Here is a 111,666-nt window from a genome sequence, read left to right on the forward strand (position 1 = left end):
AAATCAAAATGGGTGCACCGACCCAATAAAAAATCCATCTCTTGCAAATGACCCAGCCCAACTCGATTCAACAATCCTGATGGACCGGGCCATTTAAATCGAAATAGAAATCAAATTTTCAAAGAAGAAAAATAGTTTACAAAGGGAAAGTATTTTCCAGAAAAAATATTTTCCAAAAGAAGTGTTTCCAAAAAAAATATTATTCTCTAAAAAAAATGTTTTCTAAGAAAAAATGTTTTCCAAAAAAATTTTCCAAGAGAAGATACTTTCCAAATAAAAACTATTTTCCAGAGAAAAAATATTTTCCAGAAGAAAATATTTTCCAAAAGAAAAGAAAAAGAAGGAAAAATAATTTGCAAAAGATCTATTTTTGCATGAAAAGTTTTTATGGACCTTGGAAAACTACCAAAAAATGTTGCAAAAAAAAAATCAGATTTGTGAAATAAAAACATTATTTTCCAATATTTTTCAAGAGTGCAACATAATTATTTTTCTTCTGAATAATCATTGAATGGATGAATTTTTTAATGGATTGGTGCACAAAATTCAATAAAATCTCAGGGTTCATTTAAAATGTTATCAAGGGGGTGACACTGAAATTGGTTAAATTCACCTTCAAAGAGGTTTAAGGGTTATCATTGTATCTAAGCTCAATCGTCTATCGTCTAGTTAGGGCTGTAAATCCGGTCAGTTAGAGTAAACGTCAATATCAAATCAACAGTCAGAAATGACCTCAAAATTTCTCAACATCGTCGAGTTGTTCTTTGAAGATCATAGTGCTTCAATCCTACCGGTTATAAGCAATATCTCAGTCCTCAGTTCTAATCAAGCCCGTTTTGGGTAGTCTTGAGTTTTCATGGGTCCTTTGGGTTAGCTCGAGTCTTTTTTTCTAGCAAGGTCATGTCTTCCTTAGATTGAGCCTACTCTTTCTTATTGAGTCAAGTTAGTTCGTCGAGTTTATAGAGGTGTCTGTCGCCCATCTGAATTGATCGTACAAAAGAAATTTTTGAATATCTCGAGCGCATTAACGAATTAACTAATAATCTAGATTCAAAGACAAGAAGATAAGAGTCGGGCTCAAGAAAGCAAAGGTCATTGACCTCGGAACAGAAATAAATTCCTAAAGAGATTCAAATAGAAACCATCTTATCTCTAGAGGAACACAAGGGGATAATGAATTTTTTCAGAAATTTCAAAAGACTTGTTCGTGTGATCATATGAGGGTATGTTAGGTACAAGCTTGAGTGTTGTTCAACATGGACTAGATACTCGTCTATATCAATGGAATCAAAGAAGATGTTATAAAATGTACCAGTACTATCCTCACTACATCTTGAGTTGCAAATCACATATTATCAATCGATATGGGGATACCTTTTGAATTGATTTCTGATAATGGGTCGTGCTTCGAAGCATAAATCATTACTCTGTGATCAAAGTTGAAGATCCGGCATCACACATTATCTCTCTACCGTCCTCAGATTAATGAAAAGGTTGAAGCAGCTAGTAAAAAATCTCAAAACAATCATCAAGACAATGCGTCAATCACACCAGGATTAGTTAGAGAAGTTACCATTCACACTAGGGGCACATCATACTTCAATACAGTCTTCCACTGGAGCTATTCCCTACTTTCTAGTGTATGATATGGAAATAATCTTACCAGTTGAAATGTGAATTCCGTCTCTCAAGGTCTTGTTGGAAAATCATTTGTTAGAAACAGATTGGGTTCGTCAGCAGTATGAAGAATTAAACTTGATCGAAGAAAACGAGTTAAAGCCCTGTACCACGTGCAAGCTTATCTAAGAAGAGTCACCCGTGCATTTGACAAAAAGTTCAAAGCTCATCATTTACAAGTCAAAGATTTAACTATCAGACTTCAAAGAAAATTGAACACTCCTCCTCGATTATAGGAGAAAGTCTAAATTGGAAAAATTCATTCATTAAGGAAATACTGTCTGGAAAAGTCGTCAGACTTCAAGATCATGATGGAGGTGAACTACCAGAACCAACCAACATTGACCAAATCAAACGGTACTACATTTAAGGAGGCCATCTTTGACCGAATCAATTCTCCTGTTACCCAGTTCAATATATCATTTCTCAACCCCTTTGCAACCTTTTTCAAAAAGAAAAATTATGCCTTGTATTTCTTAGCCCGATCACCTAACCTAAGGGAGGGAAGTTTCGAACTACGTTTTGGTCTGATCCCAAAATTCTGGGGTACGTAGGCAACCTGAGAAGTTACTTCAGGCCCGACCACATCAATAAAAAAAATCTATTTCCCCACATAATAAGAAATGAAAAAATTCAAAAGAAAAAGAAATCCAAAATGGGGAAGAAAATTTAAGGAAAAAGAAAACAATTGAAAAGGAAATGCCACACAAGGGGAATTTGGGTTTTTGAGCCTCAAAATCCCTTTCTTTTTATACCCAGTCCCAAGCCTACCCATGAAAGTCCTCCTAAGTATCGTGCGAGAAGTCAAGGAAGATAGCAAAGCATGATCAGACAGCAACTCCAGAAGTGCAGAGAAAAAAAAAATAAAAAGATAAAAAATGATGAAGCCTGCTAAGTTGAAAATCCGAAAAGGACGACTTAGGCAAAAATTAAGGCAAGCTCGCAATGTTGAAAATCTGAAAGGACAACTTTGGCAACAATTAGAGCAAAGAAAAAAAAAAGCTCGCTAGATCGAAAACCTGAAAAGGCGATCTAGGCAAAAGCTAGAGCAAGCTCGATAGATTGAAAACCTGAAAAGACGATCTAGGTAAAAGTTAGAGCAATAAAGAAAAATAGAAGAAAATCCCAAGCTGAGAGCGGTCCGAGTTGAAACATCAGAAGTCCGAATAATCAAGTTCAATACTTAACTTAAATCAGGCATAGACTCAGAAGCCACAAGTATCTTGTCTACGATCGATTTGAAAATTCTTACTTCCCCAAGTGAACCAAGGGGGATAAGGGTGAATTCTATGATGAAACTCGAAAGGAAATAATTTTGTACTCTTGAGCCTGACTCAAAAACCTTCAATAAAATTAATCAAAATTAAAAGTTGAGTCTTTATTGCGCTTATGGTAATCAATTATTTCAAACCTTCATACAAGGGGCATTTTCTTTTCTTCTTTAATGTAACTTTTCCCCCTTATACTGGGGCATTTTTTTATTTTTGCATGATGTGTTCAATTATCTTCAATGCCAAGTACATTGTCAAACTAGGGGCATTTTGTCTTCGAGCAATGTTAATCCTAAAAAAATAATGAGAACCCCAAATTTAAGGTAACCCTCTTGATAACAGTTTTTCAAAAAACTCTTGAGGTTTGAAAGAAATAAAAATTCAGGTTTTAAAACTTTTGATAAATCCTTGAGGTTCAAACAAAAGCATTTCGGATCTCACATAGGAGATATAACATTCTTTCAGTCTCTAGATTCTTTTCCAGATTCAATCATTCTTGGAATCAATCATTTCTCTTCCAGATTCATTATCTTCCAGATTTATTCGTTCTCCGGTTCGTTCTAATCAGTTTTCTCCAAAATTTATTCATTCCTCTACCAGTTTTGCTCAGTTGCCACCAAGGGTTATCTTGGATTTTGCTCAGTTGCCGCCAAGGGTTATCTTGGATTTTGCTCAGTCTCCGCCAAGGGTTATCTTGGATTTTGCTCAGTTTCCGCCAAGGGTTATCTTGGATTTTGCTCAGTCTCCGCCAAGGGTTATCTTGGATTTTGCTCAGTCTCCGCCAAGGGTTATCTTGGATTTTGCTCAGTTGCCGCCAAGGGTTATCTTGGATTTTGCTCAGTCTCCGCCAAGGGTTATCTTGGATTTTGCTCAGTTTCCGCCAAGGGTTATCTTGGATTTTGCTCAGTCTCCGCCGAGGGTTTTCTCGGAACTATGCTCAGTTACCGCCGAGGGTTTTTCTCAGAACTATGCTCAGATACCGCCAAGGGTTTTCTTGGAATTATGCTCAGTTGCCGCCGAGGGCTTTCTTGGAATTATGCTCAGATACCGCTAAGGGTTTTCTTGGAATTATGCTCAGATGCCGTCGAGGGTTTTCTTAGAATTATGCTTAGATACCACCGAGGGTTTTCTCGGAACTATGCTCAGATGCCGCCGAGGGTTTTCTCGGAACTATGCTCAGATACCGCCAAGGGTTTGCTTGGAATTATGCTCAGATACCGCCAAGGATTTTCTTAGAATTATGTTCAGATGCCGCCGAGGGTTTTCTCGGAACTATGCTCAGATACCGCCAAGGGTTTTCTTGGAATTATGCTCAGATGCCGCCGAGGGTTTTCTCGGAACTATGCTCAGATGCCGCCAAGGGTTTTCTTGGAATTATGCTCAGATACCGCCGAGGGTTTTCTCGGAATTATGCTCAGATACCGCCAAGGGTTTTCTTGGAACTATGCTCAGATACCGCCAAGGGTTTTCTTGGAATTATGCTCAGATACCGCCAAGGGTTTTCTTGGAATTATGCTCAGATGCCGCCGAGGGTTTTCTCGGAATTATGCTCAGATACCGCCAAGGGTTTTCTTGGAATTATGCTCAGATGTCGCCGAGGGTTTTCTCGGAACTATGCTCAGATACCGCCAAGGGTTTTCTTGGAATTATGCTCAGATACCGCCAAGGGTTTTCTTGGAATTATGTTCAGATGCCGTCGAGGGTTTTCTCGGAACTATGCTCAGATACCGCCAAGGGTTTTCTTGTAATTATGCTCAGATACCGCCAAGGGTTTTCTTGGAATTATGCTCAGATGCCGTCGAGGGTTTTCTCGGAACTATGCTCAGATGCCGCCAAGGGTTTTCTTGGAATTATGCTCAGATGTCCGCCGAGGGTTTTCTCGGAACTATGCTCAGACGCCGCCAAGGGTTTTCTTGGAATTATGCTCAGATGCCGCCGAGGGTTTTCTCGGAACTATGCTCAGATGCCACCGATGGCTTTCTCGGAACTATGCTCAGATACCGCCAAGGGTTTTCTTGGAATTATGCTCAGTTTATATTTACTTCATGCTCAGATTTGACTCATTTCCAACTCAAACTCTTTGAAATCTATCTCAGATTTTGAGCCCACACACTTGCACAGTTGTTATATCAGTCAAGGAGAATTTTTTTTTTTTTCAAGGATCTGACACTGCCAGTGAGAGCTCGCGCTCAAGGACCTGACATTTTTTTAAGTTCGAGGAGAGTTTTATGCTCAATGATCCGAATACCCCGACGAATTGTTAAATCAGACTGCAAAATGAACTGTCACTAGCTTTGGCATTCGGATATTGCACTAATCTACCAAGCTAGATTTGCTATCTAGTTTGCTTCAACCCTCTGCCAAAGATGGGCATCTGTAGACACCCCATTTTTTGCATCCGCCTGATTAATCAAGTCGTCAACCCGATCGCAAGGGTTCCCAATGATGGATGTCTATTCCAATACTTTATTTTGTTACCAGATATGTTTCAGAAATCCGGATGAGGTATCTCGAACTGACAAAACTTAGAAACCACGCTACGCTAGGAAAATACGACCCCAGAAACATAGAAATCATCATCTTGCAAACCAAAAAGAAGCTTCACGATAAAAATCACTAAAAATGATTAAATTACCAAAATACCCCTAACCTCAAAACAACCTTAGAGCCTACATTACGCTTAGGAAAATCCGTTCAAACACATAAAACAACAAATCGAAATCAAGTAAACGACTTCGCCAATTTTCACAAAATTTGACAAAATTACGAAAATACCCCTCATAAAGTTCACGATCATTTCATACAAAAAACTTCATAAATGACAAAAACCAACATTCCCATTGAATTCCTTACGAAAAAACTGATTCCAAAAAATCCTGGAACATTGAAAAATGACTTAAAACGTAAAAAATCCTCTCCAAGGGCAAAACGGTAATTTCACAATTTTCATAATTAAAAAATTCGAAATTAATAAATAAAACATTAAATAATTAAAGTGAAACATTAATGAAATTAATTTAAAAAGTTGAACCTAAAAAATCGATTAATTGGACTCTTAGGCAAAATTATTGAGGGTTCGTGGGATATTTCTTTAAAGACCCCTCCATTTGGGGGTCCAAAGAATTAAAGATATAATAGAAGGGGGTTCTCCAAAAATTAAAAGTAAATCAAGCAAGACTGAAGTCAAGGTATTAAAGTCAATCAAGTGAGACTGAAGTCAAAATTAAAGTCAATCAAGCAAGACTGAAGTCAAGGTACTAATCGAGTCAATCTCATAAGACTAAGGTCAAAACCCTAATCTAAATTAATCAAGTCAATCTCATAAGACTAAGGTCAAAACCCTAAATCAAAACCCTAATCTAAATTAATCAAGTCAATCTCATAAGACTAAGGTCAAAACCCTAAATCCAAACCCTAATCTAAAACTAATCAAGTCAATCTCATAAGACTAAAGTCAAAACCCTAAAACCCTAAAGACTAAGTCAAAACCCTAATTGAAACCCTAAAAGAAACCCTAATCAAACCCTAAATGCTTCTAAAAACTTTATAAATAGGAGCCTCCACACCCTATTTTCGTATCAAAGAAGAAACCCTATAAAAAGTAGGTGAAGAAGCCTCCACAACCTCCCCAAAACCCTAATTTTGGAGTCCCAACTCCTTCCCTAACACCCCTACTCCGATTTTAGCCTAAAAAACACCCAAAAACCTTTCAAAAACACCCAAAAATCCATCATAAATTCAAAGCATCCATATCCAAGAAGAGACATCTTACCTCGGAGATCAGAAATCAGATCCGGAGACAAAGCGAAGCAAGGAGTACGGTACAAGGAACTGCTTTTCAGATCTGAGGGAATAATACTTTTGCAGATCGAAGGTAAGGTTTTTTATTATTTTTTAAATCTAGGTTTTATCATTAGCGATGTAGTTATATTTGGTATAAGTAGAGACCGTCATTGGCCGGGCGGGGTTGGTGCCTAACACCTTCCAACCTCGTAACATGATCTCCGGATTCAGATTTCTATAGTAGATTAGTTCTTGTTTATCCATTGTAGGGTCAGTTTGGTTCCTAGACCATAATAACTAGGTGGCGACTCCCAAACCTCAAGGGTCAAAAGCGGATCCGTACACCCCGCGGATCGAGGGCGCTTTCAGACCATTAGACGCTTGAACATAAACATTTTTTTTAAATATTACATGAGTGGAGAATTGCACAAAAGGGATGTCTACTAAACAACCAAGCACAAACCTACACTGAATTGGCAAATAATTAAATTTCAAACTGTAATCTTCCTCTCCTATTCTGAAAATGATCAAGAACATCAATAAACAACTATACATTAAAATGACTTCAAAATTAAGATCTTACATGTCCCCTGCCCTAGCATGTTCAACAATCTCATGACGGAGGTTAACATCCAATGATCGAGGAAGAAGGAACCCGTGGTTATCTCTTTTGAGGTCTCTTGCATTCTGACCCTCTGAACAGGCAGCATTCAAGCTATAACACAAAACAACCAATATTATTAAAATATAAAATCAAGAAGAACCGGCAGTCCAATTCAAATTAACAAATAGAAATAACACCTTGTGTACTTAAATTGCTGATCTACATTCTTTAAAAGGCTTTAACAATGAAAACACTTGAAAATCCCTTCAACAATGAAGTCTTATAAGAAAATCAATCAAATAGGGGTTTGGAGATATGGAATTTTCTTTTCTTCTTCAGTAAAAACTTATTTATGATATAGTCAAACTTAAGTTTAGGTTGAATGCAGACTTACTGTTTTGTGTGTTAGCTAAGACCAGTGAAGATATGATTTCCTGACCAGAGACACAAGGTTTGAGGAAAAAATTACAAGTAACAGATATATGAGTAATAATTTCCAAGCATTGCAACAAATACAATGTTTTGCATATTTTGATAGGTTGGATTCAACGTATTGTCTATGTTATTGAGGACATCTCTTATCATGCTCAACCAACATGAACTATCCATTGATGCCAACAATTCAAATAAGACACACAAAATAGTTGAAGAAGACTCCATTATAATACCACTCTCAATCCCCAAATAGCCCAAAACAAAATGTTGCATTGTAACAGGTAGAAATCAAGCTTCAAATATAAACAGAGAATGAACAAGAGATGAAATAAAATGAAAACATATATATCTAACAGTCTAATTTCTCCGTACCTTCGTTTCTCTCACAATTTGGAGTAAAGAAAATTGGAGAAAAGTAATCAAACCATTTAATCGGTTATTCGATCCCTGACTCTACATATCGTTTGTCTTTTGTAGTCGATCTTCAGACGCCCCTCATTCACGTCTTGATCGATCGAAAATGCTTCAATTTTCAGAGCCAGATCTACTGATATCTAGGGTTTGGAAAGAAGTTCTGGAAACAAATCTGATAACTAGTGTTCGAAAGAAATTCTCGATCGAGATCGATCGATCAAATAGAGTGAGAGATGAGATTTATCGATGGAAATAGATCGAGAGAGAGAGAAAGAGAGAGAGAGAGAGGTGGAGAGGTCGATCGATCAAGAGAGGGACTGAGAGAAAGAGATGGAGAGGTCGAGACAGAGAGAAAGAGCAATGTCAATCGAAAGAGAGAGACTGTGAGAGAGAGATGTGGAGAGGTCGATCGATGACTGTGAGAAAGATAGAGAGAAAGAGAGACAGTAGAGAGAGACATAGAATAGGAGAAAGAGATGAGATCGAGAGAGTGACAGTGAGATCGAGCGTGAGATTGGAAATGTGATTCGAAGGCAGCGAAATTTGGGTATCAAAATTTGACGGGCCAGGCCCAACAATTTTTTGGATTAAAATTAGGGATTTTCACGTAGTGTATATGATTGATTAACTAATTGATAGATGGATAGAAAGAACCTATGTTATCCATTATTTAATAAACTAGTTGTTATTACTTGAATATTGATTTCTTATGGATAGAGAGAAGAAGTTTGAAAAAAAATCCTGACTTTCAAATCGAATGTAATAGGAAAAAATATTACCTAAAAAAATGGTTGAGGCATGCACAAAGCACTGTCCTAAAACGAAATTCGCCCATGCTACGATACCACAGTCTTTAGGCGTTCGTTCTTCAGGATACAATAACCCACGTATCCAAAATGGTACTCTAAATTGAAATTGTAACTTCAAACTCAACGATGTTGTGTGCTTTCACAACGAAAAATAAAAATGTACTGATAGTCAAAAATATATAAAATAAAAGATCAGAGATCAAGTGTTTTAAATTGACTAAACATTGGAAATAAAAAAAGAGAAAGTGACTATTTAGAATAGTCACAAACCTCTTTGAATGTGTTGGTTCAAAATTTTTAAATTAAAAGTGGGCTTTAAAAATTAAAACAAAAAATGGGCCTTTGACGCACCCACGTGAGGTGTAAATCAGAGATTTTTCGGACCGATGGATCCAAATCCCAATTGGAACCTTGGATTTTTCTCTTGGGCCCCCGTGTGAGCGCGTGAGCTCGCTCATTACTTTTATCCACTTTAAAGTTATTAAAAGTACAACTATTTAAGAATTACAAATCAATTCTTCTTCTAGTCGATGTGAGACTAAAATTACTTAAAGCAAACATAAAACTATCAAATAAACTTAAAGCAATAAAGTAAAAAACATAAAACATAAAGCAAATATAGGATTGAAATATCCTATGATTAATAGATTGATTTACCATATGGTTTAACCTATTTAAATATTAAAGGATTTTCACATTCAACCTTCTAAATTCTAACACTAGTGACTTTATCCTTGTGTAATGGTCACTTCACGTAAAATGTGATAGATGGGGAATGAAAATAATAAAGCAAATATACACATACCTTGAGTAATCATCAGTGAAGGTAACAATATATTTGTTGTCTCCATGTGTTTGATTCTTAAGGTACTATGAATTAGATGTAAGATGGTAGAAATTCTCTCAATAGATTTAAATGATTTTCTAGTTATTTTAAATTGAACACATATTTGACATTTAATTTTTTATTATAAATTACATTTAAGAATAAGTCTTAGATTAGTCATACATTTAATTGAACTATAATTAACATGTCTTAATCTTCCATCCCATAAACATTAAGAATCAACAATATAAACAATATAATGATTTTTATAATCTAAATTTAGGTGAATCATGCTTTTACAAAAATATCCATGACCTACAAATACAACATTCTTGGACAAGGTAAGCCTATCCAATTAGTATACTAATTTGAAACGAAACTTATTAAGTAGGTTTCCTAAAATAAGATTTTTGAATATTTGGAACATAGAAGGTGTTAACAAGATAGATAGTTTTCTTAAAAGTAAATTTAAATTTTATAGACCTAAATCCGAGGATGTTGGAAAGAGCATTGTGGCCATCTTCACTTTTGCACTTTCTCCAGAGACTCCTATCATTATAGAAATGTTCTATTGCGTCAGTGTCAACCCAATAACCATTATTGTTTGACACAACATTTGTAAGTGGACGAGCATAAGAAGTTGTTGTAACCATTGCATCATCAATCACTATCGTATTTGCTTCTTTCTTGAATTACTTCTTTTGAAGTCGGCATTCTCATGCATAATAACTAGACTTATTGCAGTAGAAATACTTGATGTTCTTGATCTTGTTCTTGTCAATTTTCTTCTTGAAAAAATAGGTCTTCTTAGGATTTATCCTCGAATTTGTCTTCTTAGGCCTATCACCCTCATCCATATTCACTTTGATTTTTTTTGTTTGGTCATCTTTATACTCCTTATTATAGGCATCTTCTTCTATGCGAAGGTGATGTTGTAGAGATTTCAAAGTATACTTTTATCTCCTTATGTTTTATTTTTTTCTTATAACATTTGCAAGATTATGGAAGCTTTAAAATAATAACTCCCACTTGAAAGTATTTTAGAAGATCATTTCGGTAATCTTAAGATTTCCAACGATCAATTGCAATTCATATACTTGGGATAAAATCGGTTTGTCGTTAAACATCTTAAAATCAAAATAATTACTAATTAAAATTTTTTGGTTACTTGTCTATTTTATATTGTACTTATTTTCCAAAAATTTTCATAGTTCCTTGGCTAAGTTGATAATGCGGTAAATATGATCAGTCAAGTTGAAGAATGCATTGAGAATATGATTTTTACATAAGAAGTCATTCATTTTTTATTTTTTACGTCTCATTTTTAGTTCAGTATTGTCTTTTAGAATAGTATCGGGAATGAGTTCCAAATCATCTTTTATAATGTAGGCAATGCTCAAAATATTGAGGAAGAACAATATTTTATGTTGCATTGAGTGAAGTATTGTCCATCAAAACAGTCAAGACGAGATAAATTTTGGTTTATGACTTGGAGATAATGAAATGTTGAAGCTTCCATCTAACATAATATTTGACTAAAATACTTGCAAAATTATGTAAAAATACGGTGAAATTCAATGAAGGAGGAATAAAAAACTTCTAGCCTTGAATAAGATTTGATATCTTTTAAACAAATATTCTCCCGTACTGGTTAGAACCACGATACACAAAGGGTCAAGAACAAGTATTTTCAGGATACAAATAAGTCTACACTCAACTCGTGAAATCGGATTATGTACGATCTAATTTAATATAGAACACTTAGAAATAATTGGGAATTGGAGATGTCAAGCTCTTAAGCTTAGAAAAATGAAAGCACATAAATTTTCAATAAAGAAATATGATTTTTAGTTGACTTTTTATAGTAATTTTATGTATCTGTTGATCAAGAGTCATAATTCAATATCTCTTGGTTTATGAGATGTTGAAACATGTTTGATCTTATATCTAATTATCAAGATCGTACCTTGTTGAAGGTATGTATCTCATGCTTTATAATCAACACATATTGGTTGAATTTATATGATCTAATGATTCCAATCGCATTCAATTAGTCACCACTTGATCTAACGGATCCGATCGTCCTTGATCGAGTACCAATCATGAATCAACACATCTGATCGGGTACTAAGTTGATCCAATGCACCCATTTGTTCTCGATCGGGTACTAATTTAATCGATGTGTACGTGGAAAGTGCAAAGTGCGCCACAAAACACCTAATCGTCCTTTCGCATTATGCGCGTGCACGATGGTGTTTCGCACCACCTCGAAGCACCGGATTAAAACCTTAAAAGTGTGACACAAATACAACTAACTTTGTTTGCTCCTTATTAGGTATCCCACATTCTCACTTATGAGCAATGTGAGACCAAAACTTGTAAACAAGAATCCTCAAATTTTTAACTTAAGAAAAACTCATAACAAAATCACAAAATTAGTAATTATTTTGAAAATTCAAATACAACGACATGGAAATAAGTTTTCGAGATACGCAATACATATGAATATTTACATATTGTTGATACAATAAATAAATTGGCGGTTATTCGATTACCTTTTCGCTCAAATTATCCGTATCAATCTTAACCAAATTCTCAAAAGCTATACAATCGCTAATCTGCAACAAAATAATATGAACTAAGGGATAAAAAAACATACATATTGAACTAAGACGTTAAAATAAGTTATGCACATACACATGACATGTTAATATTTCAAAATTATCAATATAAGTAGAGTCAGTAGATGGGTGGTTAGTGGATTAACTTTTTGATTGAACCATTCGTAACAATATTTACATTAATGATAGCTGATTTTTAAAACATAATCTGTAACAATAGAATATGAAATAAGGGCGAAGAAATATATAAGGATTGAATAACGACATGATAATAAGTTTTGCAGATACGCAATGTGTATGAATATTTACATATTGTTGATACAATCAATAGATTGGTGGTTATTCGATCACCTTTTTGCTCAAATTCTCTGTATCAATCTTAATCCCATACTCAAACGCTCCAAAAATGTCAATTTACAAACAAAATAATATGAAGGAATGACAAAAAAAAAACATATAGATTGAACTAAGACGTGATAGAATCCGAAGTCTGCAAATAAGAATGACATTTTAATATTTCAAAATTGTAGGTATGGATACAATCAATAAATTAGTGGATAGTCAATCACCTTTTTGGCCAAATTCTTTATATCAATCTTTACCTCGTTCTCAAGAGCTCTAGAAAAGTTGATTTGCACCTGATCAATATGAACTAAGGGACAAAACAACAAAATTGAACAAAGAAAAAAAAAAAAATTTTGAAATACACATATGAATAAGACTTGAAAATTTTAAATTTGTTGGTAGTGTGAATGGATTATTACCTTACGTTTTACCGATTTGAACATATTCAAATGATTCAATTCTAATTGCACTTCACATGGGATGTGTAACAAATCTACTTTTACATCCTCTTCAACGTGAAATATTTTGGGAATTATAAACATGAAACTAAATTTTGTAACAAATTGTTGATATATATTAATAGATACCAAATGCAACATACATTTACATAAAGAAGTTAATAATACCAAGTAATGATGGATTAATAACACAAAAATCTAACAAATATTGAATTTCTTGGATAAAGAGAGATTTATCCAGATACACAAATATCATTTTATGACGATTTTATCTATGAATATGACTTGCTCATCCTACCCTTACCCTTAAGATTTACCTTGGTCTTACAAGATTCAAATGAGCTCCGACTATCAACTTCTTCATGTACGTCTCCGAAGAAATCTCAAAAAATATTAGGTGTATCAACTCTTATTTCTTTGGAGGTTGACCTGACTACACTTTAATTGGAACAATTATCGACTCCTTCGTACATCTTATTTAAGACATGAGAGGGGCTATTGATGTTACGCCTCTAGAAAATTTATGAACAAACTGCAAATCAATATTTATAAAAAAACAAGTTGTTAATAACTAGGAAATATATTCTACAAAGTATGATTGCAATGATGAAAGTTTCTTATAATATATATAGCCTTAGTACGTGGAATGTTTCATACGCTCGTCCATTTCACAACTTTCTTCATCTTCTTGTAATATTTCATAACATTCTCTAATTTTTTTACTTTCTTCTTCATGTCAATCATTTCAACCTTAAGATCCTTGCAAGTATCATTGTGAGGATGATCACTAATCATTGCTTCTTTTATCGTGTCAATTTGAGTTTCCAACTTTGTAAGTGTCATTTTTTTTTTTTTTTACAATCTAAAATGAGATATAAATATTTATAAAATGAGGTAATGAATATAATATTATCACAAAATAATTGAACAAATTACACATTAGGATGAGAGTTCGGTCTTACAGATGTGTTGTTTACCATTGAATGGTAAAATTCTATCTCCTTTTAACTGAACAATAGGTATTTTAAGTACTTAGGAAAATTGGAAACCACTGAGTTGGGTGCAATGATAAGTATATGCTCAAATGCCCAAATCTAAGTAGGGTTCCACATGAGAAATATGTGATTAGATAAAATCAATGAAGTATAAGATAATTGTATTAAACAAAAAAAAAAAAAAAAAACCTTGTAAATCATCTGTAAAAATAATGCACTACCAAATAAATCGATGTATCGTCCCTCCAATGTCCAAATCATTAAATAGTGATCCAATGACTTAAGTAGGTTATTAATTAATATAGTTTCCCACATATAATTGTTGAAATTTGTAATGTTGTAAATAATGTGTTCATAACTTCGATCAATATTCTGACAAGTGTTAGACAACACAAAACATGCAATAAAATACAAAATGATAAGACGAGTGCAATCTTCAATGTCATGAAATCTATCCAACCCATCAATCACAACTTCTATATCTTCAGACAAAATAATCAATTGATCCTTGAAATATTTCTTACAAAATATTTCGGCATTCACTTCAATTGAATGAGACCTCCTTGACGGCCTAAAACTATCAACCACCCTCAATACTAGATGGCAGGGACCTCAATACCCTTGAATTGCAATTTCTGATCACCAATGCATAAATTACCTTGAATGTGGTTGAATTTCTTGACAAGGAAGTATATTAAAATTTTTAGGTAGTAATATCATGTGTTCGTAGCAATGGGCCGAAACTAGTCTTATTCAATGCATTTCGCTCTTCCTGACTTAGGCTCGATAGAAAGTAATACAACCTCTTTTATATTGAAACAAACTTTCGCATCCATATCACAACCTGTGATTGAGATAAAATATCTAATTAGCACTTTTCAATATTTAAGGAAAGCCATAATGAACCAATTCTATCATACTGAGATACACATAATTCAGCTTAATATTGAAAGGCTCAACGATTTTGTATTTTATTCTACAACTCTCAAAATAGTACTTTGTTACACTGCCATAATAACACTACAAATAACATATTATTAATATATGTACCATCACATGTTAAATAACCAGTGAGTTCACAAGTTTATATTAACAAACTCGTTATTTTTTGAACTAACAAATTATAGGGTCATTTGTTAATTCAGTAGCAAGTTAGCTACTTTCATATACACATTACATCCATATTCCTTGATTGTTTTTTGAATTAGGAGAATGCTATTTGATCTTACTTCACGAAAGAACAAAAGGTTCTTCACAGTTTTGAGAAGAAAAAGTAAATGTTCAAAGGTTATAGATGAAAATATTTCTTACAGGTAAGATATTGGTATAAGGAAAATATTAAAGGCTTGAGACACCGAAGAATTAGACGGTGAGAAGTGGTTGTCAGACGGTGAACATCAACCGTCGTTATGAACATTAAAGGTTGAGAAACGATGGGGATAACCTGAATATAGTAAACCCTAAACAATGAAAAATATGAGGGTAAAAAGTTAAAAAAAAACTCTATTAAAGGGCACTACAATAAAATCACACAGGCATATTTTCATCTTACCAACAATTAAAATAGAGTCGTGCTGTAGTGACCTCAAGCTGGAACCTCATATCGCACTTCTTGAGGTGAAAGTGGATAGGAACCATAGATGCTTTTTCACTTGTATGAAAAGCATTTATGGTTCCCATACGCTTTCACGTCAAGAAGTGCGATATGAGGTTCTAACCTGAGGCCACTTCAGCAATATTCATTAAAATATAATAAAAAAACAAGCCGTGTATGTTTTGGGAATTAATATGAACCACTATTGGAATAGATATTCAAACAAAAGCTATGCATATTTTGAGAAATTTCTCTTTCTTGAGACATTTCTCAAAATGTGCGCAACTTATGTCAAAATTCTGAATTTGGTATACTAATTATTTTAATCCTCAAAATATGTTTTTCCAATGAATTCGTCATTTTTATAATTAACGACGTTGATAAAATTATTAGTAAGATTGTTGATAAGGTAAAATCGCTCAGATTTTATTAACAAATTCGTATATTATAATTATAAAAGTGACTTTGGGAAATAAAATGAACAGTGTAACGGATTAGGAATTTCGTCATATTCAGGTCACGAAATGGAAATTCACCTCATTTTCTATATTTTAAATTATGGTGTAATAAGTAAAATTTGGGTGCCAATAGCAGTTCTTAAATAAGATCATAAATTTTCTTCCCATGTGACGTGGCATCTCCTCGAAGAAAGTTACAGCCACACGTTCCTACGTAGTGTTGGCCAGCATTCCGCAACAATGTTTTCCTCCCAAAGGTTTCCTGGAACATTTCTCTCCTCTTCGGCAGCGGTCTCGTCCTAGCTGAGGGGCTGAGCAAACCCTAGAAATTTTTTCGAAGGTACGAAGCCCCAAATTTCTCTAATTTGTATATGTTCCTGCAAAATTTTCTGTAAATCCGAGTTCAATTTCCAAAATTTGTATCTATCTTTAATGAATCTGATACATTTCTTAATTGATCACTTTCGCAACATCAGAATTCGCTTTCTAATGTGTATATCTATCTCCGTAAAATCTGATTGATAAAGTAGTTTCTTGCCATCTTCGACTTTTGTTGAATTGGGTTGTGAAAATGATTGACTTCTTGATCACATTATCAGAATTCGCCTTTGTATGTATCTTTGTAAAATGTAGTTAAAAATTTCGTTTTTAGCCATCTTTGATTTTTCTTGGATTGGGTGGTGAAAATTGTTGACTTTTTCTAGATCGTTTATAGCCGGTTGAGACATGTTTCGTGGATTCATGCAAATAAATATATCCGAGACTTTCAATTTTCGCCTAAATATATGAGATTGTACAAACACTGAATTGTAGCCTCATTATTGTAATTTTTTTTTCTTTTAAAGACAATGTAGAGTCTTGGTATGAGAAATTAGGTCGAAATTCGTGACGAATAGTATGTGGGTCATTGGTTCTTTGGTTTAGTGTTCTGGAAGAGTATAGCCATTTTGAGTTCTAAATCGTAAGTTATTGATTAAGTGAACTTGAAGAATTGACCGAGCTAGTGCAAATGCCATTTTGGATTGGTGCTTGAAGAGATGTAGGACCAACATTTTTCTGAAATGTGTAATAAATGTTGGAAGTATAAATATCCGTAGTGATAGACATGACTTGTTAAGGTATTTAATGTATGAACCTGGCACACAACCTTGTTTGCTAAGACAGTTGAAGTGTATTCTCACCAAATGGGAGGTCATGAGTTCAATCCCATAGTGATATGGTTTCCTTGAAGCTGGAGGAGTAGAAGTCTGAAAGGTATGTATAATAGTATAATATGGTCTCTAATAGTCACCGCCCATACCACTTTGTCTATTGAAGCTTTAGGTTGTGGGGTTTGGTTGTGAAGTCGATCATGGATTTGAAGTGAGTTGGAGAGGGATTGGGTTTAGGCAAAGGGAATGTTTTTGTCGAAGTAAGTTGTTGGTGGGCCAAGGTTTTTTGTTTGGGGGGGGGGGGGGATCATTCTAGAGGACGATAGCTAGGTTTTTGTATGGTTGGGATGAGAGGGAATTGAAGTTATGGGGATGTGAATAAGAAGGGAGCTGAGATTTAGGGTTTTGTGTTTGATGACACTGTGTGAATATTGAATTTGAATGGAAAGAATAAAAGAGGCTTGTTAAAAAATTTCTAGACAAACTCCAAGCCTTAGATCTTTATTCGTCCTCCTCCTAAAGCTTAACTCAAAGCCCTTTCTTCTCTTTTCGTTTTTCTTCCCTAGAATATGTCTTGGCTGGTACTCTATTCATTACATTGCCTTGAGTGTCACTCAACTTTTGAATGTACACTCTATTCTAGTGGTCCAAAGTTGTCCAAAAAGCTTTTGTCATGGTTGACTTTGAAAGAAGCAAGCTGATGGTCGGTGAATCCCATAGACATGAAAAAAATGGTTTTTCGTGGATGCCTTTGATCACAATCTAATCTCTAGAGAGATGTTATCTGTACAAAATATGAAATTTTATATATATGGGAAGCGTTTGGAGGCCCTAAAGAGAGCCAAGCATTGTGCCAAACATTTTTCAAAATAGGGGTTAGAAGTTTCAGAACCATAGAGATCATCCTCACCAAAAATCAGCTCATTTCGAAACTTCTAACTCTAGTTTACAAGTTGAAGAATCGTGGACTGTCTGATTTTGTAAACCACTTTTGATGGGGTTAGAAGATTTGGAATGGGCTGATTTTTGGTGAGGATGATCTTCTCATCATAGAGATCATCCTCACAAAAAATCAGCCCATTCTGAAACTTCTAACTCATACATTGAAAAACTGTTTGGCACAATGTTTGGCTCTCTTTAGGGCGAACGCTACCCGTATGTATATTTATTTATTTATTCATTTGCCAATCATATTTCCTCATTTTCGTGCTAAAGCTTATGGTTGTTTTCACTTGTTTTGAATTTCAGTAAATATAAAAAAAACATATCCAAATTAATTTCTAGGCACATACATAAAATTAGTCACTTGATATCTCGTGGTATATGACCATGCATTTGTGCAAAAGGAACACTTGTTCTGCCATATGAAAGTCTAAATTTTGATAATAACCTTACTCCAATGGCTTAGGGGGTTGGCAGTGCCCTACCATACTCTATTCTTGGGTGGTAAGCAATGTTATCGAGGCCCAACTTTGGAAAACATGGGTGCCAATAGATGTTTTGAAAGTTTGGATACGATGATACTAGCCATTTAAAAAGATAAAAATAAAAATTGAATGACTACAATCCAAAGAATATTTTTAGAAATCATGCTTACGGGAGCACCTTTTACTCCTGTAAAAATCGAAAAAACATAATAGTAGAAGACAAAATGATAAGATATGTAAATTGTTAGATATAGTAGAAAATCAAAACAATTTAGAGCAAGTAGAATTGAAGAAATGGAGGAGGAAAAGAAGATTAGGGGGAGAGAGCCAAACATAGTCAAGGTGCTAGGGCTTGACCTCTCCTCCTATATATTTAAAAACAACCAATAAAAAGTATGTGGAGCCCACATACATAACATACGGTGGGCCCCATTACATAAACAACCCACCACAAAAGCCCTAGGGGATGTTGCACAAAACAAAAACAACCTTAGGGTTAAATCAGGGGATTGGAAGCAGATGGTTGAGTGGCAGATGCGGAAGACGTATGAACAGATGCATTGTGGGCACAGTCAGGATGCCTCCATTTGTCCCAATAATAATTCATGGTTTTCCTTGTCTTACTACAATAGTTTCATTTCCATTTGGACCTATCATTACCATAATAAAAAATAGTACCACGATGACCCCCATGGGTTCCACCATGGCCACCATGACCACTACGGCCACCATCTCGAGTACCGCCGCCTCCACTACGAGGAGTCCAACGAGTACCATCACTAGTGACTAAAGCAGATGACTCCTTAAGAGAAGGAGCTGAGTGCTTAAGCAAGGCCCTTTGAATGCAAGAATATGCATTTACTGTAGTAGGAAGTTGTTCAACAGTCAAAATCTGATTCTTGAAGACATTGGACTCTGAGTTAAGACTGGACAACAACAATGGAAATTGAAACTCTTCCTGTTGTCGTCGCTGAACTTCCAAATCAGTGCTTAGAGATTGATAGAGTAATAATTCTTCCCACATGCTTTTCAGATTGCTGTAATGTTCATTTAGGGGTTTATGACCCTGTTTGGTGGTAAACATGCGTTCAAACAACTCAAACACCCTAGTCACATTACTCTTTTTAGAGTACATCTCTACAAGAGAGCTCTAGATCTTCTTTGCAATATCAAGGAATTGGATATTGAATGCCACAGATGGTTTCATGCTTAGCCAAAGCCATGTCGTAACTAATGAATATTCATTCCACCAATCTTTATAGTTCTTTGAATCCTTAGGAGGAGGATTTCCACAAGGTACTTCGCTTTCTCCTTGGCTTGTAGGAACACATTTATAGCATGGGACTAAGAATGGTAATTATTTATGTTCAACTTTACCGAAGTAATTTGCTTGACTAAATTTTCGCTTGAAGAACTTCGTTCATCCATTAGAGCAATCATGAAGATGAGCAAACACACAACGAGGGAAGGAACAACCAGTGTAAAAGACACCTAAGAGGGGAGCCAAGGGTAGGAGGTGAAAAAAAAACTCTCCACCAATCTAGGTAAATCAAAAACCTAGTTTTGACCAAAAGAAATTGACCTAGATTAAACCTTCTAAAAAGTTTGAAAACAACACCATGCAGCCCCAAAACTCAGTTACAACCAACCACAAGCACACAACCACACCCTAGATACACGTCTAGGGTTTGTCTTGCACTACCATAACGAATCAAAGTTCTTTTCACCACAAAACTGCATTAATAATGTAGAAATAAGGTTTTAAAATAAAATAAAAAAATTGGGAGAGAAGAAACTTTCGCTTTGATACCAAGTGTATGCCGAGATTGAGAATGGTCAGTGTGTCATCAACTCGTGGGACGACTTTAAGTGTGAACTCAAGAACCAGTTCCTTCCCGAGAATGTGGAGTTCATCGCCAGAAGAAAGTTGAGGCAACTCCACCAAACTGGCATGATGCATGATTATGTTAAGTTGTTAAACGGTTTTCGGTGCTAATGCTTGACATTCAAGACAATCTAAAAAGGGCAAACTATTTTACTTCCTCAAAGGGTTAAATCCTTGGGTGCAAATAGAGCTCCAAGGCAACCAAAATAGTCTAAAGCAAGTAAAAGAGGAGAAATAGAGGAGAGGAAGATCAATGAGAGAGCCGAACACAGTCAAAGTACTAGGGTTCGGTCTCTCCTCCTATAAGGTGGGCCCCATTACATAAGCGGCCCCATTACATAAGCAGCCCCACCACGAAATCCCTAGGGGCTGTCGCACAAGCACGAACAACCCTAGGGTTATTTGAACATAGTAGACTTTTGACAGATATGAACATTTATTAATGAAGCAAAATTACAAAGAAGTTTTAAAAAGATAATTGGAAAACCTACTTGATGAATTTATGAAAAGTTAAACCATGTATATCAATGCCTAACTTAATTATTCGATATCGTTAAGATATTTTTTGAATACCCCTGCATTATTTATAAGCAGTGTTTTTAAGTTCCCTAGGCATTTTGGTTTCTTGGGGTGTGGCTTAAGTAGCTTTTATTAATTTAAAAAAAATTCCTAAAAAGTATAAAGTAATAAAAAAGAAAAAGAAAAACAAGTAATTAACCATTAAGCATCAAATAAACATTAACAATAAACGTGTAGGGAAGTAACAATGTATCATCTCTCTTAACATCAAACAGCAAATAAACAACTAGTTTAGGTCTAGGAATGAAGTTTTAGACCCTAAGTATAAACTAAAGAAGAAATAAAACAACTAAAAATTATCTTCGTCATCTTCACTAGTAGGGTCCTCCATAGAGTCATCATGATATTAGATTCCTCTATCAGTTTTTGGATCTGTCTCTATTTCTTCGTACTCCTCTTCATTTATCAAATGCAATGGGTTGGTTTCGTTGCCTTTGCCCTTTTTGGCATCTAAACAAATTCAAAATAACAACAATTACTGTAAAATAGAGTTGAAAAAACTTTGAAATTGTGTTTAAGTATGACAATATAATTTAAGAACAAATGAACAACATAGAAGCCTAAACTAATTAACTGCTCTCATATGTTGTATAACGCTGATTTATTGGTCTTTTTCTTTTCTTATTATAAGTGGTTGTCGTGGCCTGGGATGTTGAAATTGAAGAGGGTGCCATTGCAATGTCTTCATCTTCGCCCTCGGCTTCCTCACCCTCATACTTATCGACCCCATGATCCCCATACTCATGACCATGGTCTAAAAGCCACTCATCACGCGACTCGATTTGCTCCACCAACAATGGGTCTTCATCTGTTTTCTCTCTCAATTTCAATTGTCTTTACTTCAACCTCCTATTGTACACGACATATACTAAGGAGTTGAGCCTAGATTGCTTCAATTGATTTCTTTTCTTAGTGTGCATCTATTGAGGGGGAAAATACATAAGTAACATAATTAAAGTAACTCAATAAATATTTAATGAATCAATAGTAATTATTTTTATAATTAATTAATTACGTGATTAAATGCAGTCTAGTTTCTTTCACATCCTGAAGATATGCATGTAAGGCTCAACATTATCACGGCAAATCTTGTTAATGTCGGTGTTGCATCTCCATAAGCAATCCACCAATTTGCTATCACATTAACTAGAGACAAGTATGATAAATTATTGAAATGTTAAAAACTTAACATATAGATTAACAAAAAAATAATTAGAAGTCAAAAACTCTTCTAAAATCTTACTAGATATTGCTTAATTGAGACCAAATAAGCTTTTCCTAGGTGTGAAGTTATCAATCTGCAAGTAAGCCTCCTCTCTTTATTGGATCTGCAATCAACTTCTCTATACAACTATACAATCTAAATTTGACTTCATGGTGGGTAGAAAAGTTGGGCTCATAATGGTATTGGCCTATTGGGGTTTCAAAAAATACATAACAACATGAAGATGTCGAGGCAATTAAAAGTCCCACCTCCAATCAACTATCTCCCATATTGTTTTGTACTTGTCTTCATTCCCACCCAAATTCTTTGCAATTTCTTCTTTTGCATCATCCATAGACCCATATATAAATCCATTGCTGACTCTCTCTTAAAATCCAGCTTTCTCAAAATACTTACTAAGGGTTTCATGGTCTTTATTGCAAAAAAATATATATATATATATATTAGACAAAATTTTGTGTTTTTCAAAAATAATTCTTTCACTTGTTTTCCTTCTTTTTCTTTGCTTAAGAGCTAGTTACCCATTTTTCTGATGCAAATATGGGTTCAAGAGGTTGTTTACATTGCATTGTACTTAGCAATGTTAAGTAGGCAGTGACAAATCGAGTCACTGTAGGTCGAATAATCTCTTTTTTTGTGTAGCTTCTCATTAAAGCTAGCACTCATTCATGGTCATAAATAAAATTAGTTACCGTGCATTCTTTAATGCAAGGGCATGTCTAGGTAGCTCACCAATTTCTTCAAGTATCAAATATATGCAATGAACTACACACAGAGTCCAATATAATTGTTTTCTCTTTTCCATCGACATTGCCCTGGCCTCCCTTCATGTTAGATGCATTATTTGTCACAATTTGTACAACTAAATCTTCCCCAACCTCATCAACCACTACATCTAACAATTGGAAAATCAAATTAGTGTCTTTAATTGCATTAGATTCATTGAGAGATCTCGAAAACACATTCCTTTCTGGATTATTAATGAGGGAGTTAGTCAATTGTCTTCCACGTATGTGCTTTCAATTGTCCGTCTTGATAGTAACCTCGATTGTGTCCGAGTCTTCTTGTATTCATCCATCATCTTTTTTACAATTTTCACCTCTTCTTTCAACATCCATATATAACATGTGAAGTTGGTGGCTTCAAACTGCTCTCATAACTACCAATACCAACTGAGTGTACCATGTTAACAAAAGATGGATGACTACATAGATTGAAAGAAATTGCATTTTCAAAAAAAAAAAAAAAAAAAAAACCTCCAAATGTTCAAATATACTTGGTTTTTCAATTCTTTTTTATTTGTAACTGGAGGAGCATTTTGCTGGACGTGGGGCAATGAATTTCCACCATCTTTGCCAACGTTAATGACATACCTATCCATAGGTCCCCTTATCCCCTTGAAGAAGCAACTCCAAATTGCGAATAATCCTCCCCCCACTTCTACTTCCAATACCAGGTGTGGAGCCAACACCTTCTCTAAGGTCACCAAAATATGCCTCTTCATTGGCCCAAATATGCCTTTGGTTCATCATCTTCTTTTCTTGCCCCTTCAACAAATAGTTTTTCATCTCCTTCTTAACATCTTTGAGTACACGTGGGTATAGAGCAACATATTTTCTACTACCCGCAAGTTGACCTTCCAACCTCTTGACCCCTCCCGTTTCAGTTTTAGAATAATAAAGACATTTTACATAGAAATAACTTCTCCTTGAACCCAAATTTGGTCCATCAACTTCAACCCCATCCAAGCAGGGTCTTTTCTATTACCCCCACCTTTATTCACTTCTTTACCACTTCCTTGAGGCATTTCTATCAACCCCCATTATAATTAGGACCAATAAAACAAAAAAGAAAAGAATAAAACACAAAAGCAAAAGAGAAATATGATATTTTGAAAAAAGAAGCAAAATCTTAAAGAAAATACACATAAAACCACATACCTCAAAAAACTAGTACATCTTTCATTTGTTGTTTCTATTTGACCCACAATTTTTGCAAGAAAGAAGAGGCGATGGAATCAAATCAGACGAGTATTGGAAGTTCTATGAAGAAATCTTTGTGTAGGGAGAAAATATTGTTTGAAAGAGGGATTTTGAGATTTCTCTTGAAAACTTATGTTTCTTAAACTAATAACAATTTTATTTATTTGGGTTTGGTAAATAAAACATTTTTTTTATAAGTTAAAATTTATTTAAAAAAGGGGATGAGATGGCCCTGGATTACAAACTTATCAAACGGAATGGAATGCCCCTTGGGAGGGGTATTTAAGTAAAACAAAACAAAAAAATGCAAAAAAATGACCCACAGTTTTGGTTTTGCCTCAGGAATTGAGGCTTATGCCTCACATAGCCTCAAGGTGTAGGCCTTGAGGTGTACACCTCATACAGTTGAGGCTTAAGCCTCAAGGCATGGAGCCTACGCCTTGAGGCTTAAGCCTTTTTCAACACTATTTATAAGTTGTTTCACTTTACACATTCTTTTCTGAAAAGATACTCCAGTTTACAAAGTTGAAATCATATACGTTTTGATGACATCATATGATGTTATGTTGTACATTCATAGTAGTGTCTTGCCATGTTGAGGAGTGGCCAAGTGCTGGTAGGTGGTAAGTACTTAGTGTCCGTAAGACAAAACTTTCAAAGTAGAAATGCAAAGGTAATACTGTAGGTAAGAAGTCAATGATGCTAGAATCAATATCAAAAATATAAATTTTGGTTGTTTTTCAACATACTTGACCAAATACTGATTAAAAAAAATGGAAGACCAAGTATAGGTGAAGGGTCGCCACTATACGTAAATGAGTGATGTTCTTTGACATGGGTCAAGATCATAACCTTGGTCACTGAATAACTGGTTAGGAAGTGGAAACCTGTACCCCAACTATGATGAAATATAATTTTTTTTTGTAAATTCTATTTTCCAAATTTCTTAAAGTTGTTTCTCTCCGCATAAGTAACTACATGCAGTCATTTGCACAGTTTGATTAGTTGTTTTTTGTTTCTTGTGCCTCCTTTTGGTGGCCTCCGTTTTTTCGTTATTAGTAAATGCTTTTGACCTATAAAACAAAGTAAATGCATGCAGTCTCACCTTTGGATCCCAGATTAATCTTAATCCTTTATAATAATTCCCTTTTCCTATAAGAATAACCAAAACCTCTTCTTTCTTAGTCCATGGGCAGGTAAGATGATAATGATGTTAGGATTGATATAAAGAATATAGATTCAGGTGGGTTTTCAACATAGATGACCAGGTATCATTGATGGTTCTCCACTATATCTAAACTAGTGTTAGTTTTTGATACATATCAAAGTTGCAACCTTGATAGCTGATGATGGGTTGGAAATTTGAAACATTGACCTCAACTTATGATGGACAAAATCTTTATGAAAATTGGTTTAACTTTCCACATAAGAGGCTTAAATACATGAAACTTAATCTTGGGTATTGGATGCCTTGAAGAAATCCTAATCTTAACATCATCGTCCATTCTGAATACTGTTTGGATGGAGGCATTTAGGGTGGCTTAAGAAATCTTGTTCTCCATTCCATGCTATCCAAGGACATGTTTTCTCTTACTTGAAGTGTGCTCATATCTACCTTCCCTATCTCAATCCAAATTCTTTTGGGTCTTCCTCTTATTCTTTTGACCTTCAACTTGAATATTTTTTTATTTGGGTCTATTATCGACTTTTGTTGAACCATGTCAAACCATCTCAGTCAACTTTCTCTAATTTTTTCGCCTACTGAAGCTATTCCTACATTATTTCAAATGCCTTCATTTTTATTTTATTTTTCTTAGTCTTCTCACTCAACATCCTCATATTTGCGACAACCAGTATATTAACATGATGCTTCTTGATCGTTGAACATTCAGCTCCATAAAGCATACTGTTCTTATTGTGGTCTTTTAAAAAAATTCTTTTTGATTTGATTGGTATGCGTCAATCAAATCTCACTCTAGAAGCACACCTCCACTTTAACCACCCGATTATGATCCTATGGCTAACATCTTCCTTAATCTCTTGATTCTAATATATGATAAATCCAAGATGATGAAAGTAGTCTTTGGGATATTTCTAGACCATCAATTTTTACTAGGCATTCTTCTTCTTGGGTGTCAATACTAAATTTACACTCCACATACGCGATCTTGATTCTACATAATCTAAATCACTTGGATTCCAACCTCCCTCTCCACAGTTCTAGTCTTAACATGTTTTTTTTTTATAATGTCAAAGTGGCCCCATACATGTAGAAATCCCAAAATGACTCCCCAATTTTTTATTTTTTTTGATAGGCAAGTGTATTTGTTGTTAGTTATTAGTTGGTGAAGGTGGGTCTTGAACCCAATTTGTGGTATCAACATTTATTGACTTCACCAACTTATCAAGGTGGCACCTTCCCCTAACAATTACTATAATAATCCCTTCTTCTTGCAAAAATGACCAAAGCATACACTTTCTTTAAACGTTGGCCATTTAGATCCACATCATTTTTTGGTCTCCAACAAGTTTTCTAAATCTCTATAGTTCAAGCTAGAGTTGCATCAAACATCTTCCAATATGGTGGCGCTCTAGCAAGAAAAAAGGTATTCTACCATTATCATCATCTCTTCTTTCTTTTTGGTCTTTCTCTCGCTCTTTTAGGACCTTCAACTTAAATATTTCTTCTAATTAGGGTTATGATTGACTTCATTGAATATGCCCAAACCATCCCCGCCGACTTTCTCTTAGTTTATTGTTTAATTAGAGCTACTCCATTTTTTTGAATGAGTTCATTTCTAATTTCTTCCTAATCGTTCCACTCATCCTTCTCGACAACCACATCTCTGCTATGCTCGATTTTTTAACATGATACTTCTTGACCCCAAAGAGCACAACTGGTCTACTGTCATCTTATCAAATTTTCTTTTTGATTTGATCATACAATTGTCACATGACACTCTTGAAGTGCACCTCCACTTTAACCATCTATATATGATTCAGTAGGCTTATTTATAATAGACCCGAGATATGAAAGTGGTCACTTTGGTGTATTTCTAGACCGTCAAGTTTTACTGAATATTCTTTCTCCTAGGTGTCAACACTAAACTTACACTATACATATTCTAAAGGTGAATGTTACCTTGGTTCTACTTATTCTAAAGCTCTCAGACTCTCTCCATAATTCTAGTTTTATGTTGACTCCCTCTCTAGTTTCATCAGCTATACTACATCAACAAATAACATTCACCAAGGTACCTGCTCTTGGATATGGGCAGTTACTTCATCCATAGCTGGAGCAAATAAACTTGAACCAATAGACAAAGATGAGGAGGTCAAGAGATCTTTCTACAAACAAAAGGGTAAAAGAGAATAGGACAAAACCCAACCACCTGAAACAAACTTACAACCGATTCCCATATAAGATAAAATCTTTGATAAAAGTTCTTTGAACTCCTCAGAGAGCTTACACCAATAAAATAAAAGACCTGAAAATGGAGAATATAACATCTTGAAGGAAGTGCTTCACTCCCTCACAGGCCCAACAATACCTTTCCTTCCAAATACCCCAATACACTTGCAAATGGGACAAGGTCCTTTGATTATAACTTAGGTCCATGTTCTTCCAACCATGAAAGAGAGAAGAGATAAAGCTTGGAAAATACCAACTAAACAAGTAGATACTATGGGACGAAACCGTGAGTGAAATCACAATAAATGCAGAGATGATTTGTAGTTTCACCTAGCTTTGCAAAGGAAACAAAAAAATTGATCAAAATGATGCCCAACCAATTCTTCTAATCTATTAAATACAATTTGCTCGTTTTCAATTTCATCTATCTTCTTTTGGAGTTCCTTATGTTACTTTCTCATTGATTGAACTGTTAAATAATCGTAAAGATTCTAAGACTTGTTCTTTTCAGGTTTCCAGGCAAGCAAAACAACTTGAACCATGGCTACAGATGAAGATGCTGTTGTCAATGTGACTATGGCTGCTGAAAATATTAACAATGGTGATCCAAATGCAGAATCCGATGGTAGTTGCTTAAATGAAATGGGTTCGTCTAATGGAGAGGGGATGAGGGAAGTAGGAAGTGCTGGAGAAATCCTAACCAGAGTAGAACTCGATTTAGCATATTTGTCCGAGAAGCTGTTAAACTTGGACATACTTGTGATGCATGTCGCAGCCAGAGAAAGTGATTATGAAAATTTGGCAGTAGAGAACGAAGATATCTCTGCTGACTCTGTTGAAAAGGGGTTGGAATTTGATTTCTTGTCTGGAATTTTGGAATCAGAAGTAACGGAGCTGGAGAAGATCATGGCTTCTCTCCGACCAGAGATTTTGGATGTCCGTCAGAAGATATCTTCATGCGAACACTTGACAGAATATTTTATCGAAATGGAGGAGAAATTGCACGACTCTGAAGAATCTTTGAAGCAGTCACAAGATCAGGTAGCGGAGATAAGGATGCAATCTATGAAGTTTCAGAGGACCTTACTAGCTTTTGCTGGGCAAGAAAATTGTAAGTTATAAAGCTTCTCTTTGAGTTTATTGTATTTCTGGGGGAAGGTATTTAAAGAATTTAAGGGGACCTTTTTTGAGGATTTTGTTGTAAGGTGGGAGAATATCTGTATTTTGGAGGCGGACTACGGGGTGGTTTTTTCTTCTTCTTTTTCTCTCTTTTGATAAATTTCTTGTACTCTTAGAGCAACTCCAGTGGGACCCTCCATAATCACTAGGTGTTTCATTATAGAGAGCCATTTTAGATATTCAAGGGCCATACACTCCAACGGTGCTATCTAAAATGGCTTTCCATAAACCTAGAGCCAATGGTCATCTTTATTTACCTCCCAAAGGTAGAGATAGAGAGAATCTCACTCATCTTTTGCCTATCAAAAAAGTTTCTCTCCAAAATATTGAGAAATAGAGCCAGATGCAGAGTGCATTGGAGTCCCTTCAAAGCCCTCTAGCTCTGCAAAATTGCAGTTGGGAGGGGATGCCCAAGTCCTAGTGCGTTGGAGTTGCTCTTAGGGGTCACCTCTATCCCGTTTTTTCACATCAATAAAACTTAAACTTATCAAAAAAAAAAAAACTAGTGATAAATAGGGAAAGTTTTAATATTCTGATTTACCTCTCTGATGCATATTTGATGACAGGGAATAGCAGCAAGGATGCAGACGTTTCAGAAAATGGTCAATTTTCATACACGAATGCAAAGTTCAAAATGCATACAGTCGAACAACAAAGACATATTCTAAGAATGCTGGAGAAATCTTTGGCTAGAGAGCTAGATTTGGAAAAGAAGCTATCAGATTCAAGACTCTATGAGGAAGAACTGAAACAGAAGTTAGACTCCTCGGAACAAGAAGTTTTCTGCATGGACGAAGCAGCAGAGGATGTTTGGGCGAGATTGTTTGCGGCAGAAAATGCTGCTGAAGTATTGCTTGGAGCTTCAAAAGAACTAATGGGGCGTCTCCAGATTGCTCAGTTCAATCTGAATGGTTCGATTCAACGAGAAGGATTGATGAAATCTAAGCTTCAAGACACCATGGAACATATGAAAACAAGAGAAAGTGCCTTACAAGGGCTTGAAACTAGCAGGTCAGAACTGGACAATTTCCTTCTAGTGCAGATAGACACTTTAAAAGCCAAACTGAAGGAAGCCGAAGATAAATGTATTCTTTCTACTTCTGAGGCCTTCACCTTAAGAGAAAAGGTAAATTCACTTGAGGAGCAGCTGATCGAATCTGAGGCTCAGCTGCAAAACGCAAAAGACTTCATGGAAGAAAGTCAGGAGAAGAATAATATGTTAACTTCTGAACTCGTTGACATGAAAAACGTAATCTTGGATCTAAAAGAAAATACTTTAAAAGCAGAAAGTAGGGCAGAGAGTGCAGAATCCAAGTGTTCTTCTTTAACAGTTGCTAACGTGGAGCTCAGTGAGGAGTTGGGTTTTCTTAAAGGTAGTGTTGATAGCAAAGAGAAGGTGAATTTGCTCGAGAAACAATTGAGGGAATCAGATATTCAGTTACAACATGCGAAGGCGTCTTCTGAGGCAAGTCAGGAGCAGCAGAACATGTTGTATTCTGCAATTGAAGACATGGAAAATTTAATTGAGGATCTGAAGTTGAAAGTATCTAAAGCTGAAAGTAGAGCTGAGAGTGCCGAAGTGAAGTGTGCTTTGATATCTGAAACTAATTTGGAACTTAATGAAGAATTGAGCTTTTTGAGGGGTAGAATGGAATGTTTAGAGACATCTTTGCATCAAGCCGATGATGCAAAAATGGCAACTGCAAAGGAAATCAGTACTAGGACTAAAATAATTACAGATTTGATGCTGCAACTAGCATTGGAACGAGAGCGACTGCAGAAGCAGGTCATAACCCTTCAATTACTTTTAAAATTCCACATGAGTTCTCCATTTTCATGAATTTCCGTGCCTTTTTTTCCTATTAACATTCCACAATAAAAATTGAAGATAAATGCAAAAGCCTTAAAATTTCTAATTAATCAGCTAAATAGTTAAGCTAAGCATTGAAGTTTTGTCTTGCATTCTCGGTGAAAATCTCACATAGTTTCAACATTCTCATTTACTCTTCTCCCCCCCCCCCCCCCCCCCCCCCCCACACACACACACACACATTTCTGATCAACAGAAGGTTAAAATGATAAATAAAATAAAATAAAAAATAAAAAGATCCTTTGGGTGTTCTTGTGTTGTTTTGCCTACAACTTCAACAGCCATCGCTTTATTAGACTTGTCATTCTGCTGCCTTGAATAATTCATTAGCTCTGCTCATGGTATGTATTTCAATATATGGTCAAAGCAGAACAAACAGACTGGAGATAGACCATAGGGACCTTTGAGTTTTGAGTGTTCTTTAAAATTCCTTGAAATATACTTGTGTTAACCTGTTTAACAAAGACATGTGTGTCAATGACATGAAGTGTGCTGATGAGTGGAAGTACCATGATGTAGGACATCTACAATTTTAGTTAGAGAGTCTTAAGTAGTTTCTTATTCTAGTAGGATTTATTTCTATTTTCTAGTAGGATTTCTATTTTCTAATTCTAGTAAGATTTCTATATCATAGTTACTTTCGAAAATTTCTATTTTATCTAGTTTCTAATTTGTTTTTAGGTTTCTATTTTTTTTTTCTAAATTCTTTTTAGGCAATAATTAGAAGTGCTTTTAGGTGTCAAAATTGAGTTCTAATAGGATTAGAAAGTTAATAATATGTTATAGATGGATTAGAAGGTTACTTTTTAGTATTTTAGAAAATTTCTAAGTTGTAATGATGAAGTTATCTATATAAGGAGCTTCAAGAACAAAATTCAATCAATTCCAAACAGATCAATTCAATTATCTTTTTTCTCTTAATTACTTTTTAGCTTTATTTTCTTTCAAGCTATTGCTTGTTTACCTATTGGATCTATTGATTCACATGCTTCCGCTACGTAATACCATCACTTAAACTTCTGACCTGTTAGTTAAAGTGTTACAAGAAAGCAACTTAGTGATGATAAATGTGTCAAGACACTAAACCCCACAAACATAATACCTTAACATGTTTATACAATTTCCATATGTTGGAAAACACTTTTCTTTGTATCCTATTGTTCATGTTAGGACACATTTATAAAGCAAGTAATAATGTACTATATGTAAATTGTTAAGAAGTTAGAGGGATCTTCTTATTAGGCGGGATCGAGTCAACGGTCTGATCTAGTGAGATGTCTATAAAATGAGTTGACTGAAAATCTCCCATCTGAGCTTCAAGTCCGAACCCCTCCCATCGAATCATTAAAGAATTCGATTAGAGCCACATTTGATTCTTTCCAGAAGGGAGGCCGTGTATTATATTTCAATCATTCAAATTCCTCATTCCAAGAAAAAATATCGTGCTCTGTATAGTTACATTGACTTATCATAACCCCTTTGCAGTTAGTGATCACATAAATGAAAGAATCTGAGCTTAATGTCAATTCACCACTCCAATAGCTTCCCAAAACCGAATAGAAGATCCCATCCCCAGGATGTAATGAATCTTATTATTGAATAAGCCTCGAAGATTGGAAATTCCTCTCTAAACTCCATGACCATAGCACTTATCAGAAATAAAATAGAATAAATAAAAACAGATAAACATAAAAATAGAACTTCACAACCATTAGGAGTCCTTCAGGCACTAGAGAATCAACCATTATTGCTAGATTCAAACTTACTATGAATGGCAATGCTCCTCACTTTCTTTTTCCTCGTCATGGCTCCAAATTCATTTCCCCGCAAGGCCATGTTCATGTCCTTAGAGTTCCTAATGCCAAAGTCATCTGCTTTTCAAAGAGACACTCCTTTCCATTGTACAAGATGAAACTTGCGACTATTCTCCATATCATCCAACAAAAAGCCTTTGAGGTCTGATCGATTTATCACTCTGCGTAATCATGGCATAGGAATAGGAAATCGAGAAAGATAATAAATGGGTAAACTGGAGAGGATACTCTTTAATCAGACTAAGTTAACTTTCTTTTAGATAGATATAATTTTATTAATCCATCAAAAGAAGGTAGGTTGACAAGAGCTCCCAATGGAATATCAAGAACATTACAGCTGAATTCCTTGACCCTTTTTTTTCTCATTAAATATTCTCCCTGGGTCTTTCATGAACTAATTTATCTTCTTCCTACTAAAATATGGATTATCTACTAAAATATGAAGTGTCTTCATGTGCAGATATCTTCATTGACAAAAGAGAACAAAGTTTTGGTGGAGAAGTTATGGAAAACAAAAAAAGATGCCACTGTAGATGTGGACTTCAATAACAATGAAAGTGACAAAGAACTATTTCCTAAGGATGATTGTGCTACTACTACCGGTACAAAAGCACCTGAAGAAGAAGTAATTGTGTCTTCTGCCACCATTTTCCAGGTAGGTGCATTTTTTTCGATGTCATAGGTGCTTCCTTATATTGATTGGTGACTTAGAGATTGAAAATAATGACATGATTGTCTACTTTTTTTATGACCAAAATTTTCTGAATATGTTTGATTAAGATAGGGGTCTCATGCTTTGGCAGTCTCCCTGGTGCCCTAAGCAATCGATCTGATACAAAATACCCTATGATGATATAGACGTCAAGACATACTGGATGTAATGACCAATGAATGATGGCAACTACTCAAGCACACAAGTATAACATTTGATAACTAATTACCCCAGGAGTGGTGCTAAAATAAAACAAATATATATTTTAAAAACATGGAATGACTAGTTCAAAATATATTGGTCTTATGGCAATGTGTTGTTTGTTTGATTCAAAGTGGTGAATTTTTAAGGATTTTGTTGGCAATTGTTCTTTTCATGGGCATAGCTTGGTGACATGATCTTTCTTGGCATTTGCAATTGTTTTGTGCTATGCATTTTTGTGTGAAATGTTTTCTTGATCAGCTAATGCTTGCTTAGTGCTCAGAGCCATGGAGAAGCGTGCCGCTTCAGCTTTTTAAGCACTTTGAAAGATTTGATTGTAGCCAAGTTGCTTTGATTTTTGACATCTAAGGTTTAGAGCAACCAACTTTCAGTAGTTTGAAAATGAGGCAATGTAAATTTAATATAAAGTTTTGTATATGGGGTGAGCACCAAATGTGTTAATGATAACATGTTTGATACAAGGGAACCTAGGTAGAGACTTTTCCAAATGATACATGTCCTCTTAATGTTGTTGTAAGCTAAAGGGTAGGTGGTTACCCTAGTTTGATACTTATTCATCTATAGTTCATTGGAGTTCAACAGAAACATACACAAGAGACCCAAACATAACAATCTTTCAGTCACAATCATGGCCACCAAGTCGAAATGCATTTTAAACGAGACTTCTGTTAAAAAACAATGGAGTTTTTTGTGACTATGGTCACACTAGCTCAGAGAGATTTTCCTTACTGTGCTAATGAGTGATAAAGATATTTACATTAACAAAAATTATTTCCAGAACGTATTTTTTCCATTAGCAGATGGTTATGAACATAATAAAAATTCCCAGGTGACCCTAGTAGACACACACCCCTTAACAACTAGTCTATTGACTGTACCTGGAGGAAATTAGCTAAATATAAAAATATGATCCATTTTTCAAATGAATGCTTTAATATCTCATCCCTTGGTGGTTCTAGGACAGGGAGTCTTCACCAAGGCTCGTCAAATCCTTGATGGTGCGCTCATCACAACTCAACACTAGACAAAGAACTAATATTCCTGCAATCATAGTCACTGAGTCGGAACATGGGTTTAAAATGTAAGAGGGGAAACTTTGGAAGAAAGGGAAAAAACAATAAAATAAAAAAATATTTATTAGAAGTTATTAAAAGGTTATTTATATGTGGGTTGGGATATATAGACTCATGAAAGTGAACTCATATGTATAGACACCCCAATTTGCAAGAACCCCTATCGAAAAAGGCCCATAAAAAGTGTTTTACGATCAAAAGGGCCCAATGCTTGAAAATGTCACCTTTCGTTCTAATAAAATGACCCAAGACCTTTTTTTGGTCTATGGGCTCACAAACAAAACACTTTTAGTTTCTCATTACACCGACTTCTAAGCCTGTCATTCCTAAATCACTTTTAAACCATAATCCTTCTCTTAAATCCTACATAAGCCTAATCTAAATCCTATTGTCAATCCTTAGCCAATTCTAATCCCTTAACTATTTTCAAATCAAATCCAATCAAATCTTTAATCAAATTTTAGTTTAACTTTAAGTATAATCTTAATTCTAAACATTGGTTAAAGCTATCTCCTACCCCACACCACCCAATCAAGGTCCATTGACAAAGGTTAAGGTCGAATGTCACATCAACAACTCATTCTCACAAAATGGGCATGTGTTACCACCACATTCACCCTCTCAAATCTATTATATTAAATCTCATCATCAAAAGCTACACACACCACTCCCTCACTAGCCCATGTCATAACATAACTTCGTGATTTTCTCAAAAAATCTATCACAAGCAACCTCCATACCCCTTCTTCTTAATCAACTCACCTAACCCTCACCTCTATACTCATTTCCTATATGTCATCACCACACTCAATCTCCCAAAATCAAATCACCTTACCTTTTACGTTAATCATTCTCTCAACTAAATGATCACACCTCATATCGTAACTACCACTCAACTCAAGGTATGGGTTGTCATACCAACTCATTTGGATCTTATCCATGATTATGGGTTAAATGAGACTCATTTACCCCTTCCTAACCTCAAATTCTAAGTATTTTATGCCCAAATTTCATGTCTTTCTCCCCTACCTTCTATCTTGACCCCAAAAGTTATCCTAAACTTCTAAATAAAAAAAAACCCCATTCAAAAATTCATGCTTGAACCTCTTCTTTCAAGCCTCAATTTCTATCTCTCTCATTCTCAAAATCTCTCTACAACCCCCTCACTTCCCAATCTCAAATCCCTACACTAATCATTCTCTCTCTATCTCAAGTTTACACTTTTACTCTTCTAACTCTTAGTCTAAAACATTTACACCATCAATCTTTCAATCCCATAAAAATTTAAGATAAAAAAAGCCTTCATTTAAGATTAAAAAAACATCAAGAAGAAAAGAACTAGGTAGGGTTAAGGACAAGTGTGCAATTATTTCCCTCTTCTTCTTCTATCTTTCCCCTTTCTTCTTTAATTTTTCTTTGAAGAGCCCTTAGGATGTAATGAATACCCTCTCCTATTCCTGGTAGATTGGACTTTGATTGGGTCGTAAGTGTAGGGGTTGAAGCCATTTTAATTCACATACTGTTTTGCGCCCACCACTAAAATTGTTTTGAGGTTAAAAGTAATTGGCCCTCCTCATTCTATGAGAGTAGGCCCATAACCATCAAGGCCTACACTTTTCAAGGTAAGACATGAGTAGGGTTCATCTCTCTCAATGAGGTTACCCTTATGATCTAAGCTAACATTAAATCCTCTTACATTTAAGGGTACAAAACCATCGTTTTTTTGAATTTTCTTTTCTTATCAATTTTCCTAAAAATGACCATGTCTCAAGGTTACCACCTAAGGTGGAGAAAGTAGGGTGCCTAACACCTTCCTTACTTTCTAAACAGATCCCTCACCTAAATCTTAGGTAGACCTATGCCATATGTTATGAGAGTCATTACAATACAAATCGAATTTCTAAAAATCAATTTCCGGGTTACCATTCACACCCATTTCCTAAAAAAGTATGGTGGCGAATCCAATTCACGTAGTGTCAATATTTTGAACTTGACAATCACATAGCTACAATTGGCGACTCCACTCGGACAAATCACTTGACATGGGTCAAAAAGATTCATTCATCCCATTAACCACTTTTACCCTCCACTAACCTCAAATCCCAACCAAAATCTTCCAAAATCCCATGTCATTATCTTCTACCTTCTATTTTTGACCATCCTACCTCTAAAAGTCCTCTATAAAAACCCATATCTCTACCAAAAATCCATGCTTGAACTTCCTTTTTCTAGCCTCAAAATCTCTTTTTCTCACTCTATCTAAAACTCTCTCCCTTTCCCTTGTCTCTCTCCACCTCTCCAAGTCTAAAACCATCACTTTCTCTCGATCAGAATCCCTACACTAAAAATTCCTTCAACTCTTAACTTAAATCCGTCAATCTCGAAGACTCAGCAGGAAACTTTCTTTTGAAGATTAAAAAGAAAAGATCAAAAAGGGAAGAAAGGCAAGAGGAAGGTAGGATTAAAGACAAGTGTAATTATTCCCTCCTCCCTCTTCTACCTTTCCCCTTTCCTCTTTAATTTTGGTTTAGAACACCCTGGTAGATTGGGCTTCGGCTCGGTTGAAAGGGTCGGGGTTGAAGTCCTTTTCAAAAAGAAAACTTTGATTTATTTACTCTTACATACATTTGCACCCACCACAAAAATTGGTTTTCAAGGCTAAAGGTATCGGGCCTTTTTTTACATAAAATGGGCCCATAACCATAATAACCTATGTTTTTCCAAAATTTGTGACTTAGGCAAGACATGGATAAGGATCCCTTTTTCGATAAGGATCCCTTTTTCAATAAGGAGGCCCCCATCAACATCCCTTGCAAGAAAGGATACAAATCATATTTTTCTCTTTTATTTTATTTTCTAAAAATGGCTATATTTTAAGGTAACCACCCAAGGTGGAGAGAGTGAGGTGTTTAACATCGTCCTCGCAATCTAATTGGACTCTTTATCTAGATCTAGGTATATTGATGTCATATTCGTACGAAAGTCACTACAATACAAAAATCAAATTTCTAAATATCAATTTTCAAGTGGCCATTCACACCCATTTCCTAAAAAAGAATGGTGGTGACTCCAATCCACATAGTGTCGATATTTCGAATGCGAAAATTGCTTAGTTACAGTGGAGTCACCAGTAGTAGCTGCGATTTTCGAGTTCGAGATATCAACACTACGAGGATTGGAGTTGCCACCATTCTTTTTAGGAAATGGATGTGAATGGTCACCAAAAAATTGATTTTTAAAATTTTGATTTTGTATTGTAGTGACTCTCGTAAGGATATGGCATTGGTGTACCTAAGATCTAGGTAAGGGGTCCGTTTAGAAAGTAAGAGAGGTGTTAGGCACCCTACTTTTTCCACCTTAGATGGTAACCTTGAGATATGTTCATTTTTAGGAAAATTGAAAAGAAAAGAAAATCCGAGAAAAAAACGGTTTTGTACCTTTAGACGTAAGGGGATTTAATGTTGGCTTAGATCATGAGGGTTACTTCATTGAAAGAGATAAACCTTACTCATGCCTTGCCTTAAGAACACATTTTTGAAAAGTGCAGGCCTTGATGGTTATGGACCCACTCTTATACAATGAGGAGGGCCCAATTACCTTTAGCTTCATAATGATTTTAGTGGTGGATGCACAAAGTGTGTGATTTAAAATAATATATATATTTTTTTTAAATGGCTTCAACCACTATACTTCGACTGAACCGAAGTTCAATTTACCGGGAGTAGGGGAGGGTGTTCATTATATCTTAAAGGTTTTTCTAAGAAAAATTAAAGAAGAAAAGGGAAAGATAGAAGAGGGAGGGGGAAATAATTGCATACTTGTTCTTCTCTTCTTGATGTCTTTTTAATATTAAATGAAAGTTTTTTTTTATTTTGAATTTTTATGGGATTGAAAGATTGATAGTGTGAATGCTTTAGATTGAGAGTTAGAAGGGTAAAAGTGTAGAGATTTGAGACAGAGAGAAAGAAGGATTAGTGTAAGGATTTGAGATTGGGAGTTGTAGAGAGATTGTGAGAATGAGGAAGATAGATTTTGAGGCTTGGAAGAAGTTCAAACATGAGTTTTTCATTGGGAGAAAAGTTTTTTTTTATAGAGGTTTAAGATAGTTTTTGGGGTCAAAAGGGTCAAAGATATGGGAGAAAGACATTGGATTTTGACTTAGAATGCTTGAAATTTGAGAATAGAGAGAGGTAAATGTGGTTAAAGGGGAAATGGATCTCATTTAACCCATACTCATGGATAAAATCTAAATGAATTGGTTTGACAACCCATACCCTAAGTTGAGTGGTGGTTCAGTTAAGAGGTGTGGTTGAGAGAATGATTAATGTAAGAGGTTAGGTGGTTTGATTTTGAGAGATTGGGTGTGGTGATAACATGTGGCAAATGAGTATGGAGGTGTGGATTAGGTGAGTTGATTAAGGAGAAGGAGTATGGAAGTTACTTGTGATAGGTTTTTTGAGAAAATCATGAGGTTATGTTATGACATAGGGTATGGTGGGAGAGTGGTGTGTGTAATTTTTGATGATGATGTTTGGTAGGATAGATTTGAGAGGGTGAATGTGGTGGTGACACATGCCCTTTTTGTGAGAATGAGCCTTTGATGTGGTATTGGATCTTGACCTTGGTCAATGGACTTCGATTGGGTGGTGTGGTGTTGAGGATAGTTTTGACAAATGTTTAGAATTGGGATTGAGTTAAAAGTTAGGTTAGAATTTGGTTAAAGATTTGATTGACTATGATTTAGGTTGAAAAATGGCTAAGGGATTCAAATTAGCTAAGGATTGGGGTTAGGTTTATATAGGATTTGAAAGTGGGGTTATGGTTTAAAAGTGTTTTAGGAATGATGGACTTAGAAACTAAAAGTGAGTTGTTTGTGAGCCCATGAACCAAATAAAGGCCCTGGGTCATTTTATTAGAGCAAAATGTGGTATTTTTAAACATTGGGCCCTTTTGATCGTAAAACATTTTTTTGGGGCTTTTCAAGAGGGCCCCATCCAAATTGGGGTGTGTACAATATGTTCACACAATCCCAACTGTGTAAATACTAAATCCAACTGTCAGGACTTATCTTTGAGATTCGTGCTAAATTTAAGGATACTTTTTTTATCCTCACCCTTCGATTTTACATGTACACGGTCAAGATTGTGAGTGAACGTATGAGTTCCCTTTTCATGTGTCTACTGATCCCAACCATATATATAATACATTAGACATTTATTCTATGTTTTCACTATAGTTTTGAGAAAAAATACATCTACGTCTGACAGTAGGTTTCCACACATTTTTTCAGAAAAAAAAAATTCCACATAATTATACATGTTATGATGCTAAGAAAAGTCTAGTTATCAACATATCTTTTGAGTAAATAACAATATTAAAAAAATTAAAAACCATAACAGGAATACATTGTCATCAAATCCTACATTAAACAACCCTTATGAACCAAATTACGAACAGCCATGAGGCCACGAAAATTAACCAGACCTTTAAAAAAAATTTTAAAAATAATTTCTATGAGTGTTTAGAACATTAAAAAGAAAAGAAAAAATGTTTTTTTTCTTATCTTGTTTTAACGGGACTTTTAAAAAAAATGTTGTTTTTTTGTTATTACGTCAATTGGGCCTTTTTGAGGTATTTATTGGATCCCATGGAATTTGGGCCGAAGTGATTTAATTGGATCATGAAGCGCATATCATCACTTTTTTTTCTTCTCAATTGGAACTCTTGCAAGATACTTTTAGAGTTTTAGAGGACTCAGACAAAGTGACCCATTACCCCTTTTTTCTGTTTTCTCGATCATCAAGACTTTCAAAAGGCTCATGTCTAGGCGGTCTGTTTGGGTTTGAGGTTAAGAGAGGTGGTCCTATGGTTTCTCATCAGCAATTTGTGGATGAAACATTAGTCTTCTTTGATTCTTCGATTGAGAAAGGAAGGTTTTTGGTGGTCTTCTATACTGGTATATGAACTCATCTACTTTAAAATTAATGTGTAAAAGCAAAAAAATTGGACTTGGGCAAGTTAGTAATCTTGAGAGAATAATGGAATGTTTGGGTATCAAGTGGTTCAATTTCAGACATCTTATCTAGGGCTTCACCCCGGGGTTGCATGTAGGAGTTTTAGCTTTTGGGATTCTGTTCTTGAGAGAGTTGAAACTAGGTGGCTATCCTAGAGAGCTTGACATCTTCTAGAGGGGACTCTGACCAAAAGCAGTCTTTCCAGTATTCCTATTTACTTTTGTCTCTTCTCCATGCTGATGTATGTCGAGATGTGGTTAGATAAATTATTTAAAGAATTTTTGTGGAATGGTAAGGATGATAATTGCAAGTTACACTTGGTGAAGTGGAAACTTGTTCTTAATCCTAAGGAAGGTGGTGTTGGGTTCCAGAAGTTAAAAGCATCCGAATATTTCCCTCTTGCAGAAATGGTTTTTGAGGTTTGGAGGAGAGCAAACAGTTCATGTAGAACAGTGTTCTTGGAAATATATGGGGTGCGCCCCAACGATTGGGAGAGTGGAGGGGTCAGAACCATGTAGCATGTAAAAAAGGCATTAAAATTCTTCTAGAATATCAAAAGCAGTCAACTTTCAAGATTGGAGGGGATAAAGTTCACTTTTGGGAGGATCGTGGTTAGTGAAAATTCCCTTCAAATGCAGTATCCTACCCTATACTCAATGTCTTCTAAAAAGGAGTATGCCGGTGCACAATTTTATGGTTCAAATTGGAGAAAAAAGGTCTAGGGATTTAGAAGGAACTTTAATGATTTCCAGATTCAAGTTATTGACCTTACTAATCAAATCTATCTCATTTTTGTTCCTCCTTCAGAGGAGGGTTGGAGAGAATGGGCTTGCAATTGAGATGCTTGCTTTTCAGTTATGTCTTTTTGCAATTCCATACTCCTTATCTCTTCACCAGACTTTCCAGTTATTACTATTTGAGGGCTTGTGTTTCCTTCCAAAGAATCATATTCTTTGGGGTTACTGCCTTGAGTAAGATCCCAGCTTCTGATAGAATTGTTGCTAGGGGTACACCACTCATGTTAATTTTTAGTGTTCGTTCATGAAATTTGGGTGCACGTTTTATCCCTATTCCGTACTTCTTGGTACTTCCCTAGATCCGTCCCATTCCATTTCGAAAATTGGCAGACTCTAGCCTTTTCTTTTAAAAGGAATTCTTTGGAGCTAGGTGCCATTTGCCACATGTTGTGGCATTTGGAAGGAAATAAACATTAGAGTATTTGAGGGGAAAGAACGCCTGAGATCATCACAAGTATAGCAGGTTATATATTTTATGAGTAGGATTATTATTTAAAGATCTTTTGCGTAGATGGGAAGAGATTTGTAATTATTTGGGGGTGGTTTTGTGACCTCATAATAAATCTTTCCTTATCAAAGTAGCTCATCATTAGTGAATTTCACTCACTCAATCAAGACAATGGTTATCAAAATATATATATATATATATTATATATATATATATATTATATATATATATATACATATATGAAGACAAACACATGCATTTTTTATTTTTATTTTGATAGGTAAAAATTTTATTGAATAAAAAATCGGCGGTAGAGATAACCAGCCAAAATACAAAGGCGGAAAATTACAACATTAATGTGAACATAAAGCCTCCCATTTAAAGACAAACTCCTCAAAAAACACCCCCTTAAAATCCTGATCTAGTTTACTCCAATAGAAAAGCAACCCTAAATTCTCCAGAACTAGAACATGAAAAAGAACTATCCACTCCATTTAAAGTGCACACATGCATGTTTGGAATTTTCAATTGCCGATAATGCAGCACCCACTTGTGCGAGACAACATATTTGAACGTCAGTTACGACTTCGGTATAGTTATGTTATAATCTTGCCTAAGATCCATTCTTAATTTAAGGATACAAATCAGCATATCATTGTTCACAATTTTGTGACATTTGTCACTATCGATGAAATTATCAGTCATAATCTTATCCCTAACTAGTTGGATTGGCTACACAAATCTTGCTATATGTTTTATATCATTCCATAACATGACTTATATTAGAGGTTGACATCGACTTGCAATGTGAAGTTCAAGAACAAAATGCCTGAACCCAAGCAAAATGATATCTGCATTTCAAAGATAACTCATCCTTCAAGTCTAATCCTCAAGCAATATGTTTATCACTCATTAGCTGTCTTGTCTAATGATATTGACCTTTAGTTTTTGGGAGTTAGTGATGTTTGTAGAAAGGGACAATTAATTGAGGAACCAGGGAGACATTCTTTGGCTGTGGTCTCCACAAGGAAATTTACCAAATCTGGATTGTTTTCTGGGAAAAGCTCAAGTCATAAAATTTCTTCAAACATGACAAAAATTTACTCCAACTGTAGAAAAGACAACTTTTTCGTGCATTTTTGTTTCATTTATCTTTGAGTTGTGTTGAAAATCTCACAGTTTTCATGAATTAAACATTATTTGCTCCAATTGTGTTTTGTGTTCAGATGAACAAGTCAGCAAAAGATGCACCTGTGTGTGAGATTGAAGTGGAACCTAGCATTTATGTGGAAGATGCTGCTGCTGTTGGGGAATCCAACCTTGAGACGGGGTCAATAGATGCAGGACAGCCGAATTCAAAGTATTTTGTCCTTGCAATTCTCATCTTATTGATTTCGGTGTTAGCCGTTTATCTGTTTCAACAAGAAAGGTGTCCATTTTGATGTTTTGGGAAAGATTTTCTCATCATCTGACATCAGGGTTTCTTTGCATTTCACATAGACCCAGTTATGTGAGTTACAATGTCTATAAATACCACTATTACAAATAATATTTTCCCCTCTGGTTTCCTTTTCCCTTTAAATTCTACACATAAAAATTAACTCCTTGGGTTCCTGCCCTTAACATTTCATTCAAGTGCTGAGCGAGCAAAGATTTGGGAGATTTATTTTCTTGGGGTGTTTGTTTGATTTGGTGAGACTAGAGAATGTAGAGAGGAGGTATTTGCCAAGATACTCTTGCTTACACGCTTGAACCTTATATTGGTTTTGTTGACACTTGAGAGCGATGTACATGTATGGAATTAGTTATTTAATGTGTAGTTAAAGTTTTCTTAATCAATCATCGTTTGATTAGTCTTTTAACACCTATTGATGGAACCAAAAGTCAGTTTGATTGGTTATTCATAAATATCATATCCAAGTATCCAAAAAATGCTTTAAATACAATGTGAAAATTGTTCCGTCACAACCATTATGATCCAAAATAATATCTGAAGATAGAATATAAAATAACCTTTCTGGGCACAGAGTGCTTCATTTACGTGTAATATGCCTTTTGAGACATTTGCAGTTTAGTTTAGGGACCTTGAGCACTGCATTCAACCTTATAGCTGATATGTATTTGAAAACATTGGGTATCTCAAATATTCGCCCAAAACCCTCTAAGGGTACATCTAAATTATCACTATAGTTATACACATTGCCCAAACATAAAATTAGTGAGATCTGATTAAATTGGACAACCAACAAATAATACATATAATAAGAACATATGTTTTCAACAACTAACATTTCATAGTAAAAAATATTCTTATTCACATTAATAATTATAAACCAATAGCCTCCCCTTGAATCAACCTAAATGTGGATTTTCCCTAACAAGGTGTTAGGGGCATCTCACAAATAGCAGCCGACAGATTCCATCAGACCACCTAGGACCAGTCATGGAAAACACCTGTCCCACCTTCTGGGACAATATTTCACAGTGACGGTGGTGGGAGCCTTCCATCTTCCTCCACAAGTGTATAATGGAAATTAGACGCCCCTACACTCGGAAAGAAAAAAAAAAATCTTTTGACCCAAAACAGCATTTGATGAGGTTTTCGTTGAAGCCGTCCTGAATCCAATATAGATACTGCAAGAAAGGAGAGAACCCTCAGCTAACAAGCGAAACTAGCTGATGCCTTCACTATCCCTCTTATTATCCCACATTTCTTCTCCAAACACTTCTTTGAGCATATTGCATGTCAGTAGGAGATCACTATCCGTATTCGGACCCATAACACATCCAACATCCCAAACTTTGGCAATACGGTTCAATTTCGTATCCGTGCCCAATCCCACTATAGCTACCTTGCAAGTGTTTGCTATGGTCTCTCTTGACTCAATGCTCCTGTTTCGCAGCCACCACAACAGCTGAACTGCCGGAGTCTGCTTTATTGGGCTGACATTCGTAGGACGTGCAAGAGTCATCCTGGACATCATGACCGTCCCCGTGATTCTCCGGATTCTTGCCAAAATGATCTAGTTCAGTGTCAAAACTGCAATCTTTAGACAATTTCCCATTACATGCTTCTAAAACATCGTATGGCCCCGCATCAACACCCACATTACCCTCGTCACTATTGTTGTTACTCTGATCACTACCCTCTCCATCATCATGGAATCTCTCTTTGTGATCCTCATCATAATCAACCGGAGAGTCTACTACCGAGTCTTCATCTTCCTCTGAAGTTCCACAGTCATAGTCACCATCACCATCAACACAACCCAGCCATTCATCATTGTCACTATCGATGTTCAATGGGTCCAACCTGTTCTGTTCGGCCCGCTTCCGAAGCATAAAGACGTTGAAATAATAGCTGACAAGCTCCTTCTTTGTTCGAGAAGGTAAGGCCTTCGGTAGATGTTCCCAAAAGTTCCTACGCAACGAGGCCGGGTGAGAGGAGACAACCTCATTGAAAACCTGTTCTTCCTCTTCATGCCATTTCCTTGCCACCTCCTCTCCCATGTCACAGAACCCCAACTCCATGAACATATCCTGCCCAAGAGTTCCTCTTAGCTTCTCTCTTTGTTCCACAATGTGTTGTCTCACACATCTGATAGAACCCGCTTCCTCGCAGCTACAATTAATTGTACAATTTCCGTCTTTGTCGGCATTGTAAATGAGCACTTGAGAATCAGGCATTGGAATTACACAAGTCCCCATCACATTCTCCCTACTGTCACCATCAACCAAAAGGTGTGAATCAGACACGTCAAGACACCCTGAAGTGGTCATGATACTTGATGGGCCCCACACTGGTACATCAGCTTGATGATCTGGTCCAACAGAAACTAGTTTTCGAGGGGGAACATCAAAAAGGGAAGAATATGTCTCCTCATTCAGAACTAGTGTCCTAGTTGGAGGTACATGTTCAGAAAACCAAGGGGCAAAAGACGTGCAAACCGCGGCACTGGTCACAAACTCGTTGACCCCAATTGCAAGTTCTGTAACATTGGTGCTTGCAAGCTTCTCCTCACCTACAGATTTATCGAAGCCTCCTTCACCTTCACCAACTTCACATGAGAATCAGGCCCGTATAAAACTATCAGTACATATCAGAAAAATTATATTAACAACAGGATGTGCTTATACATCTAACTTTGTTTTTAGATAAAATTTTGTCAAGAAAAAAGGAGGATGAGAAGACTTGCAACACAGCGAGAAATGAAAAGAAACGGGACCCTACTTGAACCGTTACAAAATAATCTTTTCCAACAAACAGATTACGAGAGTCAATTTGATTAATTTGGGATTTTTTTTAAAGTGAAAATCTTGGACAGGATTAAACCAGGAAAAAAATCGGGGGAGGAATAGGTCAAAAAATACCAATTTTATTGAAGAATGATGATTTTTTTTTTCCAGAAATAATCAATGATCAATTGAAAAAAAAAACACCGTTTATTATTTCCAAACCGCCAATTAATTGCTGATTTTTTTCTGAGAGATACCCTTTTCAATGATTTCCCGGATTCTTTCCTAGCAAAATCCCCTAGTATATGAAAGAGTGAAAAAGTACTTTCCTTGTAGAATAAGAAGCCTTCCTATCTCAATGAAAGTATGTCACAAAATTCGGTAAATTTTTTCACTCTAGGCAACAAATCCTCGAACGACACCCCTTTAAACTCTCTGAAGGCTTCACATAAACCACAAATGGATTAAGAGCCACCAATTGATTATACCCACCTAGGAGGTCTATTTTTTCAAGATTCAACCCCATCAAGTTTGATCCTAACCATCCAATCAATTGTATTCTTGACGGGGCAATCAGAAAGACATGTTGATCCAACAGAACATCAACAGATTAGATGGTTGTGATAATCCAGTAAAGCCAATTTTGAATGACAAGATCTACTAGGTGGCACCATCAAACAGAGGCTCAGAGCAACCCTTATTCCACTTCAACAGATGAAGGTAGTTACTAGAAATTGAGGTCAGACATGAGGTCATCTGTTCATAAATCTTTGCCTTATCAATTGCAATGAAAAATAATAACTGTTTCATACCTGAAATGTAAGGTTTCTGGGGGAAGTCATTATGGGGAACAGATTCAACAAACGAAGCTAGTTGATTACTACATGCCAGTTGCCTTGGGTGCTCACGAATACGACGAAACACGCATGGGTCGTCTTCATCAGAGGGCGATTCAACAAACGAAGCTAGTTGACTACTACCTGCCAGGTGCCTTGGGTGCTCACGAATACGACGAAACATGCATGAGCCATCTTCATCGGAGAGCGATTCAGCAAACGAATCTAGTTGATTACTACATGCCAGTTGCCTTGGCTGCTCATGAATATGACGAAACATGCATGGGTCTTCTTCATCAGAGGGTGATTTAGCAGACGAAGCTAGTTGATTACTACATGCCAGTTGCCTCGGGTGCTCATGAATATGACGAAACACACATGAGTCATCTTCATCAGAGGGCGATTCAGCAAGCGAAGCTAGTTGATTACTACATGGCAGTTGCCTTGGGTGCTCATGAATACGACGAAACGCGCATGGGTCTTCTTCATCAGAGGGCAATTCAACAAACGAAGCTAGTTGACTACTACCTGCCAGGTGCCTTGGGTGCTCACGAAAACGACGAAACATGCATGAGCCATCTTCATCGGAGAGCGATTCAGCAAACGAAGCTGGTTGATTAGTACATGTCGGTTGCCTTGGGTGCTCACGAGTACAAGGAATCACGCACGAGTATTCTTCATCAAAGGGTGATTCAATAAACGAAGCTGGTTGATTACTACATGTCGGTTGCCTTGGGTGCTTATGAATATGACGAAACACACATGGGTCTTCATCAGAGGGCGATTCAACAAACGAAGTTGGTTGCCTTGGGTGCTTACGATTACAAGGAATCAAGTATGACCCTACATTATCAGAGGGTGGTTCAACAAACGAAGCTTGTTGATTACTACATGTCAGTTGCCTTGGGTGCTTCCAATTACAAGGAATCAAGTATGACTCTTCTTCATCAGGGGGTCGTTTATTTGACATGTTTTACCTGCAAGAAGGAACATTTCAGCTTAAACTTGAAAAGGCAAAGTGCAACAGATGACAAAGCTTAAGGTTTGGGGCATCCTGCAGCTTGCATTGAGGAAAGAAAACATCGGCAAACCAGGATGTCAGAAGAACTTGATCGAAGAGTAGTGCGTTTCATGAGCTTTCAGTAAGAAAATGAGAAAAGATACTAAGTACAAATAATAATAAAATTTTAAAATATAACTTACTTAGATGTTTGGAATGAGTAGTCAACTTCACAAGTAATGAAAACATTAGACTTGAAAGCCATTAAAACATGGATAGAATGAATGCATATTATCATTCATCTTTCATAATATTTAACATCTTATTTGCTCGATCAATAGCTTCATACACATACCCTAAAGTTGCCCCTTTATCATAATCCATTCTTCAACACCCTCTGCTCAATCATAGATATCACATCTCTTCTATCCACCCAAAAACAACTCATAGATATCACATCTCTTCCATCCTCCCAAAAAATGGTATTTTGCATAATATTTGCAACAACTCTCTTTGACACTCTTGGCTTGTGATAAAGCCCTCCATTCATTCAATGCAAAAATGAGCCACAAAACTTGCTCTTCCTTTGTTATGGATTCCAACCATAGTGACGAAGTCGGGGTTCGGGAATAATTCAGCAATAAAAAGCTTCAGAAAGAGATCGATAAAGTCAGGAAAACATCAGATAAATTTAAAATAAAAACAACTTTTTTAAATATAAAAGTGTAAAAAAAATGTATTTCATAAACTACATGATAAAATAACATCTAAAAAAATACAAAAAATAGAATTAATTTGTGATTTTTTCAAAAAACCGTTGATTAAATCACGATTAATCATGATTTTTTTCAAAAACTTCGTGACTTAAAAAAAAAATCATGATTTAATCGACAACATTTAAAATTGTGATTTAATCGCAACTTTTGAAAAAATATCGGAGATTTTTGTCACTATGATTCCAACAACAAAGAGTTTGTAGAAAAATAAGTGATTGTCAACCTCTAACACATTCCCTTTAATATGAAACTTCTTGTAATCCTAACATGAGAGTACATGTAAATAAAAACTTTGATTTTCTTCCTTTCGTATCGTCTCCATAACCTTTGATATTTCTTTGTCAATGCCTTCAAGTAATAAATCCATACAATGTGTAGTACAATTTTTTGAAAACGGGAGGCATCATATTTTCCAAAATAAACCTAGCAACGATATCTTGGAAACATTATCCATTATGATTTGGACTACGTTAGCACTTCTTACATGCTCATCAACCCCAAGAACGATAAATCATCAAGAATCTAATGTCTTTCATCTTACGCTTCATTGATTCTGAGTGTAAAAGTATTGTACCTTAACTGAAGATGCGAAGAAATTAATGTGATTTTTTTATTTCTATCATCTTTCCATTGAGTATAATAATATCGATTCAACTAAATACTTCAATATCCTTAACATACATACTCCCTTCTTACAAGTTTTGCAATCTGGTCCTTATAATTTCACTACTACTGCTAGGTAAAATATAACCTAGCCAATGATTCGATACAGCAACCCCATTGAGACTATGAACTTTGGCGTCCTTGTAATGATAAAAGCAAACTATTAGCGATGAAATGCTTTGCAATTAGCACATCTCCACTTTTTTTCTTAGGACAATACTTAAAACAATGTCTTATGCCTTCTACTTGCCCAACTTCACCACCACAATATATTAATAACACACAACAATTCTTGAAATGTCATTAAAAGAAGGATTTTGTATATTCAATATAAGAGATAGTGTTACACGTTATTGAAACCTAAAGTAGCGAAGACAAAATAGGGAACCTTTGAGGTTATAAGCTTTACATTCTTGTGGATATGCTAATACTATACTTACTTATCACTGAATCTTAATGTGTTTTAGGATCACAGAACCTAGACCCAGTGAACTCAATAATCATTAAGCCCACCCTCAAACTCTAAGTACATTTCAGCCTGTTCAATACCCTACACTTTGCAATTGCATCAAACACTTGAAAGGGACCTATGTAACTCAAGGCAATAAGCTCAAAAAACAAATATATATATATATACAATATTGGCAAGTCGGCATATGTCAGTGTGCCTCAAAATCAGTGTAGGGCACTGAAATGTGTCAATGTATTTAATAAAAGCTCTTTATTTATAAATAAAAATAATGTGTCAATGTGTTTGTTACAAAGTGTATATATATACACACACAACTACAGTTGTGAGGTCTAAACATCCCCTTCAACTACAGTGGAGTAGGGTCCACACTACACCACTTTATTGTCTTTCCTCCCACCACTTTTCAATAATATCCCCCCAATACCCCTCTAACTTTACTAGGGAAAATTCTAGTGTGAGTCTGTGTATATATATTTCTATTGTATGCTTAACATGAGCTAAATATTTCAAAAATATCTCTCTCAAAGATGATAAATACATGGAATAAGTCAATAAACTATATTGGCAAGTCGACATATGTTAGTGTGCCTCACAATCGGTGTGGGGCACTGAAATGTGTCAATGTATTTAATAAAAGCTATTTATTTTTTATTTTTTTATCAATTAAAAGCTATTTATTTATCAAAAAAAAAAATGTGTCAATGTGTTTGTTACAAAGTACACACACACACACAAATACAACGGTGGGTCCCACTCTAGCTACAGTGGAGTGGGATCCACACTAGACCATTTTATCGTCTTTCATCTTCAACGCCTTTAACTTTATTATCTCCCCCCGCCCCCCCTTTCAATAATACCCCTTAATTTACCATTTTTATTCTTTACTCATTTTCCAATAATACCCCTCTAACTTTACTATATTTCCTCTTTAACCCCAAAGAGGATGTTTGTGCCTACGACAGGGCAAATTCTAGCATGTGTGTGTGTATATACATATATATATAAAATACATACACACATTACAATTTGCCTATGCATATCTGGAAGAACATTATACCCTACCCCCATTATAGAAAGCACAACCAAATGATATCCGTTATCAAACATCACTTCAAACTAAGACAAACAAAGATATTTGACAACAATAACATGACTATAACCAAACATCATAAATTAAATGTGAGGCAAGGCACTGTAAGTAAGGCGTACCAAGGCACATGCCTCACTTAAAATTGAATAAAATAAATGTATTTTATCCATATTGTCTTTACATAAAATAAAAAATTATTTGGATAGTGCATTTTTTTCCCGTTAAAGATGTTTAATTTTACATTTAGTCATTTTTTTTCCAGCCCGAGTCGATTAGGGTTGAATTAGGCCTTAGATGACTAGGGCCCACTAGGGTGTAGGGCTGGTCTAAGGTACATCCCGCCTCTTTAGAGCTGGGTTAGGGCCCCGCCCATTGACAGCCATAATTGTTGTTGTATTGTAGCAGCAAGTCAGCACCGGCACATGTTGTTGGCATACTTCTTGTTCTTTTTCTCTAATTTCTCTACTAACAATTCTTCTTTTTGAAGTATTGAATGAATACTTTACCTTATTTATAAAACTCATATTTATACGTGTTATATTGGGAAAAATCTAAAACTATCTTTCACTATTTCTTTTATATTTTATAATCATATTTTAATTTTATTATGCCTTGCTTCACTCAGGAGTGCGCTTCGCCTTGCACCTTGCGTTTCAAGCGCCAAGAGGCCTTTGCACCTTTCGCCCTTAACTACACTGCTATCTACTAAAGCTATACCCAATATATGATTTCTTCTTTCCTATAACGCACTATTTTGAATAATAGTAACATACAAAGTAACTATCCTTCTACACAAGCATTCAGATTTTAGAGTTTCCAACTCTATAAACAAAAAATTTTGACTTAGGCATAGGTACCACAGAAGGTGTTTTATGGAAATTGAAGCAACCTATATGAGAAAAAAAAAATAGAAGATTTCCATAAGAGGTGTAGTTTACCTCCAAATTCTTCTAATAGAAAAGTTAAAGATTAAGCTTAGAAGAAAAATTGAACATTGGAAGATCAAAATTGAAACCCTAGATTCGCTGATTTATAAGAAATCAAGATGAAATAAGTTGATTTGGTTATAAGTAAGCTATGTTTGCCCAAGATAATTCATGCAAACAAAGAAACCCGATGTCCAAAACCATAGGGCTAGATTCTCAAATATTAAACGAAATCAGTAACATCGCAACAGATTCGAATATAAAACGATTCCTGGACAACAAAAACAACTTTCTCCCTACAAGATCTACAGATCTAACGAACCCTAACGAAATAAAAATAAAAAAAAACTAGCAAATCGAATCCAGAAGAAGAAATTAAAAAAGATCGATTAACGGATTTACCTGGCGTACGGATACACAGATCGGAGGATAAATAGGGGAAATTTTCGAAACCCTAAATGTATAATACGATTTACAAAACGGATGAGGTCGAAATCGGGATCAATCGATAGAGAAGAATGAAAATCGATCGAAAATAGGGTTAATTTGAAGATCAAAAGGACAGATCGAAAATGAAACAAGATCAAGATTTGCGAATTGAAAAGGGGGGAAATCGAAAGGGTAAAGCAATATTTGATAATATTATAAATAACTATCAACTACCCGAAACCCTTTCACACCAATCTCGAAAATACTCCTGGTTTTACCTGTAATTACGAAATTACCTTATATAAATATAAATATGAAGTACGTGAAGAAGAAAACTACCATGATTATGAAGTACTGAACATTCCAATGCCCCACATTCTAAAATTGCCACGTGTTTAATCCTCCCCTCTCCATCTGAATTATTTGGCCCACCAATTTTTTTTGAATAAAAAACACTAGAACTGATGATTTCTTGATGATGGATTGGATCGAATTAATCATGAACCCGTATCATTATTTCTAACACTCAAATTAAGCTATTTGAAATCATCAATCAAGCAAATTTTATTTGTCGATACTCCAAACCCTAACCCAAGACTGCTATTTTGAGACATTCAAAGCGATTGACTAGAAATCATCAACCAATCAAATTTTATTTGTGTGGAACTTGACTCATTATTTCGGAACATTTAAGCCTTACTAAGGGTCGATTTCCTCAAATGAATTACCTCATTAGCAATCTAACACCACAACCATCTAGATTCTATCGAAAGACTCAGGTAAAAAAAAAAAAAATTTAGACTTGATCCAACTTTTGAAAATGGACGATTGTCAAATTTCCAACTAACTCCAAAATTTGAAATTAAAATTCAATGGTGAAAAATAACCTATTTTGAATTTTTTTTTTTTTTAAGTTCATATAATTTTGTCCTCACAACACCGAAATATCAAATCATGTTTCTGGACGTCGTAAGCTAAGCCCAAGGACCCCTTATGCTCCGTTTGGAAAAGTTGTATGTAAAGTTGCTGATGCTGAATTAAGTTGCTGAAGCTGAGAGAAAGTTGTTGTTGTTGTTGCTGAAGCAACTTGCTGAATTGAGTATATTGTTTGGTAACATGCTGTCTAACTGTGCTATTAAGATGTTGAATTGTTTGGTAACCTGTTGTTTCTAAAAATTGCTGGATGAAGTTAAAAATAATATTAAAAAAATATTATTTATCTGATATAAGTAATAATATGTTAACATAAGTATAAACATAGAATTTAATATAAAAAATAAAAATAAAAATTCAGTTTTATTTTTTCTATACTAACATATTTAATGTCTATCAAATAAATAATTAAATAAAATTTTACATCATGTATATATGGCATTATAAATTTGTTGAGCAATCTCATCTCGTACAATATTCATATCAGCAACCAATTCATCATCAACTTCATTTGGTGTCGCATTAGATGCGCCTCCTCTATCAATGTCAACATTTTCATCCTTATATTGTGTAAACCAACTATCAGTAACTGATTGTTGTCGGATAAAATTATGTAAGGCCATACACACACATACAATACGTATCTGAGTCATAAAAGAGTATGAAGCCATCCATTTCAAAATCGGAAATCGTTTTTTTAGTACACCGAAACAACGCTCAATAACGTTTCTGCATGAAGAGTGATAATAATTGAACCACTCCTCCTTCGTTCTTGGTCCATTTCCTCTACGAAAATCATGAATGTGATACCGTGTATTACGATATGGTGCAAAATATCCTCGCATATTTTGGTAACCCGCATCAACCATGTAATATTTTCCTAAGACAATTAAGATATTTTTTTCAGTAAATTAAAATTACCTTAATGGATATAAAAAATATCAAAAATAAAATAAAATAACATTTCATTACCAACAGGAGGATGTGGGAAATTCAAACTCGAATCGCTAAGCACAGATTGAAAGACTCGCCAATCGTGTGCTGAACCTTCCCATCCAGCCAAAACAAAAGTAAATTGCATGTCAAATGAACAAATAGCCAAGACATTTTGTGTACATTCGGTCTTTCTTCCTGATCGAAATGGTATTTGTTTGTCAAATGGTACAACTGCAGGTATATGAGTCCCGTCAATTGCACCCACGCAATCCTATTTCATTTAAAAGTAAACATTAAACAACTATTATGTTATTGATTATATTAATTCAAATATTAAATAATCAATTACCTTAAACCATGGAAAATATCGTCGATCTGCTAATATTTTTGGTGGTGTAACGCTCAAGTCAGGTGCTTTTATTAAGTCATGGGCAAAACTATATAATGCTTGTAATACGTGATGAAAATATCGACTTATCGTTTCACCAGAATGTTGGAATCTATCCTGATTATTTCTATTCCTAACATTATGCCCAACTGTATATAAAAAATTACAAATAAATATAGACAATTATTAGAAATAGAAGACATAATTCAATTATTCATAGAGGAAACAAACACCATTCTAGAAAATCTAAATTAAAAGGGTATTTACATTAGCATCAAGATAAATATGGGGGGGGGGGGATCATGGGACATATGTAAAAACATATATAAAAACAATGGTTGCTCAAAATATGGGTTAAAGATTTTAAATTGAGCTGATTTTTTGTGAGGATGTTCTCTATGATGAGAAGATCATCCTAAAAAAAAATCAGCTTAATCTGAAACTTGTAAATCCATCAAAAGTGGTTACAAATTATTGATAAAAAATCGACGGTCCACATTCTAAATCACTTTTAACGGGGTTAGAAGTTTCAGATTGGATTGATTTTTTTTTAGGATAATCTTCTCGTCATAGAGATCATCCTCACAAAAAATCAGTTCAATCCAAAATCTCTAACCCATATTTTCAATTTTTTATATTATTTCATTATTGTTACACATGTCCCATGATATGTCCCCAAATATAAGAATGTAATTCATTGATAGTCATCTAACATAGACATTAATACATGTTCTGTTGTTTAACATGAGTCTGTTGAGTATGTTGTGTTACATATAAATCCATTAAAGAATTGTTACAGTTGGTGTAGCATTAACAAAAGTTGGTGTCGCTATATAACAAAAGTTGATCATGGGACATATGTAAAAACATATATAAAAACAATGGTTGTTCAAAATATGGGTTAGAGATTTTGGATTGAGCTGATTTTTTGTAAAGATGTTCTCTATGATGAGAAGATCATCCTCATAAAAAATCAGCTTAATCTGAAACTTGAAAGTCCATCAAAAGTGGTTTACAAATTAATGATAAAAAATCGACGGTCCACATTCTAAATCACTTTTAACGGGGTTAGAAGTTTCAGATTGGACTGATTTTTTTTAAGGATGATCTTCTCATCATAGAGATTATCCTCACAAAAAATCAGTTCAATCCAAAATCTCTAACCCATATTTTCAATTTTTTTTATTATTTCATTGTTGTTACACATGTCTTATGATATGTCCCCAAATATAAGAATATAATTCATTGATAGCCATCTAACAGAGACATTGACATGTGTTCTGTTGTTTGACATGAGTATGTTGAGTATTTTGTATCACATATAAATCATTAAAGAATTGCTACAGTTGGTGTAGCATTAACAAAAGTTGGTGTGGCTATGTATCTCTATTTTAACTCTGACCCACATGTTTATGTGGCTGTGGGAGTTCCATGGCTGTTTTTAAATTATGAGTTCGATCCAGAGTTAGAGGGTTGTGTGGGTGAGTTTTGTGGGTGCTGTTGAGAGCCTAATGGTAAGTTGAGTGTGATGAATGTGGGTTCCATGAGTGAGAGAGAGTGTTGACAGAATCGCCATTAATGGAGGGCTGTTGTGCAACTGAGCTGCCATTAGGTGATAAAAGAATGGTGGTGTGGTGCTTAGGAGATGAGAATGAATGGTGAAAGCAAATGAGGGCGACTGAAATTGAAGGTCTATGGATGAGGATGAGGGTTGAAATCGAAGGTTTGTGGGTGAATGAGGATTGAAATCGATGGGAGAATAGAGGTAGATTTCTTACTCTTCTTTCTCTTTATTTTTTATTTTTATTTTTATTTTTTTTTCTCTCTTTTACTTCTGATTCTCTTGAATTTTTTGATTATTAACAATGGGGGAAGGGTTGCTTAAAACACTAACATTGGAAAAAAAAATACAGAAAAAAATAAGAAAAGGAGCAAACGTTGCTTACCTGAGAGAGTTGTAGAGATGAGTTCTTGACTGTAAGATCAGAGAGAGAGTGAGAAAGAGAAAGAGAGAGAGAAACAGAGACAGACTGAGAGATGGCACCATTTTTTCACTCTATTTTTTTGCGGTTCCGTGTGATTTTGCGGATGCTCGATGAACTATTAGTAGTCGAGTGAATCAGCATATTTTGACGAAGGAATCAGCAATTAAAAAGACTTCAAATCCATCCCAAACACTAAAGTTTCAAAAACGGACGGAGTTCGGCATGATTTTAAACGTGAGAAAGCTTTTCCAAACAGACTATTAGTAAGACTAGTTAGACTCTTTTTTTTTTCTTTCCTATTCATGGAAGGGGTTCATTAAGTAATTTTTCATTACGCTTATCACACCATTCCACTCTATCTTGTGTCATATGTTCGATCAAAAACATGTATCTTCGTACCTTTTTTTAATATTTTCAAATGTATCATTTTTAGCTTCTCATATTGATTTAGATTCGTTGACTTGCATCAAAATGTTCATTCTCAATGTTTGTGTTGTTGGTCTTCCTGTTATATCCTAAATCATCTTTAATGCAATTTCGTTTATTTATCTCTTAAAGTGTATATATATAAATTTCCTCGACCAATCTCATTTTATTTTTATTTTTTTTTCTCTCTTTTACTTCTGATTCTCTTGAATTTTTTGATTATTAACAATGGGGGAAGGGTTGCTTAAAACACTAACATTGGAAAAAAAAATACAGAAAAAAATAAAGAAAAGGAGCAAACGTTGCTTACCTGAGAGAGTTGTAGAGATGAGTTCTTGACTGTAAGATCAGAGAGAGAGTGAGAAAGAGAAAGAGAGAGAGAAACAGAGACAGACTGAGAGATGGCACCATTTTTTCACTCTATTTTTTTGCGGTTCCGTGTGATTTTGCGGATGCTCGATGAACTATTAGTAGTCGAGTGAATCAGCATATTTTGACGAAGGAATCAGCAATTAAAAAGACTTCAAATCCATCCCAAACACTAAAGTTTCAAAAACGGACGGAGTTCGGCATGATTTTAAACGTGAGAAAGCTTTTCCAAACAGACTATTAGTAAGACTAGTTAGACTCTTTTTTTTTTCTTTCCTATTCATGGAAGGGGTTCATTAAGTAATTTTTCATTACGCTTATCACACCATTCCACTCTATCTGTGTCATATGTTCGATCAAAAACATGTATCTTCGTACCTTTTTTTAATATTTTCAAATGTATCATTTTTAGCTTCTCATATTGATTTAGATTCGTTGACTTGCATCAAAATGTTCATTCTCAATGTTTGTGTTGTTGGTCTTCCTGTTATATCCTAAATCATCTTTAATGCAATTTCGTTTATTTATCTCTTAAAGTGTATATATATAAATTTCCTCGACCAATCTCATTTTATTTTATTTTTGTGATTTTGTAAGTTTAATTGTTATTGTCTATCACATAAAAAGCCACAAATAATCCTCTAATTTATTCACTCAACATTAAGTCAATAATTCTCATTTTATAAAATATCATTTTAAAGATTTCAATTAGAATTTTATAGATGTATTATTTATGTTTCCAACCAACTTACCAATGGAAGTTATGATATTTTAAAAATGTGAACAAAATTGTGGCGCCCCGCCGAACGCTAACACAAATCCCCATGTCAGATCTCGAGGTATTATGTAACACCTCGAAATTTCGGCATGGTCTCCTCTGTTTATGTTAGCATTCCAAGGCGTTCAACCTGCACCTGATAACCGACATACAATCCTGCATACATATATAAAATATAATACTAACGGAAGCTTATATACGTCAAATAACATACGAAAGATCAGAGTGCGAAAAATAACTAGAATACAGGATTATACAAAATTTCTCACTCTAACAGAAATCATAACACTCAAGACAGAATCTATAAAACTATTTGAGGGAATTGACACCACTAGGGGGTAATAACCCCAATACTCACCAAGTGACGAACTCTGGCTGTCTATCTGACCCACCAGATGATTCTCACTCGTGCTCTATATCTGCCTCGCCAAACTTCGGATCTGAAACTAAAAAAATGGAGAAAGAAAGGGTGAGTAACAAAGGTTACCCAGTAGGGAAACAAACAATTTCTGCCAATAACCCCTCCTAACATGAACGAATAAGCATACTGAATCATTTTAAAATAGTCAAAGTTTTACAGAAGAAATTACGATTAACTGGTACATATAGCCAGGGATGAACAACTAAACATTTTAAAACTCACATTACATCGATCAGCAGTACTCACTATAACATTATCTTTTTATACAAATCTAATTGATCAAAGGGAAATAATAAACATGGATTTCATTTTATATATCAAAATAAACAACAGATACATAATACACAATGGTGGAGTATTGGAATTAGAGAGTTGGGATTCACGACTGGATCGCTCCCAGTCGGGACATAATGTTACAATTCTTCTCTGGTTTTTAATTCCTGATTTTGTGGCCGGTCGCTGCACTTACCACGCTTGGTTGACCATTTATCCGGCTCAGGCTGGCCGTTTGACGTGACCGTAAGCAATGGGTCTCTTTTCGATGTGTCATAACGTTCGACTACTATAGATTGTTAGTGATTACTGACTAATCATCTTCGTCTATGCCTATCAGGCGTACATGTGATCCCAAATATACAAACCATTCGTATACGACCACCTTTAATTACAAGTTCACTGGTAAAGATAGAGAGGAATAAACCCGGATTCCAGTTGTGACTTCACTCTCATACGCGTCCCATACCACGTATGAGTTTGGTGGTCCCTACCGTACATCCCAGGATAGTACATCACTCCGGATGATATGACGCACTATCCCTTCAGGCATTCACAAACTCTTTAACAGCTCACAAAATAGCTACATATATATATTATTTTCATTTGAAAACAAAAGAGAAATTAACAATACAAGGTTGAGAATAGATATCCAGTTTCCTACCATGCAAGTGTGGCCACCCGGCCTAAAATAAACAACATAACAGAGCGCCTCGCGCTAACAGAAAGTAAATAAACATGCAACCAGTAACATTATCCCTGGATATCCGTTCACCAACCTGCATACAACACAACAACGTAAAATGCAGACATCACCCCTCGGGTGTGACTCTGACATTTTACCGTTTCATACCCTTTTTCCCTTTTTTCGACTTTTACAGTTTTCAATCTCTTCATAAAATATCCGTTTTCTGATATTCATCAACTCAATATGAGTTCATTGAATATTAAATCACACTTTTCAACTATAGAATTTATTTCTATCAATAATATTGAAAAAATACAAATTTCATATCAAAACGGGGTCCGAGCAGTGCACAAGACCCAATTTATGGCAATAACCCGTTAAAATACCCTACCCACGTATAATTTATTAAAAATACAATTAAACATATCAACATGCAATTTCTGGCGTGAATTTTTGAAATAACAAAATAATTCTATATTTTAAAAATACATCCAAATTTTTCGATAAAATCCTAAATGCAATTTTCACAATCTAGATTACTAATAGAAATTGAGAGTTCCTTACTATCTCTAGGCGAAAGGATCTAAGCGTGTGCACGAAAATTGAGGCGATCAGCGCGGAAATCGAGACGGACCAAACTTCGAAGCGGCTGATTTTTGAAATCGACCTGGTGGTTTTGAAGATCTCGATGTGCTCGTCTCTTCTCCCTTCTACGGCGAAAGGCGGTTTGACCCCGAAACTGATGAAAATCGAGGTCGAAGTTACGAAAATCTCCGTATAAAAATACGGCTGATTTTTGACTATACGGGGTGAAAAATACGAGAAAACGGAAGGAATTTGGTTGGGTTATGTAGAGAATGAGGCTGCGGGCGTTTCTCCCTTCTGCGTCGAAAGACGGTTTGACCCCGAAACGGACGAAATCCGAGGTCAAAGTTTCGAAATTTCTGTATCCAAATACGGCTGATTTTTGACGATATTGGATGAAATAGAAAGTGAAACGAAGAAAGGTTGGGTGGGTTTTGTAGAGAACGTAGCTGCGGACCTTTTTCTCTTCTGCGGCGATCGTCGAAAATGGACCATTTGCGAGAGATCTGAAGTGGAAAAATCGGAGGAAAAACAAATTTCTTTTGTTTTCGTTTTTTTTTTTCGCACTGTTTGGACGAGTGGGGAAGATGAGAGAAATTTTTTTTTTTTAAATGTTATTTAAATAAAATGTGGGACGAATTCGGTATTTTGTCAATTGTTTCGATCGATGATAATTTGATCATCCGGATTCCAAAACTGACAAATGAATACTCTATTTCGCCTAATCTTTCATTCCGGATCTAATGGTATAGTCAATTTCTACAAATTATGTCTCCATAAAAAATTTACATTTTTAGCCTGACGTGACCCATAGACTTGATGTCGTTTTCGTTTTTGGCGATAATTCAACTTCCTGATCTCTAAAAATGACAAATAAATAGTCCATGTTGAATAATTTTTCGTTATGAACCCAATGGTATGATCGAATTTTAAAAATTATTGCAAAAAAAAAAATCACTTTTTTAGCCTGATCCGACCCGATAATTGAGGATTTTGCAACTTTTATATTCGGACTCGCATTTGAGCGTGCTTACAGGCTAAACTATGTTTTTCGATCATTTTGAATTTAATGGTGAGGTCAGATTCCATTAAAAATGATCAGAAACATCCTAAAATTTTACCCCTAAATCCCACTTTTAAGATTTTCTTAAAATTTCACTATTTATTTTTTCCTCGAGATACGAATTAAAAATTCGGGGTGTTACAAAAATTAAATTCCTTTTCAGTAAAAAAGACAAACATGAAGAATGTAAATATATTGGGAAAATAGGATCAAAATAATAATATCTCGAAGGATTCGTTTTCGTTATATATAGTAGAGATGTATATACTACTATTACAATCATTGATTCCATAAAAAATGGCCATTACAACAAGAATTACAACTGTGTTCCTACACCATATTTATAAGATATATTTCATCAACTTCAAACGATTATTGTGAGACAAAGAAGAGGACAAAATACCTTATAGATTAGATGTTGGGGGCAATTTGTTATTTATGTATCGTTTCTCTTTGAACCATGGTTTTGAAACTCGTTTCGAGGTCTTGTTCATGGATGAGAACTAGTTGTCTTAGACAAGTCAACTTGTCTCGGACAACATAAACCATTTTATTCGTTTTCGAATTATTCATTCATATATATATATTTATATAAAAGAATTATAATTAAAAAAAAAAAAAAAAAAGTAGATTAGAAGATGTTTAGTTTAATCATTAAATCATATTTTATTTAGATAATTAATATTTAAATTTAAAAAAAATTATTTATTTTAATTAAAATATACAAAATCCCAATTGACTTGGACAAGTTTACTGACTTGACCTAGAATTTCAAAATATTGTCCGAGTCATTTTGGTTTGTCCTATGAGATTTTGCACATGTAAGATGCCTTCCATCCATCTTGTTCACTGACGATACTAAGATGACTCGATCTACGATATTTAAAACCATGCTTTGAACTAACATTTTTCTAAACACAAATTTTAAATTAATTATTGTAGCATATTTCGAAATCAACAATTTTATTTGAAAGATTGACCATAGATGACCATATTTGCAATATAATTTTACAACCTAAGATATGAGTTTTTTTTTTTTAAAGGAAATGTAGTCTTTTAAGAATGGTATAAGAATTGTATGACATGCGCCTCTTTATGCTTCTTATAATGGAAATGTAGAAAATAACTAATAGAATTAAATTTTTACAAATAATGAAAATAAATAATTATAGAAATTTAAAAACTTTAAGTACTTTATACCAAATTAAGGAACTAACAATTATGTTTCTTTTGCATACATATTAGAAACATTTTAAAATATTTTGAAACAAATACAAATACTTCACAATATTTGTCGAAAAAACTTTATCTTTATATACGAATCTTAAAGGTTTATTTGTTCAAAGCTTACTTTAATACCGAAATATCGCATTTTACATATTTTGAGGACATTCGAAAATCATTTTACCATACATTGATTGAATGAAATAGAACTTTGAAAGCATTTGGTTTACTCCACATTCTATCATTATTAAATATTAAATTTATTGAATTTAACAAACCATAACAATGTATAATTTTCAAAATATATTTATTTCATTTAGCAAATAAGTAAATATGTATGCAACATCTAATAAACAGACCTGCATATGGTAGGTAAATGGACCAATAAAGTAACAACCATTTACAATATTGGTCGTTGGAGAACCGAATCCGACTATTTATTTTGTATTGAAATGATAGGGCGGATCGACTAGTCATATATAATGAAAATCTCACGATCACCGAAATGCTGATTTCCTTCATGTAAAAAAGCCGGATAGAAATTTGCTGCAAAAACACACTGCCGCGCATTTGTAATCCAAAGTCCCGTTCTTCATCTTCGTCCTGTCTCCCCAAACCGAGCAAAAAAGCTTAAATTCAATTATGAAAGTTATTACAGCAAGAAAAAGGAAAGAAAATTAAAGACCCGAAAAAAGTAAAACTAGAATGGTCTAAGGAATTTAGTACAGGAAATACAAACTTGTTAAGAGACTCGTACAAATTATTATGATAAGAAGCATCATTTTTTTAATGGAAAGTTGAAGCATCATTTTAGTGTCGCAATTCTATGTTAAAGCAAGAGAAAGCCTCATAGGATGATGACATCAACGATTGTATGGACCGGGCAGCAACTTCAAACTATCATTTTGGGTTACAGATTTGATTATTCTAGGCTGTCATTTTTCCGAAATATTTTACTTCATCTTGATGGTGTTTTAAATGTCCGATTGAGGTGAGAAAATTCCAAGTGAATTGGAGATCAAGGATCTTGGACATTTAAATTATATTTTGGGCATAAAAGTTGTGGGATCTCGCGAGAGAATCTCTCTCGGAGACCTATTTAGGAGCTAAACCAATGATCTATAGAGAAACACCGCAAACTTGATAAGCAAAGTGATGAACATATATAGGTATTTTAAGTGATATGTCGGATAACTGATCTATCTTTCCCTCACCAAACCTAACATTGTATATGCAAATAGAGTGACAAGTCACAATCTTGCAATCTCTTAGAACTCTACATCCTTAAACAATAGATTGAATCTTAAAGTATCTCACCTGGTTGAAGTCGTCTGTTTAAGAAGAAATGGATACGTGAAGGTGGAACCACATACAAATGCAAATTGGGTAGACTCTACGGTTAATAGAAGATCTACATCAAGATACAATACTTTTGTGGGTGGTAACCATGTGACATGGAGAAGCAAGAAAAAAAATGTTGTAGCGCATTCAAGCGTAGAGTGAGTATTTATGACTCATGAAATATGTGACATGTTATGGTTGAAGATTCTCCTTCGCAAACTTGGTTTTCCTATTGTTGGGGCAACGAATTTATATTGTGCTGACAAAACAACAATAAGTATAACCCTTGACCATGAACGATAGGACTAAACACAAAGATAGAATGTCATTTCATCCAGGGTGGAGCGCACCTTTGGTACTTCAGTAGGGCAATCTGTCTGATACTGACTTCTTTCTTAGGGTAGGGCGACGAAAGGCTAACCCCAAGGGGTTGGCCTAGTGGAAAGCCGAGCCTTGATAAACTCCTCAGGAAGGGTCAAGTATTTGAAACCCCACAAAGTTATGAATTCCCTGGGCCATCCTCCAGGGTCCGGTTGACCCTCGACTCAACCAGTTGCACGTAGGACTTTCCGAGGGGGTGGTGCATGTGACCGTGGGATTAATCTCACCCGAAGGGTGGGGATACCCACAATAAGCCAAAAAAAAAAAAAAAACACACAAAGAAAGGCTACTTCAATCTAGGAAACTGCAAACAGAGGCCCAGCTACACTACACTAGAAAAAAGTACGCTGAAAGCCTTAGCGTGCCAGTAGCAAGGCCCCAACTACACTACGTGCATCATGTTGTTCGGCTCGGGGGGAGGGGAGGGGGGGGGGGGGGGGGGGGGGAGGAGCGGCTTGTTGGATTAGCTCAACATTCTTACAAAAGGTATCAGTATCAGTGGTACTCAACGTCATGAGTTTTTAGCAAGCTGGGCCTAGTTGATATTGATGCACCAACTTGAGGGGGAGTGTCGTAAATGTATAATAATCTTTTATCCTTATTATGCATAATTGTCTTTCTTTCTTTTGTGGCAATATTTTCATACCTATCATATTTAATATAAATAAGACAACTTTGAGTCGTGGAACATAACTCATAAATTCAATACTTGGGAACTCAATTTCAAATTCATATTTTTATGTACTATTATTCTATGTCAGCTTACCACACACGCACATAAAAATTTGTCAAGGATAAAGCTGCTTTGAGTCATCTCAAATACGAGCATTTCTCAAAATAGAGATGAGTCAAGTTTTTGTTGGTTATGTGGAGGAATTATTATCCTACTTCAAAAAGACCGAAGGTGTAGAACTTACTTTATGGATAATGTCAGCAGAACCTCACAAATCAACACCTTCATCAAGACCTTTTGAACTGATCATCACATTAGAATCAATCTGCTTATCAAACTTCTTTTTCCTCCTCGCTTCAAACTCTGCAAATCCTTCCATCTACAAGAGTTAAAGTTCTATAGTAAGATAAGTGTACATTCAATAACAACATTGAAGGTTTAAAAGATGTCTCAAGCACATCAGAAGGGAACCAAAACTTGCCTGTTGGAATTGATCCATTGAAATGGGATTCTCATGAAGAGAAATATTCTGCAGAGCTTTGCAGTCTTTCAATAGATTTTGTGGTATCTGCCCCACAATATTTAAATATATTAAAATGTGACTTATAGGATATATACTGACATATGATAATAATATTGAAATAGATATCGTAAAACAGAACACTAAGGTTCTCAAAAAATGTAAGATAGATTCAGATAAAACAATATATTAATTAGATCATGAAACAATACAATCTCTAGATTTAAATAGTAAGTATAATCCCAAAGACATGTTATTCAGAGTTTTTCACACGGCAACCCACCAGAGACCACTTTCTTATCAATAGTTCACTGGTTTAATTCTTCCAAACTTCCAAAAAGAGAAATAATGATTGTGAAAAGTTTCTTTCACTTTGTTACAGCATAGAGTAGATGACCAAACCATTATTAAGCCCATCCTCCTAACAAAGAACACCCATTTGACACCAAAGAAACCCAAGAAAGTGCTACACATGTTCTGACCACAGTACAGTGAATAAAACAGTGACGCACAAACCCATCAGCATCACGAAATGTGATGCATTAGTTGGTGATTGAGGGAAACTATACCTTGGGACTTGGTGAAATACCATTATTTCATCCAAAGATAAATGCAGTAAATCAAACTTTACCACCTCTAAACTGATGCAGGAGCATATGCACCAATATGCAACACCACAACAGACCACCTAAATGTACTATTTTTAACATATAAAAAACACTATTTGTAATAAATCTCGTATTTACTATTCATTGTAAAGAACAACTTAACTATTAATGGTAAATTCTCACTTTCACTATCTTGAGTAAATTTTGGGGATTACTATCTTTCAAAAAGGAGCATATTGTTTTGGACTAATATTTAAAAATTTGATTATAATTAAGATAGTAGGCTAGAGAGTTCTATAAGTCTTAGTGACCACAGCGTGGAGCGGGTGTGGATGCGAGGGTGGAAGCGGGAACACCTAGTTAAAAATATCTTAGGGTGTAGTGTGCTTCAAGGCATTATGTATTGTGTTATATATAATAAATTCAAATATCAATGTTATTGTTGTATGCTTCATTTACTTTGCTAAATCCATCACTACTTGCTATTTCTTGCAAAAGACACCTCTTTTACAGTTTAGAATTAATAATTTTTAAGAAAATAAACACATTTTATTCAGTAAATTTTGTATTGAAAATACAACCATGCTCCACTATGTTCCATAGTTGTTATATTCTCACTACCCCTATAACCATGGTTGATTGCACTTTTTTGCACTATTCATATAGCTTGACCATATCACTAGTGTAATTATGTTACTCACCACATCCAGTTACTATATGTTTAAATGATTGAAGTTTCTACTTTGTACGTCTCAAGTTAATTCTATAATTACAACAATATTTGAACTTTTTTAAGCACTACACTATTGTTGTCTCTAATTGTAATATTAAACAATATTTCATACAATATTTGTTTTTTGAGGACATACATGACTAATAGCAATTTAAGAAATAAATAATACTTAATATAAACATGAAATGATATTCTTTATGAAGAGCAGATTTCCAACATTTTGGGAGTGGGTTCCCATGTTTTGAAAGTGGGGGTTGGAGAAGGATCCACCCTCAAAGCACTAAAGTGAGGTTTGAGAGCAGGAGTGGCACCTAATAGAAGGATCAGGTCATTAAGCTATAAGTAAATGTAAAAAAAAAGTTATGAAGTTGAATTTATGGAAACTCTTATCCTTTGATTAACAACAACAATATTGACCAGTGTTGTCAAATGCAGTCGCATATGTGAATATGCGATCATATATGCTATTTTCAAAGTGAAAATCGCATATGCTACAGTTGCATTCCCAAATTATGCTAGCTACCAATATGCAACGGCATATTTTTTTGTGCAAAGGCATATGCGATATGTACGATGGCACATGCAATTTGTGCGATGGCATATTTTTCTGCATATTTTTTTCAATTTTTTTCTTGCAGCATGTGCTGGTCGCACATGGTCACATATGCTATTTACCAACATTGATAATGACAACAACAAAACCTTCTCCCAAAGATTTAGAGTCAGCTAAAGACTCATGTTCCTCCATTCCACTTTGTCCATCGACAAATCTTTTGTTATTGAAAGTGTGGTCTTATACACTATCATTATCTCCATCCATGTTCTTTTGAGTCTTCCTCTCACTTTTTTAGGACATTAAGCTTGAATATTTATTCTAACCAGAGTCAAAATCGACCTTCGTTGAACATGCCCAAACCACCTTAATTTTCTCTGAGTCTCTTGCCTATTGAAGGAACCATATTTCTTGAATAAATGGCCATTTAAGCCTCCTTTAAACATCTTCTCTCCATTCAGATTATTTGGATGAGTTCATTCATGTCTTCCCAAAATTGTCTTTTGGCATTTTCTCTTAATCCAACTTGGGGTGCATCATGCCAATTATATTATCTCTATCCCTATTACTAGTTTTATAGTCAATCATCAAATACATATTCTCATAACACCTAAAACTTTATCCTTTAGATTTCAATCTGCTATTGTAGCTACAACACTTCTGTTTCTAACTTTTCCTCTGTATCAAAGTTAATAGACATCAACTTCCTTAGCTTTTGTTCCTATCCAGTTTGTCACTTGTAAATAAGCTATATGAATTTTTCTTTTTTCGATTGTATCCACCCAATCTAAACTCTTCTCTATCAAAGTCCTCAAGTTCCAAGTGGTGCGATGAATCCTACACTCTTGGACTAACTTCTTTACTTGCATTCGTCCAGTCTAATGAGGGAATCCTTGCCTACTTCTCACAACATGTCTTTGTAGTGCGTCATTTTCAGAGAATGCCCTAGCTAACCTGGCCTACTTCCCATTGCAAGCGGGCTCTAATGCAATGCGCCACTTTCGAGGAACGCCCAAACATGAACACAATAAAATGTTTGATTAGGAATCATGTTTGAAGACGGTTTACTTTTACACTGGCTGCCAACTTAACACACACTCCTCCTTTATCCGAGCATGGGAACGACAGTGTACTGCATAGGGAACACTAGGTAGAACTCTTAGCTGATAGCTAAATCAATTTTGATATCAGAGCAAATCCCATCCTTGCTACTTTCACACAAACCTACTAGCCAACAATTGAGCTGTAACAAACATGTTTGGCAAGTCCATACGTCGTTGTAAATAAACTTGAACATCTCAAAGCCATAAAAGTACAAGCATGCATCAGAAAGATGATGAAAAACATTGGCTTCAATAATGTTCCCAAAGTCATGTCATGATAAGAGGATTACAAATCTAAGAAGGTAAGACTACAATTTCTTAAAATCAAGGTCAACTTCTTTCGGGTTTGATGCAAGGAAATCTCCAGAAGAACACCTTATTTGCTATTTTTAGTGAAAAAAACATTTTACTATCTATAGTAAATCTTGAATTTTCTATTTATAGTAACATTTAATTATTTTAGTATATTTCAGAATTGCTATTTTCAGAAATTTAGGGTTTTATTTGGATAAGTATTAGTTTAGAGTTATACTTAGTTTATAGAAATTTTCTCATATATTAAAGTTTGATTAGAATTAGATAGTCAGCCAAAAGAATATGAATAAGATCTATATTGATGCAAAGAGGCAAGATATGAAGTTGAATTGAGCTCTTCGATTTGATAAATTGTTTAATTTGAGTGTGGAGAAATTTGTATGGAGTGCAAATATTAGTTTTGGGAGAGTTAACCAACTAATGTTAATCATTAAGACTTGTGCAAGATCAACCCCTAGGTGACTGCTGCATCATAAACCCTCTTGACCAATTCACTAAAAGCATATGTGGACTGTGGAGATCTATGGCATAGTCACTAAAAATGGCAATTTTTGTTGAAAAAATCATGTTTAAAATGCATATTGTACCTCTACCAATTAAAACAAGGAAAAAAAGAATATGATTTTTTTTAATGCATCTTTACGTTCTAAAACACATATTTTACATTTTAATCACATTCAAACACACATTTTTTTGTAGCCCTATGGTTAATTTTTGAGGCCTTATGGTTGTTTGTGATTTGATTCATAAATGTTATTTAATGTAGGATTTGAGAACAATGTCCTAATGCTATGGTTTTAATTTTTTTTTTAATATTGTGTTATTTTGCTCAAAAGATATGTTAATGATGACATTTGTTAGTATCATAAAATGTATAATTATGTGTGGAAACATGTTACCATGCATATATATTCAATTGCGTGTCTTTTCGCTAAAAAATATATTTAAAACTTAGAATAAATGACTAATGTATTATAAATTTTATATTTTCATAATTTTTATTATATTTTTTAGTTCCTATATTATTGTTTTTCCCCTTCTTTTCTCGTTTCTTTCCCCTTTTTCCGAAGTTTACCCTTTCCATTTAAATCCATATTTCAACTCCGTAATTATGCTCCATGGGAGGTTAAGAAAGCCCTTAAACTTGTAACTTATCAATCTACTGCTATTTATGTCAATATGCATCTATGATGGATGAAAGACACTTGAGCTCCCTATTTATATTTTGTTTCACCAAACTTCATGATGAACTTGTTTGGATCCTTTTTATTTTCTTTCTAGTAAAGAAATAGATCTAAAGTTAAAGAGAAATTTTGCTCATGTCTACCAAAGTTTAGAAACTCTTTCATTTTCATATTATATTAAATAAGATTTTAGATACTTCAATAAAACTGCAAAATAACATCATTTTTAATATTTAATAAAAATGCACTCCTTACTTTCATTTCCATTATGTTGTAGGTACATATGTGTGTATATCTCATTGGTGGTTCCCGTATGGAGATCATGTTGGCCATGGAATAACTGTACAATGATTTGTATATCCCTAACATCATTCAAAGTTGACTTGAAGTTCAAAGATCCAGTGTCTGAGGCTATCCAACTTCAAGTCAACTTTTCATATTGGGTAGTAAGGTTGGAACAGTCAGAATTGCATTCAGCAGAAAAGTCGGAGTTCTCATCCACGAACTAAGAAAATCTAACTGCTTTGCATCATTTTATCTGATCCTTTAATATCTTCCGACAGAAGTATAGCATTCGACAAGCATCAACCATTGCACCAGTTCTGTAAGTTTCCATGAAACAGAATCCTCCACAACGTTTGTCATTTGGCCTTAGGAAGTCATATTCCCTTGAAACAAACATCAGAAAGAAATAAAATTTGACATAGAAGAAGAAAAGGCCAGAATATGATGTACAAAAATAAAGACTTATTATCAAGATTTAAAAAAATATGGGAAAGATGACTAAGAATCCATTGATTTGATCCAATCGTAGGGAGGAAGTGAGCGAGTGAGAGAAATTGAGGGGACTAATAGAGGAAAAGAGAAAAGATGGATACTAATTAAGAGAATTTTCTTATTCTTAAATGGATACAAAATTATTGCTACCTATCATAATGGCAAGTCAGTTATGAACAGATTTTTTATGTTAGTTTTATACTGAGAAATAGAATGTTACATATAGGTTTTCGTGCAACAGCCATGCTATAATTCACTTAGACGGTAGATGAACAAAAATCAACAATTCAAAATAGATAAAAACTAGAATAGTATTTGTAAGGATTACAACAATTGGAATATTGGTGAACATCATACATGATGCTTGATAACAAAACGGTATACCTGGCGCACGCTATTATTGTTTAAGCATAGAGACTTCAAGTGAATGAGATTGCAAACTGATATGGGTATATCTTCAATAGAATTGTCTGCAAGCATAATTCAAAATCGTAAGCACAGAAAGCAAAGGGAGCAAAAATAGCAAATAATCCAGAAAATAATAACTCAGCAAAAGCACAGCAAACCATTTATTGAAAGTTCCTATATCGTAAGAACAAATAAGTACTCTTAAAAAAAAAACGAATGATTTAAACCATGTTCATTCCATCGTGAAGAATTTCTTCCTTTTTTTCCTTATTGATACATGCTAAATTGCCAGTAACTCCACCAGCTACACTAAGTATTATAATACTTACCAAACAACTCCAACTCCAAGTACATATATAATTTGAAAGCTAAGAAAAAAAATTTAGGCACACTAAATGGAATTTGACTGTTTAATTATCATGCATATTAATAGGTCATGATGATAATTAAATGTACTGCTGTTTCCAAACCAAATAAAACTCTTTAAAATATTAATTCGATTACATCTGTCAACAAACAACTTAGACCATGTCCAAGATAATATAGAAGGTAAGTGGGGATGGAGATCAGATGTTTCAACCCATATCAAGTCTACCCACTCTCAGTCAGTCATAAATTAGTTGAATTTATAGTTTTTTATTACGCTCCTGATTCTAACAGAAAGACACTCCCTATAACTAAGGCTTCAACGTCCCAGCCTAAGAAATTTTATGCTGCTTAACAGATATAAAAAGTGGAAATGAAAATACTAAACACATTAAAAGATTAAATGGTTATAAATGAGGAAAATGAGAATACCATTTGCTTGTAATTCTTCCAAAGAGAAGCAACTGCCTATTGATTCAGGAAGAGAATTTAGTTTGTTATTTGACACATTCAACAGCAATAACTGCATTGGCAAAGAAGCCACATTAGGTCCTACAATGTCACATCAAAGCCAAAGCTTGCAAAATTTCAAGTATTGTTAAGTTTATGGATTCAAAAACATAATGAAGGATTGAAAATCAACTGAAAACAAACTACAGAGTAGAAAAGGAAGAAACATGTGGAGAACTCAAAACCAATTGGCAATGAGTAGAGAAGCCCAGGAGCTTATAAGGAGAGAGACAAGGCAATTTGTGTCCGATGTCGGACTAAACTCAACATGCCCCCGCATGTGTGAGCCGGACTGGGCCAAAGCACGTGGAGATATGAACTGGGTGATGTGGAGGAAAGAAAGGCCCGCTCTAATACCAAGAAGAATTGTAGAATTGTCAAGTCTCTAATTAAGAGCTTGGCAGATATTTATAATAATAAAAAGGTGAATGGACATAAATGCCCTTACACAGAAATAATAGAATTAGACTACTACTATCTACTATTTTCCAATAGTACTTATCTTGCAAGTGACGAGTATAATGACAAATATAAGAAGAAATCCTTCAAGACATAAGATTCAGCAATTTTCATCACTTTTATAACATGTGTCATATTCCATGTCAAAAATTCATGTGATGGACTTGTAGTCTTCACTATTAAAGCATTTTCAAAGAGGGTTTCTACTGTATTTTTGAATGCGTCTGCTCACAGGAACCTCAGCTGTTTTTATCAGCCCCTCCTTTGATCTTGTAAATCCTGAAAGTTTAGAGCAACCAGTCTGTTTTAAACTTACGTGTCAAGCACCTTTGCTTTTTGTCTTCAAGTTGAGTTCCTTGAATTCACACGCTACAGCAATCAAACCAATTTTTTTTCCCAAGAATAGATTGTAGTGTAGTACCTAGCACCCACAGTTGCTTCATAAATAACTAGGGTTTTTTAATGTTACAGGGTGTCCCCACCCCCTTTGGAAGTGGAACTAATCCATGTGGGCTGCGGATACACCTATCACCACAAACAGGCGTATCGAGTAAATTCGTGGTGGGGAGACTCATCTCACCACCCTGGGGAGCACACCCAGCTCCTTGAACCACTGCTCCATGCCTCCACCACTCGGGTGGTAAATAACTAGGTTTTTCACTGCTCAAGACTCTTAATAACGATCTAAAGGCTTCCTACAAAGTATCACTTATCGCTCAGCCTGAAGTCAGACTTTTCCATTGTCTAAAACATAGGAGTAGCCCGACACTCTTAAGCACGATCTAAAAAAGACCTTCCCCCACCCCCCTCTTAAACCAACCAAAACTTTAAAATTGACCAAACCCAACCTAATAAATTTTGGCTTCTTCTAGTACTCAAAGGTAAATTTCAAAACAAAATAGGATCCTGCTGTTATTATGACTTAAAGGCTCGGTGAGTTCAAGAAACATGGTAAATTGGTTATTCTATCACAACAAAAATGAATTTAATGGGTCAAGAACCATGTTCTATATCCAAGTACTTATAATACTAATGGCTAATGATGATTCTGGTCGAATGCAGATTGAGATTATGTGACAATGCTCTACAGACCAAGCCGACATGACTAATATAACTACGTATGTATACTCACATTGCGCAAGCTCCCTATAGTTTCAGGCAAGCATGTTAACAAATTCCCTGAGATGGATAATCGCTCAAGCCTTACCAGCAAGCCCACTAGATAAACAAAACATATATATGGTTAGAAGTTAGAACCAACAACAATATAACATGTTCATATAAAAACAATAATCCTAAACCCTTACAGGCTTATACAAATATAAAGTAAATAGACGAAATTAAATTCCACATTATGGTCTCTAAAGCAAAGAAGAGTATTACATTCGTCAGGCAAGCTAGTAATCTGATTCTCATCAAGTGTGAGAACTTTTAGGGAGTGAAGTTTCCCCAGGTTCATTGGGAGGCGCTCGATCAGATTATCAGCTAAGACCTGAAAAAGAAAGAGACACTATAAAAGGCGATCTTGATTTTTCGATTGCAAAATAATATATATATTTCACTTCAAAGATCAAATACAAGTATGCCATAAGAAAAATCTATGACTGCCCAGTACTCAGATTAGTAGGAAATAACAAGAACAATCCCTCCTCCCTGCTCTCAACCACAAGAGAGGTGCATGTCCAGGGTTTGCAACCCACCATTTAATGGCTGCAGCCTAGAAAATATTTGGGTCAAGAGCTTGAATTGATTAGATGGTGTTAACGATGGTTTATAATAGAGAGATTCTATTGCCACACCAACTTTTGTTAATGCCACCCCAATTCTGTAAATCACCAAAGAATCGCACACATCTTGGGGTGGAGTTAGCAAAAGTAGGTGTGGCAATAGAAGCTCTCTTATAATAATGTCCCGAAACAGAAAATAACGGCCTTTATAATGGTTACACTTGGGACGAAATACCATCTTTTGGAACGGTGCACCATTACTAAGCCATTGTACTGTTCACAAAGACCATTAATTTTTTAAATAATGGCTGTTATGACTTATATAAGCATTCTGGTTTAGGAAAAAATGGCGTTCAATCTTAAATAACGGCCTCTGTTTAACATTATTTAAGTTCAAAGTTCACTTAAAAAAAAAAAAAATCCTTTTTAATATTTGGTAGGTAGGGTCCCCTATAACAGAACCTCTCTGCTACTGTTATAACAGAACAGTTCCTGATTATTACACCGACCAATAACATTATTTTAAACCTTGTTTCCAATCCAATCTATTAATTCTTCTGCACATAATAATAAACCAAAAGCAAATGGTCCAGAAAGAACTCTAATAATCAGATGTGAACACTAACAGTCCATAATTCATTATTCTGGAGAAGGAAAGCACGAAAGAGTGTCGAATGAAGTTTATGAATCAAATAGAGAAGCTTCTATCTGGCCCATCAGATTGAGGGTTCCCAACTCAACCAAGATGACGTGTTCCATTTATGAGTAAAATATATTAAATCTCATACTCTCCTTCTTATCAAGCTACCTGAACACAAATACAAAATTGTTATATTCTTACCAGGCGCTGCATGTTGATAAATTTGCTGATCTCCATAGGAATGTCAACTGCAAAAGCAAAGGACAAGCTGTAATAGAAGAAGAGTATTACAATGGCAAGACAATCTTTATTAAAAAGATTGATTTTTTTAATATTAGTGAAAATGAAACTGGTTTTCTTTTTCTGTTGGTTGGTAACAAGAAAAAACACATAAAGAAGCGAGGGGATTTGAAGTGCGAGAAAGAAGAAAGTGAAAAAAAGAGAATCAAAGGTGAGCAAACAATGAAGGTACACTCACACCATAATATAGCATCTCTAAGGCCAGCTCTATGATCTAAATCGTTTACCAAATCATTAGCTTATTGCACACAAAAGAACAAGATGATCAAGGATGTACCAAGTCATAGATCTAGTTGATGATGCGGAAAATTGTCCAAGTACTCTTCTTCTCCCCGGAAGTCCAACAAATTGTTCTAAATTGTCCTCAAAGTCTTTTTCGACTAGAATCTTAACAAGAAAAGCACTGTGCTTACTCTAACCATTTTCACAACATGACAATGATCCATGTACATGAGAGTAAAACTTTTGAACACAAGGTTCCTAACTGTCTTTGGTTAATTGCTTGAACATCCCCTAACTGTAAAAATTAGGTCGACTTGCCAAGGGCTGGACCTCAATACCAGTCCATAATGATTAGAAGATCTACCCTCAAGTAAATCTTAAAGCCAATAGAGAATAATCCTTTCTGATTGAAGTACCAGACCTCATGGTGTTTAAGAGCATAGTCACCAAGTCAAAATACAGGTTTAAAACAGCAAGGGAAAATTTCAAGAAAAAAAAGGGGAAAGAAACGAGAACAAAACGGGAAAGAACGATACATAAGCAAAATTATATATATATATATATATATATATTAGACATTTAGTCTATGTTTTCAATATATTTATTACCTAAAAAACAAACACTATTGAGTATCTATGCATGATGGCATGTTTCAACACATAATTGTACATTTTATGACGAAAATAAGTCTAACCATCAAGATGCAACTTTTTAGCAAAATAACATATTATTGAAATTTTTGAAAATCATAATATCAAGGTATTATCATAAAATCCCACATAAATAATAAATTAACCATAGGTTTAAAAAAAGCGATTCTTATTATTTTTATTTCTTTTTAAAAAATTGTGTTTAAAACGTAAAAACGCCTTTTTTTAAAAAGTCGAGTTTTTCTTTATTGTTTTAATTGTTAGAGATACAAAACTTTTAAACAAGACTTTAAAAAAAAAAAAAAAAAGAGTTGTTTATTACTATGTTTAAGAGTATGACTTGGCTCTGGAAAGTCATTTATGTAATTGTGCTATCATTTATCAGAGATCATTAGTGGAAATAATGATCCTTGTGCACATAATGGTTTTAATACTAACAATCTTAAAAGTTAGGGATATTATGGGTGGGACGTCGAGGCGTTGGTGGGCCCATCTCATTGACATAATTGTCAATGAGATGGAGTCCAAATAGGTTGGGGCATCCAACCTCTTTTTGGTATCCAATTAGAACTTAAACGGTTAAGTAATTTACACAATTGGAAACCAATTAACAAGTCTGAGTTTTAAAGAAAGAGCATTATGTGCTCTTCTACTTATGATTGTATGGGATGGCTAGGGTCGGAAGATGCTTTTATTTCTCACATCATTCTTTGAGAAAAATTGAGTGTCACTCTGTGAGTGGGATGGTCAGATTTGCTTCAAGTACATAGTAAAATACTGACAATAGCTTAGAAGGGAAACTAAACCTGATAGCAGTAGGCACACTAAGCTTTGGAGATTCAATCTTCATCAGTAGACCATCAAAATATATAGATCATTCAGATCAAGCATCAGGCATGAATCCAAAAATCTATTTAAGGTTCTTTAGAGTTTGTTTATTTGAAGTTATATCAATATAAAAAAGATCGGGATCCGATATCGGAAAACATATTTCCCCAAAATCACTGAAATCCACTAAAAATTTGCATCGAAGCATGATTGGGTGCTTACAATTGGTTGTTTTTCCTAGTTCGGCCATGAGATGTCCAACAGATTGTTGGTTTTGATCATACAATCATAAGATGTCTCAAGATCTAATTCGATCAAAATCAGTTAATTGATGATTGATTTAAAATTCTAGCCAATTAAACAATTAAATGTCAAGTGAGCATAAGGAGAGAGAGAGAGATTTACCTATTTTATTGTGCGTTAAATCAATAGTGCGTACAGATCTATCCAAGTCAAGAATTTCGTTTGGAAAAGTCTGTGAGAGCAAAGATATGCAATCAGTACAAAAATGAAATTGATGAGCTAAAAAAAAAAGAACAATCAGCATTGAAGTGGAAAATAAAGAACTCTTGAATCAAAAGAATTGTAGTTTTAAGGCACAAATGATATGAAAGTGTCAGCAGGTAACTAAAAACCAAGGTTTCACATTGCTAGGGAAAGCTTTGATACAAAATGCAAATACCCCTCTCAGCTGCACTTAGAGGAGTGTAAATCACTACATCTCTAGCCAACAAAAAGATAAATCTTAGAATTAAAAATAAAAAAACGTGGATACTAAATAAATCATCTTTCTCCTTAGACAAACAATTATGAAATCAAATTCTTTTTAATTTTAAAACAAAAATAGCACTTCAGAAATCCAGGATTTAAAGAGACTTGGTTTTAATTAACAATGTAATTTTGCATCTTCAATTTGTTTAAAATCCCTTTGATTTTATTTATTTATTTTGCTTAAAAATAAAATAAGTAATAATAAACTCGTGACTGGACACACAAGTCAAATGATATATGGTTTCACATACCCATTGCTTCTATTTTTCCTCTCAAAATAAGGTGGGTTGCATCATTTATGACCAAGGTATTAAATTTTGATTTTGGTGTCTATTTCAGCCAGCCTATATATGAAAATATTTCGTGGAAATATAAATTTTTTTTGGAAAGGACGAAAACAATAAGAAACTTTTCAATGAAACTGTGGGAAATGATAAAATAGGCATTAAAACACACATTAAGTAATCAAAATACAGTAAACAATTGTACGGAGTGTGGAAATGAAAATCAACATAAAAATATAAATAATAATATCATATTAACTACATACACTTTAATATGTAAAAAAACACTTGCTTAAATGAAAAAACTATTAGGAACTGAATTCCCACATTATATACTATATATATATATATATATATATATATATATGCAGTTTTTGAACTGAATAGATTAATAATGTTATCCATCTAATTAAAACATGGATGATTGTGTGCTTGTCTATGTGAATGTACAAATGTGCTTAAAATACATTATAATAAGACAACCTAGATACCTAACTAATCGTTATTCATTTATACTAACGAATGAGTACTATTAGCAAAAAAAATTATTAATAAAGATTATTTTATGTGTAACTTATAGGTCATTTCTATAAGCGATTTCTAATTTTTATTATATTTATAATTTTTTCTTAATATTTTTTTTTTCAATAAATAGTATTTAGGTTGAAGTATACTATTTATCAAAACATTTCGACTGAAATCTTACATTTTTATATTTGAAATTTGATTATATAGGTTGATATTCACCATTAATTGAAATATTTTTTGTGAAATGAATAATGATTTTCACTGAAATGTTTACAAAAAGAAACTGTCGTTTAAGTTTCATGTCAAACCTTGTGGAAATGAAAATATTTTGATCTATTTCGGAAAATATGTCAAATTCAATACTATATTTATGACCAATGAAGTAATGAACTTAAGAATCAAAATTCTCTACAATGGAACCATTCCGAGCTCAATAGAAAGTTGAAACCCAATGAAACTTTAACATAGTTTGTTATTAGCTTTTTTGGCTCTAAATTGCAAAACTGGTGAAAATGGCACGATAATAAGCGTCAATAAATATAAGAGTCCCAAATTCGTGTTCTCTAGGTAAGTAGGGTTTCTTTGAGATATAATTAATTACAACTAGGCCCAAAACTATAAAAATAAGTTACATGCAATCCTACTCAACTTATCCCAAGATTTGCTCAACATGATCCAACTCAAAATTATACTCCAAACAACAATAATAATAACATTTTCCTCCCTAAAAAAATAAAAATAAATGAACAACGCCAACTCTGATGATTTGCATGTCCTTGCAAGCACCAAAAACATTCTCTTCCAAAATAAATAAAAAATGAGAGTGGAGCAAAACTTACAAGATCAGTGATTAAAATAAAAATGAACGAAAACCTTACTCCATTTATTTTTATTTTTATGGGGGCTATAAGAGTGATCGATATTGAGATTTAATTAGGTCTGAATTTCAAAATATACAGAACTCAAGATTTCACTATTTGCAATATATACTAGACTATTTAAAACTTAGAACTTGTAAATTGTAATCAAAGAAAAAATATTTTCGAGAACACTGGAATCGAACTCATAAATTGTAATTGATTTTCATCATAGAAAAACAACAAAAGGACTATCTTTGAAGAATGAAGATTGAAAAAAAAAAAACATTGGTTCATCGAAAGTAACGAAACAAGACATGCAATCCAACAAAAACAGAGGCGATCAAAAAATGATGATCGTGATGATTTCAATTTTCAAGCTATTAGAGAGATTAAATCATTGAAACTAAGATACTAAAAACGAAATTAACCTTCAATTTGCAGTCTCTCAGAGCAACAATTCCAGTACTTTTCCATCGAGTCATCCGACTCGCTCTTGAATCTCCGTCTTTGCTGTAACAACAACCCATCTTTGAATCCCTCTTTGGGGATTATTTTCAATCGAAATATTGGAGGATCAAGGGTTTCATGAAGAGAGTTTCTGAGTTTTTCAGAGTGTGAAAAGTGAGAATTTTTGGTAGAAAAAAAAAATGGAAGGATTTGAAACGGTCGTCTTTCGAAGACTGAAAACGAAGGCGTTTGGCTTTGCTTTGCTGTGATGTGTTGGAGTCTTGTAAAGCCTTTTAAATTCAGGAATATAAGAGAGAGATGAGGTGGAAGACGGAAAAACTTCGCTGTAGAACTGTTGTTGTGCATGTTTGATGTCCAACTGGGGAATATCACGTATGGCCCACCAATTAGTGGACCCACACACAGAGATGCAATTTGGTTTGGTTTGCTTCGGCTCAAGGAAAAATTGGAACCGAACCAACATAGGTCGGCTCCACTAGATTAGAATCAGAATCGAAACCGAATCAAATCAATTCAAACTAAAATCAATTTGGTTCAGTGCGGTTCAATGAGTTGACAATATCCTATAAAATTGCTTGGAAGTAATATATTTTTAGGATAATATGTTAAAGTAACATTAAAATGTACATCGTGAGGGGCATTTTTGGTATGAACTCGTATCTCAATGAAAAATATATATGATTTTAATACACATTCACGTCAGAAATATCTCCTATGATGTATATTTCAATGTTACTCCAGCACGACTCATATTTTTAATGCCTTCAAAAAAAAGTTAATAATAAAAATGAAATTTCATAATTCATATAACAAGTTACTAATCTATTCTTTAAAAAATTCATTAATTTATGTCCTAACTCTTAAAATAATTCATAGTAAATCAATATATTTATTATATAAAGGTTCGATTATCGATTTGATTCGATTCTATGTGAGCCTTGAATCGAGAACTAAACCAAATTGATCAATTTTCCATTTTCTTAATCCAGAATCGAATGGTTATTTATTCCAAACCAATCCGAAGTTATTAGTTTGGTTCGATACTCGATCTGAACCGGCCCAAATTGTACCCCTGATAAAAAGTAAAATACTATAAAAATAATGAATCATAGTACTTTGATATAGACTAATTAATGGACCGTACATCTTTGATCAGTGAGCCATAAAGAATGTGTGGAAGTGAAGATCATATTTTGCTCTTTGGTTTGGATAGCAAAGCTTTTCTCTTAGAATCATTCTCGTCACCTTCCTCATAAGTTTAACAAAATAAGATCTAAAATTGATTTTAACGAGAGAGCTGCTCTATTTGCCCGCCCCCCCCCCCCCCCCCCCCCGCCCTAACTTCTTAAATTATTTATCACACCCCAATTAAAGATTAAAACACTCTTCAAAGATTTGGCTCAAATTATAATTTCAACATTACAAAGCTTTATAATCTTCCTTCGAATAAGACCATACATACCTTTGTTAGTGCGCCATGAAAGAATGTGGGGGTGGTGGAGACCATGTTTTACTCTTTTAGTTAGATAGCAATGTTTTTCTCTTAGGTTCATCCTCATTTTCAACTTTGAGAGGATCAAGAGAAGGGACCAACTAGTTGCACACCACCTATGACCAATTGCACTCCCTCGATTAAAAAAATCCTCTTTAACTCCATTTGGATGATTACACTCCAAAAATGATTAAAAAAATATTGCACTCTTTTTTTCTTTTTCTTTTTCTTTTCCTTCCTTAACTATGTTTATAAGTTTAATTATTGTTGCAAGAAATACTTACTCGTTTTGGAAATATATTTACGAAGTTGTACTTTTAAAATCATTTTTGCAAGAAATGTTTTGATTCTCTTGAAAAGTTGAATGACTTATAAAAGTAACGAAATAAAGAAAAAAGTTGGTAGGAGAGTTGCAAAGATTTTCTTAAAAAAAAAAAACTTTATCCTAAATAAAAAACGAGTAAAGAGTACAAAACTGCAAGAAAAAAAAAAGTTTTAAACCCTAAGTACAATTATTGAATTAAATAAGATCTAAAATTTAATTTATAAGTTGAGAGATTCTTTAGAGGAATTGAGAGGAGTGAAAGAAAGATTGAGAGTTGAGAGGCTTGAGAGAGGGGATTCAAGCATGAGTTTTTAAAAGGGTGAGAGAGATTTTTATAGGAGTTAAGGATTACTTTTAAGGGTAGGATGGTCCAAGATAAAAGGTAGAAGATAATAACATAGGATTTGAAGGATTTTGATTGAAATTTAAGGTTGGTGGAGGGTAGAAGTGATAAATGATACAAATGGGTAGGATTTTTCAACTCATATAGGTTAAGTGTTAGATAAGATTAGCAGGCGTGGATATTTGTTAGAAAAATAATTATGTAAAAATGATAAGTGTTGATATTTTAAAAGGATGGAAAAGATTATGACACGTGACAATAGAAGTATGGGGGTGTAGGTTAAATGAGTTTTAAACCCTAAGTGCAATTATCAGAATGTTAGGGAGTCAAAATGGAATTATGCCAAACTACAAGAGTCAAAAGTGTAATTTACCTTAAGAAATTTATGTGCTAAGCAGATGAACCAATGGCATGATACCATGTGTATTGAAAAAGCAAATGTGATTCGTTGGTGGAGGAAAATTTTCTGGGCAAAGCACACGTCGAAGTAATACAATTTGGAAATTAGATTCTATACCAAAAATGCCCTTAAAAAGATTATTTTTTATCAAAATACCCTCAGATTCTAATTTCCAAAGTATATTTATTGAAATTTAACATGTAACAAAAACCCATTTTATTTTTTAATACGGCATCATACCATTGGTTCATGAGCGTAGCATGGAATTAAGAGAAACTTCGTACTCGATCCATATGGATAACATTTTGGATGATTCAACCACATTGGCTCATTCACAACATGAAGATTAACCTTGTAAAAAATCATTACATTCTAAATTACTAACCATATAAAAACCTGCCTTAAATTAAGCGTTTAAATGAATAAGTCAAGTTTTAGTCACACAAACACACAGACACAGAGAGAGAGAGAGAGAGAGAGAGAGAGAGAGAGAGAGAGAGAGAGATGGTGTTCTAAAGCTTTCTATAAATTCATTTATATTATTAGCATACAAACTAAAGAAATACATTTAAGAGTAACAACAAGAGTCCCAAGTAACAGTGTAATACTTTATAAAGCAAAACACAACCATCAACCTACAACAAAAGATGGTATATGAGAGTAATCCTCACTAACTACTACACAGACACCCATACCTAATTCTACAAAAATAAAGAATAAAGTGCTTCTAAAAGTTTTATAAGTTCAAGCATAAACCGAACAATAAACCAACCACACCATTTTTTTTTTCCTTTTATGCCACAACAGGCATGTCCTTTAGCCATGGATCGAGGGGTTTACCGATAGAGTACACGATGAATCCAATATTCCTCAATTTCTCAATGTCCATAATGTTCCGCCCATCAAATACAAAAGCCGGCTTCTGCATGTTATCATAGATTCTTTGGTAGTCCAATTTCTTGAACTCGTCCCATTCTGTCAGAATGCAAATCCCATGGGCATCCTTTGTGGCTTCGTAGGCATCCCAAACCACGCTCACCTGCTTCACAGTGGTGGGACTCATGGGCTGGAGATGTACTGGGTGGTCCCAATCAAACTTGTTCATGGACAAATCCCTCTGTATCTGATCATCAGTAACTTGCGGATCATAGATGCTCAAGCGTGCCTTGTCACCTAAAAGACCCTTGCACACGTCAATCGCAGGTGTCTCCCTAGTGTCACCCGTGTCCTTCTTGAAGGCAAATCCGAGCATGGCGATCTTCTTCCCCGAGACCGTGTTGAACATGGAGGAAACAACTCGGTTCACGAATCGGTTCTTTTGGTAGTCGTTGATCTTGATGACTTGTTTCCAATAATTTGCAACCTCAGAGAGGCCATTGCACTCACAAATGTAGACAAGGTTGAGTATGTCCTTCTGGAAGCACGACCCTCCAAATCCAACACTCGCATTGAGAAACTTGGGTCCAATCCTTGTGTCCTTCCCAACCGCATAGGAAACTTCCGTGACATCTGCACCCGTTGCTTCACAAAGTGCTGACATGGCATTGACGGACGAGATTCTCTGGGCTAGGAAAGCATTGGCAGCTAGCTTCGAGAGCTCTGCGGACCAAAGGTTAGTCGTTATGATTCTTTCTTCTGGCACCCAATGAGCATAAACATCCTTCAAGTCTTGGATCGCCTTTTGGCCCTCTGGGGTCTCCCGACCTCCTATTAACACGCGGTCAGGGCTAAAGAGGTCTTGGATTGCAGTCCCCTCCGCAAGGAACTCAGGGTTCGATAGAATTTGAAAGTTGATTCCTTTGCTGTTATGGGTCAGAATCTTTTCGATCGCCTCCGCTGTTTTCACTGGGACTGTTGATTTCTCAACAACAATTTTGTCGGATTTTGATACATCGGCAATCATGCGGGCCGCGCTCTCCCAATAGGTTAGATCGGCAGCTTTGCCTGCCCCAAGGCCACGAGTCTTTGTAGGGGTGTTGACTGAGACAAAGATTATATCTGCCTCAAATACATGTTTTTCTAAGTCGGTGCTGAAGAAGAGGTTCTTCCCTCTGCATTGCTTTACCACATCATCAAGGCCAGGCTCATATATGGGAAGTTGGTCACTATTCCAGGCCGCAATCCGAGATACGGAGATGTCGACAACAACAACTTCGATCGAAGGACACTTAAGTGCTATCACTGCCATAGTAGGGCCCCCAACATACCCGGCTCCAAGACAACAAATCTTCACCATTTTTGTTTGCTGCAAGAGAAGAAGCCCATATATCGGGATAAATAATCATTCAAAAAAAATCCATTTCTAGATCTACAAGTACAAAGATAAAACAATAGAGTCCAGCAACGAGCATAGTCACAAAATTCTCCAATATTTTCCAAAAATGGGTAAAATTCTCTGAATAAGGGAATAGCCAATTAAACAACAGATCTTCACAAAGATAAAACAATAGAGTCCAGTAACGTGCATAGTCACAAAATTCTTCAATATTTACCAAAAATGGGTAAAATTTTCCGAATAAGGGATCAGCCAATTAAATAGACAAATCGACAAATTAATTGATGATTTATCAAAATCAATCGCCAAATAGGGAAACATTTTTACCTTTCAACCTCAAAATGTAATGTTCTTCAACCTTTAAATCTCAAGAACAATATAGGAAGGATGAAGATGATGGATTTTGGGAAGAAATCCAAAAACATCATTAGTATAATCCCCAAAATTTTATAGAACTTTCCTGAACTTATCTGAATTAAGCAAAATGAAACACCGGCTAATAATTACTGAATCTGAACTTGGTTGCTATGGTGCACAGATCTTATCGTAGACTTGGAACTAGTCCTAAAAGAAGAATGTTGTCGATCTGCTTAATAAATACCAGATTATCCAACGCAATTCACGTAGTGTAGAAAATTGTATTTGGTTTTAAATGCCCATTTTGAACCAAACCAAGTGGTGTAGACCGGGATCAGAAAGAGGAAGGTACACTAGCCTTAAACAGGGAAGTAACCCACAGATCTACAATTCAAAGGAGAGGATTGAAATAGCTAAAATATTTGGACAGAAAAATCTGGGTTTCTACCGAATCCTTCTGAAGAAAGCTCTATTCGCTGTTTAAAAATGTCGATAATGAACCTTACATAAGAGATCAGACATTAACAGATCTACAATTTGAGGGAGAAACTTGAAATATTTGGACAGAAAATCTGGGTTTCCACTGAATCCTTCCAAGGAAAGTTCGATTCACAGTTTACAAATGTCAATAAAGAACCTAGCTAACAGATCTACAATTGAGAGGAGAATATTGAAATGGCTGAAAAATCTGGGTTTCAACTAAATCCTTCCAAGGAAAAAGGTATATTTATAGTTTAAAAATCTCAATAATGAGCCCTAACTAAGAGATTATATCCGAACAGATCTACAATTCAAAAGAGAAGTTTGAAATGGAGCCAAAATATTTGGACAGAAAATCTGGGTTTCTACTTCATCCTTCCAAGAAAAACTCAAATTCACAGATTAAAAATGTCCATAATGAACCCTACCTAAGAAATCACATATGAATGAAAGACTTAGATTTCAAATAAAGATCACACCAATCAGATCCACAACACATTATGTGAGATTATAATTTCAAATCAAGAACAAACCAACAAAAACTAAATACCAAAAAACAAACAAAAAACCATTCACATATCAACAATTCAGATCAAACAAAGCCAACATAAGAACCCATCAACAGAAGTCACAAATGCAAACAAATCATGAAATTATAACTATAATTTATACCAAATAATACCTTTAAATTGCTCCCTCCCTAAGACCCAAACAAGGAAAGAGAAGAAGAGATCTGAAAGCTTCTTGTACTGGAAAACAATGAGCCTAGAATCTCCTTAAATACCCAAAACCCATCTTAGATCTACATCTAAGATATTTACAAAACTACTCTAAGTCCGGTCTGAACTCCGGATGTAACAGCTGAAGATAAATTTTCAACACGTTTTCAAAATTCAGACCTGCTTACCATAACTTTTGCTAACGCCACCCGCAAGATGCGTGATTTATTCTTTGGTGATTTAGACATGAATTGGGGTGGAGTTAGCAAAAGTTGATGTGGTAACAGAATCTCTTTTTTTAATCCACACATTTAATTAGCTTCTCGGCGATACCCATGCCACCAAAAAAGAATACAAGTCAAATATTTATTTCACTAAAAAAAAAAATCATATTCTTGAAAACATATTTCCCAACCAAGGTATCAGGCAACTATGAGCACCCAACTAATCCTCGAGACATGTATAATCTCGTCCCCACCCCCACCCGCACCCGACACTAGGTAATTTTGGGATAAAACTCCAAGAGTAGCCCTTAAGAGAGTATTCAAATGCAAGACCTTTCCTTCCAGAAACATGATCTTGGTCAGCTCACCAATCATTGGGATTATATCACAAATATATTCGTAGATTTGAATGTATGAAGCTAAATTGTAATATTCTATTATGAACTAACTAAAAATTATCTAAATGCCACCGTTTTCAATCTATAACCAAATATCCTTGATTTTTCTAATCAAAACCAACCATCTTCAATTCCTATCAGATAAATAATAAAAAATTTATCCGCACTCTTCAACCTTACGATTTTATCTATTTCAATCTTTAAAAATGTTGTTACCATCTTCTTCAACCTTAGGATAATATCTACTTCAATCTTCAAACCTTAAGAGTAAGATGTGATTTTTAAGTAGAAGATGGTAAAATTTTACAAAGATAAAAAAAAACAAAGGTTCAATAGGAAATCAGAGCGAAGCTAAGAATTATGTATTGAAGATAGGGTTCAATAGATTAAAACCAATTCACTATGGTTGACTAATAAGGTTGAAGAGCTTGAAAATAATTGGTTTTGAAGAGAAAATCCAATGTTTTTTGTTAGAGGTTGAAGAAAAAGGTATTTAGGTCATTTTTCATTATTCTATAAGAGAAGACCTAAGTCAAGAGGGCAATGTCATCAGTTTTAAAACATATGTAAGGATCTAAAATATTAACCAAAACACCTACATGCCTACCTGACCTTTTGTCTTTTCTAATAGATAAATAGAAAATGACTTCAATACACTCACAATCAACTTAAGATAAATAAATAAAAAAACTCTTTGGCTTGTTTTCCCAAAGTCTACTGGTCTGCAACATCTTGGGTAGAAAAATTTATCTTAGACTCTTAAACCATAGGACTAATCTACTTTAACCGTCAAACCTAAAGAACAAGATAGGCTTTCTAAAATAGAGATGGAATTTTTTTAAAAGAAAATTCTATGGAATTTTTTAGAAGGAAATTCTATGGTTTTCTATAAAGGATCAAGGCAAAGTTGAAAATGAGATTAAATAAATTAAAATTAATTTTGTATAGAAATTGAAGAGTTTGAAGATGACTAATTTTAGGACGAAAAATGAAGGATTTTTACTCATAGGATGATTGTATTTACATTATTTTTGGTAGTGACAGAAAGTAAAACAATGTCAATGGGGGCATGTATTTAGTTTGAAAACATAGGGACATCTTAAACATTCACCCAAATGTGAAGGGTTGTTCAAATCAACAAAAATGTTGGAGGGGGGAGGGGACATGTCATCGGTTTGAAAACATAATGGTATCTTGAATATCCACAAAACATTGAGGGGGCATGTTAATTGTGGATTTGAAAGCAAAGGGATGTTTCAAATATTCATGGAAAAATTGAGGGGAGAAGGTCGAAGTAGCTAGGTGGTTCTCAAATATTAAGCAAATAGAGGGAGTTCTATTAAACCCAAAAAATTTAGTGGGCCGGGGGCAGCAGCCAAAAATTTCAAACATTTATAGGGGCAAATTCAAAATATATCAAAAAGTTTAATGGAAGTATCTAATTTTATAAAATTAGTGTGTGGGTGTGGGTGGGGGTGGGGTTGGGGGGGGGGGGGGGGGCAAGTGTTGCCATTGCCCTTCTGTATATCTGTTCCTGACTAAACTTGAAAAGAAAAATCAAGGGTTATGTTTATAGCTTGAAAATGAGGATACTTATGTCATTTTATTATTAGTATATAATGGAAAAATGGGTCCATGGGGGCATGTCATTAGTTGGTAAACACTGGAGATATCTAAAATATTGGCAAAACTGTGGAGGGGTATGTCTAAATCAACCTAACATTTTCAATGAGCTTTTTAATTAAGAACTTTGATTTTAGTTTTGAGGGACACGAGTTTGCACATGCCTACTAGTGCCGGCATCCTCTTTGGGGTTAAGGGCCAGAAGAAGAAAGACAGTTATAGGGGGTATCATTTAAAAAGTAAAAGAATAAAAATAAAAATAAAACTATAAAATTTGGAAGGGCATTACTAGAAAAGGGTAAGAAGAGAAGATTCATAGTTGAAAATTGTCTATCAAAAAGCAATGCCTATTTTTTTTTAAGGAAAATGCTTGACTGCGTGTGTTGGACACTAGATTCAACATTGTGCTAACCTAGCATTGCATAGAGAACTGTTGATTTTCTATCTTGTACTTTGAGGAATTAAATCTATGGTTATCCGTGCATTGCTAGGTTAGCTCAGTGTTGAGCCCAGTGCCCAACAAAATCAGTGTAGCATGACTCTTTTATATATGAATCATGATAATCTAACTACCCCACGTGGCACACTCGATCGACTCTCCTGATGAGACAAGTTCGGGAGCCGCAGATTTGTATGCCTTGGGATACACAACTACACTTCCCAATAAAAATGTATATCGCAAGGGAATTGTGTATCCTGATATACAGATCTGCGGCTCTCAAACTTGTCACGTCGGGAAAATCGATTGAGTATGCCACGTGGGGTAGTCAAATTATCAATGACTTTTAATATATATATATATATATATATATATATATATAGGGAAGCGTTTGGAAGTCATAAAGAGAGTCAAACATTGTGCCAAACATTTTTCAAAATAAGGTTAGAAATTTCAAAATAGGCAGATTTTTTGTGAGGATGATCTCTATGGTGAAGAGATCATCCTCACCAAAAATCAACTCATTTTGAAACTTCTAACCCTAATTTACAAGTTGAAAAATTATGGACCATCTGATTTTTGTAAATCACTTTTGATGGGGTTAGAAGTTTCGGAATGGGCTGATTTTTAGTGAGGATGATCTCATAAAGACCATCCTCACAAAAAATCAGCTCATTCCGAAACTTCTAAACCATACATTAAAAAAATATTTGGCACAATGTTTGGCTATCTTTAAGGCTTTTGATCGCCACCCATATATGTATAGGGTTAGGATCTGTAGACACATAAAGTTACTCATAAAACTACAAAATGTTTTGTCTTATATGGGTAAAAAGATTTGGAATGGGCTAATTTTTTGTGATATACATTTTTATGGGGAAGTGTAGTTGTGTATCCCAAGGCATACAAAATTAGCGTGTAATGCTAGAAACGTAAGCATGCCATGGCCTCAAAACATGTCATGCCGCGGCTTGTATTTTTATATTTCTATTATGTAATTCTTGAATTCCCGTTGCGGTCTCGTTTTTTATCGAACTACGGCTTGAAGACTTTTTAGCTTGTATACTTAGCTTTCTTCTTCCGAGAGTGAACCAATTTAGAATCATAATTTCTCCTAAATGTTGGCAAATATCCCAATGTTCCATATTGTTCCTAAACTGCAAAATAAACATAAAAACCAAATAAAAAACATAGAATCACATAAAAAATATAAAACAAACTAAACTTAAATAAAAACAACTAAAATGCTCTAAAATTAACAAAATATTATATTTAAAAGTGGTTAATTTACAAGTATCATGAGACCTAATAGGTTGACTTCTCCTCAGCTCTTGAGGATCGTAGCTCAGTACCTCCTTTTATGCTCCTATGTGTCACGTGTCACTTTTTGATGTCGTACAAAAATACCCTCCAAAGTATTGTTTTAAAAATGAGACCATTTGAGTCATCTTTAAACGAGCTAGATTTTGAATATGTATAGTCATGCACTCACATGGATTTGAATGAGATCCAATATAAGCATCGGCCATGTTAATAAAACTTGGTCGAGTCAACCAGATTTTGTATATTTTAATTATATAACAAATTTTTTAATGATTTACAGATTTATTATCTAAATAAAAATATGATTCTGTGATTGAGCATCTTTTAATTGAGGCAAATTTACCAAAACATAAACAACATATTAATTATTTATCAAAACTGTGAACTATACATCTTATTTCTAAAAGCGATAATTTATCATTTTTGACAATATTTTATTTTATCAAAACGATAAAAATAATAATTTTAATATTTTTACTATCGAAAATACCTTTTTGGTCGGAAGGATCCTTCTAGCATGAGATTAGAATGTATTTTATACATTGTCAAAATGATCCTTCTAACATAAGATCAGGAAAAAGTATTTTCGATAGCATAAATCTGACAATTATTATTTTTACCATTTTGATAATATAAAATATTTAAAAAAATGATAAATTACTATTTTCGAAAATAAGATTTATAATGCTCCATTTTGATAAATATCTCTTTAATTAATTCATTTTATTATTAAATGTTTAAATAATGATTTTCTGACTCCCCATGTGGCATACACAAAATACTCTCTTGACATGGCATGTGTTAGAACCATAGATTTTATGCCTCAAGATATACATCTTCACATTCCCATAAAATATATGCAGATGTGTGTCCCGAGGCATAAAATCTATGGTTCTAGCACATGTCATGTCAGGAGAGTATTTTGAGTATGCCACGTGGTAGAGTCCAAATGTATTATCAAGACTCCAAATGTTTTTTAACAAAATTAAATGATTTATGTCCAGTTATAGGGTTTTAAAACACAAGTAAGAGGATAGTTTCTTTTGGGGACTCGAACCCGAATGTAAATATGACATGCTACCACAAGAAGCTACCATAATCTCTATTATCACCATCTTCACACTACAATAATAGCCATAACAAATGAAGTCACAACTGATAAAAATTAAAAGAAAAATGATGCCACTAACCACCCTTGCCACCACCACCACCATAACAATAAAAATTAAAACATTATGCTTTCTTTCCCTCCATCATTTACATGGAACAATAACACCAAAAATTTGATTTCATGGAAACCTTGTACACATTAATGAACATCTGTATCACAGATTTTTTTTAATATTAATAATTTTTAATATTTTTGTTTGGAAATGCCATGATTTCTAAGAGGAGTAATTTTTATTTTTATTTATTTATTTATTTTGACTTAATTGGTTATTTGATCGTTTGGAAATGCGAAGATTTCTGTAGAAGTGAAAGCTTCTACATTGAAAGCGTTTTTGCTTAACTGGTTATTTAGTAACAATCATGGCTTCAAATCTCGTTTTGACAACTCATCTTGTTCATGGACGATACCAAATCATCTCTCTCCATATCAGTCTATATTATCTATTAAAATATATTTCATATAAATAATTATAATTTTTTTTAATAAAATAAGGTAGATTTTAATATCATTAGTAGCATGTTTAAATAATAAATAGTGAAATCATAGAAAATATAAAATTTTAGTTGACTCAACCTAGTTTTATTTACTGAAAAACTCAACCCAGTCATCTCATTTGTCTAGTGAAATAATGTGAAGTGTGAGACGCAGTGTAAATCCACCTCTTTAGTGATCGATATCGAGGTGACTCAAGCGAGTCATCTTAGTCTTGAACGAGATTGGAAGATATGGTAACAATGCTTAGGAAGTAACTTTCGGGAACATTTTGGTAATTATCCTAAAAGGTTTAAACGGTGCATATGGTCCCATTTAATTTTGGATAAGGATATTAAAGGAGTGGTTCTGACTTCCACTTAGACCAAGTTCATGGATATATATGAGAGATAGACTAAAATTTCCTCTTGATCAGCTTCCCTTTGAGAAAGTGTGTGTATTTATAGGAGTAGTCCCTCATGGGGCTGGTGGGGGTATGTTGAGGTCAAAAGATATTTTCATGAGTCCAATTGTTTTGAGCCTTTATAGAGTATGGTTGTAAAACTTGTTAGTAGTAGGGTTGTAACATGAGCGAGTTAGAGGGTAAACACAGGTGTCATACATCAAAATGGGCCCACAACTCAAGTTGCATTTCTAGCTTTTTATTTGGTAATCAAACACCAGTTTGGATTATCAGAGCTTCATGAGCCTAAGGATAGAAGGATTCAAAAGATTTGAAGATTGAAGAGTTCACAAATTGAAAGCATTGGTCAAGCTACAGTAGCCAAGAAAATGACGTCTGCTAGATAGCAAGCTCTGGTCTCTATCTAGCGATTGGGGCATATAGCGATCAAAGATCTGGTTTAGGGCACTTAACTATGTTGTGTTTTTTTATTCATGTTCTTTGTTTTTCTTGCAAGATTCCCCCTCTATGACTTTATAAATAAAGGGAAGCAGTCCTTATTCAAGAAGATCGGAAAAGACTTGTTTAAAGGGGATTTTATTCTTTTTGTAAGGAGAGTTTGAGCTTTAGAATTTTAAGATAGGAAAAGATCTAGTCTCAAGAGTCTTAGAAAAGTTTAAAAAGAAAGAGAGAATCCAAATCTTGGAATGTTCTTAAGATCTTGCGATAATTTTCCCAGATTATTGTGGAGATATTGTAAAATGAGAGTATTTTACTCAAAAGAAGTAATAAGAAGAGAATATTTGTTCGAATCTATGGAATTTATCCAAGTTGGAGGAAGTAAGATCAAATTTGTAAAAACATTCACTAATTTTATCTTAAATTTTTTTAATTCTCGATCATCTTCATTTAAATCTAAACAATTATTGTGAATTTTAGTTGATTTGTTCTTAAAATTGATCTTCGCAATTAAAATGGATTTCTCGATCGCTAGATCTAGTATTCCATTGTTGACTTTGGTTTCCAACCACAAAACCTGATTTTCTATCTTCAAAAAACTTCTTGATTGAATCTAAAGTTTTGTTTTAGATTTAGTTGAGATGGCCCTCCTATTTTAATTTAAACTTCAAAGCTCAAGAAAAACTACAAAATCCAAAATAAAACTGATCACCTTGATACTTGAGAGATTGGATTCTAGATCCTTTCTCCTTAAAGTGGGAACAAGATCAATCAAAAACTTTTCTACTGTATTCCAGCTCATATCTACTCATTCATACCAATACCATCGTCTACGATGGAGATAAAACGACTTGTTATATTGGAGGGGGGAACAAAATGGTGCTTTCATTGAGAGGATCTTGGTTGTGATCGGTTCTATTTTGTATTTTCTAATTTTTTCTTTGATTTTTCGTGATCTATGATCAGATTTGATGATTTCAACTTTGTGATTTTACTTTCTAAGTTTTACTCTAATTTTGGGGATTTTTCTCCATTTATTTCTCTGATTGATTATAGATTTTTAGTTTCTTTCCACCTTTTGGCTCTAATGTTGACTCTCTTGAACTTATGATTACCTCGATCTTTGTTTGATTTGTTTGGTTAAAGTTGATTCAGATTTGTTTTCGCTGTCTTCATTTGCTTTTTGAGGTTGATACATTATTATTTTTATTTTCTTCTTTTATTTCCTTTATATTTTTTCATAACGGATTTCAATATTGTTGATTTCGGTCTGTTTTAGTACACTTTTCACCACTTTTAGGGTATGTTTGATTGCACATGGAAAATAGGGTGGAAAATCAATTTCCATGGAAAATGAGATTTTTCAAGTGTTTGATTGCACATGGAAATGGAATTCATTTTCCACCCCATTCAAAAAGTCCACTAAATCATGGATTTCACTTTCCCACCCATATGGGTGGGAAAATGAAATCCACCCATATTTTCCATCATCAATTCTTCCCTACCACCACCACCACTACTACCACCACCACCACTATCACCACCACCATCACCATTACACTAACCTCGTCGTCGTCGTCGTCACCATCGCCGTCGCCATCGGCTCCGTCTCCGACCACCTTCTATCTCTTTTCTTCTTTTTCTTCTTCTCCTTCTTCTCCATCCCTCACCTCATCCACCACCACTACCACCACGTTCTCGTCCCATATTCCTCACTTACCTCCGTCGTCACCGTCACCGTCGTCGTTGTCGTGGCCGCCACCGCCGTTGTCGTGGCTGCCACCGTTGTCGTGGCTGCCACCGTTGTCGCCACATCCTCCCCCCTCCCTCTTCCTCGTCATCTTCTTCTTCCTCTCCCACTCCTATCATCTTCTTCCTCTTTCTCCTCTTCTTTTTTCTCATATTTTTTCATGATTTTATCCATGTGAAATCAAACAATGGAATTTGATTTTCCAACCCTACCTATTTTCCACAACTAATTTTCCATGGATTTCAAATTCCATGGAAAGTGACTTTCCATGCAATCAAACATACCCTTAGTGTTTTTCTTGGAAAAATGTTGGAATACTTTTGTTCCACTAATTCTCTATATAATTCTTTCAAGATCATTTTATAGCAAATTTTTCGTGGAAAGTTATTTTCCACTCTATTTTTCTGAAAACTTTTTCTTAAAAAAGTTTTTTGCCGCTAATTAACAATTGGCAGAGTCACTATTTATAGCAATTGTGAGATCGCTATATAGAGACCACGACATGGTTTTATTTTTGAACTCCAGTTGTTTTCCTCTTTTCTTTTGACTTCTCTTTATTCATGATCATGCCTCTTCCTTGTATATTCTTTTGACATTTTGCAATATTTTCTTCTCTTGTTACTTTTTTTCATTTTGTGACTTAGATTTGTCAGATGAATTGAGAATTGAGTAACACCCCACATTTTTCTTAGAAAAATAACATCATTTTTGTGATATCTTTCCTTATTCTCATCTTATTTTTCTGCTTGTGGGACTTTGGGTTTGATCTCTTTTGTGTGATGTTACCTTTTCCCTTTCATAAGGCGTTATACTGCCCAATTTTTCCCAACCATTTCCATCATTTTATCTTTTGTGCATTGTTTGGCTATCAAACCAATGTGCTACTTGATCATCAATTAAATCGATAAGTTGAAGTAAAGTAAGAAAAAAAAACCAGAGAAAACATAAGTTACACAACGTCAAGAGAATGTATAAGAAATGGGCATGATTATTAATAAAAATAAGTCCAAAGATGAAAGGAAAGCAACTAGAATTCATTTAGGAAAATAGTGTTGTGGTCGTTATATAGCAATCTCGTAATCGCTATAAATAGCGACTCTTCCAATAACTAATTAATGGCAAAAACTCTTATAAAAAAAAATTATAGAATAATAGTGAGGAAAATGACTTTTCACCAATAATTGTTATAACGTGATTATAAAATCATTATATAGTAAAAATTGGTGAAACTAGGTGTTCCAACATTTTTCCAAGAAAAACATTAAGAGAAATAAGAAAATCATTGAAACATATCAAATTCAGCAACATGAATATTCTTTATGAAATTTGACGAGAGAAGAACATGAAAACAAGGAATAATACTTGATCTAGCTCAAAGAGCAAATAAAAATGACAAAAACAAATCTAGATCAACTTTAACCAAATAAGCCAAAGAAAAATGGAAACAACACTAAAAATCTACAATTAATTGGAGGAATAAGGAGAGAAAAATCGTCAAAATAGAGTAAAACTTATAAAATAATATCACAAAGCCAAAATCATTAGATCTAATCATAAATTACAAGAACCTAAAGAAAAATTAGAAAACACAAAGTGAAACGGTTTACAACCAAGATCATCTTAATGAAAGTACCATTTTGGTCTATCTTCCCATGGTTATATATGGTTAGTATGGTTCGTGATGTTGGTGGTGGATATGGATATGGATTAGTAAATATGAATCAGGAATAGTAAAAAAGTTATTGGCTGATCTTGTGACGCCACGCCAAACATTAACATAAAGTTCCATGTTAGATCCTGAGGCACTAGGTGGCACTTCTAAATTTCAGCATGGTTTCCTCTGTTTATGTTAGCATTCTAAGGAGTTCTACCTGTTCTACCTGATAAACAAAAATCATAATATCATGTATATACATACAAAATATAATAACTAGTGGAAGCCTATATGCATTTAATAACGTACGATAGATTAGAGTGTGAAAAAATAAACACAATACAGGATTATACAAAACTCCTCACTCTAACAAAGGTCCTAACACTCAGTACAAAATCCATAATACCACCTGGACGAACTAACACCACTAGGGGATATAGCCCCAATACTCACCAGGTAATGGACTCTGATCGTCTATCTGACCTATTAGATAGTTTTCACTCGTATTCTACACCTGCCTTGCCAAGTTCCGGATCTGAAATTAAAAAAATGGAGAAGGAAATGGTGAATAACAATGGTTACCTAGTAAGGAAGTAACAATTTCTACCAATAACCTCTCCTAACATAAATAAATAAACATATTGAATCATTTTAACACATACAAAGTTTTAAAGAAGAAACTACGATTAACTGGTACATATAGTCAGGGATGAGCAACTAAACATTTTAAAACTCACATTACATCATCAACAGTACTCACTATAACATTTTCTTTTTATACAAATCTAATTGACCAAATGGAAACATTAAACATGCATTTCATTTTATATATCAAAATAAAGAAACATATACATTATACACAATGGTAGAGTAGTGGAATTAGAGAGTTGGGATTCACAATTAAAATGTTCCTAATTGGGATATGATGTTTCATAATAAAGTATTAGTTCCTGATTTTGTGGCTGGTTGCTGTTTATCACACTTACAGGACCATTTATTCGGTTTAGGCTGATCGTTTGACGTGACCGTAAGCAATGAGTCTCTTTTCGATGTGTCAAAACATTCAACTACTATAGATTGTTAGTGATCACTGACTAACCATCTTCGTCTATGCCTATCAGTCGTGTATGTGATTCTTAAATATACAATCCATTCGTATATAATCACCTTTACATTACAAATTCACTGGTAAAGATAGAGATGAATAAACCTAGATTCTAGATTTCATTAAAAATGACCAGAACAAAATCTTAAAGTTTTACCATAAATCTCATTTTCAGGATTTTCTCAAACTTTCACTATTTTTTTCGATATACGAATAAAAAACTTGGGGTATCACAGATCTCGTGCCTACTACAAGGAAAAAGGTCTGGAATCCAATCTGACAAGTAGTAAGGTGATCGGTTTTACTACGAAATTTATAGTTTTTTTTTGCTTTGAAATTTAAATTAAAACAAAAATGACATCTTGATTAAATCTACATTCAAGCTTCAAATTCAATCAAGAAGTTTTCTTATGATAAGAGAAATCTAGTTTTGTGATTGGAATCAAAATCAACAGTAGAGTACTAGAACTCGCAATTGAGAAATCCATTTGAATGATGAACAAATAAGTTGAAATCTACAATAAGAATTTAGATTTAGGGTATGTTTGATTGCATGGAAAGTGACTTTCCATGGAATTTGAAATCTATGAAAAAATAGTGGAGGACAATAGGTAGGGTTGGAAAATCAAATTCCATCGTTTGATTTTACTTGGATAAAATCATAGGAAATTTATATGAAGAGAAAAAAGAAGAACAAGGAGATAAGGAAGAGAAAGAGGATGAGAGAAAGGGGATAAGAAAAAGAAAATAAGGAAAAAAGAGGGAGGGGGAAGGTGTAGTGGTATTGGAGGTAAGTGAGGAAGAAGATAATGAGGAAGATGAAGGGAAAACGTGGTGGTGGTGGCAGTAGAAGTAAGGGATGAAAAAGGGGAAGGAGAAGAAGAGAAGAAAAAAAAATGGCCAGAATGGTGATGATGGCGAGGGTGACGTTAGTGTGATGGTGGTGATGGTGGTAAGGAAGAAGAAGATATGAGTGGGGAAGAATTGAAAATGGAAAATATGAGTAGTCAAACACTTGAAAAATGTCATTTTCCACAGAAATTGATTTTTCACCCTATTTTTCATGTGCAATTAAACATACCCTTAGATGAAAATGATCAAGAATTAAGATCAAAAAGATAAAATTAGTATATTTGTTACAAATTTGATTTTACTTCCTCTAGTTAGGATAAATTTCATAGATATGAATAAATTTATGTTCTTATTGCTCATTTTGAGTATAATACTCCAATTTTACAATATATCCACAATGATTTGGGAGAATTTCTCAAGATCTCGAAAATGTTTCAAGATCTGGACTCTTTTTCTTTCTAGACTTCCTTCTTTAAGATTGTTGAGAGTCGATCTAAAGATCTCCTTAAAGCTCGCTTTCTTAAGAGTCCACTACAACATTTTTGATCTCCAGCGACGATTTATAACAGCGGATGGTTTTATCCGCCTATATAGATACATTTTTTGCAGCGGATAATTATATCCGCCGCTATAGGGACCTACGCATACATAGAAAATTCACACTAAATAGTCTTATGTTTATTCATATGCATATAGCAGCGGAAAAATATATCCGCCACTAAAAAAATCAATTTTTTTAAATAAAATACTCGGTTCTCTCTATCAAATTTTTTTTAAATTTAATATAGCAGCGGATTATATTTTCCACCGCTGTAGAAGACAATTTAAAACAGTTAGTTCTCTATATAATTTTTTTTTTAATTGAATATAGCAGCGGATTATATTTTCCGCAGCTATAGAGTATAATTTTTTCTTTTTTTTTTATTTGCATATAGCAGCGGATTATAGTTTCCGCCGTTATAGAGTATAATTTTTCTATTTACAATTTTTTTTAATTGAATATAGCAGTGGAATATATTATCCGCCGCTATAGAATATAATTTTTCTATATATAAAAGTTGATTTAGTAAGTTTTTCTCTAAATTTTTTTTTTTAAATGTAGCGGCAAATTATAGGTTCAGCCACTATAACGTTTACATTTTCAATAGTTTTTCTCTAAATTTTTTTTTTTAAATGTAGCGGCAGATTATATATTCCGCCACTATAGAGTATACATTTTCAATATAAAAACTTGATATAGGAATCACGCAACGGTATGACATATTTTGGGCAGCGGATAAATTTATCCGCCGCGATAAGCACCACCCACTTTCACTCGATTTGTCTAGAGATGGCAGCGGAAAATAAAATCCGTCGGTAAAGAATACCGCACCAAATTTAATTCGCCAAAATGAGCCTGCGAAAACCCCTTCCCTTCTTCTCTATGATTTTCCCCCTCATTCCTTCCCCTCTGTCACTCCCGCTCGTTCTCTCGTCTATTGGTGCTTGTGAACGACTGAAATTCTCATCTCCTATCGGAATCGATTCTCCCAAGCTCTCCTTCACTATCAAGAGAGACACTACAAAAACATCTGCTTTTGGAGGCATTTTTTATGGATAGTTTTGTGAAGCGCCACCAACTGAGCAGAAACAGAGGCGATTTTAGTCAAAACGCCTCAAATGACCAACGAAACTTTTTGATGAAACGCCTCTAAAGAGATGTAAAGGAGAGGATATTTTTGCCCAATCGTTGTCGAATCGTTGTCTACTTTGGCGCCAATCTCTATCTATTTTCCACGATTTGATTTTTGGGCAAGATTTTCTTGCGGCAACCCTAAAACCCTCGATCTCCCTTTCTTACTCCTTCAATTCTCACGGTTTGGGTTTGATTTTTGGGCAAGATTTTCTTGCGGCAACCCTAAAACTCTCGATCTCCTTTTCTTCCTCCTTCGATTCTCAAGATTTTTTTTTTCTGGGCGTTATTTTATCGAATTAGTGTTTGATTCTCCTTTCTTCCTATCACACTCTTTGATTTCTCTTTAAATCTTCAAACAACATTAAAGATTACAGGTATTTTTCGGATCCTCATTGATTTTTCTCTTGTTCTGTTTCTAGAGTTTTCAGTTTAAATTATGGATTGGGTGTTTTAGTGGTTTGATTATAATATTTGTTTGAGCTAAAGCAAGTGTGCAACTAAAATCCTTCCTTTTGTGTGTGTGTGTATGTGTGTGTGTGTGTGTGGATTACTCTTTTATGTTCAAATTCAAACACCAATCTATTCAGTGGGTGATGTTCTTGCTCTGAATAATTTTGAATGTTTGTTTTCTAAGCCATTTGGACCACAATTGATTCATGGTTGTAGGCTGTGTTCATCATCCTTTTCCATCCACCAAATTACTTTACATTGCATGTTTTGCACACCTGTACCATGTAAAGATTATTCTTTAGTTGCCATTGTTTGGGTATGCATATTCACTAACTTGGTATCGCAGAAGTGCATATAGATATTATCGTGAACATCTTCATTTTGTGGCTTGTTTTTGTGCAAATCTAAATTTGTTTGTGAACTTAAACATTCAGTAAGATGTATTTTTAAAAATTGTAACTAACTAATCTTTTTTTTTGTTGATAGATTTGTAACTAACTAATCATTGTCAAGTAATAGTTTACCTATGGTCAATAATAACAGATGACTAGCTAGTCGTTTGAAGCATAATGGAAATTGTTATCAGTTACAAACTCAATTCTTCTGTCTATATTGTTTTCTTGTGCCTTGAATATATCAGTTAGGATCTAACTTGACTAGTGCTGCAGGTCACAAAATTTGGGTCTGTGAAGGTGGAGAAACTCATGGCGATCGAACGATAATCCCATGTCATGCACATCAGCTCCACGGTGAGAGTAATGTCTGCTTTCAATTTTTAATGTTGGTTCAATTTGTAACTATTAACTAATTTGAACTCTGTGAATCTTAGCTACTTAACAAGAGATATTATAAAATTTTGTATAAATGTGAACGTGAATCGAGTCTCTAACCACTCATTTACATAAATAGTGATGATAAGGAGGAGAGAAGTTTAAATAATAGTTTCAAATGGGTGCCACTTGTACCGTTTTTGTACCCATGAAAATCGTTACCCATGAGGCAATATTTTAGAATATCACAAGCACATAATTATACTCTATCCATGCTTTCTTTCTGTGTTTATTTCACATTGTAGTAGTATAATAGTGGTTTATGTCCGTTGACATTGCTTTCTCTTTCGCATTATCATATTTATTATGCATTTCTCAATCTTCAGAGGTGTTTATGGTATGAAAAAGGTGTTTCCATGTAAATAGGCTCAAAGCCCTTAAGGGAAAATTCTATGCCTTTTGTAGGTTACAAGAGGCATTTAAGTAAGCTTATTGAATGTTTTGAGGTAAGACCACATTTTTTTACATGAAAAATCTATAGCTATCATATCATACATAATATTAAACAAGTAAACTTTTAATGATATTGACACTACCAATGCTCTCTATGTTTATCAATTCTTCCATTCGTCCAATCAACCACATTAAAAGAGGTCCAGTCCAGTGGAGACCTCATCAATATAAGAATAAAGAGCCATTTGAATATCCCAAAGAATTTCCCACAGTTTCACTAAGGAGGGTATACCCACAGTGCAGAATATGAACTTTCAAAAAAATTCATGAACTTTCTATTAGACCAAGTTCACAAAAAATCTCGTGAACTTTCAGAAAATTCATATAGAATATTGCTTTTTTAATTTCAGCATTCTGTGCAGAATTAATTAACTTGTTACTATGAAAACTACCATTCCTTTTTGTCTATATAGTCTTGACTCTTGAATAAAGATGTTAGTTTAAACTATAAACATGTGCAGTTCTTTGGTGATTTACTAATGTATTAGTGCGGGATTAATAAAACTTAGTGTGGCAATAACAGCTCTCTTATATTATTTATTTTAAAGTTTTCAATCTGTACAGGTTGGAGGACACAAGTTAAATGTATATATATGAAAAAAAATTACAGCAGTGGATACAAATTCTGTCTTTATATATTATTTTTGAAGGATATATAATAATTTAAAAAAAAAAAATGTATAGCAGCGGATTTTAATATCCGCCGCTATATGTCTTATATTTTTTTTTTAAAAAAATTGACCTATTGCAGTGGATCTTAATATCCGCCGCTATATGTATTATATTCTATTTATTAAAAAATTGACCTATTGCAGCCGATCTGAATATCCGCTGCTATATATATTATATTCTATTTGTTAAAAATTCGACCTATTGCAGCGGATATTAATATCCGCTGCTAAAGGTACTACCTGCAACAGCGGAATACATTATCCGCTACTATAGTTAGCGACGGAGGAAACAACGACGGATCTTTGGTTCCGCTGCTCATCGTCGCAATAGCTTTTACCGGCGGAAAAATGACCTTGTAGCAGCGGAAAAATCCGCCGTTGTAGATCAAAAATGTTGTAGTGGTCTGAGCTAAAACTCATTTTTCTTTTACTTTTTTTTTTTCATAATAAGAACCCCCTTCTATTTATAGAGACATGGAGGGGGATCTTAAATGAAAAATAGAATACCCGAATTATAAAGCACAATATAATAAAATAATCCAAATTAGATCTCTAATCGCTATATACAATATAGCGACCAGAAATCGTTATCTGGTAAACTTGATCCTTTTGGCCTTTGAATTTTGATTTCTTCCAATACTTAATTCCTTCAATTTTTGAAATTCATGAACTTTTAAATCTACAAATTGTTCAAATCTTTTTATTCTTAGTCTCATGAAGTTTTGATCATCCAATCCGATGTTTGACTCCTAGACAAAAGACTTGCATTGTAGCTGTGGAAATCTGTAATTTGTAATCTATTCTCTAGGGATTAGTTGCTAAGTATTAGTTTATTTATTTCTTAGAATAGAGAAATACAGATAATACTTTACTGATTCCCATTGTTTCCTTATTTTTAGCTAGTTTATGTCTTAGTCCCTATTTTTCAAGAAGTGATTGATTTCTTCCTAGTTATTTATTCATGTACTTTGCTGTCAAAGAATAATGAGAATTACAAAGTTTTATTCTCAAAAAATCAACATGGTATCAGAGCCTCCTTTGAACCGTAAAAGAAATAGATAGAGATGACCAAATCAACATAGCCACAAAGAAACAATCCCCGTCCTCATCGAAAGTAACTTCAGGATCTGAAGTTCTCATTACCAACAATCATGTGGGGATAGACATCATTCATCTTCCCATTACAGGACATAAACTGAATAGGGACAGTTATCTCTAGTGATAACAATCCATTATGATGTACATCTGTGGAAAAAAGAAAGGATAAATTTCTTTCTAGTGAAATCATTCCTCTGAAGGCTGAAGATCCAAAATTCAAGAACTGGAAGGCTGAAAACAACATGGTTATATCGTGGTTGATTAATTCCATGACGAATGAGATTGGTGAGAATTTCTTATTCTACAACACGGCCTATGAAATATGGGATGCAGCGAAGGAGTTTTACTCAAGCAAAGAAAATACTTAAGAGATTTTCGAAATTGAAAGCACTATTCATGATGTACAATAGGGAAAACAATCTATCACCCGATTCTACAACACACTCACTCGTTATTGGCAACAACTGGATGTATTTGAATAACACCAATGGGGCTGTCCAGATGATGCGAAGAAAGTCAAAGGATTCATCGTAAAGAAAAGAAATTAAAAATTATTGATGGGACTTAACAAAAGTCTAGATGATATGTGAGAGCGGATATTGGGAATGAAGCTTTACCAGGCATTCGAGTTGTGTTTTCTGAGGTATGCCAAGAAAAACACAAGAAGAAAGTGATGCTAGGTGAATCCTTCTATTTCTGTTATAGAAAATTTTGCCTTAGTTGCTCGAGGAGTTTAACACAACAACAACGATAATCGAGCAAGGAAGGGGAGACCATGGTGTGATCACTGCCAAAAATCAAGTCATACCCGAGAGAATTGTTGGAAAATCCACAGCAAACCTGTAGATTGGAAGCCCTCAAAACCTGCCCCTGACAAAGAAATCTAAGGAAATCATGCCTTTGTTGATGAAGGACCTGCACGCAGTGAATCCAGGCCATTTAACAAAAAACAACTTGAAACCTTGCATAGGATGTTTTCACAACAGAATACTGCCAAGAGCACCATCGAAACAAGATCACTAGCACACAAATGTAATTACTATGGTGCATTCACTATAAATTAAGAGAAATCTGGTTCATGGATTGTAGACTTAGGTGCGTCTGATCATATGACGGGAGATGCCACACTCTTTTACGATTACAATCCATGTTAAGAAAATATTACAGTGAAAATAACATACAAGTCCCTCTTTAAAGTGACTGGAACAAGCTCTATCATTATTTTAAAGGACCTAACTCTAAACTCAGTACTTCATGTTCCAAGTTTGGACTGTAATCTCTTGTTTGTTAGCAAACTTGCTCAAGAACATAACTGTGTTGCTAAATTTATCTCGGATTTGTGTGAATTTCAGGATTTGGATTCAGGGAGGACGATTGGTAATGCTAAGGTGTATTCAAGACTTTGTCTTCTCAAAGTTGATGAATTCCCTAGAAGGCAAACTTATAATGCAGTATGTGTTGGATCAAGTAGTCTATCTCTAAACTAATCAAGTCAATCTCATAAGATTAAAGTCAAAATCCTAAATCAAAATCCTAATCTAAACTAATCAAGTCAATCTCATAAGACTAAAGTTAAAACCCTAAATTAAAATCCTAAAGACTAAGTCAATCCCATAAGACTAAAGCCAAAACCCTAATTAAACTAAAAGAAATCCTAATCAAACCCTAATTCTTCTAAAAAAAACTTTATAAATAGGAGCCTCCACACCCTATTTTCGTATAAAAAAATATAAACCCTAGAAAAAGTAGGTTAAAAAAGCTTCTCTAGCCTCCTATAAAACCTAATTTTGAAGCCCCAACTCCTTACCTAACATCCATACCCCAACTTTAGCTCAAAAAATACCTAAAAATCCTTCTAAAATACCTTAGAATACATAAAAAATTAGAAAACTCACATATCCAAGAAGAAGATACCTCAACTGGGAGATCAAAAATCGGATCCGACAACAGAACGAAACGAGGAATTCTGTACAAGGAGTTGTTCTATCAGATCTGAGGGAACAAAACCGTTGCATTCGGAAAAGGTAACCATTTTTATTTATTTATTATTATCTAGGTCTTGTTAGCAATGTAGTATTATTTGGGAATTAGTAGAGACCGGCGTTTGCCGGGCGGGGTTGGTGCCTAACACCTTCCAACTCCGTAACTTGATCCTCGAACTTAGTTTTTTTGGTAGATTAGTTGTTTTATCCTTTTAGAGTTAATGTTCGGTTCCTAGATCGTAATAACTAGGTGGCGACTCCCAAACCTCAAAAGTCAAAAGTGGATCGGCGCGCCCCGCTAATCGAAGGTGCTTTCAGTACCGTAGCAGGGGTGAATTTCTTTTGAGGACGGTGCTTTGTGCATGCCTCAACCATTTACTTTAGCTAATATTTTTCTATTACATTCAATTTGATAATCAAGAATTATTTCAAACTTCTTCTCTCTTTTTCCATAAAAAATCAGTACTCAAGACAGTAACAAGTCGTTTGAGAGAAACTGTTAATGGTTTGTTAAAACTTGGAGGAATGATTGTGTTAGTGTCTTTTGTAGGGTTGTTCAACCGCTCTCGAGCTAATATTTTTTCTTCTTGCACGCAAGCGAGGCTAATCGCATCAGTGAGTGTTGTTGGTTTCAATATCTGAACACTCAAACAAATTTCTTTCTTCAATCCTCCCACAAAACAACTTACCATGAATGACTTATTAAGACCTTCACTTCTATTTGCTAACTCCTTAAACTAAGTTTGATAATGCTCAACTGAAACAGTTTGATGCAATTTTGATAATAAGGTTGCGGGATCCTCATAGTGGGATGGATCGAACCTCGTTAGTAGAGCGTTTGCAAAATCTTCCCAACTAGGAATTGCTCTTGACATTTCCATCCATCTGAACCATTAAAGAGCCTTTCCTTCCATATAGAAGCAAGCTATGAGTGACATTTGAAAAGCAAGGTCTGTTGGTGAACAAAGAATTGTTTTGCTCTATACAACCAACCTGTAGGGTCGGTTCCATTAAACTGTGGAAATCTAATCATGATGTTCGAGTTTGAATGGTGCAATCAGATTCCCCAAGGGGCAACCCATGATTGTGATTGATAGACCTTCCATTCAAGCTCTTTTTCGCCTCCTTACTTTGGCCATTAGAATGATTTTCCATTTTTGAGTTCATGGCTGCCATCTGTTGTACTAAGCCTTGCAACATTTTCACATGGATTTTAGTAGTTCCCTTCAACAACGCAATTACCTCATCGAACTTAGAATTCCTTGTTCCTTCGACCATAATAATATCTTTCATTCTGATACCAATGTTACGTGCCTTTTTATTTTTAACAATTTTATAGGTTACTTTGAGGGCAACCAACCTCCTAAATAATTATGATTTTCTAGAAATTTGAATTCCATTTTCATTCTAATTAAGAGATATAAATACATGACAACTCTTTTAAAAACCACTCTTATCCTTAATTAACTACCCATAACAATAACTTCTACACAACTTGTAACTACCCTTACACATTACATACCCTCACAATCACACGTTACGTACATATTACATAAGACTCCTTAACTAATCGAAACTCAAACAATTAAAATGAAATACATCAAGATGCACCAAATCTTGATACAAGAGGATAATTTTTAGGCACATAACATTTTTTAATCGAAATTTGATCCCCTCTACATGAATGCTTCATCTTCTATTTGTAAATTTTTTTTACCTCCTTACCTTATTTTCCGGTTTATAAGGTATAATCACGAGCATTCTTAAAAATATTTTGAATAACCATTAAGCAAGGCCAACATTTAAATGGTGAATCTTTTGGAAAGTTTTTCTTTTGATAAAATAATGAGATATATGGTGGAAATTTTTATCTTCTTTAGGTTTTCTTTCTAGGATATGTGGGACCTAAGGCATGATTTTGGATTTGTAGGATTTTGAGTTTGAGAAGAGCTCTTGGGTTTTTTTTTTTTTGTATATAGAAAGTTTTTTGTTTGATCTTTTTTAAAAGAATTTGGAGCTACTTTAGTTCATATTTTTTGGGAATCCTACAAATTTAGGTATTTTATTTTTTGGGGGGGTTTGTGTGGCCTACATGTTGTATGCGCAAAGGGGTGTCCAATATTTTGATTTTGTTAAGTTGTTCATATTGTTTGGGGGTCCCTCTTACCTTGCTAGGTTCAGCTAAGGTTGTAACTTTTTTTAAGAGTTTCAATGTTTTTTTTTTTTTGTTTCTTAAAATGATTGGAGTGGACCCCACGTGGTTTCGCTGATGTTTTTATGATTTCTTTTACTCCTTAAATTTATTTAGGTTTATTAATTGGTTGATTCATATCAATTGGTTCGATCGATAGATTAAAATTTAATTGAGGTATAGGTTTAAATTTAAATATTTAGATTTAAGATTTTTAAGTTTAATTAAAGTTTTGTTTTCTGAATTAATGTCCCAATTTTTTCCTTAGGTTTTCAAGTCTCAAAATTTTTATTTGCATGTTGTCGGATTGTAATTTCATGTGATCGAAGGTCATCATTATATGAAGTCGAAAGCGTTTCTAAGCGTGAAGGTTTCTAATTTTATTTGGATTTCAAGGGTATTTAAGTCACTTTGTCTAAGTTTATTTCAATATTGGCGACAAGCTTGTTTGGTTCCAGTCGTTGATCTCTAAATCCCGAGTCAAATTTTTTAGCGTAGCGTAATCTCTAGAGTTGTCATAACATGGTAGCGAACTTACGTGTGCGTAATTTCTACTTCAAGTGTATCGAAGAAGGAAGGAAACAATAGAGAATTTTAGGAGTTTGAGAAAGCTGAGAGTAAGTTGGAGAGACATTGTCCACACTTTCGATTGTTATATTGTTTTTTCGACTCATTATTAGGAATCCACAACAACCGGAGTGATGGGTTGATGAATTAGGCGGGTGTAAAATGAGATTTCTACATAATCAAATTAGATCAACAATGGAGGAAAATCAAGTCGACTAACAAAAGGGGGCAACCAAGTTAGCAAGGAGCATAAGGGAATCAACCAACTAAAAATGAGGCATAAGATCATAGTTTAAAGCCAAGTCTTCCGATAGAAGGAGATGACCGAACCAATGCCAACAAATAAAAAGAGTCGAGCTAACCAACGGAAGAAGAACCACGACAATATAAATAGAGGGTTGGAAGTGAATCAAGATGTTGATTAAGAAAAAAGTTGATGACCAAGCATGGAAGCCAAGCACTTAATCAGAGAGATAGGCCATACCACCAAAGCCAGAAAAGAGACACCTTGGGTTAACTAGCCAAAACATATGGTATTCCATTACTCGAGGTGTGGAAGGTCATAAAGCTTTCGGGCAGACTTGGGGGCACACATGTGGGAAGTCCTAAACCAAGTAACTCAGACAACCACTACTAAATGAAACGGTGAAAAGACCGAGTTCGACCATCTTTCCCACCTCCTCGTTCTTTACCATCCTAGAAGCCAACAAAAGAGCAGATGAGAGCCGAAGTTGTCCACATGAAGGAAAAAAGACAAATATATCAAAACCAACCTTGACATTAATGGATGACACATATCTCGATGAGTGGAAAGAAAACCTCTTCACAATTGGCACCAATACCAACTCTGAATTTTGTTGCCTTATGATTTTACCAATGATAATTAGCCTATTCCACACCTAACTATTTCCTCATCTTCTTTAACTATCTTGAATTCACCAATTCGTCCAAAAATGAAAAAAGAAATAAAAAGAAATTAAAATTGAAGAAAGCATAACCGTCATTCTCATCCTTCTTTAATCTCATTCTATGACACCTTAATTAATAAATCTAAAACCCACAATATGTGAATATTAATTATTATTTTTTACTGAATCATTAGCTCTTTCAATTAAATTAGTGAATGGATATAATCCCTTCATACTGAATTTCATGATTAAACAATGAAGTGAAAAAAGAAAAATGAAACTAATGTGAGAAGAAAAAAAAACAATTCACCTTGTTTTTCATCTGTAACTAGGAATTTTTTAAAATGGAAAAAAATGGAGATAGGGGGAGAAAAAGAGGAAGGGTATTACGCTTCCTAACCCTTTAAAAAGGTGTCACGACCAACTTGTTTCATCCCAATGTGAAGGTGTCTATGCGAATACTATAGTTAATAGATTGACATATAACATCGCCAAAGATCTCTCGTACCATTAGAGGTCATTGTTCATCTTTTTTCTTCTCCTTGTACCATTACCTTGATAATCAAAGCGAATAAAATGTGCACAAGAAGAATTAGCCAAACATTGACAAGGCATGATAGAAAACAAGGTTTCCGCAACTAAATACATGAAATATACAAGAATCATTTTAGTTAGCCAAACCTTAACAACTTTTTAACTAAATGCCTAAATAGATTATATAGTCGTAGATTGAATTGAATTGTCAGACAAGGGTTTCACATTGATTTTATTTTTCAAGGGAACCAATGAACATACTGTGGCGCCCGACCAAATTCTAACACAAAGCCCCATGTCACATCTCGAGACACAAGGTGGCGTATCAAAATTTTGGCATGGTCCCCTCTGTTTATGTTAGCATTCCAAGGCGTTCAACCTGCACCTGATAAACGACATACAATAGTGCCTATATACATACAAAATATCACAATAGCGGAAGCCTACATACATCTAATAACGTACGATAGATTAGAGTGCGGAAGGATAACAAAATACATAATTATACAATTATTTCCTCGTTCTAACAAAAGTCATAACGCTCGATAAAAATCCATAATATTCCTAAATGAATTTGACACCATTAGGAATATAGCCCCAATACTCACCAAGTGACAGACTCTGACTATCTATCTGACCCACTAGATGATTCTGACTCGTTTTATACACTTGTCTCGTCAAACTTTAGATCTCAAACTAAAAAATAGTAAAGGAAAATGTGAGTAACAATGGTTACCCAGTAAAGGAACAAACAATTTCTGCTAATAACCTCTCCTAACATGAACGAATAAATGTACTGAATCATTTTAAAATAAGTGAAGTTTTACAGAAGAAACTATGATTAACTGGTACATATAGTCAGTGATGAGCGACTAAATGTTTTAAAACTCACATTACATCGATCAGCAGTACTCACTATAACATTTTCTTTTTATACAAGACTAATTGTGGTGTCCCGCCAAACACTAACACAAAACCCCATGTCAAAACTCGTAGATGGGATCAGAGCATAGTATTAAATTCGTATGGGATACAGATCTACTATGTTTTAAAGAGTGGATTGATACCACGGATATTAGAGTAATATTAAGAATTCAAAATTCGAGCTCATTAGTAATTTCATATTGAGATTACAAGCTCTTCCGTGTCTAGAGTTCATAGAGCCTAATATGATTAAGATAGGATTCTAGGTTCGATCTATTAGTAATGAAAATGGTGTTCATTACTAAATCCCTTGTTAAAGTAGTACATGATGCTTTCATAATAACGACTTTAGCCATATGATGATAAATGTCTTCTTGATGATGAACAGAAACGAGATGAGTGGACGAGGCAGAGGTAGAAGCTGAAGGAGAGGCCAGAATGTCGTAAAGGCGGGACAGGCGTCGGATCAGACTCCCGATCCAAGAGCACAGATAATATCGTTTATGGGGTAGATAGCTAAATCCCAAAATAAGTTTAGAGAGGAGATGCTTGAGTCACAAGCTAGACTAGCCGAGGAGGTGACAGAGTTGAGGGAGTATCAAGCTTCTTCACAGGGGACTAATCACATTCCACCTCCGAATCCACCACAGATACCACAGCCACAGGTTGTACCATCGAGGGTCGCGAGACTCCCCCACTCCAAACACAAACAGATCCGAGGATGTGACTACAAAATTTCCAATGACTACGTCCACCTCGATTTGGAGGTTTTTCCGACCCGACTGAGGTCGAGGAATGGGTTTTAAAAACTCTGAAGATTCTGAGTGTCATGCAGTGCCCTAAAAACCAGTTGGTAACGATGGCTACATTTCAGTTCGATGGGGATGCCAGCTATTGGTAGCGATCCGAGAGGAATGTTTTGGGGGATAGACCTTTCGAGTGGGTAGACTTTGAAAGGATGTTCTTAGACAGATTCATATCCAAGACGGCTTGAAAGATCAAACATCAGGAATTTTTGGGGTTGGTGCAAGGCAATCTATCTGTTACAGATTACGAGCTGAAATTTACCATACTGTCACGATATGCACCCGAGCTAATTACGACTGATCTGTAGAAAGCCCGTAGATTTTTTAGAGGACTACAACCCTACTTGAGGGCCAGGATGTCAGTGATTGAAACCACTAGCTACAGAGATACGGTGAGTCAAGCTCAGAGGGTTGAGCGATAGGAGAGAGAGTTACAGACTTCGAGGGGGCAGACCAATTGACCCCGGGCTTCTTTTCCACCTAGATCTGATCTGACCAAGAGGTTGATGTATTCGAGACCGAGTGCCT

General features: G+C 34.6%; 4 protein-coding genes across 7 annotated transcripts; 1 reads left to right on the forward strand and 3 right to left on the reverse strand.

Moving 5' to 3' along the window:
* Positions 1-16,474: 16,474 nt before the first annotated feature.
* LOC147405869 (WPP domain-interacting tail-anchored protein 1-like) lies at positions 16,475-43,654 on the forward strand. The gene is made up of 5 exons (XM_086433748.1): positions 16,475-16,630; positions 28,463-29,062; positions 29,697-30,916; positions 33,275-33,469; positions 43,307-43,654. The coding sequence occupies exons 2-5, from the start codon at positions 28,492-28,494 to the stop codon at positions 43,520-43,522; spliced, it is 2,202 nt and encodes a 733-aa protein (XP_086289874.1). The 5' UTR covers positions 16,475-16,630; positions 28,463-28,491; the 3' UTR covers positions 43,523-43,654.
* A 660-nt stretch (positions 43,655-44,314) lies between these two features.
* LOC147405870 (uncharacterized) lies at positions 44,315-52,787 on the reverse strand. 3 transcript variants are annotated; one of them, XM_086433750.1, is made up of 4 exons: positions 52,482-52,787; positions 48,508-48,800; positions 47,129-48,129; positions 44,315-46,138 (listed from the first exon to the last, which is right to left on the reverse strand). In XM_086433750.1, exons 3-4 carry the CDS (start codon positions 48,120-48,122, stop codon positions 44,964-44,966), a joined length of 2,169 nt encoding a protein of 722 aa, XP_086289876.1. In that variant the 5' UTR covers positions 48,123-48,129; positions 48,508-48,800; positions 52,482-52,787; the 3' UTR covers positions 44,315-44,963. The 3 variants fall into 3 exon arrangements, with proteins under 3 accessions (XP_086289876.1, XP_086289875.1, XP_086289877.1); XM_086433749.1 differs by lacking the exon at positions 48,508-48,800 and having other exon boundaries at positions 52,482-52,786; XM_086433751.1 differs by lacking the exons at positions 48,508-48,800; positions 52,482-52,787 and adding an exon at positions 48,356-48,483.
* Positions 52,788-62,870: 10,083 nt separating this feature from the next.
* LOC147405871 (Leucine-rich repeat (LRR) family protein) lies at positions 62,871-80,049 on the reverse strand. Its single transcript, XM_086433752.1, has 10 exons — positions 79,747-80,049; positions 77,281-77,350; positions 75,077-75,123; positions 73,892-74,000; positions 73,641-73,726; positions 71,972-72,062; positions 71,150-71,235; positions 65,454-65,540; positions 65,217-65,351; positions 62,871-63,180 (listed from the first exon to the last, which is right to left on the reverse strand). The coding sequence occupies exons 1-9, from the start codon at positions 79,843-79,845 to the stop codon at positions 65,241-65,243; spliced, it is 786 nt and encodes a 261-aa protein (XP_086289878.1). The 5' UTR covers positions 79,846-80,049; the 3' UTR covers positions 62,871-63,180; positions 65,217-65,240.
* Positions 80,050-82,851: 2,802 nt separating this feature from the next.
* On the reverse strand, positions 82,852-86,365 carry LOC147405872 (UDP-glucose 6-dehydrogenase 1). Of its 2 annotated transcripts, none has more exons than XM_086433754.1 (2): positions 86,131-86,365; positions 82,852-84,591 (listed from the first exon to the last, which is right to left on the reverse strand). In XM_086433754.1, the coding sequence occupies exon 2, from the start codon at positions 84,580-84,582 to the stop codon at positions 83,140-83,142; it is 1,443 nt and encodes a 480-aa protein (XP_086289880.1). In that variant the 5' UTR covers positions 84,583-84,591; positions 86,131-86,365; the 3' UTR covers positions 82,852-83,139. The 2 variants fall into 2 exon arrangements, with proteins under 2 accessions (XP_086289880.1, XP_086289879.1); XM_086433753.1 differs by having other exon boundaries at positions 86,141-86,364.
* Positions 86,366-111,666: the final 25,301 nt, after the last annotated feature.

This window comes from Akebia trifoliata, chromosome 3 (genome assembly GCF_017979445.1).
Source record: "Akebia trifoliata isolate Shusen 1 chromosome 3, ASM1797944v1, whole genome shotgun sequence".
NCBI classification, from domain to species: domain Eukaryota; kingdom Viridiplantae; phylum Streptophyta; class Magnoliopsida; order Ranunculales; family Lardizabalaceae; genus Akebia; species Akebia trifoliata.

Bases quoted from the DNA above. Each gene is read 5' to 3' on its own strand.
- LOC147405871 (XM_086433752.1), bottom strand. From the start codon at position 79,845: ATGGGTTGTTGTTACAGCAAAGACGGAGATTCAAGAGCGAGTCGGATG. The intron at 72,063-73,640 runs GTGAGTATACAT...TTGCCAATGCAG, and splicing joins CTATAGGGAGCTTGCGCAAT to TTATTGCTGTTGAATGTGTC. The intron at 71,236-71,971 runs GTATTCTCATTT...TTATGCTTGCAG, and splicing joins GGAAGAATTACAAGCAAATG to ACAATTCTATTGAAGATATA.
- LOC147405869 (XM_086433748.1), top strand. From the start codon at position 28,492: ATGGCTACAGATGAAGATGCTGTTGTCAATGTGACTATGGCTGCTGAA. The intron at 29,063-29,696 runs GTAAGTTATAAA...ATTTGATGACAG, and splicing joins TTTTGCTGGGCAAGAAAATT to GGAATAGCAGCAAGGATGCA. The intron at 30,917-33,274 runs GTCATAACCCTT...CTTCATGTGCAG, and splicing joins GAGAGCGACTGCAGAAGCAG to ATATCTTCATTGACAAAAGA.
- LOC147405872 (XM_086433754.1), bottom strand. From the start codon at position 84,582: ATGGTGAAGATTTGTTGTCTTGGAGCCGGGTATGTTGGGGGCCCTACT.
- LOC147405870 (XM_086433750.1), bottom strand. From the start codon at position 48,122: ATGTCAAATAAACGACCCCCTGATGAAGAAGAGTCATACTTGATTCCT. The intron at 46,139-47,128 runs GTATGAAACAGT...TCTCATGTGAAG, and splicing joins CCAGAAACCTTACATTTCAG to TTGGTGAAGGTGAAGGAGGC.